This window comes from Hakea prostrata, chromosome 10 (genome assembly GCF_041222555.1).
Source record: "Hakea prostrata isolate BN-2017 chromosome 10, UWA_Hpros_2, whole genome shotgun sequence".
NCBI lineage: Eukaryota > Viridiplantae > Streptophyta > Magnoliopsida > Proteales > Proteaceae > Hakea > Hakea prostrata.
In genome coordinates this window covers 16,114,321-16,258,499 of record NC_142609.1, presented here as the reverse complement: position 1 = coordinate 16,258,499, position 144,179 = coordinate 16,114,321, and the positions used below count along the sequence as shown (strand labels likewise).

The 144,179-nt window shown below is 38.8% G+C and overlaps 6 protein-coding genes across 7 annotated transcripts; 2 read left to right on the top strand and 4 right to left on the bottom strand.

The window, feature by feature from the left end:
• Positions 1-3,528: 3,528 nt before the first annotated feature.
• On the bottom strand, positions 3,529-11,405 carry SKIP5 (SKP1/ASK-interacting protein 5). Its single transcript, XM_089137151.1, has 5 exons — positions 11,238-11,405; positions 6,014-6,158; positions 5,854-5,932; positions 4,510-4,568; positions 3,529-4,435 (listed from the first exon to the last, which is right to left on the bottom strand). The coding sequence occupies exons 1-5, from the start codon at positions 11,383-11,385 to the stop codon at positions 4,087-4,089; spliced, it is 780 nt and encodes a 259-aa protein (XP_088993277.1). The 5' UTR covers positions 11,386-11,405; the 3' UTR covers positions 3,529-4,086.
• Positions 11,406-37,947: 26,542 nt separating this feature from the next.
• On the top strand, positions 37,948-58,811 carry LOC149002171 (DNA-directed RNA polymerases IV and V subunit 5B-like). Its single transcript, XM_089136978.1, has 5 exons — positions 37,948-38,334; positions 41,168-41,353; positions 50,340-50,453; positions 57,571-57,701; positions 58,542-58,811. Exons 1-4 carry the CDS (start codon positions 38,080-38,082, stop codon positions 57,694-57,696), a joined length of 681 nt encoding a protein of 226 aa, XP_088993104.1. The 5' UTR covers positions 37,948-38,079; the 3' UTR covers positions 57,697-57,701; positions 58,542-58,811.
• A 51-nt stretch (positions 58,812-58,862) lies between these two features.
• Positions 58,863-59,989, bottom strand: LOC149002170 (protein PATRONUS 2-like). Of its 2 annotated transcripts, none has more exons than XM_089136982.1 (4): positions 59,881-59,989; positions 59,534-59,788; positions 59,403-59,449; positions 58,863-59,320 (listed from the first exon to the last, which is right to left on the bottom strand). In XM_089136982.1, the coding sequence occupies exons 1-4, from the start codon at positions 59,945-59,947 to the stop codon at positions 59,147-59,149; spliced, it is 543 nt and encodes a 180-aa protein (XP_088993108.1). In that variant the 5' UTR covers positions 59,948-59,989; the 3' UTR covers positions 58,863-59,146. The 2 variants fall into 2 exon arrangements, with proteins under 2 accessions (XP_088993108.1, XP_088993107.1); XM_089136981.1 differs by having other exon boundaries at positions 58,866-59,320; positions 59,403-59,452.
• Positions 59,990-63,594: 3,605 nt separating this feature from the next.
• On the top strand, positions 63,595-67,618 carry LOC149002169 (putative disease resistance protein RGA3). Its single transcript, XM_089137073.1, has 2 exons — positions 63,595-63,745; positions 63,879-67,618. The coding sequence occupies exon 2, from the start codon at positions 63,948-63,950 to the stop codon at positions 67,230-67,232; it is 3,285 nt and encodes a 1,094-aa protein (XP_088993199.1). The 5' UTR covers positions 63,595-63,745; positions 63,879-63,947; the 3' UTR covers positions 67,233-67,618.
• A 14,730-nt stretch (positions 67,619-82,348) lies between these two features.
• Positions 82,349-97,150, bottom strand: LOC149002168 (UPF0481 protein At3g47200-like). Its single transcript, XM_089138970.1, has 3 exons — positions 97,082-97,150; positions 96,909-96,971; positions 82,349-83,770 (listed from the first exon to the last, which is right to left on the bottom strand). Exons 1-3 carry the CDS (start codon positions 97,128-97,130, stop codon positions 82,350-82,352), a joined length of 1,533 nt encoding a protein of 510 aa, XP_088995096.1. The 5' UTR covers positions 97,131-97,150; the 3' UTR covers position 82,349.
• Positions 97,151-116,827: 19,677 nt separating this feature from the next.
• Positions 116,828-118,028, bottom strand: LOC149002167 (putative UPF0481 protein At3g02645). Its single transcript, XM_089138654.1, has 2 exons — positions 117,838-118,028; positions 116,828-117,674 (listed from the first exon to the last, which is right to left on the bottom strand). Exons 1-2 carry the CDS (start codon positions 118,026-118,028, stop codon positions 116,828-116,830), a joined length of 1,038 nt encoding a protein of 345 aa, XP_088994780.1.
• Positions 118,029-144,179: the final 26,151 nt, after the last annotated feature.

Genomic DNA, 144,179 nt, shown 5'->3' with positions numbered 1-144,179 from the left:
CTGTATGTCCTTTCTAACTTAGCTGAATTTGTAGGACATTGGTGTCACTGTCATCAGAATTGGCTTTTCTTTTAAGTACCCATTTGTGTGCCCAGTATTGTTTCTTTGTCAATCTGTAAGCTTTGTTTCTGTGGCCCATTTTTTTAGTTCACACGACAAAGTGCAAGTGAGTATCGAGAGGTCTCGTTTATGTCACGTATCTGATTATGAACCAAAACTTTTTTGTCAATAGCTGAGGCATTATAGGGTATAATGGTTCAGATTTGATCAATAAAGAGTATGGTGCAGTAGGTTTGGTGGTCATTAGATTGTAGTCTACCTCAACATCTTAGTTCACTCAATCACTCTCAAATAACCAGTTATAGGCTTGCTGCTTATGCTCCAATCGAGCCATCCCAGATCTTGTAATCCATCCATTGGAGCTAAACAAAATATGGAGCAGTGTTTCCTCTCCTTGTTGACTACAGTTGAGAAGGGATGTACCATAATTAGAATGCATAATTGTATTATCAAAACTCTAACTGATGTTTGGCATGTTCTTGAGCTGAAGAAAAATCTCATCAATTTTTAGGCACCTTTGATACAAACGAGTGCAAATACATAGATAAAGATGGAGTCATGAAGATCAATAAGGGTGCCCTCTTATTAATGAAAGGAAAGAAGGTTTGTAATTTGTGTGTCTTATAGGGTACTACAATCATTGGATCCGTTGCAGCAACTTCATTAGTGCTTGATTCCAATACAACAAAATTATGGCACATGAGATTAGGACATATAAGTGAAAGAAGGATGGGTGCATTAAGAAAAATGAGTCTATTGTGTGTTCAAAGTACAACAAAGATGAAGTTCTATGAGCAATGTGTGTTCAAAAAGCAGAAGAGAGTTAGTTTCAGTACTGCTATTCACAAGACCAAAGGAACTATGTACTGCATTCATTTAAATTTGTGGGGACCATCCAAGGTGCCTTTAAAGGGAGCTGGTGTCAGGTATTTATTTACTTACATTTATTGATGATTATTCTATGAAGGTCTGGGTCTACTTCTTGAAACACAAAAATGAAGTCTTTGTTACTTTCAAGCAATGGAAGATTTTGATTGAGAAGCAAATTGGGAAGCAAATTAAAAGATTGAGAATAGACAATGATCTAAAATTCTATGAAGGAAACTTCAATGAGTTCTACAGGAATGAAGGAATTGCAAGACAACATAAAGTTGTGAAGACACCTCAGTAGAATGTAGTTGCATAGTGTATGAATAGAACCTTGTTAGGAAAAATAAGGTGCATGTTATCAAATGCAGGATTGGGCAAGGAGTTTTGGGCGGAAGCAGTAAATATAGTAGCATGGTTGGTAAATAAGTCTCCCTACACAGCTATTGAGTGTAAAACTCCAGAGGAGGTATGGTCAGGTAAATCTGCTAATTACAGTTATTTATAAGTTTTTGGATGCTGCTTATGCATATGTGAATGATGGAAAGTTGGAACCTAAGGCTAAGAAGTGTATTTTTCTTAGATATGGATTTGGAGTTAAGAGATTTAGGTTATAGGTGTCTTGATCCACATAATTATAAATTTATTATCTTTTGTTGAGTCTGCTATGTTGAATCCTATAAAAGAAATTCATATTCACAGTGATGAAAGTCAGAAAAATTATCGGGAGAATGTGAAATTTAAAGTGGATGATAAAGCACAATCAACTTCAGTTCAACTACCCACTCTTATTGAAGATGAAGGTGCTTCAGGGAATCAAGAAAAAGAAGAGTACAACATTACTAAAAATAGATCAAGGAAGAACATTAGGCCACTACGAAAATATGGGCATGCTGAAATTGTTGATTATGCATTGTCTATTGCAGATATAATTGATAATAGTGAACCTACAACATATTCAAAAGTTATTTCTTCAGTTAATTCTTCAAAGCGGTTGTTGGTCATAAATGAGAAGGTTGAGTCTCTTCATAAAAATCAAACATGGTAACTTGTCAACCCGCCTAGAGGGAATAATATTGTTGGTTGCAAATGGATTTACAAGAAGAAAGAATCCACCACAGGTGATGGAAATGCTAGATACAAGGCATGATTGGCTTCAAAAGGGTATAATCAAGTACAAGGTATTAACTTTAATGATATGTTTTCACCTATTGTTAAGCATAGTTCCATTCTTGTTTTGCTTGTTTTTGTTGCTTTGCATAATTTGGAGTTAGAACAACTTGATGTGAAAACTGCATTCTTGCATGGTGAACTAGAAAAACAGATTTATATGCATCAGTCTGAGGGTTTTATTGTAGAAAGAAAAAAAGACCAAGCTTGTTTGTTGAAAAAGTCTCTATATGGTTTGAAATAGTCTCCTAGATAGTGGTATAAGAGGTTGGATTCTATCATGGCTACTTTGGGTTATTATGACTGTTATGTATACTTTAGAAGACTTTTGATGGTTCATTCGTATACTTGTAGTTTTATGTTGATAATACGTTAATTGCTGCTAAAAATATGGATGAAATCATCAAGTTGAAGCAATAGTTAAGCACCGAATTTGAGATGAAAGACTTAAGGGCAATAAGAAAGATTATTGGTATGGAAGTCAAGAGGGATAGAAAGGAATCTTATATGTGTATCTTATATTCGTCTACCATAATGATTGAGGGATTTGGGATTTTTTTATTAGGGTTTTGGGTGAGAGCTCTTGTTACACTATTCTTAGCTATTGGTTGTGAGATCTCTTCTTCTTCTACATAATGGAAAACTCTTTTTCTTCTCCCGTGAATGTAGCATATCATATCGGTGTTTGAACCACGTAAAATTTCTATGTATTTTCATTTTTGTTTCTTTTTCGATTTGTTATTTCGTGGTGTTTGTTATAATAATATTGATAGATGAATCACTATTGAGGAAAGATAGACGATTCAAGAGGGTGCATTCACACATGAAAAATGGTGTTGATCCAATGACCCTCTCACCACCCAGGACTTATTTGCCCTCTTCCCATCTACCCACCTACTCACTCCCTTGAGCTGGCCCACCCTCTTCACTCCTCCTCACTTCCTTGCCCTCTTCCCTCCATCCTCCCCCTCCAAATCAGGGATCCTTTACCCTCAAGGGTAGTGGATAATCTTAACTTACAATATCTTATACCACACATCCAGGAAGAGGACCCGGATAAATAGACTAACCTAAATGTATGGCGGCAAGAAATCAATATAGAGGAGCCTGACTCCCCCCTTCCCCATTCCTTTTATGAGTCGTTGTGGTGGAAACCTCAAAGTTAACATTTTTCATTCCCCATTTTTTCCCTCACATAAATAAGGTGTGGTAGGTAAATTGAATGCCGAAATTTTTCGAACTCTGAAAATAAGGATCTTGGACCAACTTGGCTTTCCCTGGCTGTCTAACTTGAATGCCGAAATTTGTCAAAACATGAAAACGTCACTGACAATGATCCAGATTAGCCTAACTACCATGGGTAATCAATCATCTAACGAGGATCAAGCCTATGAACCAACAGCAGAACCTACTAATAGATCGGCAACTAGGTTCCCTAGTGAACAGAAAGTGCAAAATACAAAACATTAGAGGTTTTGTATCACCAACAGAGGGTGCTTCTTAGTAAAAAAGTAAAGTTGCTTCATTGCAGCAACAGTTTCAGGGTTCATTCTCTTCAAAGCAGGGGTAGTGCAGTGTACATTATGAGGCTTCCCAAACCTTGCACCAGGGAGATGGAGATAGATAAACCCATGCCTTGGTTCTATGTGAAAAGTGAACTGTAATTTGATTTGGGTCCCCTTTGTGCTTCAGATTTATTTTATGTTCCTATTTGCCAATTTGTGCATACAGCTGAGGACCATGACACCAAAATACTGTGCTTTCATGGAAAACACGTGAAAAGATTTACAGAATTCCTTCAAATTTTGCAGATCGATGAAAAAGCCAGTCTACTTTAGCCAGGACGCTTGGCCTTGATAGATGAAACTTTAAACATACACAGGGTTAATGTCGAATAAATTTGCTAATTACTGACTGAAAAACTAAATTAACATTAAAATAAAGAACACGGCCTAATATACACAATGTATTGTGAATGTCACAACAGGCTCAAGGCAATGAAGCTCGACACTGATCCTCCACATCAAACCAAAAGAAGAGGGATGTTCGAGCACAAATGACCCGAACTCGCTGCAACACCAGTGTTCCACGGGTCAAAACAGCCTTGGCTCCCCCCTCTATCCGAGTCCGTGATACAGAGACACCATCACCACGTCCCGTCACTGTTGATGATGCTGTACTGACGATTGGGCATGAAAGGTAATCTAAAGGGTTGTCCTCGCATTGAAGTACACACCCCTCTATGGTTAGCCTTCCACTCCTGTGAAGCAAGCAGCACCCGAGTTCTGCTCTCACCGTCAGATTTGCCACCTTACAGGTAGAGAGGAACTCCAGGGCACTATTGAGAACTAATGATTAGCAGAAGCAAAAAGACATTGTATAGACCAAATAGAAGTAATGAATCCTCCAAACCTGTCAGAACCCCGAGAACAGACCAGTACTGTCTCATCAGGAAGCACACCTCCTCCGATCTGAACAAAAGAAAGAGTGGTAACAAGAGGCCAAAAAAATGCAGGGGATCCCCAGGGGAAGAGAAGGGGGATTTGGGGAAGGGGGGAGACCAAATCCTTTGTCACATGGACTACGGTAATATTTCCTGTTTCCTGAAAAACTACTACAGGAAAAAACCAAAGGACGTGTTAGTCGTTACCTTCCAGACTTCCAGTCGTGAAGCACTGATGCAACTGAGACAGTATTGTAGGACACAGTTGGTACCCAGGCTCTCTCTTGGGTCCAATATAACAACACGCATGGTTGATGCCTCACCAATTTGCACTGATTCATGTTTATTGCTCCAATTTTTTTGATGAATATCTTATACCATATCTTACACTTTTGTTTATTATATGTTGGCTTCCATATCAGATCAGTTCTAACATAATTATCATATTGCATCAATATGGCTCCTATGTAATATGTAAGCATAATAATACAAAATTATCATAGTTGTATTACATAGTCATATATTGCACGCCTAAGATATTGAGAAGTCACTTAGATGCCTCTAGATCCCACCATTGGGACCCTATTGTAGGAGTTGTTTGTTAGGAGTGCAGATAACATATTATTTACATTTGCCACTCCCCTGGTGAAACCAACCACCCTCCTGTCCTTACACACACTGATAACAATGGATAACCTCCCCCCCCCCCCCCCCCCCCCGAAAACATGGTTTTGAGTCACATGAATAATAGAGAGTTGGCCTTTAGCTTCACACTCAAAGAAGATAATTCTCAAACAAAATCAAAGAGGTTAGACATGCTTATCAAATAATTTCTTAAATTTCCCTTGGATATAATCGATTAACTTTTCCAGTCCATTGGATCAAATCTTGACCTTTGATGCCAATATGGTTAGATTACCAACAGGAAAACTCAGCAATCAAATGCATAACATAATGAATTGCAAGAGGTAGCATTCCCTGGCTTTAGCGCAAGAATGTGAAAACCAAGGGAAAAGAGACTAAGCGGGATGATCAATGATAACTAGAGTGGCCATCAATTGTTTAGCATCAGCAAACAAACACAAACCCTTTATATCAAGTCCTTTTGTGGGATAGAAGATAAAAACATAATGATATTATTTGAGGAAGATGTTACTGCTCATGGTATCAAAAGACATCTAGAGATTTTGCACATTCGAAGCTTGTGAATGGTATTTCCACCAGAAAAGTCTTCAAACTTTGGAAGCTCTGAAAATTAACATTCAACTGATTGACCCCGGAGAATATATCAGGGAAAAGAATGTTGGACATACCAGGCAAAGTGGCTTTTTTATCTGTATATTACGGACAACATGCTCCAAACCAGGACCTATCAAAATAGTTTCGCCGGGCCTGTAGAAAACAGATCCTTCACTACATTTAAATTTCGTCTTTTAAATAGAAACACACACTAAAAAATGCAAATTAACTAACCTAGCTGCAGAAATAGCAGTTTCAATGTTTGAGTAAACTCCAACCTCAGGTGGATCCTTGGTAGATTTGTCCACACGCAGCCATAGACGGGGATGGCATGCTAGGAAACACCATCTGTGGCAAACCAGGGCGGTGTTATAACGATCTGCAAACCCAACATAAACTTGTGATAGAAGCAGCGAACTATGATACATTGTCCTACCAACTCAAATATTATAAGGAAAAAACAATAAGCCAAAGATAATGAGAAACAAACCATGAACTTCACTCAAAGATGGAAGGTATCAACAAATACATGCAGAGAAAACATGTATAAAAATAAGAGTTACAAGCCTCAATACTTTGAATTAGTTTTATCCCTTCAAAATTCATTTCACCATCAATTATTGTGCAGGTTTCAGCCAAACAGCTAACCACTCTTTCCAGCTAGCCTGAAGTATAATTAACATAGTCTACACCTACTCCAGACATTCTATGAATATTTTCTTCTTAGCATTAATGGTTCAATGAAGTATAATTAACATAGTCACACCTTGCAATAGATCATAAACTGTGTCACAACTTCCAGCTGTGGGAAACTCAGAATCTCATTGTCCTGGACAGCACAGGCATTTCTTTTCAATAACAAACATAAATTGACCAATTGACCAATCAACCAATATAAAGAATTGAATACAAAGAAAAGATCCCAAAACACCGTCCACATGAACGGTAATTTGAGGCCAATATGGACAGCTGGTGCAAAGATAAACTAGTAGATGTTGGAGGACCATCCTATGAGAAGCCACTACTAGACTACTAAACTAGATTCTGTTTTTTGTAATAGTTTCTTGTTATAAAGTCTTAAGTATTAACTATTTTTCAAATTCTATTTCTTTTTCTAGGTCCATGATTGTTTAGACAGCTAGATTCTATAAAGCCTCATTAGTTTCTAAAGCTTCTTTTAAAATATATATATATTGTTTTCAGAGTCTTCTATTTTGAAGTCTATTTTCACAACTTCTACTTTTGAGGTTTTTATTTTGTGAAGCTTAAGCCAGGATAAAATAGGCCCCATCAATTGTACTAAAGTAAAAGACTCGATCAATGGTTCTTTTTATTGCTTGCTTCCAAGTAGTTGGTCTCAGAATGACTTGTTTCAACAACTGAGATAGCCATGGGTGAGAGATCTACAGCTGAGAGCCCATCCGTTAACCCCCTTTCTTCTACTTATTTTTATGCTTTTATTTGTTATATAAAAAGGAAAACTAAACATTGGGGATTATCAGCCGTATTCTGTCTGTTCATCCTTATTGTGTCGATCTTGGCTGCAGCAACCGATGTCCGATCTACAGCTTGTTTCCTCGAAACAATGAATTGACCAGGAAGATATTCAATTTGGACATCAAATCCAGGACAGATCAGAAAAATATCACAGTAACCATAACCCCATAATTGGGAAGCCAAAAACAAGGATAACTGATGTAAGCAGGGTTGTCCCCCCTCCCCCCTATGATTGGGCCCAAAACTCTGACCCAAAGAAGCTAAACCAAAACTGGCCGAATTATGCTCAAGGGAATTTTGGCCATTTTCCTCGACTCCTTTAGGGCTCAACATTGTTCTAGATTGAATCCCGTCGATCCAAGGGTTATGGATGTAATTTTATTTTTTTATTTTGGTTATTAAATTTTGAGTTATAAAGAGTCCAAGTCCATTATAAGTTAGTCGTGTTTGACTTGGTCAAAGTTGGTTGGTTGAGTCCTTGTTTAGCTTAATTAGCAAGTAAGAGTGAGTCCATGTAAGGTGGTGGAATCCTCAACTATAAAGGAGACCCATCTAAAGCCCAGTTCTTTTATTAATTAGAGTCCAAGTTAAAGAATTAGGTTAGAAGTTGGACCCTTATCGGTTAAGGAATTCCAAGTTGAGTCCAAGTGTTACGTAATATGGCTATAAATAGCCTATTTTATTCTGAATAAAGTACGTTGAATTGATGAGAAAATCAGAGGCTTGGGCCATGGAGGAGGAAACCGTTGTGGCCTGGGCTGGAGAGTAATTCTCAAGGAATTTCAGAAAGCTCCAGCAGCATCTTCATCTTTTTCAAGTAATTCAGAACAGTCAGTTCACTTTTCCAAGTAAGTACAGCCCCTCCCCTCCATCGCAACCCATTCCTGCCCCTTTCCCTTCTTGTCCAGACTCAGAGAGACCACCTCAGCCCATTCCTCACCATCTCTGCCACCCGTGAGATACTTCATTGTATGGAAAATTGACCTAGTATCATACCTAGTTATCTCCAGGAATACAGGATTGACCTTAATTTTTCACCTAAACAATGTATCCAAGACAAAGAGGAACAGCCAAAATCTTCACCCCATCTCCAAAACTGAATGGAACAGCAAGAAGGAGAGGTTGCAAACCTGGCCTCAAATCACCACAGTAATTGATACTTAAAACCATGGCGAGGAAAAGAAGAATCAGTGTCACATACCAATAGAAACATGTGAAGGAAAAGAAGAATCAGTGTCATAAACCGATAAACATGTTTCCTCATCAGCTCCTCGTATCTGTTTAGACCCTACAAGCATCTTCCATCATATATGGAATGGTTAATCAGGACCTATATTTTAAACAAGTAAAATGATTTAATATTTTCAATTGACCAATTTAACTTCTTCCTTTGTCTTTCTTTCACTGACAGATAGTTTACCTTGCTTGTATCACACACAAGATCCAGGTTTCCAAAACCCATTTGGACACTCATCAGCCCACACACACAATTGTACTCCAATTACAAGAAGCAATGGCACTTTTGTAATTGAATAGATCACTAGAGTGTGTACTGGTAGTATAAATCAGTGTGGTGACGAAGGGAAATAAGATTTATTGTAAGAAGCCAAACTTGAGTCAGAACAAAGTAAAAGGAAAAGAGCAAATAAGAAATAAAGGAAGGGTCACTTTGCAGATAGAAGGGGCTACGGTTAAAGTCAAAGACCATAGTTTTGGGTTAGGATTATATTCAACATCCCGGAATAGCATCAACAGCAGAAACACAAAATGATGTGGAACTCGACTCCCCTTATATGACCATGTTTTGATCAGAAGTCTTGAAGAAACATCAAATTTATCCTGTCAAGGGCAATGAATGGTTTTCCAAAACAGCAAGAATAATCAGAGTTTATGAGGTCAGAACTGAACTCTGCGGTAACACTATGTTCAGACCTGAAAATGGCTTAAATGCCTGGCAGGAGGGAGTTCCACAACCAGAGTTTGAGAAAATGTCACCCAGGAGGGAATTTCTGTCACCCAAAACCTCAGGTTATATTGCTGGTTTACCGAAACATTCAAGACACAGTAGGTTTTATTTGGGAAGTAAGAAGCCGTTTTGACATCTCTTCATCTACAAAGACTTCTGAAAACACAGACACAAAGTGCTGATCAAATCAAATTATATGGAAGCCCAGGAAAGAGCGCTAGTATAAGTTTCAAGAAAACTTAAGCAAATAGAGAAGCATAGAAGATGGGAGGACAAAGGGAAGTGAGAATATAGATGGAAGGGAGGATTGAGGAAGGTTTGAATAAAGATGGCCACATCCTCAACCAAATACTCAGGTATCTCTACCTCTATCTAAGACTATCAAATAACTCAAAATCCTAATAAACCCAATTAGAGACAAATCCAACTATTAGATTTTTAATAATAAATTAGTTATCATACAAAACCCGCAAATGCAACTGGGACAAGTTTATCGTCATATGGGTATCCCCAATGGATGGATTTGGCCTGGTCTAAGGAATTTGATCCTACTTCAACATGACCTATGACGTATGCACCCAAAATGAAGATTTGACCAGGGTTGGGAGATAGTAGAATAAAATAGAAGCATTTGAACAAACTTTCTGACTCAGATTGCCAAGCAGTGGATAAATAAAGTATAACCTAAAGCATAGTTATAGTCCTAAAAATTCTTTATGGAACTTCAACAATTGATATGTGAGTCATTTTTAGAGTCCCTAAACAGAAACTGGGTTATCAAATAAACAAAGAAGAACACACAAATCTGTACATCAGTTAGAGCATCAAACATAAAACCTGGTCAGATATTTGCTGCGAACCATCAAGCCCATCTCTGGTGGACTTCTCTAAATTTCACAAAAATACCCTCTATTGTGCGGGGTTTTCTGGTTAAATTTTTGTAATATCAATGGCCAGCAACAAGTACATAGTGTATTGGACATAGAACACATATGAACAGGTTTGGATCCTCTCCTTCGAGGAATCTTCCAATGAGTACCCAATGAGTGATAGGATACAATCATGTAGAATATTTTAGTCCAAGGGTTAGGATAAATGCAATAAGTGCCCTTGGATTTAAAATATTTACGTGTGGCTGAATCCTATCACTCACTTGGCACTCATTGGGAGATCTCCGAGAGGGGGAGCCAAATCCCATATGAACTACAAAACAATGATAAAATCTAATAGAAAGTCCGAATTGTAGTCCCCCGTTGACCATATATGAATGGACTAAAAGTAGGACAGCCTACCCCGGTTCTCAATTCACAGTGAATGTTAGAACTCAAGACCGCTCAAAACTGCTACTCTATAATTAAAGACTTTCTATATTCCAGTAACACGAAAAGGAAAATTAAGAAGAGAAATTCAAAAGCTTGTGCATCCCGAGTTAAACTATATGACTAAACCTATCCACCATAATTGTCCAACGAGGAATCCAGTTCAACGAAGTCCTAAATCCAATATCCCAGGCACGGTCACGGAAAGCTACAGGGAGTGGAAACTGGCGTTGATTAATGAAACAAAAACGGGTCTAAAGGCCCAAAAAAAAAAAACTCATAGATCAGCATCACATGGTAGGCTAGTACGTTGGCTCACTGGCTTCTGGATGAATGGAAAATCTAAAAGCTGAAGCTTTAAGTAGCTTCTAGCTTTCCTTCAACATATATCCACCATTTGGGACGTATATCAAGCTAAATTTAACATCTTTAGCTCCTCAATATCGCTAAACTAGAATAGAAGGAGACAACTCTAAAAGCGATCAGTAACTTAAACAGATCTGAGACAAGCAATTCCACCCAAAATTAAACACTCAATTCAAGGAATGGATAAATTTCAAATTGAAATCCAATAGCACGAGAGCTAAATCAACAACCGCCGTTAGAAAAAATAGCTGCAATTCAGCTGCTCGAAAATTAGGGTTTGGGAATACGGGAGGGGTAAAAGAGGAGAAACCTGGAATTGGAGAGAGGAAACTAAAGATGTGCATGAGACATCCATCGTCGAGACTGTTAATTGACGAATCAGAGTCTGAATCGCTGCTGCTGCTTCTGCTCTTCTTCATCCGTCTCAGCTCCATCGAAATGGCTTCCCCAAAAACCATGATCTTCTCGTTATATATGTCACGTGTGCCTAAGAACTCCTTCCCATTCTTTTACTTTCATTGATAACCTGTAACTGACACGCATGAATAACATGGAGGATTAATCCCTGACGAAAATAAATGGAGAGGGTGACATGGTAGTCGTTAGATTATAATCTTTATTCGTTGAGGACAACCTGAGATTGGAATCTTTATTGTTGCTTGGTGATACCGGAAAATAAAACCGAACCCGATTTAACCGGTTTCCAATTTTAAACCCCGGCTGAACCACAGTCGAGACCGGTCTTGACTGAGTCTCAGTGATCATGCGTGGAAAAGCTATTTGACAGTTATAAGGCTTAAACGTCAACCTGAATATTATGGGATACGTGATTGAGTCACAATAGGCAACTTCCACTGATATGTAGCAGAGATCATGCCAAAAGTGGTAACTACCCACAGCTCCTAATAGAAAGGACAAAATCCTACAACCGGACGGCGACCAATGAAGATCACAAACGCATCTAACGATCGAGAATCAAAGGTAAAACCTATATAAACCAGTGCTCTACGTACCACAGAGGTATCTAAATCGTTTCCCTTTACTAGTATACTTAATTTCTACTCTATAGTTAACTAGAGCTTGGTGATCAATTCCTTAACTAACTTAGCCTTCAGAGGTGGCATTCCGACCCCATGGTCGGGCCACTCCTAACGTTGTTTTGCAAGTTAATCTTTCAAAGATCTCAAGGTTAAGCAGATTTTAGACACATCATTTGGTGCCGTTTGTGGAAAACGCTTCAGAAAGCCATGGTTACCAAGATCGAAAGCAGAGCAACTGCAGCCCAAAGACTCCAAGATATTCGTCCTCCAGAAGGAGGAATTCCTGAAGAAGAAATTCTTGAAGGGAGTAACGTTTGAAGAGTTCGTGAAGACCAACATTTGAATAGAGACAAACATCTCAACAACCCAGATAATCTTCAGGAACAGATGAATCAAATGCAGCTTCAATTTCTGGAGATGTAGCAGATGCTTCGCACTATAGTGAGACAAGCAATAGCTCCTCAGGCTTCTAATCTCAATGATCGGGAAGAAGTCCGAAGACGAGAACGAGGAGCGGATGCACTCCCTTCTCCCGTACGAGAACGACCTCAACGGAGAGATGAACGGATGGCTAAAGGACAGAATTATGGGTGAGATCCTCGAAGAGGTCGTAGAGGTCAATCCAAAGAACCAAAAACTAGAGAATTCCCCCAGAGAGATGGTCGGCACGATTGGCCACAAACAAGCCAAACCGGAACCGTTACTAGATAGGAACGAGGAGTCCGCACTCACACACCAACCTCCCAACGTTTGGGCAAAGATAGCGTTCGGACGGATGACAATCTGATGATGCACATCAGCCAAGAACTGGCAGACATAAATATGAGGTAAGGGCAACTCTCACAAGGGAAAAGAACTAATGACATCTATTCGATCATTAGAAAAACACCATTTGCATACCCTATTGTAAGGTTCGAGTTCCCTCACTACTTCAAACTCCCCACCTTCTCTTCGTTTGATGGTTCGGGAGACCCCATTGCCCACATCAGCTATTACCAACAAACCATGGTCGTTGCTAGAAATTCAGATGCAATCTTGTGTAGAGTGTTCAGGTCATCACTCACAAGAGCGGCACAAAAGTGGTTCTCGAATATGCCATCGGGAAGAATCGGAGATTTTGAAGAATTAGCCCTAAAGTTCATCGGTCGTTTCCAAAGTGGAATACAGACCAAGAAGACCGAAGAGGCGTTATTCACTATGAAGCAAGGAATGAACGAGTCCATTCGGGATTATTTAAGAAGGTTCAATAAGGTCACCATGGAGATCGAGAACCTGGATGAACAAGTGGCTAAGACTGCTCTTTTCACTAGACTCACCAACAGAAGACTTTTGGAGTTGTTACTTCATGATATGCCTACCACGTATTTTGAGTTGGTGCAAAGATGCCAAAAACAAGCTGAAGTAATGGAGATCCTTGATGCTCGCCAAGGAGAAGTTAAAGCTTCAACTAAGGATCAAAAGGCGCCTGAGAAATGTCAGGGGTTGAAGGTTTCAAACCATGATCGAGGAAAGAAGCAATGATCGGGATGGTGGCAAAGATCCCCGACCAAGGTGAGTATACACCTTTGAATGCTCCATGATCAGAGATTTTGAAGCAGACCAAAGACCAAGATATCTTGAAGTGGCCACCGAAGCAGATTGCTAGACCTGGGGAGCGAAATATGGAAAAATATTGCCGCTTTCACAAAGATTATGGTCATTATACAAACGAATGCCGTCATCTAAAAGAAAATATTGAAAGGTTGATAACCCAAGGTCATCTGTCAAACTATGTCAACGGTCATGGAGATGATTGAGAAAGAAGAGTAGTTGCTGACAAAAGAAGGGAGTGTTCGGAAAGCAAAGAATGCTAAACCGAAGCACCTCCTTCAAAAAAGGGAAAGGAAGTTGTTGGGGCAAACCGATCCCCAATACTTACCATATTCGGGGGCCCGGAGCCCAAATCCCTCATAAAACTAAAAGCCAAGGCTAAATTCGTGGGGTTGGGAGAGATTCAGAAGTGAAAGAGACCGAATGTGGAGGAAAGTATCATATTCAGTGAAGAAGACGAAAGAGGAATATGCACTCCTCATGATGATGCAATTGTGATCAAGGTGGAAGTTGGTCACAGAGAAGTACGCAGAGTATTGGTTGATACGGGATCGTTAGCAAATCTCTTATCATATGAAGCATATCAGAAGCTAAAAATGGAGGAGGATTTGCTAAAGCCATCTTTAACTCATCTATATGGGTTCGTTGGATCGTCAGGGATTGTAGAAGGATCGATGCAAATGGACCTCACGATGGGGAACTACCCAAAGGAGGCAACCATTCGGGTAACATTTCTAGTCGTTCGGGAATTGCCAGCATATAACATCATACTCGGGAGGCCTTCCTTGACAAAGCTAGGAGCAGTGGTTTCGACCAAGCACATAAAGATCAAGTTCCCAACCGATCAGGGAATTGGTGAGGTTTCTTCCGATCAAAAACCTCCCGCCAATGTTATGTTTCTTACTTAAAGGAGAAGATTGGTCCTAAAAAGGCCACAGCTCTATCAATCGAAGTTCGGGATGATCGGGACGAAAAAGAAATGCAAAGGCCCGAACCTGTGGAAAAGTTGGAGCGAATCCAATTAGATCCTAAGGACGAACGAAGAACAACCTTCATAGGCTTCAAATAGGCAATAGAATTCAAAGAACAACTAAAGAGTTTTCTTCAAGAAAGCATTGATGTTTTTGCATGGTCAGCTGACGACATGCCAGGCATTGATCATTCAATAGCCGAACATAAACTTTGGATATATCCAAAGGCCAAACCTGTGATTCAAAGGAGGAGAAACTTCTCGATTGAAAAGCATGAAGCTGTCAGAGAAGAGGTCGAGAAGCTGAAGAGCTCGGGTTTCATCGAGATGATCGAGTGCCCAACCTGGTTGGCCAACGTAGTAATGGTCAAAAAATCAAACGGAAAGTGAAGAATGTGCACCGATTACACAGATCTCAACAAAGCCCACATGAAGGACTGCTATCCTCTACCCTAAATAGATCTCATAATCAACGCAACTACTAGATATGAAACCTTAAGTTTCATGGACGCCTATTCAAGCTACAACGAAATCCTGATGAGCCGGGACGATGAGAGGTTTACAGTCTTCATGACCGATCAAGAAAGCTTCTACTACAAGGTTATGCCGTTTGGGTTGAAGAACGCAGGAGCAACCTATCAAAGGGCAATAAACAAGATTTTTAAGATCTGGTCGGGAAGAATATGGAAGCATACATGAATGATATGCTAATAAAAAGCCTTAAGCGTTCGAGACATATCCAAAATTCAAGCCTTGATTGATATGGAGCCTCCGAAGACCGTTCGGGATGTACAATGTCTAACGGGTAGGCTTGCAGCATTGAACCGATTCATTTTCCAACCGGGAGAAAAGTGTCTACCAGTTTTCAAAGCCTTGAAAGCTCTGAAAGGAAGTAAAGAAGCCCGATGGACGAACGACTGACTGCCAAAAAGCATTCGAAAATTTAAAGGAGATGCTCGGGAAGCCACCTCTCCTGTCCCGACCGGAGAAGGGTGAGATTCTACAAGTCTACTTGGCACCTTCACTTTCAGCAGTCAGTGCAGTCCTTGTTCGGGTAAAGGAGAAAAAGCAATGGCACATATACTATGTCAGCCATGTACTCTTGGATGCCGAAACCAGATATTCAGCGATCGAGAAGCAGGTGTTTGCAGTTATGATAGCAGCCCGAAAGCTAAGACCTTACTTCGAGGCTCACCCAATAGAGGTACTGACTACTTTCCCTCTGAAAAAGTCATTTATAAAGCTGATTTATCTATAAAAATGGTTGCATGGTCAGTAGAGCTTGAGAAGTTCCAAATAGATTTCAAACCACGAACGACCATAAAAGCCTAGGCCTTAGCAGATTTCATAGTGGAAACTACAATCCCGATTGAAGAGGAACCCGAACTTTACATCCCAACCATGTGGGACATTTATGTTGATGATTTGAGCAACAAGTTGGGGGCTGGAGCAGGGGTCTTATTGAAAAGTCCGGGAGGCTTTATCATACGGCATGCCTTACGATTCGGGTTCGAAGCAAGCAACAACGAAGCAGAAAATGAAGCCATCATAGCTAGTCTTCGGTTCGCAAAGGCCCTAGCAATACTTAGATAACTGTTTGCAGTGATTCTCAACTCATTGTTAATCAAATACAAGGAGAATACGGAACTAAAGAGCCTAGACTACAAAAGTATCAGGAAGTGATACGAATCCTAAGGAAATTTTTCAAAGATGTCAAAGTCTGTCAAATCTCAAGGAAGGAGAACACCATGGCGGATGAACTCTCCAAGCTAGCCAATGCCAAAGAAAGAACTCTTGAACCTTCGGTCTACATTGAAGAACTAAATTTCGGCCAGGCAAAAGAAGTTTCTTATATTGAAGATGAAAGGTGCTAGATGGACCCAATCATCGATTACATTCGGGATGATAAATTACCTGAAGATCCAAAGGATGCTAGAACCATTCGAGTTCTAGCAGCCAAATTCATAATGCAGAATGGAAGGCTCTATCAAAGATCTTTTGTTGGGTCGTTGCTCAGATGCTTGGGACCAAAGGGATAAAAAAACTGCTTTAGTAGAGGTGCATGAAGGAATCTGTGGAGCGCACATGGGCGGTCGGGCACTAGCGCACAAGATTTGAGGCTCAGGTTATACTGACCAAAAATCCAAGAGGATGCTATGAAGTATGTTCGCCACTGCAACAACTGCCATCTTCATTCGACCGTATCAAAGCAGCCTGCAACAACCCTAATGTCAATTCTCAATCCTATCACATTTTCAATGTGGGGAATTAACCTAATGGGAAAATTCACAAAGGCATCAGGCAGTCAGGAATTCTTGATCGTAGTGATCGATTACTTCACCAAATGGGTCGAGGCAGTCCCCCTGGTAGCTATTACTGAGAAAAGAGTCAAGAAGTTCATACTAGAGTCGATCATTCACAGATTTGGGATTCCAAAGATTCTCATAACAGATCATGGAACGTAGTTCGACAACCCCCAATTCGAATGATTCTACAATACATACATGATCGAGCATCATATGTCTTCGGTAACATACCCCTAGAGCAACGGTCAGGTGGAAGTCACCAACCAAACCTTGCTAGAAGGAATTAAAAAGAGACTAGAATCTGGCAAAGCCTTATGGGTTGAGGAACTCCCGAATGTCTTATGGGCATACCAAACTACAGTTCGAACATCAATGGGAGAGACTCCGTTCAAATTATCTTATGGGTCAGAAGCCTTAGCTCCGGTAGAAGTAATGGAAGGGACTCTCAGAGATCGAGAATTCGACGAAAAGGCAAATAAGCAAGGATTACTAGACAATCTCTATCTGCTGGATGAAGTTCAAACAACAACCATTGCTCGAATACAACATTACCAAAGAAGGATAGCTTCTCATTACAACACTAGAGTGAAGCGCCGACAATATCGATAAGGAGATCTAGTCCTCAGAAACACTCAAGCCTCTAGTCCACGTCACCAAAGAAAATTGGATCCCTCTTGGGAAGGACCATACATAATCGTGAAACCAGTTGGTTTGGGAGCTTATAAGCTAAAAGATCCAGCAACCAATCGGGAGCTTAGTCGATCGTGGAATGCAAGGCATCTCAAGAGATTTTATTCTTAAAGTTATCAAGTTTCAAGATGTAATACACATCAATTTTGATCCAAGATATTGATTTTCAAGCATCGAATCTCTTTTGAATGAGGGGCATATAGGAGTAACGTTGTTTGAATTCAAAAGGCTTCAGCCACGAATCAAATATGGGGCATCGGTTTAAAACCCAAATGAGACCTCTGAAAGCTTAAGAATTCTTAGGAATTCGTCAAGTATGTTAATTATGGGGCATTTGGTTTAAAACCCGAATGAGAACTCTAAAAGCTTAAGAATTCTTAGGAATTCGTTAAGTATGTTAATTACGGGGCATTCGGTTTAAAACATGAATGAGACCTCTGAAAGCTTAAGAATTCTTAGGAATTTGTTAAGTATGTTAACTATGAGGCATCCGTTTAAAACCCGAATGAGACCTCTGAAAGCTTGAGAATTCTTAGGAATTCGTTAAGTATGAGGCATCGGTTTATAACCTGGATGATTCGTATTACGTTCGGTATTGAAAATACACAAGCAAGAAGAACGGAAAAGCATATTTTCATTAATGAAAAGGCTTAAAAGGGGAGCCAACCTTACAAAAAGAAAAGAGAGAAAGTCCAAACAGGAATACAAAAGTGTGTGATATAAAAAAACATTATAGTCTGCAAGAGGATCAAGGGTCTGATTATGTGCTGGATCGGGATTCTGGTTAGGGGCAACAATAGGTTCAGCGTTATCCTTCGGGGCAGAATTTTTCGCCTCTGCTTCATGCTCGGGAGTCATTGGAGGTTCGTCACTAAGGTAACCCTCAATGTTCGGGTTTATCAAAAGAGAAACATCCTTCACCAAGACCCAGTCCGGGATAGCCATTTCCAAATCCTCAAAGATCTCCTCATTAATGAGATCTGCGTATTGCTCGATCGAGAATGGAGGGTCCTTCTTCAGAATGCATTTTCAGACCTCATTGAGACCAGCCCAATAAGCCAGCAAGTTGTAACGGGCCAGTAGCTGATCGAAGGGCTTGCTGTTCAGATACTTTGCAACGTAGGCTTTCCGAACTTTAGGACTCAAGGATTCGGGACCCGAAGGAGTTGCGGACATTAATCTATCCTCCAGCTCCACCTTCTCCTGAATGAGATTTGCAATCTTGGACTTGGAACAAGAAATGGCCGCTTTCATCTAATCCATCTCCTTCCCCATCTCCTCCATCCGGGACCGGCCACCATCAACTCCCCGCCAGCAGTGCGAAGTCGAGAGTTTTCTTCCTTCAGCTTCAAGACCTCTTTCTACCTGGTCTTAGCAATTGCCTCGCTGCGATCGGCCCAAGCGCAAAGATGGCCCACTTTCATAAGAACTTCCATATCATGATGGAAGTGCTCTGTGAGGACCCTGCATCCAAAAGTCGTTCGACAATCTGTCAGCAAAGACTAAGGCATAGAAAAAACACAAGTATCAAGTATCAAAAAACGGAACAAACCTGATGGAAGAGTTCACCAACTCTTCATTGGGCATGGAGTCCAAGACCTCCCGATCACTTGGAACCCGAGCATTAACTGCCCAATCTATGGACAGGTTCATATTGCCGGAGACCAGTCCTGAGGCTTCAACTTCCAATTGGGGATGAAAACCCCCTCCCGATCGACCTTGCTCCTCTTGGAAGCGGCATCGTTAGCCAACTCCAGTTTTCTTCGAACGAGAGTGGTGTCATCCTAAGTGGACTCAGCAACGTCCACTGGCTCTTTCCCCTTGGCAGGAGGATCTTGCCTTATTCTCAGAAGCCCCTTCGGGGCAGCAGGCGACACCCCCTTCGGGGCAAGGGAACCCTCGGTAGCTTTGTCTTTCCCCTTGGTTCGGGGCACTCTTACTTCTGCAGTTTCAAAGCTCTAATTGGCCAGAGCCTTCGCTACTGCAGGGTTGAATCGGGGATGCACTACATGATAAAAGAAAAAAGTTAGAATCATCACAAGAAAAACAAGAAAATGTAAGCAACAAGATTCGGGTGCTCACCATGGGCTAAACCCCAATAACGAAGGACCGCCTCATACTCCATGGCATACCCAATAGCATGGTTGATGGCTTTGATGGCCTGAACCGCTTCGTCTTCGGTAGCAGAGAGAGGAAGAGGATGATTGTACTTGGTATAGGAGTTCGGGTGACTCTTGGAAATTGGAAAGTTGAGTTCGAACTAAGGAGCATGGCAGAATACATACTGATGGCGCCATCCCTTATGATTGGAGGGGCAGGTACCTTCGGCAAGAATCCCACCTTGCCAACCTAACTCACTTTTAGGGTGTTTTGAAAGAAACACTCAACCGGGAGGATTATATTTACTCAGAGAATAAAACTGGGAAAACAAGGCAAGAGAAGGGGTTATTTTAAGATTGAGACATAGCCCGATGAAGCCAATAATACGTCTCCAACTGTTTGGGAGAAGCATACCAGGGCAGATTTCCCAATGATTGAGAACTTCGGCAAAGAGGGAAGAGTAAAAAGGAAGCCGAACCCCACTTCTAAAAGTATCAACGTAAATGGAAAACTCTTCGGGAGGATTGGAATCAACCCTTTCATTGGGGTTCGGGATCCGAAGAGTATAAGACACAGGAAGAGAAAAATTCGAATTTATTTCGGCAAGTTCGGATGGACAAACGTGAGAGGCATAAAATAATGGGCCAGTAGAAGGTCTTTTAGATGATCGGGAGCTCTCGGCCAGTGATTGTTTGGGGGGGGGGGCTTCCTCTTCTTGGAAGAAATTTTTTGAACTCCAACTACATTTGCTGAAGACTCCCTAGGGTTTATTGGAACAGAGGACAACCAGCGATCGGTAATCCTATAATCCCGATCACCAAATAGCTCAACGGAGGCTGAAGGGCTGGCTTGATCCACAAAGCCCTCTCCATCAATCAAAAGATCGACGAAGTCCTCATTGGAAGTTCTATCACTACCCATGGTAAAGGATGAAGAATGGCTGGACACTAAGCTTAAGATTTTTGAACGAAAAAGCAAAACGAACAGGAGGAAAGAACAAACCAACTACCCGAATAGAAAAAGAGCAGAATACCAGAGAGGATGGAAGAAACTTACTTGTGATTTGAGAATGAGTTGATACTTGAGAAAGAAAGCTTGATTCACAGGAGCAGAAGCGGGAGATCTTCATAGAAAAAACGGAGTTTCGTAAGCAAAAACAGATTAGCAGAGTAGTAGAAAGTAAAAATGAAGGAAGACAAGTCATTTATAGGCTTCAAAACAGAGATGGACGAACGAGATCAAACTCGATCAAGGATCAAGATCAAGCAACGGTTCGAATGGAATTGATCAACGAGCCAGATCCAAGATCATCAACTGTTGTCAATCACCGACGGTTCGAGCGACAGGGTAATGATGACTACGCCTTCCAAAGGCCACGTGGGTTACGGTGCGCGAGTAACGAGGAGTTCAGGCGATTCAACGGCATACCGCTGGGCAGAAATGTCAGATACAATAAAATGCAATTTTATCCAAACTGAAAAGACGTTTCAGCTTCATTCACAATCGGAACGGAGAAAGCCAAGCCAAGTGTTCGGTCTGTGGACTCTTCTCGATCACTTGGCTTGGGGGGCAAATGATACGGGAGAAATAAAATCGAACCCGACTTAACCGGTTTGAAGCTTTAAACCCAGCTGAACCACGGTCGAGACCGGTCTTGACCAAGTCTCAGTGATCATGCGTGGAAAAGCTATTTGAAGGTTATAAGGCTTAAACGTCAACTTGAATATTATGGGATACGTGATCGAGTCACAATAGGCAACTTCCACTGATATGTAGTGGAGATCGAGCCAAAAGTGGTAACTACCCACAGCTCCTAATAGAAAGGGCAAAACCCTACAATAGGACGGCCACCAAGATTACGAACGCATCCAACGATCAAGAATTAGAGGTAAAACCTATATAAACCAGTGCTCTACGCACCACAGAGGTATTTGAATCGTTTCTTTTACTAGTATACTTAATTTATGTTCTATAGTTGACCAGAGCTTGGTGATCAGTTCTTTGCTTGACTTAGCCTTTGGAGGTGGCCTCCTGACCCCACGGTCGGGCCACTTCTAACGCAGTTTTGCAAGTTAATCTTTCAGAGATCTCAAGGTTAAGTAGATTTTGGATGCATCACTTGGTCAACTTAATGCGCTTCTTTTGCATTTGCCTTACTGTTGACCCAAACCCCCAAAAAAGAAGAAGATTTATTTGGACTTGAGGTTTGGTTTATGTCATTTTCAGTCCAAAAAACTGAGATTTTGCATCTGCCTCCATGTGCTATAGAAAAAGTCAATTTAAAGATAAGTTATCACTCTTGACCAATTTGCCCTTCTTTTTTTATTAAAATTTTTTACATTCACACTTCCACCCGCCATGAAACGCATAACTCCCCTTTTAGTCCAAAAATTATAGAAAAGTCTTAGAATTCAAATAAATTTTAAAATATGATCAAAATATCCTTATATGTTAAAATGACTCAAGTACCCTTTAGTTTAAACCATTTTTGTAAAGATTAACCTTAAATGGAGATGGGTGTTTGGCTGGTTGCTCCTTGGTTGAGTTGAGCAAATGGGAGATGAAGAAAATGGGTGAAGGGAGAACCTCTTCATCCATCTTGGCCAAGATCTACTTTGTAAATAAGATTTATGCTAACGGGTACTTGAGTCATTTTAACATAAAAGGATATTTTGGTCATAGTTTAAAATTTATTTGAATTCTAAGACTTTTCTATAATTTTTGGACTACAAGGAGAGTCACAAGTTTCATGGTAGGTAGGGGTGTGTATATAAAAAAAAAATTAAAAAAAAAAAGAAAAAGAAAAAAAGAATAAAGGTCAATTGGTCATAGAAGTGATAATTTGTCCTTAAATTGACTTTTTCTATAGCACAGAGGAGGTAGACGCAAAGTTCTAATCTTTTTAGACTAAAAATGATATAGACCAAATCTCAAGAGGTCCAGATGAAAATTACTCAAGAAAAAAATGATGTTTTTTTTTTTTGGGTACTAGTGCTTTCTTTTAATACTACAAATGTAATGCTATCCACAAGGGTCGAACCCAAGACCTCTCCATTGAGAAGTATGGATCTTTACCATTGAACCAACCCTACATTGGCAAAATGAAGTAAATTTTACATTAATAGAAAGAATCAAAAGAATTGTTATAAGCAGGGGCGGAGCCAGAATTGAATATTGGGGGGGGGCGAATAATGGATCTAGATCACATCTCTGTTAGACAAGCACTAATGTTTTTTCACCATACATATGTAGGACCCACTGTGGGTCCCACCTTTGAATTATTTTATTATATTCGACCGCATAGTCTACATTACAAATTTAGATAAATTAATAGAATGACTAAAATATAGATAACACAATTATAAGTAACTTATAAAAAATATATTGAAATAAAGCATAAGAGCTAAAATTGTGGGAGAAAAACTTTAAGAAACATGAAAGAAAAAGGTGGGAAAGAAGCTGTAGGAAAAAAGACAATTTTGAAGTCTATTAACTAAATATAGGGATAACAATCTATGATTCAATCTAATAATATTTGTTGTGGAGAATATATAACCCGAGAAGTCCCTCGGGAGGAAACACACACACACCCTCTCGGGTATGTGTGTCTCACTCCTCAGGAAGACTTGAAGAGTCCTTCGGGAGTAAACACACACCCACTCGAGTAAGCGTGTATTACTCCCTTGGAAGATGTCAAAGAGCCGTCAAAGAGCCCCTCAGGAGTAAACACACACCCACTCGGGTAGCCCCTCGGGAGTAAACACACACCCACTCGGGTAGCCCCTCGGGAGGAAACACACCCACTCGGGGAAGTGTATTCCACCCCCTCGGGAGAACTTGAATGACCACTCGGGAGGAAGCACTCACCCACTCGGATAGTTGGATAAGATCTTCTTTAAGGGATTTATCCATACTTGAGATAGGCTCGTGAAGTCAGAAGACGTTCAATGCTAAGTTCAATAGTAACGTTAAAGACGACCAAGTCAAGAGGGTCAGTTAGAGATAACCACCTATCATATCTACTCCGAAACATAAGGAAGCGTATAATGGGATAACGACTCTATTAAGGTGAGAAACGTACTCCCCAAGGCAACTAGCCCAATTGAATAAGTGAAATTAACGGAGACGCCGCCTCCAAGTATCCTCTATATAACATCCATCCTAAGATGAGAAAGGGATGAGATTGAACCTACCATTTAGTCTTTGCGCTTTGAGAACCCTCTCAAGGCCTTCTATTGTTGCCTAGACTAACTTGGGCGTCGGAGGCAGTTCCCCGACCTACACAAGGTCGGACCGCTCTAATCTTATTTGTGAGTGCAGACGTCTCAGCTACTCTATTCAAACGGTGAAGTCTTCAAGAGGCCATTCCAACAATCTGGCTCTCGAAGAAGGTCTAGTCGCAACAATATTAATGGTTGAAATTCTATACATACTAATAAAATTTAAAATTTAAATGGCTAAAGTTTAGGGATTCAAAAACTTGATTAGATTTAATAAAATTGTTGGTTGAAATTCTAAACGAGATTTAAATTTCTATTAATAGGAATTGAAATTTTAGGAGAAAGTTTAGGGATTAAAAAAGAATCAATGATTATAATTAGATCTAATAAAATCAATGACAGAATTCTAACGAGATTTAAATTGCTATTAGTAGAATTGAAATTTTAGGAGAAAGAAAGAACAATGAAATAAAATAAAAAAATTCCATTATGTTTTTTGAAAAATACATTAGAAAAATCCTGAGTGAGAGAGAAAGAGGAATAATTCGAGAAAAAAAGAGTGAATACTTGATAGGAAATAAAAGAGGAAATTCAGGAGAAAATAAATAGAAATGAAAATATAAGAGAATAAATGGAGAGTAATCCATGGAGTGTGTTAGTTTTTAATTAGAATTTCACTTTTTATTCCTTGAAACTAGGGGTTTATTGGTAACCATCAGATGATGATTAATAATGACATCTATACCCATCATCTTTATCTTAAACTTTAATTTTTAATTTTAGGGGGTCAAATAGTAGTATTTTACATGTGAAGTGAGAAAATTAAAGAAAAAATATGGAATTAATGCAAATTTTAAATAATCCGGGGGTATGGCCCCTGCCCCAATGTGGCTCCACCATTGGCTATAAGGTCATTGGACCCTAGAGCTTTGAATAAGGTCAATTTGAATCGGAAAAAATGAAAACTTACATATTCAAAAAGACCCACTAAGGACGCTATAATTTTTCTGACCAAAAACCCTTTATTTTTCAACAATCAAGATTGTATTATGTATAATCATTTTAATCCGGTTTATATTAAAATGTGAACTATATTTATAAAAAATCGGATCTTCCAACAAAACATGATCGAGCCATCATCTGCAAGATCTAGTACTAAATTTGGTCAAATGAGAGCGTAGTACCCCCCGCTTTCATAGACAATTACTTGTTAAATCAATACAACCATTCAAAACTATTCAAAGTCCAAATAGAAGAGCCCAAAACCTTAAATAAAAATCACATAAATATTTAGCTTTGTTCTCAATTCTCTTCGAATCATCTCATATGTTATTAAAGTCAAAGCAAATCACAGGACCCAAAACCCATAACAATTAAAAAAATGTCACTGCTTTCTTCGAAAATCTCTTTCTTCACTTGTCATGCCTCTCTTTGTTAGAACCAGAAGACCAGAGACATAGTATAGACAATAACAGAATCAAGGAGAAACAAATATATATAAAGTATTCTTAATGTCAGAATCACTTACTTGAATGTAGTAGAAGAACCGAAGGAAAATCAGCACGAACTCGAACAGGGTGAGTTGAGGTATACAAACAGTACTTTTCCTTAAGGTATTTGAACGCCCCCTTTTATGCCTCTGGGTTTGACATTGACGTTCTCACCTCCAAGATACAACAACTCCTAGATCTGGAAGGCGGCACTCCAACGAGTCTACTTGCAAAGGAGATCCGAAGGTAATACACAGCATAGGAATGAAGAAAACAAAAAATGGAATTTTTCTAACACTAGATTTTCGAATTTCTGTTTTTCACCAAAAAAAACCGAGTGATCCTTTGTTTAGAGCTTAACCTCTATTTATAGGCTCGTATGGACGCATTCAGAGAGCTACATATGTACGTAAGGTCACCTGCAGAGAGTTGTGATTGTATGATCAGTCACCTCCCTACTGCAAAACCCAAACCCGAGTTTTCTAGATCCACGACCCACACCCCAAGTCCCAAGTCACCTCCCTACTGCAAAACCCAAACTTGGGTTTTCTAGATCCACGACCCACGCCCCAAGTCCAAGTCCCATCATAGACACTTAATATTATTTATATAATATTATAGTGCCCCATGGCTTAGTTAGACTAGGGTCTATGGACCACTACCGCAACCACGCCCGACTCGGTCCAACTCGTTGCATACGCGTGATCCACACGTAACTCTCTACCAGCATACACCCCACTTAGGAGCTATATATATGTAATCATATAATCATTAGCTCCATCCGATGTGGGACTAAACACATATGGTAATCTAAATCACCTAATATACATCCAGAAGAGTCCTATAGAGTAAGAATAAACAAGAGTCCTAAAACAAAACTAGGGAGATAGAGTTTTAATGATTTTGAAACTTATCTAAATAGTATATTATATTATTATATATTTTTTTTTCTTTTAAAACAAAATCCAACACTCTTGCTCCCCTTTCCTCTAATCTTCTTCTTCTTCTTCTTCCTATAAACCAATTCTCTCTGCAAAGAACTTTAAACCTCATGGAGTAGAAGAAGATGTCAGACCGTTCCTCCTCGTCTTTCTTTCTTTCTTGCTGCTATCCCACCTGGATCTTAACCCATCAACTTCTGAGTCACCAGTGCTACTGCCTACCTCCGGCAGCATCAATCTCACTACCTGCTATCGGGTTATACAAAACCCACCGAATAGAGCAATCAACAAATTAAAAAAAAAGAATAACACAAGAATTTATGTGGAAAATCCTTAAAGAGAAAAAACCACAGGTAAGAGAAAAAACTCTATTATAGATAAAAAATTATACAAAAGAGAAAATTCTTTAGGACGAATTACATGTGGAGGGGGAGGCATCCTTTTATAGCCTCTCCCCATCCCACCTTCTCCCACATCTAAAAGATGTGATACTTAAACTCTCAACAAACTCCCACTTCTTTTCGATGTGGGATTAAGACTTTCAACAATCTTCCACTTGGAGATTAGATTAAGAACCAATTAATCTCCACATCATTCTCTATCTTGCCACCACCATGTTGTCTACGTCTCTGTCAAGCCATACAAAGATTTGCACCAAATGAACTTGTTAATGTTGATTACCTTTGTCAATGTATTTGTTAGGTTCTCTTTCATGTGGATTTTCTATATATCCACCCATCCGTCTTCCACCACTTCACGAACAAAATGATATTGTACTTTTATGTGTTTTGTCTTGGAATGAAAAGTTAGATTCCTTGCAATGTGCAAGACACTCTGACTGTCACAATACAAAAAAATCTTCTCTTGCTTGTGCCCAAGTTCTTCGATGAATCTTCTTATCTATATTGCTTCTTTACAAGCTTGTGTAGCTGCCATACATTCAGCTTCTATTGTAGACAGTGCTACAATAGTCTGTAGTCTAGATACCCTGCTCACAGCTCCTCCTGCAATTGTCAACACATAGCTAGTAGTGGATCTCATTTTATCAAGATCACCTGCAAAATCAGAATCAACATATCCTCTGACAGTAAATTCAGATCCTCCATAACATAGAGCAGTATCCGAAGTTCCTTTAACATATCTTAGGATCTTCTTCACAGTAATCCAATGCTCTTCTCATGGATTCGCCATGTGTTGACTAACCACTCCCATTGCATGTGCAATGTCCGATCTTGTACATATCATAACGAATATCAGACTCCCCACTGCTGATGCATACGGTACTCGAGACATCTCCTTCCTCTCTACGTCATTGCTAAGACACATACTTGAGGATAACTTGAAATTAACAAGAAGCGGGGTAGAAACTGGCTTACAGTCATGCATATTGAAGCGGTGCAAGATTTTCTTTAAGAAACTCTTCGGAGATAGCCAAATCTTCCTGTTATTTCTGTCTCAGTGAATTTGCATATCTAGAATCTTGTTTGCGGGTCCCAAATCCTTCATTTCAAATCTCTAGCCAACTGAGCCTTTAATTCTACAATACGATTTTTGTTGGGGCCTGATACCAACATATCATCAATATATAACAGCAAAATGACGAAGTCATCACCACCAAACCTCTTGTAATACGCACAAGAGTCTGAAGCAAGTCTGTTGTATCCAAGGCTCAATATGAAGAAATCAAATCTCTCATACCAATATCTTGGCGCCTGTTTTAAACTGTATAGAGATTTATTCAACCTGCAAACCAAGTTCCTCTTTTCTGGTTCTTCAAACCTTCTGGTTGGAGCATATAGATTTCCTCTTCAAGATCTCCATGAAGAAATGCAGTTTTACACCTAACTGCTCAAAATATAGATCAAAAGTAGCACAAAATGCCAGAACTATCCGGACAGTAGTAAGTCTAACCACTGGTGAAATGATTTCTATAAAATCGATACCTTATTTCTAAGCATATCCTTTGATCACCAATCTTGCACGATACTGCTCTACCTAATCATCACTGTTTTGTTTGATCTTGTAAACCCATTTATTACCAATGGGCTTCCTTCCATGTGGTAAAGGTACAAGCTCTCATGTCTTATTCTAATGAATAGTTTCTATTTCTTCCTGCATAGCTACCATTCAAAGTGATGCTTCTGAGCTATCAATTGCTTTTTAAATGTTGATGGCTCCCCGTCTTCTGTTAGAAGACAGTATGCAACATTGCCCTCCATAATATAATCAGACTGTCAGGCTGGTATGTGTCTTTCACAAGTTGACCGTCGAACTTCTACAGTTTTTGACTCGACTGGTACTTGTTCCTCGTTTTCTGATTTTGCTCCAGAAGAATCTTTTAGTTCGGACTTCTCTTCGTCCTGAACTGTTGTACTCTTTGGAATTCCTATTGAAGTGCTACTCACATCTTCCTTCTGCAGCTTATCTTCTACAAAAATGGCATCCCTGTTGATGATGACCTTGTGGGCAGTGGGATCACACAATCGATATCCCTTGACTCCATCAGCATATCACAAGAATTCGCACTTTTTGGATTTTGGATCCAATTTTGAAATTTCTTGGGAATGGTACATCGCATACACAGGACTCCCAAATGTTTGCAGGCATGAATAATCAACTAGCTTGCTAATTGATGAGCACATTTATGTGTGAAATCTTAGGGCATAAAGCATGCATTTTACACACTTTGAGTGGAGCTACCTTGGGTTTTATGTTGTTTTTGTAGATTTTATGAATTTTCAGGACTTGAGCGAATATTTGGAGTTTTGGGTATTAAACATGCGATTTTACATGTCAAGAGGTCCATTCAAATTCTCAAATGCGAAAATGGGCCTGACTTGGAGCATGATGGGCCAGAGATGTGATTATGGGCCAACTCCAAAGTATTTAAGAGATAAATAAGCAAATTTTGATCTACGGCTGAGATTAGAAATTATTAATCAAGTCTACAGAGATATTATTGAGAGAGTCCTAATGGAGAAAAAGAGTCCTTGCACACCTCAATATCTTATTTTCCTATTTGGGACTTGGTCAAAGAAAGAAAAAGAGGAAAAATTCAAGTTCAAGTTTCAAGTTTTTAGGTTCGTTTTTTTCTGGGTCTAACAATTGCAGATTTAGATCATTTTAGTTCTAGATTTGGTTGTTAGGGTTGGTTGAGATTCGAATCGTTTGTTTAATTCGCAAGTAAGTAACCTTCTTTATTAATCTTCTCTCCTCCCTCCATTCCTAGCTTTTATCTACCCCTCCATATTCTTAATTTAGGATCTACTTTCAGCATTTATTTATTGTTCTCCCTTCCCCTGGATCCTTGATCAGAGATGCATACAATCGTGCCTCTCTTTGGTTAAGGTTTCCATTTTACTTTCTGCAATTTACTTTCTGTTATTTACTTTCTGCAATTATTTATTGTTCTCCCTTCCCCTGGATCCTTGATCAGAGATGCCTACAGTCGTGCATCTCTTTGGTTTAAGGCTTCCTTTTCCTTTTATTGCTTTGTTTATTGCTTTATTATTTACTTTCTGCACTGTTTTTTTTCTTTAATATCCGTTTCCCCGATCGGTGGACTATAAGCTACGGCAAAGGGTCCACGATCAAAGTCATTATTATTATATTCCCCTTCCATCGATCCAGAACTGACACTCGGATCACTTCTCATTTTCTTTTATTTTTATTGTTCGCATTTTTTTCCTGTCTTTTATTTATGCATTGATTGTGTTTAATTTATTTTTCATTTCAATTCGATTGCATTAGATGTATGGATTAGGATAGTTTATTTTTGTTAACTAAATTTTAGTTAATTAGTTAACAAAAATTGAATCATTCCACTCTCGCATTACTATTAAGAAGTTGAATTCTAAGTGGCATATCTCCTTGAGATCGACCAGTTAGCTACACGATACCGTGCGCTTGCAATTACTTTTAAATTTCACAAACACTAGTTCACATTTCTATCGGTGTCTTCAGATCAATTATCTTGATGGTGATCGATTAATCACATAGCAGACAGCGTTTACGGCTTCTGGCCAAAAGGACTTAGTCATACTTGCAGTTCTTAGCATGGATCTCGTTTTTTTGAGTAGAGTTCTATTCATCCGCTTTACTACTCCATTTTGTTGAGGAGTGTAAGCCACCGTGAGTTGTCTCTTGATTACAAAACTCAACGAAGTCATCCCCTGTATATTCTTTGCCATTGTCCGTCCTGAGGCACTTAATTTTCTTCTCTGTTTTTCGTTCAACTTGTGCTTTAAATGTTTTGAAAACTGAAAACACATCTGACTTCTTCTTGATAGGAAACACCCAACATCTTCTGGAATAATCATTAATAAAAGTTACAATGTACATTGCTCCTCCCAGAGATGTAACCGGTGCTTACCATACATCAGAATGAACTAATTCCAGAATACCTTTACTCCTGGAATTAGATGCATTGAACTTCAATCTATGCTGCTTACTAGTAACATAATGCTCACAAAAGGATAATGAAACCTTTGTGAGGCCCGGGAGTAATTTCCGTTCGGCGAGAACCTTCAACCCTTGCTCTGACATATGAGCCAATTTTTTATGCTACACTTTCGTCATCTCTTATGTAGTACTAGTTAATGCAACCGATGTTTCTGCCTCCAAACACGTTTCTCTCATTAGTTCGTGCAAATTTGCAGCGCTCCTTTTAGCATTCATTACAACTAGCGCTCCTTTGATGATCCTCATCATTCCATTTTGGATGCGGGTCTTGCACCCAATCTCATCTAACTGTCCCAAAGACAATAGATTATACTCTAAGCCCTTCACATGCCTCACATTTTGAATAGTCCGTACCATACCATCGTACATCTTCAATTTGATGGTGTCAATTCCAGTAATCTCCAAGGCATGATCATTTACCATGTACACAGACCTTGCAGAGATAGGTTCATAAGTGTGAAACCAATCTCTACGAGAGGTCATGTGCCATGTTGCTCCGAATCCAAGATCCAAGCATCAGTGAGCTCCAATGTATCCTTGGATACCGTTGCTACTTTGTTGTAAAAAATATCTCCTTCAGCAACGCACCCTTGAGATGTTTCTGCCTTAACTACACCCTTTTTGAGTCGACACTCATTTTTCAAGTGTCCGCTTGCCACAATTATAGCACTTGATATTCTTTTTACCCTTGGATTTTGATCTCCCTTGTTTGTGACTCCCATTGGAATTACGTTTCATTTACCTTCCTCGTATTATAGACATGCTTCTGCTTGTTGTGAGCTTGCCCGTATATCTTCCCTGCTTTTTCTTCTATTTTCTTCTTCAAGAATTGCAATGGCGACATCATCAAATATCAGATAATCAGAGAGGATATTACTGGTTAAATTGATGACGACTTGGTCATATGAATCTGGAAGACTTTGAAGTAAAATTTCAGCACGTTCTTGTGGCATAACATTATGTCCCAACGTTAAAAGTTGAGAACATAACGAAGTCAGAGTGTGTAAGTGCTCTATAACTGATGTAGATTCTGACATTCGTAAGGTATACAACTTTCTCTTCAAGAAAATTTTGTTGTGAAGTGATTTGGCTTCATACAATTTGATGAGGTGATCTCAAATCTTCTTAGTAGTTTTATTATCTTCAATGCCCGCTAAAATATCATTAGATAATGCTAGATGCAAAGTGGAAATGGCCATTTATCTATTTTGTTCCATTTTTTGTTATCTGTGATCTCCGCCGGTCGATCACTGATGGCTTCTAGACAATTATCCTGTATCAATAATGCTTTCATCTTCATCTTCCATAATGATAATTTTGTGCCGTCAAATTTGCCGATGTCGATCCTTATTGCCATTGCTTTTATCACAAACTATTGTTGACTACATAATAACTCTCACTATTTCACGTGAAAAGTATCTCCTTAGGTTACCTCCAACTAGTATATTGTTGAACCAAAGTACACCAAGAAAGTTTCTAAGAATGACTGGAGGGATATAACTAGTCCGCTTAAATACCAGACTCCTTAGACAAAATTTTCCTAGACATGCACTTAATCACCCAATATACCTTTCCAAGATACTCAAAAAGAAAACAAACACGTGAATAGCGACTTCAAAAAAAAAAATTGCAGCACCTCTATAGAATGAAAAGAAAATCTTGCTCTGATACCACTATCAAGTTATAAAAAAATCCACCAAATAGAGCAATTAGCAAATAAAAGAAAAGAAGAACACAAGAATTTACGTGGAAAATCCTTAAAGGGAAAAAACCACGAGCAAGAGAGAAAACTCCACTATATATACATAATTATATAAGAGGAAAGATTTTTTGGATGAATTACATGTGGAGGGAGAGACATCCTTTTATAGCCTCTCCCCATCCCACCTTCTCCCACATCTAAAAGATGTGGAACTTAAACTCTCAACAAACTCCCGCTTCTTTTAGATGTGGGACTAAAACAACTCCCACTTCTTTTCGATGTGGGACTAAGACTTTCAACACCTACATCTAGGGATGTCAACGATGCAGTTTGGGACGGTTTTAGGCTGGGCTTAATGTTTTGGGCTAAAAAACACTCAGCCCAAACACGGCTCATAAATAATGGTTTCGGGCCTGTTTTGGTTTGGTGCGGATTGGGGCGGATTGGGTTCAGGCTAACTAATGGTTTGGACTAACGGTCTATACTCGAGTTGACTAAGGGTTTGGGCTAATTTTTTCGCTAAAAGGATCATTATATTAAGCGAAGAAGAAATATTAAAAATACATCAATTAATACCGTATAAAGAACCAACCTCCCTTACCCGCAACAACTGTTGCCCCCAATACACCCTTCCTCACTGGTTCCTGCTCAGATTAGAAACCACTAACTTATAAAACGAAATCTAGGACGTCTAAAGGCATCCACATCAAGTTCATTAAGGATTGAAGTTGACCAAGGAATGTTAATATCAGAAATATTAAGGTTTGGGCTAATAATTTATGGTATGTAAGAAAAAGAATAAAAATAAATAGTTGAGCATCTTATAACAAGAGCCAAAATTCTCTATGGAAAACAAAATTACTATTGATCAATTTTCATTAAAAAAATGAAAAGTCATTCCATAATTTATGGTATGTAAGAAAAAGAATAAAAATAAATAGTTGAGCATCCTATAACAAGAGCCAAAATTCTATGGAAAACAAAATTACTATTGATCAATTTTCATTAAAAAAAATGAAAAGTCATTCCATGTTGTAGAAATCACACCCACCTTATAGAAATCAAGAACTTAAATAATAAATAGTAATATAGAAACTGCAAGCTCATTCCTTAGAGTTCATTGGATAGTCCAGAAACAAATCTTTAAACCAAAAACCCTTTAAAATTCTAACTTGTGCTATGATTGATTGTCTTGAAATTGGGTTCTTGTTTTGTGAGAATGTTGTTTTTTCCCTTCTATGAAATCCGTCTCTTTTTTGGGTGTTGATATGCAAAAGAAATACCTTTTGATAAATAAATTATACTTAATCAACATTCTCATACTTGATAAATAGTTACTTAATTTAAACAAACTTTGCACATTCAATTGAACTTTCATACTTAATCCTTCTAATTGTCTCTCATAAGTAGTAGAATGACTATTTGATCTTTGAATTCATGCTCAATTTTTCTGATAGTCTATATCGACTACCTAGTGGTAATATAATGATTCAAATAATATTTAAAGTTAAACTATATAATGGGTTGTGGTTTGGGTTTGGGTTGGTGCTTGGCTCGCCACCTCATCTCGAGTACAGCCCATTAAGGTTCGGTTTGGGCCAGTTCGGTTCGATTTTAACAGTTCGGGTTGCAAATTGACACCCCTACCTACATCTATCAAATCGAGTTGGGCATCTTTGCTCTCACCTAGTGTCATAACGTCGTCAATAGAGCTCTCCATATTGACCTTTGCTTTGGCAATCCATATTGACCATTCACCCCCCCTTCTACCTCTACATCATGATCAAGCCTTTTCTATTCTAGCGTAGATGCAATTCGAATAGATTCAATCTCAATAACCCAATGGGGAATGTTGAAATTTTCTATCTCGAGTCATCATCTTCTAGATCGTAGAACCAAATTCGATTAGGTTTCGTTAGAAGATGTGGTTGCCAGTATTCTGGGTTTTTCTTGCCTGATTTAAACCAAGGGATAATTTTGTAAATTTAAATTTTAACACCCTGAATATAAAAATATAATAATTATAATTAAAACTCTAATTCACATTTTTAATTTAGACCTTTGGATTGAAATGAGTGACATTCTATAATCTTGATTGTTGCACAATAAATGATATTTTGGATATTGTGCCCGTAGTTGGTCTTCCAAGAAACCATAGGGAAGACATATGCAAGTTTTCATTTTTTTGAGTTAAAAATGACATTAGTCAAACTTCAATGGATCAAATGAAAATTATCCTAAATAATATTGACTTTGAATGTCGATAACCCCCAAAAAATAATGCCAAAATAGACAACTTCTAAGGATTTATGAGAATGAATCCTATAACTCCTATGGATTAATTTTGTGCAATTAGAGGATTAAATTTGTTCATTTATACCATTGTAACTTATGATGGTTAAGAGCCTATAAATAGAGCTATGTACAAAGCTTGTAATACACAACACGATATAACAAAAATATTAATTTCATTTTGTTCTAATTTTCTTTCTCAATGTTATTATTTTTTTTCCTAGTTATCTTCCAATTTTATAACACATAATCAACACGATTCTATTCTTATCATCTCCTAATTCACATTAGCTTATATTCAAATATTATTTCATGTTAAATGATAGAATTTTTCACCTTAAGTATATTAGAACATTGTTCATCATTAATTTTTATGTATTCAATGTTTTAATGGTTATAATGAAGTTGCAACTTCATTACTACAATATTAGAACATGATGTAGCTATATTATTCATAGAATATGCATATATTATTTAGTGCTACACAGAATTGATTTTAATTCTTATTCTTCTTTTATATGCATCATACCAAATCAAAATTATCGGGGTAAGAATTACGCATATCTTACACCATACATCTTTTGTTGTAGAATGATGAATTATTCTCCAATCATCTCTTCTTTCTTCCCCTACCTTTTTATTGTAGAGAGAAAAAAATGAATAAAAACTTGAGTGATCAAAGGGAACCCATCATAATTATTTATGATAATAATTCAAACCCTTGTTCACTTCCACAATAGATCGGTTTAGCTCGTCTCTAACCAAATAGCAATGCATCAAATTAATGTATTGAGAGGATTATTAATCTTAGTAAATCATTTAAGTCCACGTATTGTCAAGAATAAACTAAAAAGGTGGAGGGGGAATCCTTCCATCCATTGTATAAAAATAATTTCCAACGGATGGTTACCAAACATTTTATCATTCCATAATCTACAAAATAGGTTTTGCTTTCTATTATTGTCTCTCTCAGCCATAGGTAAAGAGATTGAAGAATGACGGTAGACAAGACGTGAGCCATTTTTACTTTTTGAGAGTGGGGTGAAAATTAGACATCAACCTATTTAAGGTATTTTGGGGGATTTAGCAATTAAATTAATTGAAAGTAATTAAGAGCTCTAATTACTAAAATTAGTGAGGGTTGATTTGAAATTTATACTAAAATATCATCATAGTTAATGGTTCAATAAAATATTTAAGAGATAATTACTACTGCCCCTTGATGACTTAATTATTACTTTATTCCCTATACTTTTTTAAATTACTAATTCAAACTCTAACTTTGCTTGTAATTATTATTGCCTACCGTTAAATTCCGTTAGTTAAATGATAATATGTCATTTTATTTATTTAAAAATCCTAAATTAACCTATAATTTTATATTATTTTTACACTTTATATTAAATTACATTACTATCCTAAGTAATTATAAAAAACTTAAACTTAATTACACAAATTTTTTTTCTAGTCAAAATAAAGAGAGAAAAGAAAGAAAAAAAAATCTTTTTCAATTTTATATATGTACTTTTCAATTTGGTAATAAAAAAATAGTAAATTTTAATTTTTGGTGTTATTTTTAATTTTTGTTATTTACTTTCCAGTTTTAAGAAGTTTATACCTCTAAATATTTTTACTTATTTATTGTCTAATTTGATGTTAACAATTTTAAGAAGTTCCTACCACCAATAGTGTTTTTTTTTTTTTTTTAATTCAAAATGATAAAAATACATGTTGTAAAATTATTTCATATGATTTTTTTTTATAAATGAGGATAATATTATACATTCTTAATTATAAAAGGGCATAATAGACATTAAAAATTCAACCTTAACGGTTTCTTAATACTGTTAAAACTGGGGGCAACAGTAATTTCCTAAAGAGCTTGGTTCTTTTAATAATTAAGCTATAATAAAAGAGAGCAATAGTAATTATCTCAATATTTAACAGAAAAAAGTACCATTTAACTAATAAAATTAACAAAAAAATTTAGTCAACTCGAGGGGGATAATTGGAATGTATCTTTTATTTTAATTTTTTAATATCTGATATCAGTATAAGTTTCCCTTTTTAAAAGCTACCTAACCAGTGTAAAATTATATATCCATGACATTATTATGAAGGAAGTTCACTAATAAACTCTAATACATTTTTAATATGGTTTAAAGTATCGCTATCAAGTATTGTATCATCTTATATTTTTTGTTGTATTGTACTGATCAATGTATTTTAGTGATCATATCAGTTGTAGTCGATATAGGTATGTATCTGTTAGTATCATGTCGAAACGTTGAATATTTTAAACCTTGTCCCAGTCAAAACAAAGCAACTGTTGAACATGAAGATTGAGTTCATATCTTTATGTTATAAAATATGACAAAAAAAATACGATAATTGGTAGGAGGGAGACCATAAAAAAAACTTTTAAACGCTGAAGAGACAAACCTGTAGAGGTATATATGTAATTTGATTGAAGACAAAAAATGAATAAGTGATAAAACATGTAACCCAAAAGAAAAAGAAAAAAACACAGGAGTTCGATTAGGCAGAAAAACTGCAAGGATCATCCACCACACTCTTCAGTTGCTGTTTGAAGCCATGAAACCAGCGATCCTTGGCGCATACCGCATATTAACTCCAGATCTGGAAGTACAAGTTTTTCTGCGGCGAGTTTGATTGGTACGCCTCTACGGTAGAGCCGGATGGCTGGTCCAAACCTCCTCCGCACTTTTGATGCTACCACCGCAATAACCGCACGAGTTTTGTATTCACCCTTGTAGCGTGTTTTGGTTCCTCTTTTGTGGCGTGTATTTTGTCCCCCTTTGTGGGTGTTGATGTTTATTTGGTGTTATAGTTGCTACAACTTATGTTCTAAGGGTTCTTTGGGTGTGATCCTTTTTAGGCAATGACCGAACCCTTACCCTGGATGACCTTGTCTATTGCATGTACGAAAGTTTAGTTACTTTCCGCTCCTTGATTCGGTTCAAACCTTGTGTATTCATGCAGTTGTGTCTGTTTTTTCTTTTCTTTTGTGTGTCTGTACTTTATTTAGTTTCATTGAATGAAATCTTGTTTACAAAAAAAAAAAAAAAAAAAAAAAATGTAAGAAAATGGATAGCGATACGCAACACAGGCAGTACTGATACAGAAGCGATATACCGGATCCAATATGATCGTATAAATACTTGATCGGCACTAGACAGTCTTCACGGGCCCGCTCAGGGGTTGGAGTCACACCTAGGAAAATCTCGGCGGGACCGAGACGATATCTGCAACTCTTCCAGGTTGTTTCTTCCGAGCTCAGCATTAGCTTCTACTTCTCTGCAAACCCGCAGAGTTAGCGAGAGAGAGAGATGGGAGATAACAACGATGGTGGGAGTGGCAGGACCTGCATACGCAACTTGGTGGACACTGGGAGCGTGGACAGCCACAGGTACTACCTGGCTAGACGGACATTGCTGGAGATGCTGAGAGACAGAGGCTATGATGTCCTTGACTCCGAAATCAACCAAAACCTCCAGGAATTTCGTGATGCCTACGGCGCCGACATCGTCGACCTTGAGCGCATCCGTATCAGCGCTGCCCTCGCCTCCGATGCTACTAAAAAGGTATACACACATGGTTTTATTTTTTTTATGAGCAGGTTCTAAATTCCATCCATACTTGTTTTTTACATTTCGAGAAAATTGAAACACTGAGGTTCTGTTTAACTTACGTGGAATACCTGTTTCGTCTCTGGAACGACATTAATCGGAAATATCCTGTAAATGCAGTAGTATTGAAAGTCCAAAGTATCCCGTTCTACGCATAATTTAGTAATAGGAAGTATTCAACTCATACATTTCATGTAAAACAACTTCAATAACCGTCAGAAATGTTCAAACTATAAAAAGGATAAACCTGAGAGTACATGACTGTGCATTCTGAAACGTGGTACTCTGTATATATGTTCAAAGTAGATTTCCCATGTCATAGTGTTGCTGTACTACTTGTTGTACGCTTCTACATAACACATAAGTGTGACCATTAGGAAACGGGAGAACAGATCTACAAGCAATCATTTTGGGGGCAGCTCCACTGATTCTGTCTAAAATTGACCAAAAATTTCATTGAACATTTCTTGAAGATGACAATTGTCCTGAATAAAAGCTACATCATTCAACTGCTCATGTTCTAGTCTATTCCCCTTCTTGGTGTGAATCTGAATTTATAAGCTGAGAATCCCAAGTCATTCTTCCAAAAATAAAACTTAAAAAAATTTTAAATACTTAATAAACTCAAATACAACCAGAGGAGGAACAACAAAGGTCTAGTATCCTCCGTGCAATCTTTGAAAGCTCAAAGCATTTCCTCCATATGTATCCCACCAAATGACTGTAATTTGGATTAATATAAAAATTAGAAGTACAAACAAATTAAGTATAACTAAAAACAAAAAGTATACTACTAAAGACTTACAAGGATTCATAGGTGTATGTTGTTTGATTGCTATACCTGTTGCGAAAGGACCTCTAGCTTGCTTGTATGTGCTAGTTTGAAGACATATCTTATCTTATATAATTGCATTAGACTCTAGTCTTGCAATGACTTGATTGAAGAAAGTCTATAGCCAAACTAATAATCATCAACAATACTTAACTTATAGAAATTCCCAGGATTAAGAAATAATGCAGTAGCATACAAAGGTCTCTCCATTTGACTCTCCCATCACCTATCAATAATATCTATGATATTCTTCCACAATCGTTCTTTGCCTCCAACATTTTCCTTTATTTTCCTCTTAGCCTCTTGCATGGCTACAAAAATTACAAGCATTGTTGGTCTCTTATTAGCATCTACAATCCTCAATTCTTGCATGGCTACAAAAACTACAAGCATTGTTGGTCTCTTATTAGCATCTACAATCCTCAATACAATTATAAGAGGTTGTGATGCTCTAATACAATCCTCCACACCATGCCAAAATGTCATAGCAAATATGGTTTCAACTATTTTCTTCTTTGCCTCTGTCTTAGACAAATTGGAGCTTATCCAATCCCATAAATAAATAATTGTCTCAAGTAATCTTTATGTTTCAGTGAACTTTGGAGTGTCAAATATGAAGTGAGAAATCTAGTCGTTGTGACCCTCACAAGATCCTTACCATTTGTCTTTTGTCTCATGGCCTCTAACAATCTTGTGTGCCTATAAATGAAGGTTGTTATTCTCGTTGGCTGTGCTAACAATCCCTTATATAGTTTTAAATTCCCTATGTCTTCTAGCATAATATCAAGACAATGGGCTCCACAAGGAGTTTAATACATTTAGCCCTCTTCTCCATTAAATAATGCATCTACTTCTTTGTAATTTAAAGCATTGTCAATGACCACTTGAACAACATAATCTTCCCCTGTTTCTTCTAGTTTACTATCAAGTAATTGAAACAACATTTTCACATCTTGCACATGGCTAGATGCATCCACAAAACCCAAGAAGAATGTTTCCTCAAGACAATTTACAAGGGCATTGATCTGGTGCCTACCCTTTATATTTGTCCACCCATTAGACATGAGTGTGCATTCATACTGCTTCCAATAATTTTCTTTCCTTTGTACTTTTCAACAAAGGCACCCCAACCACATGATACGTTGGGGGCTTATACCTTAAACCATACTGTGCTATTGATTCCTCCATCACTTCAAAGCTTTTAGCTTTAACAACATCGAAGGGAATATTGCTGATGTATCCAATCAACAATGTGGTTATCCAATCTCGTCTTTTCTTCTAGCAATCTTATTCTATTGAATATGGTTGTTTGAGTATTATCTTTGGCCCTCCTGTCCTCAACAACTTCTTCAAGGGTGCGTCTCACGTGAAGATCCATAGAAACCCTTATTGGTGCCTTAGTGAGTGCGCTTTTCAATCTCCTTGCAGCAGTTCTGGAGCTTGATTGCTTGGAGGACAACTTAGACCCAACACTGGGAACCTCTACTCCTTCAGTAGAGTTAGGACCCCAAGGTGACCGCCTTATGGAACTCCCATAAGGTGAGGCTCGCCTCTCCATTTCCATGGGCACTTGGATGCCTAGGCGGCATCTTAACAACTATGTTGCATAAATGTTTTCTGTGTCAACTTATTAATAATGGTTTTGCAGTATCATGATCAAACCATCTTGTTCAACTCTCATGGACATTCTGTTCCAATTGGCTGGTCCTGTGCTAGTGAGTTCTTTAAGTCATGGCAGTTATAAGATAAGGCCAGATGGCTAAGTTAATTTTGGATAGTATAAATTATTTGGTGTATTATCATGTGATTTAAGTCACTTTTATTATTTGTACTTGATTTCTTGTCTCTCTTGAATTTAAGTTCCTTCTTAGAAGTTCCTTTTGAAGTTTCTATTACACAACATCCATCTTGCTAATCCTTTACATTTATTGTATGGTGTTGTCTTTTTAATTGCAGATTCTAGTGGTCTTTTGTCCACCTGGTAAGGTCAGGCTTGCAATCATTAAGAATATTTTTGTCCAAATAATGAGCAAAGATGTTTTGTTGCGGCCCTCCCGAGTGATAGTGGTTTTACAAGATGAAATGACAAGCGTATCACGTAAAGCTATGTCTGAATTTCCAGCTAAAGTTGAGGTGTTTAAGGTAAATGGACAATAACTGTTAGCTTATGTCATCTTGCCTTCCTAATGTTGGATTCATTTCATTTGTCTTGGAAATATTTGAGGGTTGTAAGTAATTTCCCTACATGATGATTTTTGTGGAGACACCGTGATAGAGAATCTAAATCACCTAGGGTTGTTCTCTTTGCAGGAAAGAAAAAGGGCAGAATAGTAAAAGGGGTGGGACCCATCTGTAATTGTGGGAGGCCTTGAGGAAATTAGTAAAGGAAAGGGAAATGGAAAACTATTTCTGTGGGCCCTACATGAAGAGAATATTCAATTCCCTCTCTCACAAAGTCCTACTTGGAAGACTAGGACTTTGGAGAGGGATGGGGTTGGACATTTTGACTGTGACTTCAGCTGAGAATTCTGTTAAACTATGGAAAGTTGTCTCGCTCCCATCCCATCAGTTAAACAAACATGTTTTTGGTTTTCAGCCTTTTTCCCGACCTCATATTTTTCAGCCCAAATAAACAATTTGGCCAAACAAACAAACCTTAATGAAGGGATGGGAATGAAGGATCAGAAAAGTGATTTTTGTGAATCCTTCATCAATTTGTTCAATTGCCTCCCTTCCCTCTCAAATCCTACACAAAGGGGTGGGACTTTGGATAGGGATTGGATGACAAATATGACTGGCACATCAGAAGACAATCCCCTTTAAGTTATGGAAAGTTGTCTCGGTTCTGCACAGTACCTACCAAAACAAAAGGCTTTTTGATGTTTATGGAAATCTTGTCTGGTTTACCACCTATTTTTTTCCACCAAACAAACAAGCTCCTAAGGTTAGGTTCAGTTATCGCAGGGATTCAGAACCAAAACCAGGATCAGGAGATACATAAAACACAAGTGAGAATTTTCAATTTATATAGCAAAATTGAATATCAAAATCTGAAATCAATCCAGTAGCTAGATTTCAAGTTAATGAATTTTCATAGTGGAATAAGGAAACCAGAAACCTGGAACAGAACAGAATTCAATATCCAGAAATTTCAGAATGCAAAAGAATCATCAATGTCGATCTGATTTAATGACTTGACAGCATAATGAAATTTTAACAAAATCCTGAGGCCAGGAAAAATAAATTCAGGAAAAAGCAGTTAAACAAATCCAACTTGTATTAGAATTATTCATTTTTGTTTCAACCACTGAATGGACCGAACGAGGATAAAAAGAGAAAGTTCAGCAGCAGATCCAGAATACCAGACAGGCATTCTGACATCAGATTTGAAGAATCAGTTGTGGAATTGAAAATTTTGAGGAAGAATAGTTCAAATAGGATACTAGGAATCATGAAATAACTGATCTGGAAACAGAGTTCAACAACGATGTACAGAATTGAAATCTAGAACAAGAACTCAACTAACTAATCCATAATTAACTAATAACTTAGTATACACATAATGGATAGAAAAGTTCTGACCTATTTGAATTGATGGAAGGATAAAGATAAATAAGATAACTTTCTTGGAATTTCCACCCGAAACACTACCTTGGAAACACCTCCTTGGGAACACCACAACAGGGAGGTAATGAATCCCCATAGAACCAAATGCTGAAGCCATAATCTCATTCATCGAATTTGTGTCTAAGGCTCTGGCCGTTGCGTACTAATTTAGACAGCTCTAAAACAGATTCTCATAAGAGGAGGGTCCCAAGTAAATGCTGATCTGATAAGGTCACTTTTAGTTAACTGGGAAACTGAAACAGTAAAGAGACTGAGGGATGTTTTGGTATGATTGCCATTTCAATTTCATGGGGTCGTATAAGGTATGGTGATTGGTATGATTTTTTCACCTTAGTATGACAAATTGAAACCAATTTCATCTGAAATAGTGAGATAGCTGAAAACCTGTTTCAATATATCAAGTATTTCTACAGTCTACTTTGTTATGTGTTGCTTGAATTCTTGTACCTAGTTTGAAAGATTGACTTGCACCGACATACTTTGGTGGTGACCCAACTGACCTGTTTTCTGTTGTAAAGCAATTCAGAGATTTGGGGATTTTTGACTTAGGGTTTTGGGTGTTTTGAGAGATTTCCATTGTAATTCTTCAGCTTCGCCTGTGGGTGTAGCATTGAAGAGTGCAGTTCTTATGGGGGATACCCTAGATAACTTTAGCTCACTATTCACTAGACCCAGTTCAGAGTGTTGAGCAAGAATGTCCTAGGAAGAATCGGAAATCGACGAAATGAACATTCGACCGAAACGGATACCGATTCTGAAAACCAACGAGCCCAAATGCACCAAATTGATTTGGATTTTGCATACAGCTATTTCAAGCATAATAAACACATAAAACTACTAGTTTACTAAAAACTACCGAAATGTAACACCAACATCCAAGTATATGGTACATACACATTAGACAGAATCAAAGAAGAAGGGAATGTTATTACTACAAGTCTATTATTCAAGCCTCAAGGTCTCCTCTCGCGCACCCCATACAAATGACAATATAACCCCAGATGTTTGCCCCGCCCCATATAGTTTTGGACAAGTCAAGAACGCACCTCGAGGGCCTCATCCACAGCATAAGATTCCCTAACGGTGGGAAGGTGAATCTCCAAAGGAACTAGTGGGGTGGGCCGTGGCGTGGAATAGTGGGAAGATCGCCAACAAAGAAAGAGCACCGCGACTCCGGGAGAAGGATAAGGATACGATAAGGTCGCAGGGGACTCGAAACATAGTGGGAGGGACACCAAAGCTCCAAGGCGCCCAAACCAAAGGCTCCGCGGGGAGCGGCGACCCGAACGAAGCCGGGGGACACCAAGGCATAAGGACCATAACCATAAGCGACTCGGAGAACCAATACTCTCCACACGGATCAGGGCAGCCAGCCATCGGATCCCCGGAGGTGGAGGAGTCTCAGCATCATCAATGCTCATCGACTCATAGATCCCACCAAGCCCGGCACGGATGGACGGAGGACCCAAGATGGCGGCCTGGCAGGCGCTCCCTTCCCTCCCGAATATGGAAAAACATTTGCGAGAGCAGCCGATGGGAATCGGCGCGGGGGAACGACCTCCGGAATCCGGTGGTGTCCCCGACCCACGCGGGTGGGGTGGTGGTTTGTCCCAGGATCACTGAATCCGATCACGAGGTCCCACACCCCCTCATCCCCTCCATCATCATCATCACCGCATCACACCACCACGCGTCATCGCCGGAGGCGAGTCACCTCATCCCGGGTGGACCGAAAACAAACCTCACCGGGTGGATGCACAGGGTGTGGACGAAGGGACGGGCGGCTGCAGTGGCCTCCCCTCGGACCAGAAGTCCCCACACAGCCCCCATCTCCTCGAACGACAGGGAAGACCTCCATCCTCATCCAGAATCCATCTACTATCCCTAACCCAAACGGGTTATCATCATCATCCATCCAAATATGCGGCCAACCGATATTGGTGCTCTCTTTATCCATCCCGTCTAATATGATCCTCCCGCCCTATATAGGAGGTAGACAAGGTCCTCAGATGCTTCACACCCAACGGTTGCGCCTCGAGTGAAGAGGCTGAAGGTGCTCCAATCGCCACAACGGGATGAACATGTTGAGAGAGCACGCGCAATCCTACTTAAGTTGTGTGAATCACGCCAAATTGCAACCACCACCAGAACAAACATGACTCCAAGTCATTTTAATACTTAAATAACTAAATTAAAGATAGAAATAATAATTAAATGTATAATGAAATAAATGAATGACTTACCGTCCGACGGCCACAACACGACCGAAGCTCCCAGTGGCATCCCTAAAGCCTTTATCTAATATATAAAGAGAAAAAACAATAACTAGTTACTAGGTTAATGACTTAGTATAAAACACGAATTGTGAATATCAAATGATTCAAATCACTATCTCACCTCCAGAGGATGATTGCTTGTTTAGGTTCCGGTCGAACTTCTCCACACGGCTGGACAGATCCATCAAATCTTGCCTCATCCCAAGATTGTCCTGTAATGGTACTTGGGATTTAAATAGTATCGTGTAAGAAAAAGTATGTCATAAAAGGGAATAATGAAAATAGTTAATGCTTAATAGTGTGATAACATAATGAAAATTAAATTAAATACTAGACTAATAACTCACCAGCCTTATGCATTGGATGCGCAACATAGACTCCCACTCGTGATGATTTGAAGGACTTTCTTGTTGCCGCGTGGGTGGACGAGCAACTTGCGCTTCATCCTATCTCTGCAGAAATATGTGTGCTAGAGTAGGGTTTTTTTTTCCCGATCTACCATCCTTAACACATTCACCACGAGCTCAAGCATCTTCATCACTATCCTCACATGTGCGGAAAGTCTCATCAAGGATAGTCAACGAGCTCTCCTTCCTCCCACGATGAAGAACCCTCCCGGTTAAACCACTCCCCGATGCAAACATACTCCTAAGGCCAGTCTTCCTACTCTCAAAGTTTTGCAGTGCTATCCAATTAGTAGGAAATCTGGTTATGCCTGGCCTCACTAACTCACCCTGACACTTGTCCCTCATCATCCTTAATGCATAGGTGTGGTTATATATGAAGGTGCTAACATGTCGAGCTTGTTCCACGGTATTCTTCACAAGCTTGACCTTTCCAATCTCTTTCAACATTAAGTCAATGCAGTGAGCAGCACAAGGAGTCCAAAAGAGCCTATATCTGTCCATCCATCAAGGCATCAAGCCATCAATACAAAGTTATAAAGTGTACATGTATATGTGATTATGTGTAATGTAAATATATGTATTTACAAATGAAAATTAATACTATATGTTTAGACTTTAGATACCCGGAGTTCTCTGCATCTGACTTCTGTAGTTGGAGCCATTATCGATCACAATTTGAACTACATTTTCCACTCCAACCTCCTTCACCACTTGCTTCGTAATTTGTAAATGTATTTTGCATCCTTCTTCTCACCGAATGCATCTACTCACTTGAGGAACACTGTCCTCCCATCATAATTCAACATGAAATTGATGATGGACTGTCTAGTGGGACCAATCCAACCATCAGCCATCAGAGTCACTCCATAATGATTCCACATGGGCTTTAATCCCTTAATGTACTCATTTATGTCCTTTATGCTTAGGCAAATACACATTATATATCTCATATGGAGTGGGGCCCGACACCACTCCCAACCGCCTATCTCGCTCAATCATATCTCGTAGTAGGGCCCCGGGCTGATGGCTGGAACACTATGGTAATGCGCCCATTTGGAGAAAGCCATCCCCACTTTCTCCTTCACACTCCCCCATAAGTGCTTTAACTTTCTCTATTTATGCTCAGGCCTCGCAAATAGGGCCGGATTATTGCGAAAAATCTCAAGATCCGGATCCGAGGATGTCCGAGGAGAGCTCGACCCTTTGTGGGCGTGGGATAGAAGCCTCCGCCTCACACTCGAGAACTCCTCACGGGACTTAGGAGCCACCATGCATCCCATACCTCGCTCTCTAGAGGACCCACAACCGCACCCCTCGTTGCCTCCCGATGTCATCAATCCTCTGTTGGCCCCTACTCATCATCATCACCCTCCTCCTGATCGGCCTCGGATCGGGTCACGGTCTCTGGCTCATCCCTACCAAACCCTCGGGATCGGAAGGTCATCTAGCGAGCATCTTTGAACTCATCCCTGTGTTCTCTTCTCTTTCCTCTTTTGCTTTGTACCACTAATATATGAGGCCATTGCCTTCTTGACCTCTCTGAGCACCTTTGGGCACCCTATTACATCCCTGTTGCCACCAGCTAGATGCACCTTCAATTAAGTGGCCCCACCTCCTCCTATTTGTTTCTTACAGTAATTACACTCGCTCTTCCTCTTATCAGCCGTCAATGGCCTCCCATGATCCCAAGCTATGTCTGACATCTTTAAAATAGAGTGCCTGATACAAGAAACACACACTAAGTATCTTAAAAAGCTCCACAATATGCTCCAAAAATGACATACATGCTTCTAATAATAACCTCCTATTTTTAAATATAAAAAAAAATGTATAACTATATAAATATTTTTTAATATATAAATAATTTTAAAATATATAAAATACGCACTAACTATCTTAAAAATATCCACAACATGCTCAAAAAATTGCATACATGCTTCCACTAATACTCTCCTATTTTTAAATTTAAAACAGAAATTAATAATTTTTTTAATATTTAAATATATTTTTAATTATTTAAATATATATTAAATACAGTAAAATTACATAATTAACAGAAAAAAAAAATTAATTCAACACCATCACAGCAATATGGTGTCTCAACTCTTACATACATTCATTTGAAGCTTATACATGTACTATACATAAACATTTTTAACAATATACATAATTTAGTAAATAATTTTTAATAACAGAAAAATAAAAAAATAGTAGGAAGAATCAAAAAATAATTTTGACACTACAAATCATAGATCAACACTCAAAGTAAACATATATAAATTTGGAAGTAATCTAACATGATTTAAGGCACAAATGAAACAAAAATAAAAAAATGAGGAAGTTGGTTACTCACCTTGCAAGATTTGAGAAAATGCACAAATGGAGGAGCAAATCAAGTGTTTGAAGGAAATGGAATACTATAAATTAGGTGTAGAAGGGGATGAAAGCAAGAGAAATCAGCAAAATCTTCAAAAGGAGGTCGAAATCTCCAGGGCGATATCGCTCGGCACTGCGAAATGACGGTAAGGTTGAAAATGAGCTCGAGTTGGATACTTTAAAGGTTGTGGAAGTATCATTTCGGCCCGATATGGTATCGGGCCGAAATATCGACTCGTATCGACCGACATTTCGGTCAATACGAAATCGATATGGATACATTTCGTGCCTACTACTACATTTCGTTTCGATTTGGATTTTTGCAGGCATTTCGATTGAAATTTCGACCATTTCGATCGAATTTTTTTCCATGGGAAGAATATAAAATTCTAGGACCCATGCAAAGCGTTCTTGCTAAAGTTTTACAATGCTAGCTGCCTACCTGATCTTCCTTTACCCAGCAGCTTGGGATTGGCAACATCGGACACTAATGCACCAACCCTACTCCTTTCTTTGGGCGGTACAGAACCGAGATTTCAAACCGGATCAGAACGAAAATACCCGTTGGTTGTAAAATCCAGATCATGAAATCTGAGATCACCTTACACTAAAGCGTGAACGAGATTTATGGGTAAGGGGTGAAATCCAGAGATTTCAAAAAAGCTATACATTTGCACATTCAAAAAAATCACGTCGATCAAATAGTTATTTAGGATGAATCCACAAATTTCATTTCACAACCAAATATCTAATTTTATAAATTATAACTCCACAGATTTGAAATCTATAGATTTGAAATCTCTAGATATTTGAAATCTCCAGACTCATGTAACCAAACAGGCCCTTAGATATTGTACATTGACTGGACTAACAATGGATCATGCAGATATTATAGTTATACAGAAAAACAGGTCAAGATCAATAAAAGTATAACTAGGTACATATTTGTACTACACCACTGCCTGATCAGATTTTATGGTTCCATAAGTGCCTCGACAATCTAATCGCCTAGGTTTTGCCTTGTCTAAAAATACTGGTTAATATTTACAGTCTTTCCATATAAAGCTTCTTGTTAATCGCTTGTATTATGCTTACCACATGCATTGTAAAATTCCATTACTAAGGACCATTTGTGCAAGATAAAAAGAGGTGGGACCCACTGGTAGTGGGGTGGGGAACAGGAAAGGAGAGGAAGGAGAAATGAGGGAAACATGGAATATTTGGTCCTCACAAGTTTATTTAAGTTCTCCACAAAGTCCCATCTAAAATGACATGACTTTTTTTACGCAGTGGTGGGAAAAGTCAAGAGACACATCAGCAGACATGTTCCTTAATTTAAGGAAGCTTGTCTGCTCATTTTTTCACCCTTGTGAACCAAAGAAAGTGAGTTTTTGGAATTTCATTGTAAACATTGGACTTTTCCCTATCCTTATTGTTCACCCCAGTTTCTTCTTGCAAACAAACAATCTATTGGGGGAACAAGAATCAGCTACTGCTTAGCACAGACTTGCACTCTTTGCTAGATCTCAATTTTTTATTTATTTATTATTATTTTTTTTAAGTTTTCCCATTGTTTGCTTTGTAATTTCTCATTTTTCATTTTCATCTTAATGAAGTTAGGACTGTCACCCAATGCACAGCATGTTGTGATTCATTTTAGTCTGGTCACTGATGTAACAAGAAATCATATTCCTTGAGTAAAAATTGCGTGAAAGCTGTTTCTCTGATTCTATTTACCAATTGGAAAATAAAATCTGGAATTTCATCTTGCATGTCTATCATATACTCTTTTAATTAAAGGATTACCTTCTTCCCCCCCTCTGTGTCAGTGATCTTTGTACAATTCAAGTATTAAGATTTCAAGGTTTTTTTCTACCGACTGAGATATGGCCAAGATGAGTTAAAATGATATTGAAACCGGTGATTTTTGGGGTACAACTGGACATGTGATGGTTCGATCAAAAGTGGTTGGAACCATTGAAACTAGTTAACAGTTTTTGAATCTAGCAAAACTGCTGGAATTGGGTTGGTTTAAATTGGTCGGAACTGAATATGGCTTGGCATTTATTGGTTTAAAGTACTGAAATTTTTGAAATATTGGTTGAAACTACGGAGATGTCTGAAGTATGGTAGCAACTTGGGACCTTTTAAACTAACCCATCGTTTTTTGTTTTGGTTTCTTGGGAAACTGAGATTTAATTGAAATATTGGCCCATCTCAGTCAAAACCTGAGCCATGGTCCAATCCATTTTAAAGTGGGAAAATGCATGTCTAGCTTTTATACATTTTAAGATTTAAGATTGCCCTTGTTCTTTGTAATACAAGTTCATGTCAGACGAATTTTGGTTTTTCTTCTCTCTTTGTAATACAAGTTAATGTCAAAGGAATTTTTGTTTTGCTCTATCGCATGTTTTCTAACTCTTAGTGAGGCATTTTCCTCAGATTCATGACTTGTTGGTCAACATCACAAAGCATGTGCTTAAGCCAAAACATGAAATGTTGACTCCTGCAGAGAAAGAGAATCTGATGAAGAAGTTCAGTTTGGAAGACAAGCAGGTTTATTTCCAGTTATTCCCTCACTATTTTACAAGTTTGGCCTGAGTGATATCTGGTTGGTTTTAAATGGAGAAAGATCACAATATTTGTTTATTTATTCAGACATGCAGATTCCATCAAGAAAATTACTGTTGGAGTAGAAAGTGCAAGTTTGCAATATCATCTGCGATATTCAACTTTATTTTTAAACGGAATCAGTTGACAATGGTCAAGTGAATAGTTTGTTCCACCGTAACAAGTTTTCAAGACCATAACATGCAACAACTATTTCTTCTCCATTTTCAACTACCTCTTGAATTGGTTGATTTTCAAATTTTCAGGACCACGACATCTCTTTATCAGAGAATTACTTATACATTAAGGTCAATATTAACATTTTTACTCATCCTAGTATGATAATGATATATGTAAACCAGAAAAACAGGAGAAAAACAGAACTCGAGAATGAGAAGAAGAAGAACTGAGAGGAGAATGAGAGAGGCCTTGAAAATGAAACCCTGTATTTAATGGAATATTCTGTATACGAAAAAAAAGGAAACTTCCTATCTTGCGATCTATATTCTGCCAGATTCTCATCTTGAGATTTAGTGCAAGGGCTAAATCTCAAGTGCTATTTTATTTCCTAGTATGCCCTTCTAACAGTATAAAAAATCAATGCATATTTCCATATCAGTGCTATAGATTTTGATAGTTGGCAATGTGGCATGGTGACCCAAGTTGGTGGAGGGATACCTAAGCACAGGCGACAAGTGGCATGCCTAACCAGCCCCTAGAGTTGACCAAGTGTTATTTTTAGCTCCCTTGTTTTCCATCATTTAGCGTGCTAGATTATATAATGTATGCATACAAAATCAGCATCAAGTCACATTATTAAATCATCAAAAGATCAATATTATGCCACTTCAAGCCATCAAACACTAATATCAAGCCTCATCAGATGATCCGAATGAAGATAGGACCTTTAGACCATAAAAGTGAAGAAGCATGCTATTGGAAGTTTGAAACAATTAAGGCATACAGTTGTTTATTATTGTTCTTAGAATTAGTCATTGGCTTAGTATAGCTACCCTTACATTTGGGTAATTCTGTTTGAGAGAATATCTATTAGTAATGAAACTGTTTCTTGATTTAAAAAACGTGTTTGTTTTATAGGTAGTTTGACTGGGCTAAGGATTGTTACTTTACATTAGCCTCTTAGTATTAAATAGACTAAGGAATGTTACTTTACATTAGCCTCTTAGTATTAAATGAACTAAGGGGTTGTGTGGCTACGTTTCTTGTTTCTTGTTTTTTTTTGCATGTTCGGAATAGAAACAGCCCAAAACATGTATGTGTAATCTGGTTTGTTTGTTGTTTGTGTCAAGTTTTTTGGGTTTTTTTTTTTTTATTATTTAATAATGAACTGTTGTTTTGGCACAGTTTTGAGCCTACTTTGAGAAACACCAAATTGCACGCAAAAAAAAAAAAAAAGACTAAGAACAGAGGGGCCATTCTTCTCTTTTTGACATCAAAACATGATCTCCTGCTTTAGAACCCAACAAACTCAAAGTTCCTTCCATGTTTCATTCATTTTTATTGTTATAGAAACATTCTTTATTCCTGTGTAACCACAAATGATTTCAGTAACCTGGAAACAGTGAGAAACACTGAAAATACATAGAAACAGGAAAAATTGTTCCTTACCTTAAAATAGGGAAACGGAACAGAAACGTTACCATACAACCCCAATAAAACCAGTTTTTTAATAAATCCTTTGCTGTTTAAGTCCGATTTGTGTTGAAGGAGTTATGCCTTGGTCAAACATTATTTGATAAGCACAAATGTTGTCACAGTAACTATGAATGAGATATTCTTTTCCTGGCATCAGAACAAATGACTGTTTTACCATCTTTCCTTTGGGTTTTTTTTTTTTTTGTGTGTGTGTGTGTGTGGGGGGGGGGGGGGGGGGGGGGGGGGTTGAGAGTTGTCTTCAGAGTGCTGATCAAACATTTCTTTTGGTTTTTATCAATGCTTCACTTAGTGCATGAGGCTCTCATCACTATGAGGTTTGGGAGAGTTGTAATGTATGCAGCCTTACCCTTTCTTCTTGAAGTGACAGTTTCCAGACTCAAAACCTATGACTGCATGAGGTTACAAACTGAAACATTTTGTTTAGGAATGATATAAGGTGGTAACAGTAATTTGGACCAACACACTATAGTTCGAAAATTTAGTTTGGGATCTCAACCCAGGCAGCCAAAAAAACATGGTTGGACAGAGATCTTACTAAGATCTCACTGGCTTGGGTGCTTGCTTTTGGTTGACTTGAAGCCATGCTTGGGTGGGCTGCCTGTTATTACTTGGGTGGGCTGCGTGTTATTACAATAAAATTCGTTGAGATCTCATTGTGATACTGAGACATCAGAGATATTAACTCTAGTTTCAGATTCTTGGGGGGGGGGGGGGGGGCGGGGAAGGAAGATATTACCGAGATCATGGTGAGTTCTTGATCTGTATTAAATCGATACACTGAAGTTGCTCCTTTGTATGCAGTTTTCAAGCGAAACAGCATACTCTGCACGCCTGCAAAATGCAAGCAATGGAAAAGATGCCCAGATCCATTTGCCGACAACCCATGGCAGCGTGAACAGCCACAACCTGGTCGTGTAGCTCTACTTCCTTTGTAGGGGAAGTACAGAGTGTAGGAAACTGATAAGAACCCACGAATCGAATGCAAAACCAATTTTATTTAATTTATAGAATAACAAAGAATAGTGATAAACTGGTTACAATGGTGCCAATCACCCCCCACAGCACATTGCTGCCCTCAGCCTACGGCTGCCCAAACACTCACGTAAATAATCCTTAACTACTACTCACATCTTACCCCTATTTATAACCCCTAATCAACCTTAATCTCCCCAAATCTCTCTCATTCAGTAGTAAATATTCTGCCTGTCCCCAAATCTCTCTTATTCAGAGTAATATGCTGCAATATTCTACAAATCATTCTTCATTCTTCATTCTTTATTCAAAAACCTCCTTTTTAGGACCATATCTGATTTCTTTCCCTAACTGTTGTTCGCCCGATATTCAGCAAATCATTCCTCTCCCAATATAGCATAATACTGTGATCCCAGGGCTCTATCAGAAACTGTTTTTTTTTTTTTTTTTTTTTTTTTTGAGAGAGGCGGGTGGGGGGGGGTTTGTGCTTGGACCTGAATTGCTCGCCAACTTGGGGTCAAATTTAACAACCATTGAGAAAAGAGGAAAATGGAAAAAAATATTCTCTCTTTGACTGTTCTAATAAAATAGTATATGTTGCAGTATATATGCATTAAACTATGTTAAAATATCACTTTCTATTTTAGATTTGGTTTCTATTTTTGTTACTTAGTTTTCGTATTGCTTGGTTGACAAGTAATTCCCTAGGATAGTTCCCTTTTTAGTAGATTTTTGGGGATTTTCATTACTGAGATTTGATCTTACATTTTAAATAAAGTACTAGGGGAGAGCCAACATATACATGCAAGCTCTTCCCCCCCCCCCCTTTTCTTCTTTGTCTTTTTCTTTTTCTTCAGTCTTCTTCTATTCTTCTTCCTCTTTCTGAATTTCCTTTCAGTCCCTAGACTGATTATAGGTTCTGAAATCCTAACCTAGTATTAGAGCAGGTTTAATCAGCCAAAGGATTGTTGCTTCAGTTTCTTCACTGCTCAGTTTTTCCTCCTTTTCTTTCCTGTTGTGCATCCACTCTTCACTGCCTTTACCCATATATTAAGATCCCTCTTTAATAATTAATCAGGTGATCCCTTTGCATTCCAAACATTACTGCAAGGACCCAGAGGAATGGATTTGTATTTTGTCGGAGTTAGTGATCTAAGAGGATTCTAGGATGAGCGCTAGTTTTTTTCCTGGCTAAATAGATTCACAAGCTATTCTGATGCTACATCTGCTCTATCAATAGCCTCTAGGATATTTATTGATGGATCAAAGACCCTTGCATTTTTTTCCTGGTAAATGTCTCTGCAATATTCTGAAATTGTTACAACCTTCGGCTGAGATATACTACAGCTGTCCCTAATTTTGCTGCTCTGGAAAATTCTGTTGATGCCATAGTGACTTCTGCTGCAAGATATGCTACTGCTATCCCTGCTTTATGGAATTTTCCTGCTCTAGAAAAACTCATAGATGTTGCAATGGATACTGCTGTAAGTTATACTACTTCTGCTCCTGTTTTGTTGAATTTTTTTTGCACTTAAAAATTGTGGATGCCATATTGCCTTCCCATTGCATCTATTACTGGTATCAAGTACGACAAGTGTTTGGAAATTCTTTGTGAATGGTACTTCTGTCCCACTTATCAGAATTGACAACAACATCTATTTCTTTCTCTTCTGATAACTAGGATATCTCTTTGATAGTTTGTTGCCATATTATTTACCAGAATCGACCTCAGCTTTCCTTTCTTCTGGTAAATAGACTATGGCACTGTTCTTTGTTTTCCTGCTGCCCTGGTTTGTTTTCTGATGCATCAGTGCTACCCTGTGTCCATTGTTGCTGCTTGTATAAGTTTTACTAGTTACAAAGACATTGTTTCAGGAGATACTGTTGCCTAGTTCAAGATTTTGGTTAAATGATAAGTTGTTCTGCTTGTGTACCTTATCGATTCTATCCTATTACTGGTAACTTACATTATTGGGTTCTGCAGTATACCCTAATGGCTACTGATGCTACTGTTGTCTTATTTATCAGAATCAATTACAATTCTGTTTTTCATTCTTCTGATAGATGTGTTCCAATTACTGATTGAATGTTGCACTTCTATTGACTTGCCACTATTTTTTTGCACTTTTTGGGTAACTGTTTGGCATCAATAATGACTGGAAGCTCTTGTGCCTGCTTTCATCAAGTAACATGGTTCCTTTAAGTATCCAAACAATTAAGTAACACTGAATTTGGGATTCTAGCAGTTGGTTGTTATTAGTTGTCCATGTGTAATGTTACATGTGAGGGGGAGATTTAAGTTTTATTCTTTATCTGCTCAAGAGTTCACGATTTTTTCTCAAGATGTTATTTTATAACAGCACCTAATTACTTGGTTGCGTTTTATCCACCAACTGGGTCAGTAGTAACCCATATTACCTCTTATTTACCTACTTGATCTATAGTAATCGATACTGTCTTTTTTCTACCTACTTGGTTTGTAGTAATCCATACTACATTTTACTTAGTTGGTTAGTAGCAACCCATATTGCCTTTTACCTACCTACTTGGTCTGCAGTAACCCTTTTATCTACCTACTTGGTTTGCATATTGCCTTGTGTCTACCTACATGGTTCCTAGTAACTCATATTGCCTTTTACCTACTACTTGCCTTCTTGTGAAGAGCTTATATGCAACTTTGGGCCACACATTTTATCTTCTTGTGTGGAGATTCCTCCCTATGACTGGCATTATTTGGATGTGCCCTTGGTATAATTGTTGTTGTTGTTATACTTATGGATATGGTTCATCTTCACCATTGTCTATTATTCTCGTTGTTGGATGGTTTGTTGACATGAAGGATTGTCTACTTAAGTTGCTGTTGATTATCTCCTGGATGAAGTACTTATGGTGTCTACCGGCGTTTGTTATTGCTACATATGCTCAAGTGTACTTAAGTTTCTTGACATGGTCTTGTTATTCCAAGCTGGAGCCTTTGATATGTATACTCCAGCTTGAGGGAGAGTGTTAAAATATCACTTTCTATTTTAGATTAGGTTTATATTTTTGTTACTTTCTATCTTGGTTACTTCCTAAATTTTTTATTGCTTGGTTGACAGCGAATTCCCTAGGATAGTTTCATTTTTAGTAGATTCTGGGAGATTTAGGAAAGTTTTCCTGACTGAGATATCATCTTACATTATAAATAAAGTACTAGGGGAGAGCCAACATGCCCTTCTCTTCTTCTTTTCTTCTTCCTTAGTCTTTGTCTATTCTTCTTCCTCTTCTGTCTCTAGGCTGATTACAGGTTCTGAAATCCTAAAAAACTGATTACTAGCCATACATCTTATCTACGGCAGCTTCTGCTGGTGGATAAACCTTTCCATTCTCTCCCAGGCGTGGCAGGGTTTCAGATCCAATGAACAATTTAGGCTTTTCAGTTTGTCTCACTGGTTCACCAATGGCAAGAGCTTAATCAAGGAACGAGATTCTCTTTTTTCTCTTGTAAGGAATGAAAATATTCAGGTGAAATGGGGTGGTAAGAATATAAGTTGGTGCTTGACACTTGAGGCGGTGATCTCCAGATTTCCTATTAATGGTGAGAGCATTGGAAACGTTTGGTTGGGGGATTCAAAGAAGGGAAAAATAGTAAGTTTGCCTTTCTTTAAGGCTAGCATGGCCATCTCTTAAATTCTAGCCAATTGATATCATCACCTAATGAGGATAAACTAATGGAGTGGATTATTTGGTAGCTAGTAGAAATAGGCTAGGTAAAGTGTGATTACGCGACTTTCGGGCTAGCTCTAGGGGTGGTATGTCTTTTTTTTTTTTTTTTTTTTGGGGGGGGGGGGGGGGGGTTTGATCAATCATTAGGGCCAATTTTGCATATAGTTGATTCTATGTTTTATTAATTGGATATGTAATTGTTATTTAGGCACATATCCAGAATAAGTTATGAACTGGTCAGACAATGTGGCACAACAAAATCCTTGAATGCTTCTCATGCCTGACCAAGTCATGTGAATTTATTCTTTATTATTATGGACTTCTGCTACATCTTCAGAATTCTCAATGCCATGGCACGCCGTGGTGGTGTTCTCTGGCTCCATAATATTTTCTTGGTTGAATACCCCCATAGTTAATGCATCTCGGTTCTTAACATGTATCTTTCTTGCTTCCTGAGCCCCTGTCCAGAATTTGATACAGCCTCCTTGATCATTTAGATCTGGCTGATATATCCATATTAATTGAATACAGCATTATATATATGAGGAATCATCAACTGCAGAGCAAATCTGTTCCTAGGTTCTGCTCAGAAACCCATCTGTGTGATCAATTGTGAGATAGATATACCAATAAAAGTGTGTTCTGTCCTTTGTATCTATACATTTGTGGTGTCATTTACAGAGTTTCTAAAATTGTTGTTTTCCTTCAGATGCCTCGGATGTTGGTAGATGATCCTATAGCAAAATATTATGGACTGGAGAAGGGGCAGGTGGTGAAAATCTCATACAGTGGTGAAATTACTGGAGATAATGTCACTTACCGTTGTGTTTTTTGATACTGGTAAGTATCGCTTGTGGAACCAAGTATGTTTCCTATGCATATTTATTTTCAAAGATGAACTCACATGACAGCTAGTAGTTGCATTAACTCCTAAATTACTAAGTCGCTTTGTCCTATTTACTATATTCGTTGCGTGGGAGAAACATTCAGTTTTATATCTTCTCTGTGGTAAATTTGACCAGAAGTGAGATCTACATTCCAGCTGTGGTGACCATTGTCTAATGCATGAGATTTTGCTTATATAAAGGGAGGTACATTCAACAACTGTGTGCATACTTTGCAAGGGATCACCTAATGGTGGTGTTGTGGCCTTGAAGCAGAACACAACATCCACAATGCCTTCCATATCAATAATACATTATTTTCATTAGGTTGTTACATTTTTTTTCTTCTTAAAGTTATTGACATGCCTGGGGGAGAAGAGGATTAGAGGTAGACTATATTATCTTTGACTAATTCCTCTACCTCTACCTCTTTTTTTTTTTCAGTTTCGAGGGATAAAGGAGGAAAGAGAAAGAAAAAAAAAATAATCCAACCTCATCAAAACTTGGGTTCAAACTCAATAGAAGGACAATGCAAATAAAAATATGGCTGTAGGATAACAAAACTAAATCATACAAGCAAGTCATACAAGTTTTCATTATTTCTGTTGCTGTGTCCATTGCTTCCTCTGCTACTTCCAGCTTGCTAAAACATGGTTTTGCTAGAGTCCACATGCACAAACTTTCCCAGGTGCAACAGAAATAAGGATTGAATTTGTATTACTGTTATGCAGACTTCAATTGCCAGAACAACTTGTATTAGCTATTATGTTCCTTCTCATACCTCAGTTTACTGCAGGAGCTCAGAGGTGGTGCAAGTGCTGAAGACCACTGGAAAGTGCACAAAAAAATGAGATAGAGAGAGAGAGGGAGAGAGAGCTGGCAAAAGACTTGGGATTGGGAAGTTGGATCCATAGGTTGTGTTATATCATAGTTGTGTAATGAGATAGAGCTAGGAAGACTTGATAGTTAACTTTTTTTTTTCCTCCTTTTTTTTTCTTTCTAGTTATATCATATTACTTCTTGTGTAATGGATTTCCTCCAGAGTTGGCCAGTCGGTTTTTTTTTCCTTCTCTTTCTGTGGTATGTTCTGTATGCCAATGAATGTTTCTCTACTCACAGGAACCAGAGGGAAATCACCTTCAGGGGAGAAAGCAAAATGAATAACAAAAAGGGATTGGCATCCTTAGAAAAGCTAAAGAAAAAGCTTCATCTACAACACAAAAGAATCTCAGAAAGACAGGATTTTATAGTATTTCAGACAACAAAACTATTTGAAATGTTACCAAATGCAACAATCTGGTACTCTTTATCCAAAAAATGAAAAGCTGACTCTGTCAAATTACATTGGGGAATGAGAATAATCCCCATCAACCTTGCTGAACCCAACTCCAGAATTGGGAGTTAATCATAAGGATTTGGCTTCAGATCAAACTCAACACTGTGTATATCAAATTGGAATGGGGAAGGACAGTCCAACAAAATTGAAGGCGCGCCTCTGCTCAAACATGCTGTAGGCTTTGTTAGTTGAGGTGTTGGCATCAACTCCAGAGACATGGGAGGGCTACCAAGACCAGCCTGCAACATACAAATGAAAGTAGTTTATTGGGATAACAATCCACACATTCAAAGAACATCAAAACACCAAAAATGAACGAACCTTCGATGTTTTGAACTTCACAGATGCCACTGGAGATAGTGTTGATGCTGCTGCACATAGAAACAATCTTTGATGGTCAAAAAACATGTGAAAATGAAATTAATGTGTAGAGAAATGAAATCAACTTGTACCATGGTCTAAAAAAGCACTGTCCATATACCGATCCCTTGCTGTTATTTGTGCCTCTATGCACTTCCTATGATCATGCAAACACATTTCTTCAGCAATATCGAACTCCTTCAAATTAACTTTCTTCTTTGACGAGGCTTCTTGCCAAAGACGAGATGAGTTTGTAATATTATTTAGGGCTTTTCGACGACAAGGTTCCCTTGCTCCTTTCTTGTTGGGTTCTTTCAATATCTTCATTTTCCCATTTGTGGAAGCCCCTAATAAAATGAAAATTTTTAGCTGGCAACAACATAAATTAACAGTTCTTATGGTTCTCTCTCCTGTTTATAAAAAATAGACATTTCATCACCTTTATTTAGAATACCCAAATTCTCATCTTGAAGGATCAGCTGTCCTCGAGCTAACTTGTTTGCCATTGCTTGTTTTCTTTTATTGTGGAACAAGAAATTTCTACAATATCCTGTGGAAATGCAAAGTATTATCACCACCGGTATACTACCCAAAAAGAAAAGAAAAAATCAACACAAAGATGCAAATTAGGCAAAAGATTGTAGTTTCCCATTACTAGAAAAGTTCAAAATTGATTCCTGTGTTATGCAATTAAAAAAATAACACAACCACTTGTGGAAGTAAACAAAATGACCAGAACTAACATTACAAGATTGAATTATTGCTAAACCCAACTCCACTTCAGTCTGCAACAGAATTGCCTTGACAGAAAAACAGTGTCAACCAGAGCATCTGTTAGAAATGCTTTGGATTCTCACATACTGTCTAAGTTCAGCCTACCATTGTCTCTCTAAACCTAGTCCTGGAACAAGGCGTTCATCAGTTAGGTGCTCCAGTACAGTTTTCAAGACTGTGATGTTGTAGATGCTGTTACACCTAATTCATCTATAATTGTTAAAGTTTAAATAGCTTAAACACAAGGAATCTAAGGTAGACAAAGACATGCTAAGATCCCAGTACAGAAATCTAAGGCAAACCTTGCTGGAATCTACAAGAATTGTATAGCAAACAAAAATGGGACTTAAAAGAAATATTTCCTTTCAACTAGAATATTGATAGATATTAATAGGAGATCCTAGAAAAAAAATTACAAAATAAAATGAAACTGGATACGGATAGAAATAAATTGGGAAGCTATGAAGACAGAACATAGTCAGAAGAAAACCATTATAATCAAATCAAGGCAGATACTAGGATTTTGACAAGAAAACTACAAGTAGTTATAGTACACAACAGTGTGGCATAGAGAAATTAAATGGGCATAAATAAATTGGAAAGCTATGAAGACAGAGCATAATCACAACAAATCCATTATAATCAAACCAAGGCAGAGAGACTAAGATTTTAACAAACAAAATGATAGAAGTTATGATATACAACAGAATTGCGGTTTAGAGAGAAATGGCTTCCACTAATGACTATCATTTTGATGTTAAAAGTTCAATATTACCATGGACTTGAGTATAAACCTTCAATAGCCAGAAGTACCTTATGGATTTAGTTGCCAAAAACCATCATTGCATCAAAATTATCACTCACTACATTAGAACGTCCTCTTAATAACAGAAATGTCCCACCATCTCCCCAGGACAAAGCCTTGATATTTTGGATTAAACTAGAATACTTTCCTATGAATATCATAATATCCAAATTTAATCTTGTGGAATCCAAAGTTCAGCTTATGTTTTTCTCATTGGTGTTAGTCCGTCATTTGGGTGAAGAATTATCACTAAGAAGACATCAAGTACCAGATGTGTTCTAGGAAATATTTTTTTATTTCTAGAAGGAGATACAGAAACCATGAGAGCTACCCCTTATGCTTTTGGCTGGTTTTAAATGCAAGCAAGGATCAAATGCTGATAAATGTTTAACGTCAGTGATGGAAAACAACCATATGGGAAGTACTTAACTTTTACAGGAAAATTAAGAACTCTGAGAACATATCTCAAATCCAAGAAAATGGTACAAGTTTCAAACCTATATCGGTATGCTTAAGAGAGTCCTGAGAAAAAGGGTATCTCATATTTATTTTCTTGGCAATATGTTCACTGGATATTATTCAAATTAACAAAACGAAAAATTGATTCTTTGAGTCCTTCCAACCTGAGGATGCCATATCTCTGAGCTTCGAACAAAGAATAGTGAAAAAGGAGTTCTTTATAAATTAAACTTCTGAAAATCTAAAATCCTTAGGCTAGGATACATTGACCTTTGAACAAGAGTGTAAATACAGAACATCATACACTCAATAACACCAACAGAAGAAAAGATTTACAAAAATAACAATTCAGACATCCACAAATACAAAAGGCATACAAAAAGTTCGTTTTACATATTTTCCATGAATCCATCCTTTTAAATTATTAAAAGATAGGGTTGCTATAGGGGAAAAAAGAAATGCATACGCAAGTCAAAGTGGTAGTCCACGACCCCAAGAGGGTTCACGCCATCTTAAACATACCAAGATTGCAGAGCAACCGCCAAGCAACATGAAAATCTTAATACAAATTCGAAGGGGAGAAACACGAGTCAACTTTTGCATAGATTAGAGTCAAAATTAACAGAAAAAATCGACTCGAATAGATCCACCAACGTTCCAGGAAAGAACAGAATCCCAATTGTGAACACTCAATCAAGAAATCCACAAAAACAAAGGATAGAAATCTCGGTTAAAACCCTTAATGCCTATAATCGAAACTCGAAACTCGAAACAAAACTGGAAGGGGTCTCACCAGTATGCTTTCAGATTTCCGAAGATCAAATCCTAAACCAATCTTCGGCGGCGAGTTTCAACTTCCCGATTGATCAATCAGTTTTCCAATGAGACAGTAGAAGAGTAGAGAGACATCAGAGGAGAGCACCAGCGCTTTAAAGTTTGAAATCTTACTAAAACTGATTCTCAACGGTCATGTGTAAAACGGTCATATATCGGCCGGTCCTAACGGACGGGCGGACTCGGTTTCAGGAATTTGCTAACTTTGAACAACCAGCACAATCGACAATGGGCCGGGTTGGACCGGGCATGGCCGGATTTTGATTGACCACACAAAAACGAAGTAGACAACCAGATTTAAAAAGAACAAGGGCCGAAAACCAACGAGAGGCACCCGAGACAACACCCGAGAATCAGGAAAAGGGAACCCAACAAAAAAGATCTATTATGAATGAAAGAGAGTCAACGCCCATCAAAGGAATGATCCCCAAACCAAGAGAACAGAAACCCATCCCACCCGACCAAAAATAAGATAAGAGCGAACCAAGACCCCCCACAGAAGAGAACACCACTCAACCAACCGCAGACAACCAAAGCAAGCCGCCAATCACAAAACACGCCGCGGGCAGCATAACAAGAAAAAACCCACAAGATAGGGACCCCAAAAAAGAGGCACCAAGGGATAAAACCAAGATAAGAGATGGAGCACAAGCATAGAGAACGAACCGAAGAGGGGCAAAACAAGAACACGAGGGGAAGGGAACAGACGGGACGCAGCCGAGACAACACAAAAGGAGACCAAGAAAAATAAAATAAAAAAAAAAACACACCCGGAAATGTGGGAAGCCCCGCGGGAAACTCGGAGTTACTGTCGAACAGGGACAAAGAGGGAAATGGCTTAACAGGTGTAATAGAACATGAACTGATACATATATATTAGGCAATGTAAGTGCCATGGGGTTGAATCCCACTCAAATAGCATTGCCATTGATTAATCGAGTTGACCGTCGTTATAGTCTAACCATGAAAACAAAAGCCACACTAGAAAGATTTACTCAATCACTAACAATTTCTTCTTTGATAAATGGAGAGAGAAATGCACTTGCGAATTGGGATCTTTGATGAGATTAAATTATATATTATTTTTATTCTCTTCCACTTTTTATTCACTAGATTCACAAAAAACTTTTTTTTTGTTTATTCTCTCCCACTTTTTATTTACTGGTTTTTACTGTTGACTAGTTAGGAATAGTCTCTAATAGAGGTTTATCCTTTCAATAAAATCATTTATTTATTACAAGGCAAATACATTTTTAAGCTTTATTCATTTGTTGAAATCTCCTATGGATTTATGGAATTTCGTGGAATTGGGATCTTTTCCCTGTAGATTGACAAATACATATTTAGGTTTCATTCATTCTTTGAAATCTCCTATGAATTTATGGAATTGCAAGTCATCGCATTGATTGGGCAGCAGACCAGTCACTAGCAGGTTAGGTAGTACTACAATTTTGATGTTTGAATAATTGAGTGTAGTCATTTTGAATTCTTTTTTTTTTTTTTTGGGGTAAAAGGAAGTTTGAACTTTGAATAGTTGGGTGTAAAAAGAGGTGTAATTGTTTCAGTATCAAGCACCGTCAACCAAAATCATCTCTGGATTTCGTTCTGCAAATTTCACTGAAGAAACAAGAGCTATGGCGATGGGAGATGCTTTTCTATCAGCTGCTTTTCAAGTCGCACTACAAATTTTAGCCTCCCCAGTCATACTTGAATTTGGTTTACGGTTGGGTGTTGATAAAGATCTGAAAAAACTGGCAAGAACCCTTTCAAAAATTCAATCTGTGCTCAGCGATGCAGAGGAGAAACAAATCAGCGATCTGGCAGTGAGGATGTGGTTAAGTGATCTTAAAGACCTTTCTTATGATGCAGAAGACTTCCTAGATGAGGTTGCAACCGAAGCTCTGAAACTTAGTAACCAGAAGAATCAGGTACAAAGCTTTCTCTCCTTGTCCAAAGATTTCCTGTTTAAGCAAGGGTTAGTATCTAAAGTTAGAGAAATCAATGAAAGATTAGCTGAAATTGCACAAGAAAGGGATGAACTTGGTTTGAAAGAGGGACTTGGAACAAGGTCAACTCAAATGGGGATTATTAGGCCACAAACGAGTTCACTTGTAGACGAATCTTGTGTTTTCGGTAGGGAAGCTGATAAAGAGAAGATGGTAGAGTTGTTGACGTCACTTGAATCTGGTGGAAATGATGTTTCTGTTATTCCTATAGTCGGCATGGGCGGAATGGGGAAGACAACCCTTGCTCAGCTTGTTTATAATGACGAGAAAGTGCAAAAACACTTTGACTTAAGAATGTGGGTCTGTGTTTCTGATGATTTTGATCTTAGAAAGCTCACAAAATCAATCCTAGAATCTGCAACTAGGAAGGCTTCTGCTCTGTTTGACTTGGATGTGCTCCAAAATGAACTCAGAGACAGGCTGAAAGGAAAGAGGTTTCTGCTTGTGTTGGATGACGTGTGGAGTGAAAGAAAGAGTGACTGGGATGTCCTCCGCCTTCCCTTTCAATCTGGAGATTGTGGAAGTAAGATTATTGTTACTACACGTAGCGAAAAAGTATCATCAATCATGGGGACAATGGCAGCACATAGGTTGGAGGCTTTATCAGATGTTGATTGTTGGTCATTGTTTAAACAAAGAGCATTTCTGGATGGGAATTTAGATGCCTTCCCAAACTTGGTAGCAATTGGGAAGGAGATTTTGAAGAAATGCCAAGGTTTGCCTTTGGCAGCAAAGACACTTGGAAGCCTTTTACATGGTAAAGAAGACGAGTATGAGTGGGATATGATCTTGAAAAGTGATATATGGGATCTAAGAGAAGATGAGAATGAGATTTTGCCAGCCCTTAGACTCAGTTATAATTATCTTCCTTCACATTTGAAGCAGTGTTTTTCTTATTGCTCCATATTTCCCAAGGATTATGAATTTAACAAGGAGGAGCTGGTTTTATTGTGGATAGCTGAAGGTTTAGTTCATTCCAAGGGAAAGAAACGAGTAGAAGATGTAGGTTTTGAATGTTTTGATGATTTGGTATTGAGGTCTTTCTTTCAGCGTTCTAAAACCCATAAGGTGCAGTTTGTCATGCATGATCTCATCCATGATTTGGCTCAATTTATATCAAAGGAGATATGCTTTGCGGTGGAGTGTGATGACTCACCCAACATCTCAGGAAAAGCTCGCTATGTTTCCTTGACTGTTAACACATCCAAATCAATTTCATTGGAGGTACTTAATGCATCAAAATGTCTGCGAACATTTTTGATATTAAGTAGGCAATATATGCATGAAATTCCTGATGTGAAACTCAATCATGATCTGATTTTAAGCTTGAGATGCTTACGTTCGTTGTATTTGAGTAATGTTCCTATCAAGGAGCTACCAGATTCAATTGGAGACTTGAAACATCTTAGGTATCTAAATCTCTCTGCCACTAAAATTAAGGCTTTACCTGAGTCAATGTGCAGTCTGTACAATTTACAGACCTTGATACTGGGACATTGCAGTGGGCTCTATCAATTGCCTAAAGCCATGTCAAACCTAATTAACCTAAGACATATCAGTTTAGCTGGATGCTGGGATCTTGCATCCATGCCTCCTGAAATTGGGAGACTGACATGTCTGCAAACATTGGATAGGTTTGTGGCAAGTAAAGAATCTGGCTGTGGGATAAAAGAGTTGAAGAAGTTAATGCAACTTCGAGGATCATTTTGTATTGATAGGCTTGAGGATGTATGTAGTGTTACTGATGCCATGGAGGCAAATTTGAAGAATAAGCATTACCTCCGTAAGTTGGTTTTAGAATGGAGCTGCAGAAGGTATCTACCTGATGGAATTGATGAGGATGTACTTGATGGCTTACGACCTCATCCCAACATCGAAGAAATAAAGATAGACAATTACCATGGATCTAAATTTCCAAGTTGGATTGGAGATTCGTCTCTCTCGCATCTGGTGAAGATTGAGTTCTTTCGTTGTGGCCACTGCAAAATCCTTCCACCTCTTGGGCAGCTACCATTCCTTAAACATCTCAATATTGATGCAATGCATGGATTGGAAAATGTGGGTTATGAATTTTGTGGTGATGGGAATGTACGAGGTTTTCCCTCATTAGAGACGCTAAAACTTGAAGACATGAAAGATTTGAAGGAATGGAGAGGAGCAGAGAATGGAGAGTTTCCTTACCTTCATGAGCTTATTATTATGAAATGTCCCAGGCTGACTAATCTTCCAATATTTACATCTCTCCAGGACTTAGTTTTGGATGAGTGCCATGAGAACATATTGAGCTCATTGCCTCACATAACGTCTTTGTGCTCCTTGAAGATGTCGAATTTTAGGAAGCTAAGATTACTACCTGAAGGATTTTTTCATAATCTAAGTGCACTAAAAGAACTGAGAATCCATCATTGTTATCAGCTTTTGGTATTGCAGAAGGTGGGTTTGGAAGATCTTAAATCTCTTTGCCACTTGGAAATTTCGTGCTGTCCTCAGCTAGTGGATTTGTCAGAAACGCTACCTACAATGCTTCAACATCTCTCTGTCCATGTATGTAGCAATCTCAAGTCCTTACCGAAGGGGCTACAAAACCTGTCATCTCTTCAGGAATTGGACATTTACAAGTGTCCACAACTGGCATCCTTCCAGTCAGATACGTTACCAACAATGCTTAAAAATTTAAGGATATCCAAATGTTCAAGTCTGAAATCCTTACCTGCGGGTTTACAAGACGTAACTGCCCTTGAGTCTTTGATATTAGAAGGTTGTCATCATATAATATCTTTGCCAGAGGAGGGGCTGCCAATCAGCCTCTGTTCTTTAGTGATCAGAGAATGTGAAAAACTGGAGAAACGGTGTCAAGAAGGAGGCGAGGATTGGGTGAAGATATGTCACATTCCTCGTATTCACATCTGTTAGTTTTGAATAAGCTTTTCAGAGTAGAAAGGCTGTTTCAAGTCAAAATCCAAAAGGGAGGGCAAGGGGCATCGAGGTAACTCTCGACTTCTAAGTCATTGTTGTAATGTGAGAAATAGTGCTATACTTCAAATGGTTTTTTTTTCTTTCCTTTTTTTCCTTTAAGAAAATATTTATGTTTGGGAACTTTATTTCTCAGGTTAGTTTGTTTTCAGGTTAGTTTTGAGTATGCTTCATTATTTGATAATAAGGTTTTGTGTGTTAGTTTCCTACAATGTCGTTGGTCTGTTGTTGGTGTCAGGTAATGACAGGCTATCTTCACTTCACTAGCTAAAACTGCAAATGCTTGCTATTAGTGCAATTTGAAATTGTTGAAACGTATTGGTCGGGTTGGGGGGGGGGTCTTGGGTGTTCATGGATGTCCATACCCTAGTTTTATAATTATTTATCAAATAATTTAAATTTTAGACTACAAAGTTACTAAAGGTTCTTGTTTATTCTAGTTATGTTCATAGCTGTTGGTTGTTTGTCTCCAACCATGATTGTAACTCTGTTTTAAGGGTTTGTAGGTGACGTTCTGAGGTTGGATGATAAATACAGTCAATTCTATTACCCAGCTCAGCTCTCATCCTGGTTTTCATGATCCTGGTATTACTCGATGGCACTAGAGCTTCCTTGACAATCTGGGTTAATCTTCAACACTGGTTTTGAAGGCCTACAAATGTTCTGTTGAAGGTGATGCAGAACCATCCCCTAATTAGGGCCCTTAGATTTGCTGTCCTGCTCTAAGAAACCTAGGTGAAGCCCCTAGGCTTGCAGCCCCAGCAGCACTTCAAATCATTAATGCTTATCCATATTTTATTTTTCAGTGTTAGTAATTTCAACGGTAGTTTTGTAAATCTACTCAATCAGAGGGTATTGTAGTAATTCTTTAATTAATTATTAAATCATTAAAGGGCTATGATTTGGGGTCCCTGTCTATGTAAATGTTGAGTTATCGAGACCTATTTGAGTTAGTGTTTACACTTCCTAGTCTAAGTCAATTAGTTTCTGTTTTCAGTTTGAGTTCAGTTGGGAGTTCTATGCATATTACAACTCCAGCTTATTATGTACAAGTATGCCCCTCCACTTGGTGGAGATGGCACCAATTCAGATTATCAATAAAGTTTTCTCAGTTTGAGTCCTCGTTTATGAGTGTTGCTGCTGCAACAATGTTTTGTTCAAATTCTTAGGTCCAAGATTGAAGAAATGCTGAGATTCTTAGTGAAGTGAAACCAAATCCATGCTATGCCTGACTAGACAGCCTTCTAGGATCCATTTCATTAATTACAAGCTCTATAGAACTCCCCATCTAGGTATCTGGCAGCCTACACTATATTCCTCTTTCCTACACCCTTTTTTTTGTGAATTTTCAGACTTCCTAAGACACCCGAAATTCATGGTAAGATTGACACACTAGTCTAATCATCAGATCTGTCCTAAATTTTAGGCACATCATCCCTCTAATCCTAATGACCTTAGATCCCAGTTTGACCCCATTATGACCATTCAATTTCAGCGCATAAATGTTTTACTCGAATTTTTCCATTCCCTAAGATCCCCAAAACAAGAAACTCCATCTCTTCCAATTTAGCTATCCAAACCTAATCAAACATGGAGGATTATATCTTTATGCTATTCCCTACATGCCCTCCAAGATTCAGCCCATTCTAACACTTATAGACCTCAGTTCTCCATCTCAAGGAATTTAGCCCATATCTCTCATGGGCCATGTATCCTTGATACAGTTTGAAAGCTTACAGTTTTTCCTTGAAATGAAATCTAACAAACCCATTTGTAATTACTAAGCCATTCTACATTGACCTTCTTCATCAGTGCTCATAAAAGCCAGCCGGTCACAGACTCACAGCCCATTTTACAAGGAGTCCCTGATAAGGATCCTACACCAGCATCTACACCAGCAGTAGCTTAGCATTTCTCTATGCTACTGTTCTCATTAACTTTATAAAGACTGACTGCACTTCATTACAAGAATATCATTAAACCTAGTATTCTACATGATATCTGCTTTCTGATTCGGGGCTTTGCCTCTTCGATTCCTGGCGATGGCTACCACATTGCCCTCAATGGAGCCCTCAGTGGCACCGTCCACCTCGGCATCTCCTCTCATCTCCTTAATGTAGCAGTGGCTCTCCTGATCAAGCTGAATGCTCCGAATTTTCTTCTTTGGGAACCCAACTCATTCCTCTGCTCAAAGGATACGATCTATTAGGTTCTTGGATGGTTCTTTCCCCAGACCTTCATCGTCTCCGACGGAGAGTTCTGGTTTGTCTGTCTGAAGGAACTTCTGGTTCTAGTTCTTCAACTTCTCTTGCGATTCTTTGGGATCACCAGGACCAGCTCATCTTGAGCTGGCTTGTGGCCTCTGTATCTGAGCGTGTCCTTCCTCATATCTTTGTTGCAAAATCCTTGTTTGAAGCTTGGGAATTTAATTAGGTCTTTGCTTCTGGTTCCCAAGTGCAGATTCTTGAATTGAAGAATGAATTGTTTAGAATTCAAAAGGGATCGATATCTGTATCTGTATCTTTTAGAAATTCTTTTGATCTCTGACACGCTTGCTGCTGCTAATACTCTTGTACCCAATGAAGATCTGGTACTAGCTACTCTTAGAGGGCTTGGAGAAGAATATAAAGATTTCAGCACTTCAACTTGATTCATGCCGGTCCTGTCTCGTTCGATGATCTTCAAGGCGTACTGTTGAATCAAGAAGGCCACATGTGTGCTACTTCATCTGAAGCTGTAAATTCTATTTTGTTTGCAAATGTTGCAGTTCAGAGTGCCCCCAATTGAAGTGCTTTACCTGCAAATGCTTCCAGTTGTTCAAGAGATGGTCAATAATTGACTCAGCAAGGTAGGACTGGAGATAGTAGATGTTGGAACTGCGGGTATTTTGGTAGGAATGGATACAACTGTCGTAATTTTTCTGGAAATTTCTTTCAATGTAGAGGTGGGAACTCTGTTCAGAATGATGCTAATTCAAATTCTGGTAGTAATTTTTCCTCTTCACCTTTGTTTATGAATGAGCAAAGAGTTGTTTGTAAACTTTGTAGGACTGAGGGACATCTCGGTGCACTGGGTCCTCAGAGATTTAAAATGCTTATATCGGTAAGCTTGTGTTTTCTACAATCTTGTGTTGTTCTGATGAGTCTTTGGGAAGTTCTTGTTGGATATTAGATTTAGGATCTAATTGTCATGTGGTGGCAGACCTAGCCCATCTTACAATTCAAGTGTCTTACACTGGGTCATAAAATGTGGCTGTTGGGAAGGTAGTGCAATGCCTGTATCACGTATTGGTATGTTTGTTGTTAAGGCTTCTGGTCATTCTTTTAAGCCGTTTGAAGTGCAGTGTGTTCCTTGTTTTAGATGCAACCTGATAGAGGAGAAAGAAGGATAAAGAAGACAGGGGAAGAAGGGGAAATCTCAAACGAATCGGTCTTGAAGAAGGGGAAGAAGAAGAAGAACATTCATGAGAAGAAAAGAGAAGAGGGGAGAGAGAGGGGGGTCTGCAAACGCCCAAAGCTCGAGCTTTGATTCATCTTTTTTTCTTCTTTTTTAAGTCCATACCTTATATGTTTTATTGCAATGTAAGGGCTTATTATAGCTTGGCTAAAACTTTTTCAATTGGAGATAATGATCAGTTGGCCAAACAATTTTCGGAATTGAATTCGATGTTGGTTACAACTCTTTCAAGTAGTGGAACAAGTGGGGCCCAGCAAATTTTGAATGGAGATCACAATCAGTTGGTTAAGCATCAAGTGGGATAATGTGGGGCCCAGCAAAATTTGGTTGGAGATTCTGATTTGTTGGCCAAGAAAAATTCGGAATTGAATTCGAAGTTGGTTACAACTCCTTCAAGTAGCATGGATTGCTCTTTGGAACAAGTGGGACCCAACGAAATTTGAATGGAGATAATGATCAGTTGGTTGAGCTTCACGTGGGACCATGTGGGGCCCAGCAAAATTCGGATGGAGTTAATGATCTGTTGGTCCAGCAAAATTCGAATAATGAACCATTAGTTGAGCATCAAGTGGGATTAGGTGGGGCCCAACAAAATTCGGATGATTTGGAAGGCTCTTCTTTGGTCCTTCACTCCAATATGGATGAGCAGCAGCTTTTGGAAGTAGTTCTTCCTTCAAGCTCTCTTCCTGATCAAATGGAGGGTGGTTCTCTCCGTCGTAAGCCTGGTCGCCCAAGGAAAAATAAGAAGGTTAGAGCAAACTGATGTTAATATACCTTGGACAACATTGATAAGGAGAGAACTTGATTTAGAGGATGTTGGTTGCTCTCATTTCAGATTTTGATTCGTTATCTATGATTATGTGAGTTGGATCCAGTGAGGTTGGGTGTTTTTGGGGGCAACTAAATTTGCAGGTTTGAGGGATGATACTTTGATAGTATGTTTGTAATTTTTCTTTTCGCTTTTTAATACAAATGACCCTTTTAGCGAAAAAAAATAGCTTGGCTAAAACTTTACAAGAAATAGAAACTTTGTAGACTAAAAAGAGTAACTAATATCCTAGTAACTAGTGACAATAGAATCTTATAAATATAGAAACTAATTAAAATTAGAAATACTAAAATAGAAACTAGATCAAGGGTCCTAAATCTCATCTTGGACCCCATAAATCTTCTATGAAGCAGTCCGAATATACCAAATTAAGGGCTTTAACCCTGTTAACATGAACAGTAACGTGAACAGTGTTTTTTGCCTTCTTTCTTCATGTTTTCCCCTATTGGGGTAGTCCCGATTTACTGGTCAAAATAGTGGAGCAAGTGGACCTTCTATTTTGACTAGTTGGCTGGTTTGAACGGTGCCAATGCTAGTTTGAATTGGTCCTAGCTGGTTGTCCTGCATAAATTCTACCTCTCTTAAAAAACTCATCCTTGAGTTCCATAAAAAAGTTTGCCTCATGATCGGCACCACAAAAAAGGATTTGACAGATGGTCACATCATGTTTTGGCGCAATAACTAAGAAAAGAAATTAGAGGAAAGCAAAAGTAGGGAGGAAAAGATATAAGGAATAGAAAGATCTCCGGGAGGAGAAGAAAATTAGAGAAGAGAGCCAAGAAGGTTGAACAGACTACAAGATAGAGAAGAGATTTACCTAGATTTGGGAGAGATATCAATCACAATGGTAGTGAATGAGTAGAGAAAATAATGAGGAAGACCACAAAAAGAAGAAGAAATAGAGAAGACAGATCATAAAAAGAAGGAAATTAGCAAGGAAGAAAAGTCGTGCAAGCTCGATAGAGTGAAGAATCCAATAGACAGAGAAAGTTACTCGGGTCTGTTCTTTGATACCAGATTAATGGGGGGGGGGGACAAAATAGAGAAGAAAGAAGGATAGAGAAGATAGGGGAAGAAGGGGAAATTGTAGACGAATCAGTCTTGAAGAAGCGAAAGAAGAAGAAGAACACTCACAAGAAGAAGAAGAGAAGAGGGGAGAGAAAGGAAGCTGCAAACACCCAATGCTTAGGCTTTCCTTCACCCCCCCCCCCCTCTTCCACAACTCATCTGTTTTATTGCAATATAAGGGCCTTTATAGTTTGGCTAAAGCTTTACAGGAAATAAAAACTTTGTAGGCTAAAAATAGAAACTAATATCCTAGTAACTAGTGACAATGGAATCTTATAAACGTAAATACTAATTAAAATTAGAAAATACCAAAATGGAAACTAAAGGCAATAAAATTTTATAGAAGTTTAGAAACTAAACTAAGGTCCTAAATCTCATCTTGGGCCCCACAAATCTTTTATGAAGCAGTCCTAATATATCAAATAAAGGGATGTGGCAAAAAAACCAGAATAAATTTCCTTAAGTGCTCACGAAATACCTCATTCATCAGTGATTGGAATGTGGCAGGTGCGTTGGAAAGCCCCAAGGGCATCACAGAACTCATAGTGTCCGTTGTGAGTGCAAAATGCAGTCTTTTCTTTGTCTCCTTTTGCCATTCGTGTTTAGTGGTAACTTGACATTAAATCAAGCTTGGTGAACACTGTAGCTCCTCCCAACTCGTCCAATAATTCATCTATTGCCAGAAGAGGGAAGTTGTTGGGGATGTTAAGTTTGTTCAAGGCCCTATAATCCACACAAAACCTCCAACCGCTATCCTTCCGAACTAGCAAGACAGGGCTGAAGTAGGGACTCACACTTGGTCGTATCAGTCCTACTGTTTGCATTTCTTGCACTAATCTTTCAATCTCATCTTTCTGGGCAGGTGGGTACCGATAAGGTCAGATATTAGGGGCGGAGTACTTCCCTCCAGTAGCCTAATGGTATGGTCATGAGGTCTATGAGGTGCCAGTCTCGTAGGTTCTGTAAACAAATGTGCAGACTCGCTCAATAATCCTAATACGCTAGGGTCTTGCTGTTGCTTCCCAACTTCCATACTTGCGTGCTGCGGTTCCAGCCAATAACTGTCTCCCCCTGCTTCTACGTCTTTCCAAATTCTTTTTATTGTTTTCTCCTTTTGCAGTAGGGTGGGATCTTTATAAAGCGTCATACTCTTTCCTTGCCATTTGAAACTCATGGTGTGGTGGCACCAGTTGCTTCTGATTTTGCCAAGTGCTGCTAGCCACTATACTCCCAAAATAATGTCTATACTGCCCAGATCGAATGGAAGTAGATCTAGTGCAAAAACCTCTCCCCCAATGGTTATCGTAACTTCCCAGCATATACCCTCCCTTTATTCTGCATACCATTGCCCAATGTCACCTGAAAGGTCTTCTCTTGCACATTCAAACCCCAAGTTTCCACAAGCTGTGTTGACACAAAGTTATGAGTTGCACCACGATCCATCAAAATCAGAACTTCTTGACCGCTGATCAGCCCTCTCAATTTCATGGTCTTTGGTGAGTCGATTCCTACTAGAGATGTGTTCGAAAGCTCCACCTCTAACATTGGCTCAAACTCAGCTCCTCCATTTTCGCTTTCGATCTCTGCAATAGCCACCGCTAGTTTCGCCTCATCCTCCTCTTGAAGCACAAGCATTCGGAGTTGCTTGTTGGGGCATCGCTGACCCCTGGCATATGGTCCATCACATCTAAAACACAAGCCTTTGTCCATTTTGTCTTTGATTGCTTCTTGAGAAAGCCATCTTGACCTGCTGGAGTTTGCTGTTGAAGCGGTAGTTGCAGTCGGAATTTGTGAAGAGGAAGATGATTGTTCACTTCCCTTTTCATTCGGTCGAACTGCTGCAGCCTGGTTCAAATTATTTCCTGGGTTGCTATGTGGTCCAGCAGAATTAGTTGGGCCTAAATTGAAATACTGCTGAGATGGGCTTTCGGCTGATTGGGTTGTTTGGGCCCAATTTGTTTTTCTGGGGTATTTAGCAGCCCAATTACGTGGTTCAACAGCTTGGGCCAGGTCCATTATTTGGGCTAATGATGTGGGCCTAAACAGCTTCACTTCTGCCCTGATTTCATCGTTTAGCCCAGCAAGAAACACCCCCTGAAGCCAGCCTTCTTCCACAATTCTGGCTGCTGCTGTGAGGACTTCGACCCTCCCCTTTACTCTGCGATGGTGCCTATTTGACGTTGTGTAAATCAGTGCCTCTTGGGGAGTTTGCATCTGTGCCTAAAAGAAGTGCTGGATTAAAGCCTCTTTCAACCCCTTCCAAGATTGCAGAGGCTGTTGCAACGCCCTAAACTGCATCCATCCTAGAGCAGCCTCTTTAAAACATATCGTTGCAGCTCTGAGTTTCTTCTCTTCTTCTAGTTCATACTAGGGCTGCAACTGGGCCGGGCTGGGCCGGGCTTTTGCAATCCCAAGCCCAGCCCTATATGGTATAATTTGAGCCCATTCCCGCCCGGCCTAGTTCGGGGCCAATAATATTGTCCCTAGCCCTAAGCCCACGGGGCCAAGCCAAGCCCATTCTCGCCATTGGCCCTAATTGGGCCGGGATGGGTTGGCCGATGGCCCGATGGCCCGCCCGGCCCTAATTGGCCCTATCCTTGGTCCACTGGCCCGGCCCCGCCCCGATTGGCCCCGTCCTCGGCCCATTGGCCCTCCCGGCCCCGATTGGCCTGATTGCCCAGCCCTAATTGGCCTTGTCCTTAGCTTTAATTGGCCATATCTTTGGTCGTAAATATCAAATGTAAGACAGGTAGTAATTAAAATACGTATTAAAGTAATTAAATACTTAAATTCCAAACTCAATTCTGGAAAATAAAATATTAAAGATGTCAACAAATAATCCAAAACTTAGATTCAATATGTATTTAACTATTTATACCCATTTAGATTTTAGAGAAATAGAGAAATTCAAATTTCTAGGGTTTAGGGTTTAGGGTTTAACTATGTATTTAGGGTTTAACTCTCTCTCTCTCTCTCTCTCTCTCTCTCTCTCTCTCTCTCTCTCTCTCTCTTTGATTCTATTTTTTCCTTTGGTTTTTCTCCCAAAGAAAAAGAGTTAAAATTATTCATGAAATAGAATAAGTAGAGAGAAGAATTGTAATTAAATTTAGGCGTATTTGAAAGTCAAGTCAATTATAGAGAATGTCACACAAACTCTTTTTGTAAACTTAGAAACATCAGAGATTCATAATTCAAAAGGAATTTGATAAATGAAAATTTTATCTTCAAAGTCAAGAATTTAAGCCGTAGGTAGGTATGTTTTCATTCAAAACTGTTCAATAAATTGATATCTTTATTCAATACAAAAAAATCATATTCAAAACCTTGTTAACAAGTAAATCGACAATAATTTAGTATTCAACAAAAAAAAGTATTTTTTTCATAGTTAAGAAAATGATGTTTTAGTTACAAACATTGCTATATGTTTTTAATAATTTTTTTTGAAATATCACAGTAGATTTGTTAGATATTCATGATGAGAAGTTAGGGTATAGATTTGTTAGATATTAATTATTTATGTAATAGTTTTATTATTTATAATATATTATCTTGCCTTAGTCAAAAACAAAATTCATATTTTATTGAACTAAAAATGACTTTGTTGGAAAAATAAAAATTACCTTAAAAATAATATAAAAAGTGACTTTATACTCTAATATGATCAAAGTGACTAAATATCAAAATCAAGACTCATATCAATGTTAGTATGAAGATCGGGGTAAAAATCTAGATCGTAGTACATGATCATCGTCAAATTAATATTAAGATTGAGCCAAAATTAGGGTGAATCGGGCCAAAATCAAATAGATGCTTATTACATTGGTAATGAGGTTATAGTTTATTTTTATTAATTTTCTACAAAACATGATCATGTTTTTAAAATTTGACACGGTCAAGTATCCACCATATGTATTACAAATTAATTCCTCTCAGTGGGTGGAGGTCCGAGTCTTTGACCAAATCGGGGCCAGGATCGGGGTCGGGGCTAATATCGGGGCCAAGATCGGGGCCGGGATCGGGGCCGAATTGGGGCCAAGATCGGGGCCAAAATCGGGGAGGACGGGAAAACGGGGGGAGAAAGGGAAGGAAAATGGGGCAAGATGCAAACGGGTCGGGGCAAAAGGGCGGGGGGGCAAGATGGGGAACGGGAACGGGGGGAAAAATGGGGGGCGGGCGGCCCAGTGAGAAGATAACCAGGGATAGCCCAAGCCCACGGGCCGGGGGCGGGCTCGGAAAGACCCTAGTTCATACATGTAAAAAAAAAACGATCTGCTCTGGCAATCCACCCCATTGGGTCCTCTCCTACAAATGTTAGCATTTCAAGTTGCAGTGGAAGAAGTTCTCGTCGCCTCTCTGTCTCACCTTCTTGATTTAGAGTTTGACCTACCTCTATTGCCTCCGGCGACTGAGAAGTCACCTCCATGGACTCCCGCGAGGCTCATTTCCCGAACCTCAAGCTCTCCCCCCACGCAGCAATTGCCCCCACTCTCTGCACTCTCTCACGCAACCTCAATCCTCCATCTATCTCCATTTGACTCTTGGCACATCCAAGAATCGCGCCGATACCAAGTTGTTAGGATCCCGGATCGAAAAACAGCATGACAATAATAATGGTGATAGTGGGAAAGTATACTTTATTAACCGATAAACTCGAACTCGAATAACACCACAGTTGGCATTCCCGCTACCGAGAGCTATAGCCCTCACCCCAAAATTCCCTTGTGACAAAACGATCCCTAACCTACCACCCTCCTCGATACTTATGGTAGATAGTTCCCTAAATTAATCCTTTGACAAATCTTTCCCCAAATCTCTCTTATTCAGTAGTAAATATTCTCCAAATCATTCTTTATTCAGCAACCTCCTTTCTCAGGTCCAGATCTGATTTCTTTCCCTAACTGCTGCTTGCCAAATCCAGCCCTCTTCTTGTGCTTGTGATAATACACACAATATAAGAGGGGCCTATCAAACTGTAGCTTTCTATATGTAATTCTCTAGTAATCTAGTCATGAGAACTCAAACAAACAGCTTGCTTCAAGAAATTTCTCACAAAGATTCTTTTTAAAGGTTTACTATCCACTTCAAACGGGGCAACCGGGGGGGGGATTAGGTTGACCTAGTGGTTTATACCAATCGGTTAGTTGCAATTTCAAAATGAGTGACAGCCAAAATGAAATCAATGACAAACAGCAATCACAAACACAGAAAAGGGCGACCACGAGCCACGCCCACCCTCTCTAGTCTCGAGAGAATTTCCACTAACGGATCTCTTCAATACGGGGGTAGAGAAACAAACCCACAACTTCGCGGGGCAAGAGTACCCTACAATCTTCGTCACGGACAAGAGATCCAATAAAATCTTCGACGGACAAGAGTATCCAACACAATGAATTCTAATCAACCTAGACTAGAATTAAAATAACCAATTCACAAACGAAAAGTATTAGATATTACCTATCAAAAGAGAGTAACCCTTACCCTTGAGTGCAAGTGATGTAATGAATGAACCAAGAATCAATATACTTCAGCGGTCAATAACTCGGACTTTGCTTAGTGAAAGCTCAACTTTGGAATATCCCTCAAAGTAACCGGAGTTGGGAGGACATCAAAAATGCTAAAAACACCAAAACTTGCTTTCACGGAGGAATATGTGCAGATGGGGAGAAGGATGATTCTCAAATGGGGATGGTGGGCTTATATACCCCAAGTACCGCTCCCCATCCCCAACGGACAAAAACGCGAGAGTCCGACGGACGCCGCGCCGAGACGGCACCGCCAAAGGATCCGACAAACAGCGAGAAGATATCTCTTAAACAGCCGATAGTCAAACGGGCCGACGGAGCGCCGCCGACGGCATCCGCCGGCTTGGTTTGGCCGACGGGACCGCCCGACGAAATCCGCGGTGTGTCCGAAAAAGAGACAAAACAGACGGACGCCGGACGGCACCGCGCCCTGGCGGCCGACGGGCACCCCGCACGGAAACCGCGACCCGTGTTTGAGAAACGAGTAGAAAACGACGGACACCGTTGGGCCGCAAACAACGGGCGGGATATGGCTGGATTTTAGATCGTTTGACAATCCTAAGCCCCGACACCACTAACATGCCTAGGCACCAGAACATGGATTACAAATGGATGTATTTACAGTGTGTGTATGCAAAGGTGCCAAGCCCCGATTAGCCTAAGCTTGATCTTTGACTTGGCTTTGACTTGATAGTGATCTTGATGCCTCCTCTGACTTTGGCTTGCAAGATGGTTTGACGAGCTTGACCTCCGGAAATTCTTTGAACCGGATATTACACGAGATTCTCGCGTGATGAGCTGGACAAAAAAACATATCTTTATGGAAACATTAGTAGAGTGTTTGTCATCATCAAAACTGATTGGAGACTGATGTGGCAAATGCAGACTTGGCATTTTCCAACAAAACCCTACACTTTTTCTCAACAAGAACATTAAATCATAATGGACATTCTCCATTTGAAGGTGTTGGGTTCTGTCAGGCCCCTTAGATATGGAATTAGCAATTGTAACTTTAATGCAGTTTAGAGAACCAGAACCAAAGAGAACAGAAGAGAGAAGATGGAGAGGAGAATGAGGAGAAGAGGAGGGGGACACTGTATAAGCTAGGCTCCCCTCACCCACATTATTATTATAATCTCCAAGTCAAGGATAATCTAGGAAAATATTTCCTAAACTGGTTTTCAGAGGTGTAGAAAGTAAATATTGTGCTCAGAAGTAGAAAGCATTCTAAAATAGGGACTATCCTATATATGAGATTGCTTGCCAACCAATCTAAAAGGGAAAGGGGTAAATGAGTAACTATAGACTACAACTAAACCGTACATGACTGAAGTGTACTCCCATGGTACACTTGGTCATGCACCCTAACACAGCTTGATCATCTACAGTAATTATTTCAGAACTCAAAATGTTTGAGACATTGATTTTTATACTTTCACTTTGTTTGCTCAGTTTGATAATTGTTGCCTTCTTTGATTTCCAGGTGAGGAAATTAATAGAGGAACTCGGTTTTGAAATGATCCCTCACCCCCACACTATGTATATTATATAAAGATAATTTAATTTCCATTATTATTAGTTCTATTGGCACAAAAGACTTTAAAAGCTTGAGGTTTCATAACATTACCTAAAAGGTTATAAGCCTGACATTCAGAACTATTAATTACTATAATATAATTGGGGCGCCTTAGCACAATGTTCGGTGGACCACAATTGTAGGCTGAGGTCGAAGCATCAAAACAGCCTCTCAGCAAAAATTGCTGGGGTAAGGCTGCGGAGGAAACTTGCCCCCCAGACTCAGCTTGTGTAGAAGCCTTTGGCACTGGGTTCGCCCTTAATCACTGCAATATAATGCTCAATTCAATTATAATGATCTCAAACAGGATAATAGTTTTGGTTGCTAGGACTTCAACTGGTGTATTGATACTTGAAGCATGGTTGAAGTGGAAGACAATTATTTCTTGGAAATATGAAAACAGAAACTAGAGAGGGGAGCTTGTGAAATCCTGGTGATGATATAATGCCTCTTGATTAGTTAGCATTTAGGTAATCTACTCAAGCACAGAATGGTTATGGTAAATTCTCTCTCTCTTTTTTTTTTTTTGGGTATCTGCAAGTGATCAAAATTTGTTATTTGAAGAAATTACCAGAATGAAATTTCTTATTTTAGCAACAATTTTTTTTAGTAAGAAGATACCTTGAGACTATTTTGATACTACAAAAGTTAAGCTGCTGAGATGGAATCAAGTGAATGAAATCCTTGGATGACACTTAGTTGATATTCTGGAATGATTTTATACTTCTGCTGAAAAGCACATCATGTAAAACAATAGTCCATTGCAGAAACACAGGTAAATAAATCACCTTCCAAGCAAAAGCAGCCTAACTAAACTCCAATAGTTAATGCTCTTGCTTGTTAAATCAAGTTGTGCTCAATAAATAGAAAAAGATGAAATTCAAGATGAAAATGGTTTTTGCATAGGAAGCATCTAGTAGTCTACTAGCTAATGCAGAACCTTTTCTTGCTGTGGATCATATAAAAAGAAGACTAACTGGAAACTTTTGACTACTAATTTGTGTAATTGGTCAGATAGACACCATCGACAGGTATCATGCAAAATCATATTCTTCTGTCATGATGGTTAGTAATTGGTTTAGAACCACAGAAAACCCCAATTTGTCTGGAGATGTGTGGAATGCCCATATTTTGAAGTCTTTCAAACTTGATGTAACATGTTTTAAAGCTGTGAGGTTCAACCCAGGTTTGAGATGCTGCAGTGGTATCACAATCAAAGACTGCAACGGGGACATGGATGTAAAATTACAAAAGATTTGCTTCTCTTTTCATGAAATCTCTGTATATCCCATGAACCCTCCTTGCTTGATATGATGCATTCTAAAACAGTAATGCTTATTTGCCAAATATATACTTTTGTGCCATCAATTTTAATAGATGTTATTGTGATTTCATTACAATCCATTTTCTGTAGAATTGATGATAACCTCACACAGGACCAGGTCCACTCTCTTTTTGTCATTCAAACCTTTCCCATAGAAAATCTTATGCTGCTTGTGCGATCAAAACAGCACAAAATAGGGCAACTGAAAGAAAGAAAAACAAGAGGAAATATAGTTCAACTGATTCATCTATTCACATAGCTGGTAATAGAAAACATATGATGAGGAGAGGAAAATATACGAGTATTACCATTCAACTCATAATCTGAAACTGTAAAACCATAAAAACCTAACAAATAGGAGTGCCAGTAATAGTATTAGTACTCTCAAACACGTGGACACTTTCAAACTCATAACTTGCAAAATGTTAATTCTCACCATCAATATTCTCATATATTTGAAGGTGTTCAGACTCACAACTCACCTCACAGTGGTTGCCTCTGAACTTATCGTTTTCATTGCTATCATTATCATTTTCATCATCTTCATATTTGGTAGTAGGACAATCATCTTCTTGAGAATCAATGTCAGCTTCTTCGTAGTATCCGAATGGTAATCCTTTGATTCTGCCATGGCAGACAAGCCAACTTCTGAGGAAGAAAGTGGATGATTCTACAATAGCTTAAAGGGCGAGTTGCATTGTGGAGGTAAGAGAAAGCTTATACTTAATAGAGAAATAAGTACCCTACTTCCAGTCAACTTTGGAATCTATATTCTCCCAGGGATGCTTCCCATGTCAAGTGACCAAAAACTATTCTAAAAAGAAATCTAGTGTTTCCAAGTAAATGAAAAATAATAAATTGAAGTTGCAGGAAAGAAGAAAGAAGGCTACTTGGTCATTTGGTCAGTGTATATCTCAAGCAGTTTGGTTTGGTTGATGGTTTGGTTGATAAAGGTTTACAGTCTTCATCTGATCTTATCAGCAGTTGGAGATCAAGCGGACAGAGTAGAACTCATTTAGCTAGTGATATCAAAGTAACTGCAAGCGTAGTTTTATAAATGTTTACAATATAAAGTGTGATCAAACGATAGAAAGACGGTGGGAATATTACCAAAGAAGAAATATTATACCAAAGGAAACCCAGAAAATAAACCAGAAATGCAGAGAGTCTTGCCTTAGGATTTCCATTTTATCTGTAATTACATGATATAGCACAAAGGTCTTTCTGATCCCAGAATAGCATTTATTGGATACACACCAATTACAGGAGAAAGAGCAGCAATTTATCGATTAGGTGATGGTGGTGGTGGGTAAGTGTTTTGAGTTTTGGCTTGGTCCATTGCATAGGAGGTCTGGATAGCGGTTAGAATGAGGCCAACAAGTGCACCTGTGAAGGCTATAGAAGTCCAGGGAGAACTGAGAACTAGGTGCAGAACTTCAGCAAACCAGATGGCGGTTCCTTTTTCAAAATGTTTCTGAATGGCTTGCTTAACTTGTACATACTTATGAGGGTTTGGTGTCAAATCAGATCCCAGATCATTGACAAGCTCAGCTACATGTTGGTCACTGCCAAGGCAATTTTGTAGTACACCTCGCTCTCGGAGCTCTTTCACATCTTCCGGCCGATCGATGAGTGAATCAATTAAACATAGGAAGGAAGTGATATCGCCATCATTAAAGAAATCTGGGCATGCTTCATAGGCTGCTAAGTTTAACCATTTGGTCTTGAAGCAGTCATCAATGGAAATGGCAGGCAGAAATAGTGTTCCAAACAATTTATTTTCATGTAGTTTGAATTGGATTCGCTTGACAGAAGATGAACCACTGGTCCTGCAACTGATTCCTGCAGCACTCAGCTCTTCCACTGAACGGAACGACTGCCATTCCATCACGTGATTACCTTCTGTATCTGTTTCCTCTGGACCTATCAGGAATTCATTCCGGAGAAAGTCTAAGAGATGAAAAGGAGGAGGAGGTGGAGGAGGAGGGCGATGTTCATATTTGTCTGTGGAGCTATCTTTCTTGAAACAATCCAGAAACTTTTTGTAAATTTTTTCAATGAATTTGAGGATATTTTCAAAGGCTGTATGAATTTGTTCATGCAAACTTGCCATCCTTGCTGGTCTACCTTTGGCTGCAGTCTGCAGTTTGATGAACTCCTTGATATCATTTTCAAATTGTTGGGTGGACATGAATGCATTTACCAATGCTTGGAGAACCATGAATGGGAGTTGATTCTCGAGCAAGAACAAGTCCATTATTATGATTGCTTTGTGATCATTCTTGATCTTCACGTCCTTAGTGGCAGACTCGTTCATTATGCAGTGAATGAAATACAACACAAAGCATCCATCCAAGAACATCAAGCCCTTGAATTCTTCCTCATTCCAGAACTCATTTAATTGCGGATCCCAGGCATAACAGTTTCTGGCTTTGCGGGCTATGTTTTTGAATTCCAGTGAGTCAGAATAAGCTTCAAGGCTTGTCCATTTGCTCGAGTTCTCCTTTACCATCACCCAGGAGGAGAATTGTTTCACTAGCTTAGTCTTGAGTTCATGTCCAAGCACAAGCTTTGAATCACCATAGTGATATGGACCAATGGACACCAGTCTTGGATCATAGTTATTCTTGTTCTTTTCGGTGTCTCTCATCAGTCGTGGAACCCTCTGTATCAGAGGTCTTGTATTGGCTCCTGATGAGGTTCCTGTTCGTTAATTCTGTGTGGAGAGAGAGAGAGAGCAGCCCTATAAATTTTATGCAAGAAAATCAATGATGTTCATAGTTGTATTGTCCCTCAAGTGCTCAATTCCATTCCATATAGTTGCCAAATAGACAAAGCAAAGCATCAGAAAACGTCCAAAACAACTACAACTATTTGGGTAGGGTAAAAAGTTTGTATCTTGATGATGCAACTATATAAGAATGTATTTATTTATAAAGTTTTATTTTATTTTATTTATTTATTTATTGCATGGAGTTGTATTTAGACAATAATTGGGAATCCATTTTGAGATAGGTTCAAAATAGGACTACAAATTTGGCTCTCATGATTCAAACCCTCCTTGGCTCGTTCTGAGTTCAAATAGGGTTTGGGCTGGTTTTTTTCAACCTTGAGAGTGGGCTAGGATTGATAAATATAAACCTTGGGTCAGAGCTGGGTTGTGTTAGTCATGGCCTTGGCCCAGCACCACCCGAGCCTTCCTAGCTTTGATTTTAAACCAAACTTAGCTAATGAGTTGTGGTGAGTGAGGTGCATCTTTTTCAAGACATGGAAGTGTTGAGGATACTGATTCACAAACACGAATGGAGAAGAAATACAAGGAAAACTCACACAAGGAATTTAATGTGGGTTGACAAAATCCTGTTTATATCCACTAGAGAGAAATGGATTCCACTATTTCAGAAAACCTCATACCACTCTTACACCTCACAAAGTGCTATTATTTGCTTACTCCCAATCCCAATCCAGGTATGGGTTTCCCAATCCCCACAATGATTAATTTGCATAGGTTATCCCACAAAGGTTGTTTATAAGGAAACCTAAAATCCTAATTCTGTAATAATTTCAATTTTAATCTAGTACAAGTACTCGGTCCAAAACTTTGATCCAACAATACAGCCCAATTACAATTACATGGATTTGTAGAATATAAGATATCTAAACCCAGCAATCCCACCTCGGCTTGAATTCTACAAACCACCTTGAAGAAAATCATTGATGATATCTCTCTACAATCACCTATCTCTGTATATTTGTCACATATTACTGCATGGCTCACATTCTCTCTAGGGATGCAATTGTTGATCGCCAATGCCTAATCTAGCATGATGTACACCCCCACGTTTTGGGTGTCTTGTACAACTCAACACAACTTACTACATGACATGGCTCCACCTCTCCTCCTATTGCAGCCGACTCCAAGATATCCCCGCGTCATCAAGTCCGAAGCAAAACCTACTTCCTTCCAGAATTGCCTTTGTTCAGAACCTAAATAACCTACAAATTTTTCCTACCTATACCCTTGGTAGATTACTAACTAGAGCTCCACCTATTTTCACACTCCTTATAAGCCTCTACAATTCATCTCATCTGTGGCTTACCTAAGAACCTAACCGTTGATCTCCATACAAATCCACAAGATCAATACCAACCCGATTTGTGCCCTTGCTACCTGTCATCAACCTAAAGAACTTGATCATTGATCTCTGTACAAACCCACAATATCAATACCAACAGAATGGAAGCTCCTTGATCAATCATTTTCATTGAGTTTAAAATATCAAAAAGCCCTAAGAACACATAACCCTATACAAAATCCTGTGGAAACAAACTATACGATAACGATATGATAATAAAAAACAAAAAAACCCTTTTTCAATCTTGCCTCTCGAACCTATGGAATCCTTCTTTTCTTTTTCTTCTTCTTCCTTTGTTTTTTCCCCCTTAATTATAATGTAATCATTACATCAAAGCTATTTGAGAAGAGAGAAAATAAAAAATAAAAAAGGAAAAAGAAAACTTCATAAACTTTTTTTTTTCTTGGGTAGAAAACCGACTGAACTTATAAACGGCCATTCCTTCTCCTTCATGATCTCATCGCAAGCTACCAAGAAACCTCTTTTTTCCTTTTTCGACGATCAACCTCCAACTGCCGTCCGTACAATCTTCACCCATACGAACCAAAGAGATTTATTGGATCATTTCTCCGTGATCTTAAACCAAGATCGTCTTTTCCTTTTCTCCTCAAATCTTAATCTCTATCTAAACAATCATAAGAAAAAAAAGATAAAAACTTCACGATCTCTAAATTACAGAATCATACCTTCAAACAATCTATTGAAGCCTTCTCTAGGCACCGTTCTTCCTTCTTAAATCTTCACACATCTCTAGTGATGATCCACCAAACTTTGTTTTGATACCACTTGTTGAGGATATAGATATACAACCATGAGCAAAGAAGAAATACAAGCTAAACTCACACGAAGAATTTGATTGGGAAAAAAGCTGCCAATGTCCACGAGAAAGAAAAAGATTCTACTACTTTATAATACCTCACACCACTCTTACACCTTACAAAATACTACCATTTGCTTGTCCCTAATCCTAATTCAAGAATGGGATACCTAGTCTCCTACAAGGATTAATTTGCATAAGTTATCTTAAAGACTATTTATTCATAAGGAAACCTAAAAACCCTCACTCCCTTATAATTACAATTTTAAATTAGTACAACTACTAGGCGCAAAACCCTGATTTAATTACAAATATAACCCAATTATAATTATATGGATCTGCAGAATACAAGACACCCAAACAAGAAATTTAGTTAAATAAGTTTTGAAATTGTTTGTGAACCATAGATATTTAAATTTATTTTGAATGTTGAATATGATTAGTTTATGTAATTCTTCTCTTGGGGTGTACTCCTGACGTCTATTAGTGTGGTGATTTTATTTGTTTGGGATGGCAAAACTTGGATACCACATTTTATCTTAAGGTATCAAGGACTTGATTGGAAATATGCATTTTCATTATTCTTTGGGTAATTTTCATTTATACCTCCTAAGGTTTTTTTTTTTTTTTGGTAAATCCTCCTAAGGTTTGACTCAAGCGGTTTTTAATTGAAAAAAAAATGACATTTTACATTTATCTCTTTTATAATATTAATAATAGATCATCTACGGCACATTATTAATGATCAAAATGTTTCATAGTCATTTTTATGATCAAAATGCCTTTATATCCTTAATTTTTTTTTTAATTTAACTTATCAATTAGATATTATCAAAATAATAAACGTAAGTTTATCAGAAAAAAGTTCTTTTGGAACTCTTTAAATTAGGAGGCGGGAACCCCAAAGTCGAACCCATGACACCTTCATTAAAGAATCTTCTTTCTATGATTTATTTAAAGAAACAAGAAATTTGGAAGAGCACTATGTTTTCAGAATTAGTTTTAGACGGTTGGTAACTGACTTTTTAGAAGTAAATAAAAAAAAAAGAAAGTTCTCTAAACACGACAAAAATAATAACTAAAATTTATATATATATAAACTAATCTAACCAAAAAAAGAAAAAAAAAGAAAGAAAGAGAGTTTACTAGAAATATATTTCAAGTAGTTTAGATTAAAATATTTGTTGTGTGAGAACAATTAGCACTAAAATACAGATTTGGTAAATAAAAAAAATCTGTTAAATTTTTTAGGAAATTTTTTTAAAGAGGGGATTGCAAAGAACAAGAAGAGAGCAAAAGTTAGATTATTTTATTATTATGTTGATGACCATGTCCTAAAATAATAAATTTTTGATTTTGATTTTGAATTTTTTTTTTTTTTGGTAAAATTACTTTCATTCAACATAGAAAAACACCTGACCTCAGACAAACAAAAATCTCTAAGCCAGGGAGTGGAAATTGGCCAAGACGTCCTTCCTGAGGTGGACGCAGCCTTCCTCGTTAGCTGGTCAGCTACATTGTTACCACATCTAGCAATAAAGGAAAATAAACAACTAGAGATACAACATTTTAGAGATAAAATATCTCCAATTACTCCATCCACACTTAGTTGGGGGGGGGGGGGGATTGGAAAGCTGATTCAAGATATTAGAGAGCTCCAAATTGTCAGTCTCTAATGTGATAAATTGAAGGTCTTCAGATAAAGCTTGTAGTAGGGCCTCTCTAACCGCCATTGCTTCTCCCAGCAGCACCGCTTCAAATGGGATGGGATCTGATACTGCTCTTAGTGGGAACCCATTGTGGTCCCCAAATACAAAGCCAACACTTGATGTGTTCTTTTTCAAGCTTGCATCTGTATTAATCTTGATGTACCGGTCTTCAAGTGGAATCCATTTTGTAGGATGAATTACTGCGGTCTTCACCATAGAAATTTCCGAAACAATCTTCCTCTCCCTTGCTTGTATTTGAACCGCCCACTTCTTGCTTGCTTTGTGCACTACTTCTTGTGGAGAACTCATATGGCCTTCAAACATTAACTTGTTTCTATCTAACCATATTTCCCAACATATGTAAGCTGCTAATCCTTCCAATCTTTTACCTTCCTCACCTTCCAGCCCCATTTTCTTCCAATGCTCTATGAATTTATGGACCTTTGGACTTAGAGGATGATAGTATCCAAGGGAGGAGATTGCCCACACCACCCTTGCAAATGGGCAATCCAAAATAGTATGGTCTATGGTTTCCATGTTCTCCGCACATCTCAAACACATTGGATCTATCTTCAGTTGCCTTTTAAATAACCCTTCTCTTGAAGGTAGTCCTCTAGCATATGCTCTCCATAGGAAGTTTCGGGTCTTTGGTTTTGCATCATACTTCCATATGTTCCTCCACACATCTCTACTCGCCATTATCATGTCCGAATTGGGTTCCTCTCCATGATTACTAATAAAATGATAAGCTGATTTGGATGTGAAGATGCCATTAGTAGTATGGCCCCATACTTGTGTGTCCTCCTTAGGAAAAAGGCTTAGTTGAATGCTCAGAATAGTTTTCACATCATTCGGGTGAAACGAAGCTTGGACTAATTCAGTTTTCCACTTTTGAATGTTTGGTTCAATCAAGTCAGCTACCCATTTCAATTGACCACTCTGAATTTCCAGATGCTTTATTCTGTGTTTAGGTGAAGATAAAATCCACTTATCCCTCCACACATCTATTTTGTCTCCCTTACCTAATTTCCAGCTGAGCCCTTCCATAAGATGTTTTTTTCCTTTCTAAGATGCCTTTCCATGCCCATGAACTGTTTGATCTTGGCCCTGCTTCGAGAAAATCACATGTTGGAAAATAAAGTCTCTTATAAAATTGGGCCCAATAAGAATTTGGGTAAGCCCATAGTCTCCACGCTAGTTTAGTTAAGAGAGCTTTATTTTGTATCTCTGGATCCCGAAACCCCAATCCACCTCGGCCCTTTGACTTACATAGTTTCTCCCAAGAAATCTAGCACATTTTATCATTTTTCTCAGCTCCACCCCAATAGAAATGGGTCACAGTTTGCTTGATTTTCTTATGATGAGAGTTTGGTAATTTAAAGTGAGAAGCAACATAAGAATTATATGAAAGAGCAACTGATTTGATCAAGATTTCCTTACCTACATATGATAGAAGCTTTTTCTTTCACCCTTGCATATCGTTAGAACTCTTGTCCTGAATATCCTTAAAGAGATCCTTCTTCACTGCTTCAAACTCAACTTGAAGCCCTAATACTTTTTTGGTCCATTCTTGTATTTGATCTTTAATATATGGGAGAACCACCTCTTAATTTTTGTGGGGTATTTGGGATAAAAGTTAGACATGACTTCTCATAGTTTATGCTCTATCCACTTGCTTTACAGTAGAACTCTATGCAGGCTTTCAAATTGTGAATCTCTTCTAGTCGCATTTCAGAGAAAATGATGCAATCATCTGCAAATAGTAAATGGGACAGGGATTCAAACCTGTTTTTCACCTTGATCCCTTGGACCAAACCCGTACGACCTGCTTCATTCAGCATGGCTGATAAAGCCTGAGTACATAACACAAAAATAGCTGGGGATAGTGGGTCACCCTGCCTGATTCCTTTAGAGGGTTTAGTGACCTCTTGAGGAACTCCATTAACCAAGATTTGATATGAAACTGTGGTGATGATTTGCATTATCATATGAACCCATTTATTGCTAAAGCCAAGAGCCATCATGATATTCTCCACAAAGCGCCATTCCATCATATAATATGCCTTCTTCATGTCTAATTTCATTGCCATCAGCCTCTTTTTTCCTCTAGACTTGTGCTTGATGTAGTGGAAAGCCTCGTGAGCAATAAGCACATTATCTGAGAAGAGTTTGTTAGGAATAAAAGTTGATTGGGGTGGGGAATAATATCATCAAGGTACCCTTTAAGCCTATTTGCTAGTACTTTACTAACAATTTTTGTAGTGACATTACAAAGGGAAATAGGCCTAAAGTGATCCACCAGTTTTGGTTGATCGACTTTTGGAATTAGACATAAATAAGTAATGTTGGCTGATTCATGCAATTTACCATATATGAAGAAATCTTGGGTAAAGAGGCAAATATCATTTTTGACTAGAGGCCAAAGTTTTTGATAAAAACCTGGGGGAAGTCCATCTGGTCCTGGGCTCTTCAAGGGTGACATGCTCCATAAAGCAGCTTTAATCTCAGCTTCATCTTGAGTTTGACAAAGCTTTTCATTCATCTGGTCATTCACTTTTGTAGGGACTGCCAATAGAGCAAGTAACAACGCCTCATCATCAATACCTTTTGAGCTAAAGATGTCTTTGTACCTTTTCTGTATTTCCTCCTTTACCTCCTTTTCTGATTTTGACCATCTATCGCCTCCAATTTTTAATTTAAGGATACGGTTTCTTCTCCTTTCTCTGATTGTAGAGGAGTGGAAAAACTGAGTATTGCGATCTCCTTTTTTTGCCCAATGAAGTTTGGATTTTTGGAGCCACATAATTTCCTCATTTTCCATTTGTTGCTTCAAGAAACCTTGTAATTCCTCCTCCCTTTTCTAATTTGCATATGAGGGATTGGAATCTTGGAGCATCTCTAGCTCCCTAATATATTGCTGAATTTTTTGGTTCACATTCCCAAATCAATTTTGATTCCAATTCTTAAACTTCTCCGTACAACTTTTGACTTTTTGACCCATTTTGTGCCCAATCGATCCAAAACAGGGAATGTTCTATGCCTCCTGTGCCACTTTATGAGAATCCTCATGTGTAAACCACATCATTTCAAATCTGAATGGCTTTTCTCCTTTAGGAATGTGGCCAATAGTATTCAAAAGAATAGGAAGATGATTTGATCCTCCCACCGCATGAACTGAGACTTCCGCATTTTTCATCTTATGGTTCCATGCATCATTGATGAGAACTCGATCTAGTTTGCATTTAATGTTTGCTAAACCTTTTCGCTTATTTGTCCAGGTGAATTTAGGGCCATGAGAATTGCAGTCCATTAGACCCACACCGGCAAGCATGCCTCTGAACCTTGCTGAATCTGTCTGGTCATGAATTAATCCTCCTTGCTGAATCTCTCTGGTCATGAATTAATCCTCCTTGCTTTTCTCTCCATTCCAACATTGAGTTAGAATCTCCCAAACATGTCCATGCATCGAATCTGCTTTCTCCGAAGTTTGAGATGGCCTCCCACACTTGTGGTCTAAGGTCTTTAACTGGGTCACCATATATGAAGGAAATAAAAAAAATCACCTTCAGCTAGGACCAATATCTTTGTGTCAATCAGTCTCTAAGAAGCCTTTAAAATTTTTAGCTCAACAGAATCCTTCCATAAGATATCCAATCCACTGCTCTTACCAATTGCAGGTATCACAAAGAGGTTATCGAACATCAGTCTTCTTTTGATTTTTTCCTTTTTTTTTCTCACCACCCTTGGTCTCCATTAGGAATATCAACTTTGGCTTTAAGGATAGGGAGATAAACCTTAATGTTTGAACTGACAGAGGGCTCCCTATCCCTTGACAGTTCCAGCTCAATGCTTTCATTGATCCCCTTGGGGCTGTTTTCCCCCAGCCGCCAAGGGGTTCGGCTTTAAAAAATGCTCCTGATCATTTGAGGGTCATGCTCCATTTCAGCACTCTCTCCTTCCTCTTCGAGTCTCACTCTTTTTTCTCTCGGAGTTCCCGTATTACCAGTTGTTCTTGGATTTGACATGTTGATATCAGTTGGGGTATTTGTGGGCTCCATTGTGTTTACCCTCATGTGACCGTTGCTCAAATATTGATGGTAGTTCATGGTGGCGAGAGAGTTAGGTTCGGGAAAGTGTAGAGCTATGGTTTGGTCAAGTTCAACATGGTGTGTGTTTGAACCAAGGTTCTTGGTCTGCGGTGTAGAGGATAGTATTACTATTACTCTCCTCAGGACTGGAGGTTTGCTTGGTTGGTCAGTGCAAGTGGTTGGCTTGGTTGTTTGTTGTCTTGTTTCCAAAGATTTCAAACTGGAAATGAACATTTTTGTGATAACTGATGGGCTCGGTATTTGAGGTGGTTGAGTCAACAACGGTGGAGGTGGGCCGTGTTTTGAGGATTTAAGCTGGAGATGGAAACTTTTGAAAGGATGGGTAGCAAGGTTAGAATGGAGTTAGCTACTTCAGGATTGCTCATTAAGTGGGTTTGCAGGCATGATAGGAACTCAGGGGTTAGAGTTTGAGAGTCAACTGTAGGAATGTCAGTGGGTTGATAGTTGTGTTGTTGATAGGAAGCTTGAGGGTTGGTAGTATGATCATATGGGGTTGGTTGGCAACGGTCCCTAGGCAATGACATGGCCTGCTGGATTGATGTTTCCTGGGTAACTGACATCTGAAATTGAGCAGCAGTCTCAGACGTACCTTTTTGCTAAAGCTCCCTTGGATGTTGCATTTGGCCTTCATCTTCCTTGTGGCTGTTTTCATTAGGGTTTCGGCCATCCATGTCGTTGACCGTGAGTTGAGGAGCAGCTTCAATCAATCTTGCTGGCGGAATAGTGGCTCTCAGTGAGGATTTGAGACCCACTTTTGGTGCTTGAGTACATCTTACAGTGTTACATCCTCCATGGCCATTGGAGTGAGCTATCTGATCTTCAAAAAAGATGTCACACTTCCTTTCCTTATGTCCCATAACTCCACAGTACTCACAATACAGTGGTAGTCTTTCATATTTTATCATTAGAAGTACCTGTTGGCCATTCCTTCTTTGAATCATCACCTCATTCTGTAGTGGAACTCTGATATCTATTTTCACCCTGCACCTGATATACCTCTCCTTCCTCCCGTTAGCCTTTAAAATAACCAACATAACTATGCTTGGTATTCCCGTTCTCTCTACTAGCTTCATACTGATTCCCAGTTGGGACTTCATGGAGCTGTAACCAAATATTAGTGAGATTAAGATTCCAATCTCCAGTAGGCAACCATTTATCTAGCACCAGCAGGTTTCCAGCAACCGACTTGGGTCCTCCATTTAAGACATTTTTCAGATCCAGGGTGTAATCAAATTGGAACGTGTAGCAGTGGTCTCCCACTTCCTCGACATAAACTCCTCTCTTTAGATTCCATATTTTGACTAGGCCTTCTGTGATAGCTTGTGTTCTAAACGGTAGTCCTTTTAAAACCCTTCCAATCAGCACTAGTTCTTCCACTTCATCAGCTTGTGAGAAAGAAGGGATTGTTGTTCCATTCCTTTGGGGGTTCAGGGGTTTTCGAGCTTGATGCCTCACCTCTCATTATAGCAGACAAAATTACTAATTAGAGAAACAGGAAATTAGCAGAAGACTAGTGATTCGGTAATCACTCTTAGAATGGTTAGAGTTCACTCCATCAGCAGACTTACAAGAAGCAGACTTGAAATTTTCATAGATTCAATCTCGATTGCAACCGTCTCTGCTTTCAAATCTATAGCAGGTAAGATTGCTACCCAAGAGTCAAAGGAAATAATCGACACACAAATGATCTGGTAGACACACTCTCAGAGTGGACAAAGTTCACGCCATCGGCAAACGAACTACAAAACTCGTTGCTGGCAAGAGAGGCCACCGGTCTATTATTGCTATTTACTTAGTCACCCTAAAACTTTGAGTTTTTTTACAGGTTGCACATTTTAGTGGGGCTTAAACTCTAGGTCACACATTTTAGTGCCATAAATTACAGATTGCACACTCCCACAGTTACAAGTTACACACTCATAGCATTTCATCCAAGATTCTATTAAGTCATGAGTAAAATGACCATATTATTGTCATTGGAGTTAAATGACATAATTATTCCCATTTAAACCCCCTATCCGCAATCTTAAGATCCCTTCACCCATCTTCTAACTTCCCCTTGCCTGAAATTGCCCACTACCCCGAGGAACAACCCCAACCCCTCCCTTTACCGGCAACCACTGCCCTAACCTTCACCTGCTGAAAATCACCCCCTTCTATAGGCGATTGGAAGTAGCAGCAGCAACACCACCACTGCCAACTACACCTTCTATACTATTATTGATGCTACTGTGGAGGCAACGATGAAGAAGACCGACATCCAGAAGGAAGGTAATACGATCATCGTTTTGGTGAGAATGTGATAGTCATCGAAGATGGATTCCTTTGCGGAACTGAGTAATGGATAGTACACAGTCGTGGTTCAGGAGGTTGTGAAGGAACATTGCATGGTTTCTGGTAAGGTAAAGTGGGTTCACTTCCTCTATAATTCCCTGTAATTCCTATCTAGGATTGAGACATGTGGTAGTTAATTATCCAAGGGTTGGGATTAGAACCCAATTAGGAACTAAACCTAATAAATCCCTAAAATTAAGCCTCAAGAGAAGAGGAGAGACAAAATTGGGAGAAAATTTAGGAATTTATTATATTCAATTCTTAGTTGGGTTCTAATCCCGACCCTTGGATAATTAATAACCATGTGTCACAATCCTAGATAAGAATTATAGGGAATTGTAGAGGATGTGAATCCAAGGTAAAGGTGGTAGACCCTTCCCATCTTGTCTAGCTCCGGCAATAATCCTATCATTTCAATGATCCATTTCCGATTTGCATTCTATCAAATCATTCAAATTTCAAAACCACAACAGAAGAGAAGAATCGTATTGGGTTTTCCTTTGCAAACTCACTTCTTTCTAGAAGAGCAATTCCGTTGTCTGTGAGGTACGCTTTGAACTTCATCTCACTTTGCTCCGGCAGGGTTTCCTGAGAAAGCGTATTGACGCAGTTGGCTTTTCCTGTCTAGAGACTGTTAGGTTGAAGAGAGACTTGTCTAACTATTTATTTCTGAATTTTAGAGACTGTTTGGTGAAGAATACCAGAACTCTCCTTTCTTTTCCACCAAATTAACATCACCTTCCAAACCTTCTCCTTTTCTTCTGTTTAATCATTGAAATCTAAACATGGTTGGTTTGCTCATGATTATCCTTCTTATTTTAGTTGGAAAAAAACTCCACTTTAAAAATGTTGAACTCGATAGAAATGACAAGCATTCTTACTTGCTTTTGTATTAGAATGCTTTCGTTTGGATCTATTACAGGAAATCATGTTACAATTGTATTCTATTCTTTCACTCGCAACTGTTTCTACTTTCTATTCTTTGAATGCAAAAACTGCCTTGGATAACAAAGGAATCAGAGAGTATTTACTAGACTTAGTATGTACCTCTTAGTTGATTGATCTAATCTTGTCTTTCTGCTTTCTACATATTCTCTGTTGAAGGAGGTGATTTCCGACAACGAAAGGTGAGAGTGTTGGTCGCTGGAAGGGGAGGGGAGGGGTCGAAGTGGTTTCCGGCGATGGTGGTGGGTAGTTCCCAATAAGCTGTAGGTTTGGGTGAAGAAGAAAATCCCTTCACCCACCTAATTAAGGGTTGGGCTTAAGTGGTAATGGGAGGGTTTAAATGGGGATTGTTATGTCATTTGACTCTAACGAGGGTACTATGGTCATGTTACTCATGATTTAATAGAATCCGGATCAAATGTTAGGAGTGTGCAACTTGTAATTTTGGGATTATGCAAATTGTAATTTAGGTTACTAAAGTGTGCAACCCACATAAGCCCCACTAAAGTATGTAACCTATAAAAAAATCTTATTTTTTTGGGGGTTTTTTCATTTTGCCTACTTGCATTGGAGCCAAAATCTTGTTCACCAACTTAAGTGAATTTTATTCAGTCGGCCTAAAGTTGTGAACTTCAAAAATTACAAAAAACCTAACGTTAACTTCCTAACCCTTACTGTTGAGTTTTCTTGTGTTGAGACATAAATACCCCTCACCCACAAGAATGACCAAAATACCCCTCTCACTCAATGTGTATACAACCCCCTAATGGTTCTTCTTTCACCTACCTTCTTCTACCTTCTTCTCACACTTCGCCTGAAATCTCACCACCGCCGGCCCCCCCCCCCCCCCCTTCCCCTGTCAATCACCTTCCTCACATTCTCCTCACTGTCCCTTAACCCTCATCGAAGGGAAGAGAACGAAGAAACGACATGGAAAAGCAGCCTGGAACAATGTGGAATTTGAAGAGTCTCAACATAATAAACTAAGGAAAGAAACTAGAAAAAAGATTTTGAGCAATCGAAATGGTCTAGAGAAAAATTTTTCACTTTCCTTGAAATTATCAAATCGGTGCTTCTTAAAGAAAGAAATGACTTGTGCTCTTCAAGGTTCTCAATTCTCATAAGCATCTTCATTAGCCATTCAATCATAAAGGAAAGGACGGCTCAACACTGAGAGCTTCTGCAAGTCTTCTGTTTTCTGAAACCCGTGTGAGTTTTCACTTTCTCTATTCATATGTTCTCTGAAATAGTTATGGCAAAGTGACATAGATATGAATTTATGGCATTCGCTATGAATAGCAGAACCGATTGATCAGATCATCGTTTTGAAGTCTTGATTTTTTAAACAAAACAAACATTAAATCTTCAATCCAATCTCTTTATTTTGTGTCACTAAACATTTTCTTTTATAAAATCTCTTCATCTTGTACCACTATAACACCTTTTTTTCCTTTCTTGAACTTGGGTTCGTGGGCCAATTTACACACACCTCAACTACAGTCTGAAGGTAATTTCACTAATTTCAATAGTAATACAATTTAACTAAACAATAAAGCTGATGAGAGAGAGATGCATTAAAGGAAAATCATAATCTAGCTAGCATATGTTAGATAGAAGGTAATTTCACTAATTCTAATGCAGGTATAATTTTACTAAGCAATAAAGCTGATGAGAGAAAGATGCATTGAAGGAAAATCATAATCTAGCTAACATATATTAGATAATCTCATCTGATCAAGACGATTTGAAATCGTAATCTATGATGTTACATTCAACTAAATATAACAATACCTTGTTGAACTTTATTCTTAAAGATACTCTTCAACTCCTCGCTTGGTTTTTGAATGGATCTAACTATTACAGCGAAGGAAACTTCGAGTGAGGCGCTATTGAACAACATAGCCAACGAAATCAAGAATTGAAAATGCAAATCAACTTCTAAGAAATTGTGATACACTTCCTACCTTCTATTGCAATGTCTTCAGGCTTGCGAGTTGCAGATGAGAACCCCATTAGATATATAAATAGAAGGACAAGGTGTTGGAAGTTCTTGTTTTGCATCCACAACAACCATATTTATAGGCTAAAGGTGGCACGGAATATCAAGCTTTACTTTCCTTTCAAGCCAAGTGCTACATAAGGATCCCTTAAAGTATATATGGATGGAAATTTTGAAGGTTAAGCAGATGCATGTGATGCACATTGCAGTGTACCCTCTGTTTAAAAGACTTTAACAATAAATTTGGAATAAATTTGGTGGTTAGGATTGAGAAATTATCAATGCCACCTCCTGAGTTATCTGCTAATGTTAATGTCACAATTACAAATCAAAATATCACTCGGAGCTCACAACATTTTTTTTTTTTTGAATGACAAATTTATTCTCTCATCATTAAAGGTAGCACCATAGATGAAAGTGGCACAAGAAATATGGTGGAGCACCATCAGGGGTATTTCTGGCAATATACCCAAAACCTAGCCGCCACTTCTTCTCAGGCACATGCAGCTAGGGTTGCTTTCCAGACGTCTAAAGTGGTTCAATCTCTTCCTCATACACTCAAGAAGGATTCTAAAGAAGATATGCACAAGGACTCAAATTGATTCACAATATCATTTGAAACACTTCAGACTTCTGAGAAGCAACGCTAGCCACATATGCCTGAGAAAAAGTGATGGATGGGGTTTTGGGTCTATTGCCAGAAATACCCCTAATAAGCACTGATAAGTGATCTTGATATGAATAAGCTTAAAGGAAATGTGTAGAGCCTAGACATCAGTTTCATCCTTGTTCAATAACACCCAAATCTTGCTAGGGGGAAGCTTGATAATTTGCAATACAGTCCCAACTACATTGAGAGGGCAATGATGCTCAATCAAAGTTGTGTTTCTTAACTCTTGTCTTTGTAAAACCTAAACCTAAATTTCTATTAGAATTTACCCAATCTGTCACAACCCTTTTCCTTTCAGGTTTATTCAACCGATGGGTATTCCAACCAGCTAGCTTAATCATTGAAAGAAGAAATGGGGGGCTTGCATGGCTGGCTGATCCATGGTGAACTTCTCTAACGGATTCACAAATTAAGGTGAAGCACTAGCAGCATTACCATTCCTACCATCATGGTTTTCCTCATCTTGGACATGTAATGGACTGCACCAGTTTGAAGTTGGAGAATCTTACTCGCCTTCAACCTCATTAGGGAAACTTGAGCAAGGTGAGAACCATTGTTTGGTATAGCCATGGGCACCCGATCCATAATGCTGTTTTCCTGGAGGGAAGAATTCATGCTCAAAGTAGTAGCTGAGTGAGAGATGTCACGAGGTAGTTGAGTTACAATTAGGGGTGTCAATGGGTCAGGTTAGTGTAAATGCAACCTACCTTGAGGACCTAAATCTTCAACCCAAACCTCTCCCTCCCCCCCCCCCCTTTTTGATCAAACTAAAAAATTATATTCATGAACAACTATTGTTACAAGTACATAAGGTTGCAGGATCTATGTCCCCTAATGCTATAGTATCATTTGAAAAAAGGCCTTGTTTGGCAAGGCTCAGGAGCCAATCCAACAAATTTAATTGGGGAAACATAGCCATAAATCTAGGTCTTGGAGAGTTGTTCTTTGATTTGACACATTGTTTGAGCCTCCCCAAGAGGCCAAGGATGTTGTAGTGGTTTGTTAAGCATAGAGACAATTTCTAGGTTTGCAACCCAAACCTTGGACCATTTCACGTCAGAACTCTTAGAATGTATTAGTCCCCGTAGAACACAATGGAAGACATTGGAGAACAGACAACTTGTCAAGCCTGAGCTCATCTCTCTATATTGAAATTTATCTCCCTAAAGAAGACAAGACACTGCCCCATCTGCATATGCTTTGTACTATAGATGCATGCACATAGTAGTAAGGGTTGGTCATTACCAATAATAGGTACATGGCATAGATATGAGGGTATATGGGTAAGAGGATTTTCTTGGGTAGGAATATTGAAGCATCTAGGTGGAGATATATGCATATAAGAAATGTGATATGAAACATTATTCAGCACGTTGGTTAGGTTAGGTGGTAACCAAGTAACTTGCAATTAGTTGCATGTAAACTAGATAAAATAACTAGTTGTAATAATAATAGAAAACATCCAAATTAACATCTGTTTATCAAAGCTAGGATCTGAAATGAGAGAGTTGCATAAATGTAGTAAAGATCTCCTTGTGATGAACTCTATTCTCAATCTTAAAGGTCCTAACTCCCTTACGTGCTTGTTCCATTCACAAGATAGAAATGGGTGCCATAGGGACTTTGCACCATCATCAAATAGAAGACAAGTTGGTCGAACTGGCAGCCAGTTTGACAAGGTTGCACAGATAGGTAACCTTGCATGAAGCACATGAGCTAATCACTTGAGATTGTTAGTTGATACTTGGTTAAATAGTTTTTTCCCCCTGTTTTCCACTAAAAAGTCATTTATATTAAAATAAAAAAAGAGTACATACAACAATTACAAATCCATGATAGGAACTAAATCACTTAATCCGCAACAACAGTTACACCCGATACACCCAACCTCACTTGTTCCACTCTCAATATTTTGGAAAACAAAATCTTGGGGTGTAGAAAAGTACCACCAGCGAATCATACAACAACCAAAAGAGGCCTATTTAAAATTAAAATCTAGGTCTTCCTAAGGCATCCTAATCTAGCTCTCCAACCATTGATTGAGGCCAATGATAGTTCACCTCCAAAGTCTCTGTTCTTGCTGCCAACCTTGCTAGATAGTCAGCGAGTAAGTTGGTTTCCCTGTAATAGTGCAAAACCTTTTGTTGGATAGCATGTCGATGTGCACCCAACCCTCTCCATCTTTGCATCATCCACCATGGGATCATTTTACCTTGAAGCAAGACCACAACTTCTGTTGAGTTAGTCTCAATCCACAACCTCTGTATCCTTATCCTCTTGGTCCATTCTAACCCAAGAATTACTTGGTTAAACAGTTATTACTCAATTTATATAAAATTCTAATTCAACTAAATTAACACACGGTTGGTTAGGACCAAACTGGGTAGGCCCAACGGCTAAATTTGAACCCTACCCGACCTTGGCAAGGCTAGTTATTTTGTAATTCAAACCTCCCCTTCGAGTTGAAAAGTCAGGGTTGGGCTTAGGGAGGGTTTTTGGCCAATTCAGGTCAACAAATTTTGATTAACACCCTAGTTACCGTTACCGTAGTGGGTTGGGGTCGAGTTACAAGTTAACATAATCAAATGACTTCCTGCCACCAAAACCTCAACCCACGAGTTTGGATTCTCAATCACCTCAATTGGTAGAAGCATGATAATAGTACCCTCTATGTTTTACATGTTGACCATTGGTGCTTGTTTTAATATCTATGAAATATTCCACATAACATGGGCATTATTGATTTGTATCTTATCTTTATTTGATTTTCTAATTTGGTTTGATGTGGGAGAGATACAGTTACGAAGACCTTGAGATGGATTGGTTAGTATGGGCTAATTGGGACCACTAAATCTTGATGGATGATCCAATGAGTTAGCCTATATAAGGAGATGCTAGGTCCCACCTCTAACCTTAATTAATTAATCACACGTTGTTCTTTGCACCAAAGAAGTGAGTTAAGAGAGTGGTTATTCTATTAAGCCAGTGAACAAGGAGGAGCTTAGAGGAGTAGATCCTTGTGGCAATGAGGGAGCTAATGGACTCTCCTACAAGGCCCATTACATCATTAGATAATAACCATAATCCATTGATCTAAGTTAGAACATAAGTTAGTACACTATGTCTATGTGACCATAAAAGTCTCAAATGGATGCATGAACGTCAACCATTTCGAACCACCACCTTTTATTCTTTTTGATTGACTGTTTAGCGAGGTGACTCATGTACCACCATGTCTGGTAGAGATATGTTCCTACTTATAGATTTAATATTTTAGATCTTTTATAAATAGTCTACCTAGATGAACCTCAGGAGATGACTCAGTTGGCAAAAGACTAACACCTCATACTATGAGGTGAAGAGTTCAAATATCTTTAAGCCTAGGGACAAAGGTCTATCCAATATCTATATACCATATAAAAGCTACCTTGTAGGTGAGTGCAAATAAACTGGCCGGGATGAATCTCAAATTCAAAGAAAAAGGAAATTGCGTACATTATCGCAACCTTTTTTTTAACCCTGCGGTTCTTCTAGTTACTAAACTCTCTTCGTACTCTACACTCTCTTACATTGTTTTATTTTATTTTTTAATTTATCTTCCTTTTTCCTTTAAAAATAATAAATTAAATGAATAAGATGGGAGCATCTACTTTACTTAGATATGTAGGAAAGGACTTAGATCATAATAGAATCTAATTAATAAACCAATACAAAGTGAAATGAGCTTTTCTTCATAAATAAGGAAATTAAGAATGGTTAGATTTACCTTTAGTTGGACATTGGTGTTGGGAATTGCCCCAGCAGAATACACTAGACCCAAAAGTTTGTATGACATAATAAATCATAGAATATGTAAACCTGAAGAGCCTTACTCTTCCAAATAATTGTTTTTCATCACCAACAAACTCACATAAGGCATGACCATGGATTTTCTTTATAGGTCTAGATCTTTAAAGCTAAACTTCAATTCTTAAAAAAAAAAAAATCATCATGTTGAGATCTCTCTGAATCTCTCTCTTGTAGTGTACGCCACCTTGACACCTTCAGGGAATAGAGTAATTTAAATATTTGATGAGATTTTGCTGTTGGCTTGAAGAAATTTTCAACTATTGACCTCATACTATGAGGTGTTTGTCTTTGCCAAATACCAACTAAGACAATCCCTTTAAAAGAAAAATTACTAAACAATTAAAAGACCTTACCATGAATCGTTTGATGAGACACCTCACCATGGCATGGTTACTTGACTAAACAATAAAGTAATAAAGAAAATGATATTTAATGTTTTAAATGTTTTATACAATTATACGTCGAAAGAATGAAGCAAAATAAGTTCCACGACTCTATCATCTAATAGTATCCAATGCCGATTCCCAACTCATACATATTTGTCCAAAATTTTCTCAATGTGTTCTCGCTGTATAATATTGCTCATTCTGTGTGAACACAAACAACGTAGCTAATGGAGCAGTGCATGCTTCGAGCTATTCTTTAGAAACCATTTTAAAAGATGCATGATCACTTTGTAGTCAAATCTCTCTTATGGGTTCATGCAATAATCTTGAGCTGAAACTAATATCATGAGAAACTTAGTTTTTCGAGTCATTGATATTCTGTGTTAGAATTGAGACGGATCATATCTTTGTACTATTACCATCCAAGCCCTTTATGAACGAATGAAATGGAATCTATTGTGGGACCTACAAGAGGAGTGCATACAAGAGGAGTTCATGTTAGTGGCTCCGGAGTGCTTTGGATGGTACTCTTGCAGTCTTACTAGAGCATGACCTACACTCAGGCAAATCAAGTCCATCAAAAACACAAAAATGTCCAAGTAACGACAGCCCATCAAGTACTTTTGTTAAATAGTTGGTCTCCAAGGAGGAAGCCTTTCCTAAGATCCCTATGAAAAGGTGACAGTTATTCCATTCAACCATCGTATATGGTGTAACAACTGATCAGACACCTTTAGCAAGTGATATGATCATGTTTGCCAAATATCGGATGAATCCCAAGATGATATGCTGAATATCATCTTGCAACCATTGATTGATTCGAGTTGAGCCTGAAGACTAGGAAATCGACCCCATGGTAGTGGATGACCCTAGTGATGACTCAACCACTCTTCTAGAGTTTAAGAGGAGAGGGAAAGTTAATCACGAAAGCATTAAAAAGAGATTTTGACAAGTCCGAAAATCGATGAAGGAGAATCCAAATGACAAGGTAAATCTACCCAAACGTAGATACTTAAAAGACCTTTCCTTCAAGCCAAAGAACACCGAGATTGGACCTTGGTTGAGGGGTTTGGTCGATTGGACCCATTGACCGGTTTGGATCGACCGCCCATTGCCCAATTCTGGGTAGTTTCGGGAAAATGGGTTTAAACACCCTATTTTATGCCTCCACTCATCATAGAACATATTTTCTAATGTTAGAGTGGGGATAAGGCTTGGAGAGAAGAGGAAACCAAGGGAGAGTTTGATTTCTTTCCATGCGGCATCGCTTCTAGATGCGAATCTTCGCAGTAACGCTAAGAAAGGTGAGTGTTCTTCAACCTCTCTTCTTTAAACCTAGTTCAATGGTATTTTTCATCATTGAATGGTAGGTTTTGGGTAGTTGGAGTTAATAGGTTGCAATGACTGCTTTCTTTTACTCCCTTTATGTCTTCCATTGTTTTGAGAGTTGATTATGCGATTCACTACGATTGATTTCGTTTTGAACCTCTCAGATAATCTCGCAGGCACTCGCGAGAGCCGAAATTGGGGCTTTTCATTTGAGGCCTAGTTGGGATGAATTGTTGGTACTTTTAGGTCCCCATTATTATTAATTAGAAGACCCCAAAGTCTTGCTTTGATCCATTTCGAATCGGAGGTGAAATATGTATTTTTGTTAAAAACTAGGTTGATGGTGGGCTGACCGGCCGTTCAACTTGTCCTACAAACATGTGCAATCAGCCATTCAACTGGTCATATCCAGGAAGTACATTTTGGACCTCTTTTGAATCCCAATTGATTCCCAATCGATACTTACTCTTTCTCTTATGTAATTAGGGTTATTTTAATTACATACTTTTGGGTGTGCTTTGTGGGACTTTGGAGAGTGTAACTAACTTGAAAGGTGAGGAATATATTTAACCATGTTTTGTATGTTTGATAATGTTAGTTCAGTTTCATTATTGATAAATTGCTTTATTTTTTATATTTATTATCATGTAATAATGTGTGACTTTACGCAAATGAAAGGTAATAATATATGATTGATCCATTTCTTTTCGAATCTTGTGGTTATTGATATGAGAATGTGTGGGATTGGTTTGAGACTTAGTTCTTTTATTTTCTACTTACTAACTAGGGTTGTAGGTTTGCCCATTACCCTAGTGATCTTATATGAATGTGCATCTAGACCTAGATATATGAATGCTAGATGTCTAGAAGTGTTTGGATTGATAATCCTATGAGTACTACTACACTTCTGGGAGGGGTATTCAAGCTGGTAAACCCTTGATGTCAATGGTTGGGTCTTGTGAGTACGAACAGATCAACGCTATCATGGAATGGTAGTGTTGCATATAATAGATAAGGGCTCAAGGGTGCTCAAGACCGGTAACCAATCCGTGAGAGGACATGGAGAGCATCTCATCTATTATATGTAGATGACCATTAGGTTTTGGAATGAGATCCAATAGATGTCTCCCGTTGAAGATACCATTCATAGGTGAGAAGGATATCGAACCAAAAGGGCACTAGGCATGAGATGAGATATTTGGACCATGTGTAGTACGAGACCGTATGACTATGCGTTGGGCTTAGAGTTATCCTTAATACACGAGATCTCATGCCAAACAATGATGTGAGAGAGTGGTGACTTATACCCCAAACCATGGATTGGTATGACATAATCCAATTATAGTGGAGAACCCAAAAAGACGTGCTTAAGAGCCATGAGGGAGAGTGAGTGAGACCGCCCAGAGGAGATTGGTGTTTAACTTAATGCATGTCTACTATAGAGACTTCATGATAGAGTATGGAGTATATCATCATAACCATTCATTTGTTATATCATTGTCATTGATTACATTATTAATCTTATATGTTTGACTTGGAATTTGTGAACAAATGTATGACATGACTGTTGAGTTGACCTCACTAAGTTCTGTTTAACTCATTCCTTTATATGTATGTTTCTTTAGATTATTTTACAAATTATGAGGACTCCATTCAATTGGAGGATCCGTCAAAGGGAGATTATCATGAAAGAGCGGTTGGAGAGGAAGTGGACGCATATGAAGCTTTGTGCCTATGCCAGGACTGCTCTTATGGAGCTGGACTCCAGTAGAGACCTTGCCATACTTAGGGATTCTATAGTGTCATTTATGGCATTATTTTATATTTATACTCTTATATCTTTTGAGAAAGGCGAGGGCATCTTCTACTAGGATACTTAATTTATTCCGCTGCAAACAAACTCTTCTTTTCTTTCGAACTTTGATAATTATTTTAATTAACTTCAGACATGGATGATTGTAAACATTAATGTTTCAGATTAGTAATTAAACTTGATTTATTCTTATTCTTGGATTATGCTATATCATATGTTTGTATGGATTTGTCACTAAACCAAGATCCTGTAGTGTATCACCCCCACGGGTATTTGAATATAACCAAATTTGGCTGGGTGGGGTGTGACAACCCCCGTCAGATTAAGTTGAATGTTGCCTTCCAAAATGGTGGAACTTCCCATAAACCTATAGAGAAGAGTTCCACTTGGCATCATAGCCTCTTGGTATCTCTTGAGGAGTTAGAAAGCTTCTAGAGACAAGATGTTTGCTGATGATTTAGTGTGCACCAACACTCTATAGAACATATAGTTAGTCAATCTGACTTTAATAACTATGGCATCATCATGAGGAGTGTGAATATCCACAAGCTCCTTCTTAGAAAAAATTATAGGTTCACAATGAGTGAAATGCATAATTTTTGAAGGCTCAACGGCACCTACCACACAAGTACTTCTCTTAGCTTGCCAGAGGGATTCAGGAGTGGATCTACCAAGGATTGTACTAATTCTAGGAAGACCCTCGTCCTTGGAAGTTGCTGGAGCTTTCCCTCTGGATTCGTCCCTTTCTCTGGGAAGAGTCTTGCTGCATCTTATTGGAGGTGATCTTTTTCCTCAATGGCCAGACATAACATACTGAATATCCTCCGACAATTAGCTTTTCATTCTCTATATTAAGCATATGGAAATCATTAGTATGACACCCATTGTCCTTATGATAAAAACAATACTTTGACATGTCGGCCCTATTCTCTGGCCTGCCACGTAGCTTTTCGGGTTTCTTCAATGAACCAGTGTCTTGGATCTGCAATAAAATGGCAGATCGTGACTTATTCAGAGGGGTAAACACTTCCTCATCTTCATCATCAACTCGTCTGTTTCACGATTCTTGCTTCCTTTTCTACTCTTTCCTTGGGGATCTTTGCCTGAAGCTTTCTTCTCGAGTTCCCTACTTAAAGGATTTCTTTCTATCCTTGTAGTCACTTTGATCTACTTCCAAGACCTCCTCCATAGTTGCCATTTGACACCCCAAATCTAGGAGTTCAGCTGTAGAGTAGGGTTTTTGTTCCACTATAAATGTCACCAACTTCTCATTGGTAACTGCTCTCTTGAATGCGGTTAAAGCCACCTAGTCATCCAAATCTTTAATCAGAATTGAGATGTTATTGACGCGATTTATGAACTCCTGAATTGACTTAGAACACCCTTTCTTTAATGCCAAGAAGTTGTCATCCATCTTATCTTTCTTGAATCCACTCTTGAAACAAGCAACAAAGGCATAACCCAATTATGTGAAGTTGTTGATGGAGTGTTTTGGCAAACGAGAGTACCAAGTTGTTGTTGGACTTGTTCGAGATGTGGGGAAGCATTTGCACTTTATAGTGTCTCCTCCTCCACAGATTGTCATGGCGGAATTAAAATGACTGATATGTGCCATTGGATCGGTTGTTCCATCATACATAGTGAAGGTGGGAGTGCAGAAACCCACAGGCAAAGGAGCAGCCATGATTTCAGGGATGAAAGGATCCTGATTGAGAACCAATTGTATCTCATTAGGAACCTTTTTATCCAAATGATGAAAACGGTCGTTCATATCTCTGATATGCTGGTAGAGACTTTTGCCTCGTACTTCTTGAGGGGCTTTGGACCTTCCTTGCAGACCTGGAGCAACTTGATTAAGCAACATGCTCCCTAAGAGCTTTTTTGACCTTGGGCAGTTGGTGACCCTTAGCCACGGCTCCAAGAAATGAGTGTCTATCATTTTGTGCCCCCAATCTATCAAAAATAGAATGGTGAGCTTCTCCATGATGCTCTTTTCTAGGATCATCACCTTTGTTCTTAGCTGAATTAGTGGAGAGCAAAGCTACTCCATCTCCTTGGGCCCTATCCTGTTGATTGATGGGGGAGGGGACCACCATCTCAAGTAAAACAACAGTAGGACCTTTTGGAGGCATCAATTGGCTCCATTGATTCACCATAGTCTGAAATGAGCTCATCATGTCTATCATCCTTCTTCGGAGAGCTTGAGCTTGAACTGGATCGTATACAGGGGTTGATGTCGTTCCTTGTAAAGGGAGTCCAATATTTAACACATATCCACGTTCAAGGAGATGCATCTCACGTGTTGGCAAATTTGAAGCATCTTTTGACGTACCTTCTTTACGGGTATTCACCTTCTTCTTCTTCCCATGTGGACATCCCTGAGACTTAGAACCATTGTAAAACACAAGGGAGAAAACAATAGTGTTCTTCCCACATAAGGCGCCAAATGTTGCTCCAAAATCCGTCAGCTCCTAGTTTGGTTCACAGATGATTTGAACGAGATACTTGTAGACAGGAAAAGTAATGACAGTGGGCCGCCTCTAAAGACGGGAAGCCACATTCGATGGTAAAGTCAAATTTTTGGATAACACAGATCCTCGTAGAGAGGAGTAAATACAAGAAGAGTGATTGTTTTATTGGGTAGTTGTAGGAGAGTAAATGCAAGAGTAATCTTGGCTTGCCAAATTTTGTCCTCTAGTTTTACTCTTATAGACGGATTTCATGTATTTTTTTTGGAGAAGACAAACCTTGACCATTGGATCCCTTCAATTGAAATGAAGGGCTATGATTGAATGTGACACCAAACTTGCTGGAGAAGCTAATGGTTTCATCTTGCTGGAGAAGCTAATGGTTTCATGCACCTTCTCCCAGATTTGTAAGTGATCCTGACTTACGTGGGCTTGAGATGTGACGTATGCCCCCTCAAAATCCAAACAAACCTAAAAGAACAACACCCAAGAAGATTTGGGCGAATTGGCGTTCTCTTGATAAGCACTGAGCATTTAATGCATAAGAACATAACATTTAATGCTGAATTCAAGGCTCTGACACGCATGTAGATAAAAATGGGTTGTTTCCCATCAAATTGCCACTTTCGCGGAGAAGTAACATCTCGGTATGCTGCAACCTCCATGTGGCATTCCCCTGAGGGTAGGCCTAACAACAAGCTTTCCTTGGAAAGTGTGCTACAGAATGTGACTAGCTGGTTCTTTGATCCAGGTCTAATTTAAACATCCCTAGCCAAATGGTTCGCACCGATTCGAAGGTCTAGGCCAGAATTGATATAATATCCCCCGACTCTAATACCCCTTTTTCAAGGGTACAATCATGAGCAAGAAGGATACGCATGAATTGGGCACACCACAAGAGGAAGTTGGTGCTATCTTGTTTAATGGGAAGATGTTAGAACACCTTTGAAGGACCAATTAATGAGGGAGGCTGTAGAGGAGCAGGAAGTTGTGGTGGAAGAATCGGCACTAGATATGATGCTTCACAAATTTTTTTTTTTTCAGAAACTTACACCTCAAACCACAACAATTGTAACAAACCTTCGATTTTGAATAATAGCAAGAGGAAAGATGAGATAGAGACAAGGGAGAAGAAAAGAAGAGAAATGGGAGGAAGATTTGGGAATTGGGAAAAGACAGATGAAGGGAGAAGAAGAGCATGTCCGATACGCTTTTCTTCTCTTTTCTTTTTCTTTTGGGGTAGTGGTTAGAGGCCCAATGCTACCATGAAAGAGAAAATGTTATCATGCCTGTTGGTTGAATGTGAGTTAGATCAAATTTATTTATAGTATTTGTATTACAAGAGTTAAGAGTATGAATAATCCAAGACAAGAAAGATAGAGTTAAACCAAAGTTAGAAAATTGGTTGTGCCTCTTGGAGTTTGAGTGGAAACGTGATGTCATTGAAGATCAAGTTGGAGAAGAACCTTTTTACCTAAAGAAAAAAGAAGTTTGGAGAAAACTCTGATCGTTATCCTTTACCCATCAGCCTCCACATTGCTCTGAACAACATCAACATGCCATTCAGAGCAATCCTAAATTTGACAGAGCTATCCTAAATTCAACCGACTATTGAGACTAAAAATCCAAATATTCTCAGATTCACTAGTCTCCAAATCAATTCCTTCGTCAAATGGCATTCGTGCTAAGGATGTAAGGATGATTTTTCATCCTTTCCCTAATTGTTTCTCATTTGAATTCTTTCCATATTATTTCCTCCTCTCATTTGAATCCTTTCCATATTATTTGCTCTTCTCATTTGAATTCTTTCCATTCATTCATTTTCTACTATTGAGGTTGTGTCTTAATATGGTATGAGCCTAAACACGATTCTACATCTTTATTCACCACGTCTTCTTCTTCCTCATCTTCTACCTCCTCTTCAATGGCTACCAATACTAAGTCTATTGATTTGGATTCCTCTTCTCCATTTTTCCTTTATCACTCGGACAATCCGGGTGCCATTTTGGTCACCTAACATTGAAGGGTGATAATTATCCAACTTGGCGACGTGCTATGCATATGGCTCTTGAAGCGAAAAACAAACTTCAATTCATTGACGGCTCTCTTTTAAAACCTGTTTCTGATTCAGTTTTGCTTCCTCAATGGATCCACTGTAACAGTATGGTTCTTTCCTGGCTTGTCAATGCTCTTGTTCCTGATATTGCTCATAGTGTCCTTTATGCCTCTATTGCTCATGAGGTTTGGGATGACCTTGAGGCTTGTTATTCTCAACAAAATGCACCTCGCATTTTTTAAATTCGTCGTGCCATTTCCACCCATCAACAAGGCACGTCTTCATTGGCTTCTTATTATACGGTTCTCAATGGACTTTGGGATGAGCTTTCTTCGTATAATGATCTACCACCTTGCACATGTGGTATTCTAAAGAAGCATTCTGATCTTATTCATAGAGACCAACTTTTTGAAATTTTTATGGGACTTAATGATTCCTACGGCTCACTTCATAGCCAATTCCTTTTGATGGATCCTTTGCCGACGGTGAATTGTGCTTATTCTCTCTTACTTCAAGAGGAGTGTCATCGCACAATTCATGAGGCCATTGCTCCCGCTCTCACGCACTCTGCCTTGGCTGCCACATCTCCTCGATATAGTTCCAAAAATGGTATCAAGAAACACTATCATTGTGATTTTTGTGGCTTGGATGGCCATTCAGAATCCCGTTGTTTTAAAAAACATGTATCCTCCCAAACGTGCTACAAAGTCCACTGCACGCCATCTCCAACGGTTCACTCTCTTGCTGCAAATGTGGCCCCTTCTGTTGTTGCACCATCTTTCACCACAGATCAGTACCATAAACTCCTATTTCTGTTGGAATCTGGTAACATTACACCCTTGGCAAATGTTGTAGGTAAAGTATATTCTCTATGGGTTATTGATTCTGGCACCAATCTTCATATGGTTTCAGATTTTTCTTTATTTCATTCGGATAGTCTTGTTCCCCACACCCAATCCATTCGTCTTCTAAATGGTGGTTTTGCTCTCGTTACACATATTGGGAATTGCAGCCCCATACCCACTTTACCTTTTACAAACATCTTACATGTTCCTTCATTTGGTTTTAATTTGTTATCTATTACCCAATTTACCCAACAACTTCATTGTTTCCTAACTTTCTACCTTGATCATTGTGTGATACATGACCTACGCACAAAGGAGAGGATTGGGCTGGGTAAGGCGTACAATGGACTTTATTATTTGGAGTTGGATCATCTTGTTGCTGCTATTGTTTTTCCCACCAATGATCTTTTGCATTCTCGTTTGGGCCATCCATCTTTAAAATTTTCCAGTTATCTTGCACGTTTGGATCCGACTATTTTTTTTCCATAAAAATTGTGTTTGCTCTATTTGTCCTTTGGTTAAGCAAACTTGACTTCCTTTTCCATATAATACAATTTCTACCACTTCTTGTTTTGAATTGATACATTGTGACATTTGGGGACCTTACTTCGTTCCCTCAATTTGTGATGCAAAATATTTTTTAACTATTGTGGAAGATATTTCACGATGCACATGGGTGTTTTTGTTAAATCATAAATATAATGCTTGGTCCCACTTAAGGGAATTTGTTGCTATGATCAAAACTCAATTTGGATACCAAATTAAACAACTCCGAATTGATAATGGTCGTGAGTTTTTTAATTCCCATTCAAATGAATTTTTTCAACCCATGGTATTGTTCACCAACATAGTTGTGTTAACACACCCCAACAAAATGGGGTTGTTGAACGCAAACACCACCACCTTCTTAATGTGGCTCGTGCTCTATCTTTTCAAGCCAGTCTACCTCATAAGTTTTGGGGTCATTGTGTTTTGACAACCACTTACCTAATTAATCATTTACCCACCCCGCTGCTACATGGTAAGTCACCACTTCAAGTTTTATTTGGCAAGATCCCTTCATATTCCCATCTTCGAACTTTTGGATGCCTTTGTTATAGTCATAATCATTCATCCATTCATCATAAATTCGATCCCCACGCATCTCCAAGTGTTTTTATTGGGTATCCATATGCCCAAAAAGGGTATAAGATTTATGATTTACAAACACATAAGGTTTCCATTAGTCGTGATGTCACATTTGTTGAAGATTATTTTCCTTTTTCAAAATTGTCATCTTCATTATTGCTTGTTTTACCCATTCTTGCGTCAGATATTGATAGTTTACCCATCTTGTCGGATCTACCCTTATCAACCACAAACTCTCCCCAACTGGTGGATGAACCTTCTTCACCCAACTTTCCATCCACCACCATCTCCCGTCCATCTTGGGTTCATCGACCACCATCCCATCTTAAAGACCATCATTGTTATGCCATGGATGCCCAAGCTTCTCCTTCCTGCACAGGTACTCTCACTCCTGCTAATTGTTTTTTGTCCTATCATAGATTATCCTCACCCCATTTCAAGTATCTCAAGGCCCTCAATGCTACAATTGAACCCACAAGCTTTGCTAAGATTATTGTTTCACCTGATTGAAAAGAGGCAATGGATAGTGAAATTGCAACTCTTGACCTTAACAAGACTTGGTCTCTTGTACCTTTTCCCCCACACAAGAAACCCATAGGTTGCAAATGGGTTTACAAAATCAAACGGCATTCAGATGGATCAATTGAACGTTATAAAGCGCGTTTGGTGGCAAAGGGTTATACTCAAATTGAGGGGGTTGATTTCCATGAGACATTTGCCCCAGTTGCCAAGTTGGTTACTGTCAGAATACTTCTTGCCATTGCTGCTATCAAAGGATGGTCCTTACATCAATTGGATGTCAACAACGCCTTTCTCCATGGCGATCTTGATGAAGAGGTATATATGACTCTTCCACCTGGTTATCATCGAAAGGGGGAGAAATTGGTTTGTCGCTTGCACAAATCACTAAATGGGCTTAGGCAAGCATCCTGTAATTGGTTTTCCAAGCTTTCTAGTCCCCTTATTGATCTTGGATATACACAATCTAAGGCAGATTACTCTCTATTTTCTCTACTTACATAGTCTTCATCTACCTTTGTGCTTGTTTATGTTGATGATATTTTAATTGCTGGGTCGGACACATCTGTGATTTCCAACTTAAAATCACTTCTTCAGCAACATTTCCGATTAAAGATCTTGGATCGCTTAAATATTTCCTTGCTCTTGAGGTGGCATGTTCCAAGAAAGATATTTTCATTAACCAACAAAAATACACATTGGACATCTTAACTAATGTTGGTTTCACAGGTGCTAATCCGACTCAATTTCCAATGGAACAACACCTCAAGTTGACTACTTTTGATGGTGAGCTCTTACTCTGATCCAACACCATACCGTCGGTTATTGGGCCGACTTATTTATCTCACAATTACTCATCCAGATATTGTTCACATAGTGAATGTTCTTAGTCAATTCATGCATGAGCCTCGTAAACCTCATATGGATGTTGCTAATCGTTTACTACGTTACCTCCATGGCACTTCAGACAAGGGACTTTTAGCTAATAGTGAGTTATCACTCCGTGCTTATAGTGACTCAGATTGGGCAAGTTGCCCTATGACTCAGCGATCTACCATTGGATATTGTGTGTTTCTTGGTTCCAGCCCTTTATCTTGGATATCTATAAAACAAGCAACTGTGTCCCGCTCATCTGCTGAGGCTGAATATCGTGCCATGACCGTCACCACTTGTGAACTCATGTGGTTAGTTACATTGCTCCAAAATCGATCTTGGTGTCATGGTCCCTCAACCAATACCTTTATTTTGTGACAATCAAGCTGTTTTACATATTTCTGCGAATCCAGTCTTTCATGACCGCACCAAGCACATCGAGATTGATTGTCATGTGGTTTGCGATCAGGTTCACCATGGTCTTATCCAACCGACCTCCACCACTAGTATTGCTCAAATTGCTGACATTTTTACCAAGGCCCTTGGAAAAGATTTGTTTCTCAGTCATAGAGGCAAGTTGGGAGTTCTTGACATTCACTCTCCAACTTGAGGGGGGAGTATTAGGCGTGCTAAGGATCTGCTTCTTTTGCTTCAGAGGAGGTGATCTTCTCTGCGCAAGGCGCTATCGGTATTGGAAACGTCCTTAGTTCCTCGATCGATCCATTCCGTGGCATTTTTCATCCTTTCCTTAATTGTTTCTCATTTGAATTCTTTCCATATTATTTCCTCCTCTCATTTGAACCCTTTCCATATTATTTGCTCTTCTCATTTGAATTCTTTCTATTTGGATTCTTTCCATTCAATCATTTTCTACTATTGAGGTTATGTCTTAATATATGTGTAAAGTTGAAACTAAGAATTCATAACATTGTGAGCACAAGAGGAGATGAAGAAGGTAACGTCTAGCTATTCATGGTAAATTTTTATTTTAATTGGAGAAATAATTGTTTTTTAGTTAAATAAATGGGAACTGAGGTTCACTCGGGTGAGTTTGCGCACAGCTCGATTACATCCTCAAGGGGGAGACGTTGTTTGCAAGGATCGAACCCATGTAGAACTCTCCACTGAAAAGTATGAATCTTACTACTCTACTAACCCTACATTGGCATAAGTGGTAAAATTTACTACCTGTATGCATTCCGCTTGACCCAAACCCTAAGCACAGTGCCATTCTTTGCTGCACTTCATCTTCTCTCCTTTGCCGTCCCAACTTGACGGATTCAGATCTCTTACGGCATCTACATTGATTTGGTGAGGAATGTCTCCATGCTGTTTCTGCTGATGAGATTTTGATGAAATTAGATCATTACTTACTAGAATACACATGGGATTAAAGGGAGGATCTGAGGATGCACATCCTTGCATTAATCTAACCAATTGCATTGGAAATTTAAATTTGTTTATAGATTTGGTTGGATGTCAAACTTTCTGTAGAATTTATTATTTGCCTTTTGTTTGACAAAATTTTGCAAAACTGTTAATCATTCTAATGGATTCACACTCTCTGTAGAACTTTTTCTTTTCCATTGCTTTCATTTTTTTCGAGATTCATCAATCTACAGCCATTCGAATTAAAACTGATTGTGACATTTCAAATTAAAATTTCTCTGCTGCTGAAACCTAACCGTTCCTTCAATGAGATAACTATGAAGTCACTGATACCGTTAGGGCCTGTTTGGTTACATGAATCTAAAGATTTCAAATCTCTGGATTCATGAATCTGAGAATTATACCCGTTTGGTTGTAAAAATCTTTAGATTCATGAAATCTAGAGATTCACCTTTTTACACTAAAAATGTGAATCTGTAGATTTATGGGTAAGGAGTGAAATCCAGAGATTTCAAAAAAGCTATACATTTGCACATTCACTAAAATCACGTCGATCAAATAGTTTTTTTAGGATGAATCCACAGATTTCATTCCACAACCAAACATCTAATTTTATAAATTATAACTCCATAGATTTGAAATTTATAGATTTGAAATCTCTAGATATTTGAAATCTCTAGACTCATGTAACCAAACAGGCCCTTAAACAATAAATCGCTTTTATTTGGGGTTTGGGTCAGCCCAGTTTTATTTCTCTGCTGCAGAGGATGTGAACCCATAGTCAAGAAGGCTGTTGTGTTTCTCAATTGTAATAGTTAAGTTGCTAATTTTTTGGGGACTTCATCGTTAACACGATTTATTTAGGGCCTGTTTGGTTAAGTGAATCTAGAGATTTCAAATCTCTGGATTCACAAATGGGAGATTTTTACCTGTTTGGTTGTGTGAATCCCTAGATTCATGAAATCTAGAGATTCACATTTTTACACTAAAAACGTGAATCTGTAGATTTATGGGTATGAGGTGAAATCCAGAGATTTCACCCATACTATCAAAGCGTTAAAGATTTGAACCATAGTTCAATAAATATTTTTTGAGGATAAATCTAGAAATTTCATTCCAAAAATTCAAACTAACCAAACAGTTAATTTTACGAACCATGACTCTAGAGATTTGAAGTCTTTAGATTTGAAATCTCTAAATTTTTTGAAATCTACAGACTCAAGTAACCAAATAGGCCCTTAATCAGTTTTCAGCAATCTGAATTATTGCATTTGTCTAACTCGTTTTTGTTCTTTCATTATTCTTAAAATAATGCCGAATTGATGTTTGCTTCAATTCGCAAATTTCATTTCCTTTAAACCTTTCCCTCTTCGGATTAATTCTGTATGACTTCTTTTACTATGGGTTTCGGGTTGCATGTTCGTTCCAATATGTGGATTTGTTGACCTACCAACATGTTTTTTTTTACTGTTTACAGCCTTTAATGACTCATCTATCAGTCAATTATAAGAAATGGAGAGATACTATTATGCTCATTAAACAAAATGTGGGGCAATTTGGTCTTTTCAGTTTTAAAACTTGAAAAAAATCTTAATGGCGAGAAACAATATTAGTTGCTATGAGACCCATAACTTATTGCACTAATGAAACTCAATATTAATTTATGCTCAAGTAAAAAAACCCACCAATAAAAGTCTAAAGATGGATCCTCTAAAGATACCCCATTTGCTAGTAAAAAGTGGTCAAAAATAAATTATTGTTCTATACTACTTTCTTTTCTGCGTTGTGATTTTTTATTTTTAATTATTGTGAAATCTATGAGGAAAATTTCCTATCCTAATTTGATTTTGCAGATTTAAGGGGAAAAAAAGTATAAAGGTGTTGGTACAAATTCTTCTTAGATTTGTACAGGTGTTCCAAAGCCTACAACTGATTCAAGAAAATAAAGAATTTTTTGATTGTTGTGAATTCTATCTACCTCACCGTATCAAGAATTTCAATGTCTTTTGAGGGAAGTTGTTTCAAACTTGTAGAGTTCCTTCTTGGCAAACCTATACCATTGCTACAGTAAAGCTACAGAAGAAGAAAACAAAACCTACTCTCGGTAACGAAGATGAAGTTGCAAGTATAAATTGTAATTTGATATGTTGGATTGTACTTATAAATGAGTTCACACTACTATTTATAAAGGAAGGAGATAACCACTTCTTAAAACTGTCTAAAAGCACCCAGATAACCAAATAGTTTGGGAGGCAATAAAATTTAAAATTCAAAGCCATAACTGGAGATAGCCATCTTATTTTGATGGGTTTCGGCCTAACTAGGCAAAATCCAGTGGAGGTGGTGTAGAAGGGAAAGAGAATGCAAAGGACTTGAAGGTGACTTATCAATTTCTAGGGAAAACCGCATAGTAGGTTTGAACACAGGTGAGAAAAACAACGAATATTGCAGCGATGAAGGCAATCCCAGCCCAGGGACTCTTGAAATAAGTGTTCAGAAGATCAGCTGTCCAGGCGGCGAATGAGTCGTTGAAATGATTCTCAATCTGATGCTTCAATTTGATATACTTAAGAGGGTTCAGCTTCCATGCCATGCTTCTGGTCAAATCACTGAAAAACTCAACAACTTGTTGGTCACTGCCGAGCGAATTGAGGAGGACACCTTGTTTTCGGAGCTCAATTGCATCTTCAGGGAAACTGACGAGCGAACTTATGAACCATATGTAGGATGAGAAGGCAGCATCATTAGCAAAATCAGGGCATGCTTCGTAGGCTAGTGCGTTTAGCGAAATAGATTTGGAATGGTAATCGATCTCCATGGCAGGAAGGGATAGGCGTGCAAACATGTTGAAAAAATAGGGTTGGAACTTTACTTGACTTATGAAGGGAAAGCCACAGATGGGCACGCACTTGATCCCTGCAGATTTGAGTTCACAGACTGAATGGAATGAGCTCCAGTATACAAGACGTTTGTTGCTTGAAGGCTCGATATCATTGTTGGATGAAGGTCCAATTACATTGGTCCGGCAATGGTCCAGCAGATGAAGATGTTCCAGCGGATGAAGATGTTCCTTGTTCGAATTATTAGGAGCAGGCAGGGAAGAGCAAGAAGCATCTTTCAATATGCCCATGGCATTGGTGAATTGTTTGATAGTTCTAACCAAGGGCGACTTCCTGCCTTGACCGCCTTGGACGCTGAAAAAAGTTTCGACGAACTTCTGGATAACCTTTCCACTGTCCAGCAAATCATTTCACAGTGCTTGGAGAACTATATAAGGGATTTGGTTCTCGAGCAAAAACAAATCCCTGATTATGAGTCCTACGTTCAGATTCATCTCTGGATCATTGAAATTGAATCCTTGTACAACATAGTGAAAGAAATACAGCACAAAACAACCTGTCTACGAACATCAAGCACTTGAATGCTTCCTCATCCAAATCATCTAATGTACGGTCCCAATCATAACAATTTCTAGCCTTACGGGCTACCTCATCAAACTTCCCCGAGTCAAAATAAGACTCAAGGCTATTGCTTCCCCATGGCTTCTTACTCTCTATATAGGCTGAGAACTTATTCACTAGTCTCATCTTAAGAAAGTTTTCTTTTTTCATAAAGCAAGTTGGAATTCCAGAAGAAAGGAGAGTTCTGGCTTCACCAATTGGTAAATCTCGTACTCTTTCCTGAGTTGAGGCGGTCTCTGACCAAAATCCTCGGACTCAAGGGTTGAGAGAAGGCCAAGGGAGATCAAATCTCAGAGATGGAGAAGGAGAGAGTGCAGATCCAAATTATATTCCTCTAGAACCAGAAGATCATATGTCATCTAAGAATGATCAACCAGGTCAGAGCAGGAAAAGTAAAGCCCCTGGGAGTCGAAGAGATCGAAAAGAAAAAGAAAGGTCGGAGGACAATCAATCTGAAGTTCATGGATCTGAGATCAGTAAAAGGTTTCGCATCTTGAATGATTAGATTCAGCGGCTGACGAACATCTTCTTCAGCAGCATTAGGAACAACATTATCAAAAGCAGGAGCAGGAAAAATAAAATTTGGTATAGGAGGTGCAAGAATAGGGGAATTATCAATAAAAACAATATTATCTTCAGGAATATCCTCAAGGATATTTTCCTCAAGCACATCTTCAGGAGGGGGAACAGAATTATTTCCGCCAAATAACTGATCAGCTATTTGTTCAATGATGTCACCTGCAGCATGAGTAACAATCTCTTCAGCCATTTTCTTCAGCTGATCAATAAAATAGTCAAAAAATTCCTCACCTTGGCAGTTAGGTTCAACTATTTTCTCGAAAGGAACTGTACCATCATTTGGAGGAGTAGAAACTTCATTAGTAGGAGAGGGGACAGGTTCAATTGTCTCTTCAGCAGGGTTTTCTTTCTCACAGTGTGAACTTTGGTAGAAGGTGAAGCTAAAGTTTTCTTTTTTCTACTCTTCTTGGTGGCAGTTAGTTCCTGACCAGAGGAGGGACCCATGGAGTGAAGCCTACTCCTCAAAGTCCTTGTTTTTTCAACAGGATTTTCACTGGTCACCACTTTAACAAACCACACATCAGAGTTTTCAACATTAGCATCTTCCTGTCCCTGATTCACTCTTTCCTGATCAGATTGATTTTTCTCCTCAGAAGTTTTTTCCTTAGTACCTTTGGATTTCTTCTTGGAAGATTCCTTTGGACTTTGATCATTCGAAGGACGAACGGATGAGTGTTTTCTTTTCCTCTTTGGCTTTCTGGGCTTGAGGTCAGATTCTTTCTCTTCAAAAACAGCCTTTCGAAGTTCAGAAATATTTGGGACTTGATAAACATCAGTTCCTGAGAAGGAGATGAGAAGGAGATGAGATTAGAATAGAGAAAAGATGTTAAAAAAAGAAGAAGTTTCGTGTACCTAGCAAAAGACCATGGCTGGCTAGGCTAGCATCAAACTTAAGATCAGTCGCATCAATTGGTTTTCCGGCAGGGATTAAATTCCAAGTTTGTTGATCATACTCACGGAGTGTGGGACGTTGATTCAAGGGAAGAAGGGAACTTTGTGTATGTAAACATCACCAAGAACAATAGTTGGGAGTGGGAATGGCACTGAAGAAGTAATTCTCTCTCCACCTTTTGTTATCATGGGGTATGGAGGAGTTAGTGAAGATTTTTGTCTTCTCACCTAACTCATTGGCAATGCATGTTCTCTTAGAAAAGTGGATGTAACCATGCTCACAAGAAACTAAGGGTATGATAATTTCTGAAAAGTTCAATAGAAGGAATATGCCCCATCTTACGAATGAAAGCGAAGAAACAGTAAACTAGTCTCCAACTATTGGGAGTAAGTTGGTAGGGGCAGATATGGTAGTAGTCAAGCAAAGACTGAACTATGGGAATCAAGGGAACTCTAAATCTAGAATCAAGATGATGGAGGTAAATAGCAATAACTCCAGGATCAATATTGTATGGATGATCAGAGGGTTCAGGAACCCACACCTTGGATTCAAAAGGAAAATGGTAGTCTTGCAAGTAGGAGGACAAATGAGATTTCTTAACCCTGGTTTGATACCATTCTGGTCCAGCGTACTTTGGGTCTTTCTTCTCTTTCGAGACGTCCAAAGGCACGTAAGGAACAATCACTTCATCATAGGCATAAGGAGCAGGTTTCCAATCTAATGGAGTTTGTTCATAAGAAAAGACGCTTAGGGCTTTCTCTTGGTTAACATTCGAAGAAGTGTTAACTTGACCAGAAGTGCTTGGAGCCAAAGGGTTAGCAAAAGGATCCATAGAGGAAAGAAAAATAAGAATGAAAGTTCAGAGAACTGAAATGAAGAACAGAAGGAATAATGGAGAAGTTTCAAACAACCAAAGTCTGTGTTCGAAGAAGGAAGATAGGTTATGGCCGAAAGTGGATGACGAGGAATGAATAAATACAGGGATGAAGTGACATGATGGGAAGTTTCTTGAAAATTGGAGGGAAATATACGATGATTCAAATCAATGGCTATAGCTGCTCGTAATAGACACTTGGAGTTAATCGGTGGATTTGGAAACAATACGACTGAACACGTGGATGGCATAGGGAGGTTAAGAAAACGTTGAAATCGTGCAATGGAAAATAAGTGGTAGTTATGATCAAACATTGAGAAAGGGATAACGTTTAAGAAGCTCAAAGGTTGCATTTATGAGGAGGTAAAAAAGTCTGACAAATAAAGATTTTTGGCTGATCCTCGAGATGGTTTGGGGGCTGAGCATAGTAGTTTGATGATTATGAAGATTGGCTCTTTTCTCAAAAGGATTACAAGTCTATTTCCTTAATAGAAGACGGATCGCAGACCAATACTTGAATTTATGATGATCTTGAAACTAGAAATTGCAATTTCGGAAATTGATATTTTTCTTGAGGAGCACAAAGCATTGATCAGTCAAGACTTTGCCACGTGGAAGATAAAGTCGAGGTTTAGTGTGGAAGATCAAGCGTACAAAGGAAAACAATTAAACTCAAAAGACAAATGCAGAATGAACGGTTTTGATTGAATCTAGTATCCATTGATTGATCTCTCCAACTGAGTTGAATTGGACGATGCTCGATGAACTCCCAAGATCAAATGATGAGCCCAGGATCCTAATGAGCTCTACAAAGCTATAGATTGATCTCAGGATCTTTGATATTTGATCCAAGGATGAACTCGGAAGTTTTTGATGAGCTCAAAGGTTGATAGATGAGCTCAAGAATTCGATGAGCTCTACAAAGCTATAGATTGATCTCATAATTTCTGGTGAACTCTCTCAACTGAAGGATGAACTTAGCGTCCAAATAATCCCTCATAACTGAAGATGAGCTCAAGTACTGAAGAATTCTCACAGCCAATACAAGATACAGAGTATTCTAAAGTCGTTTGGGAGAAATATTCAAACCTCTTGACTAGAGTCTCATAAAAGTTCAACCTGATTAGTAGGCTTGGGGGCTCGTGTTGTGAATAAAATATCCTAACTCCGGTTTAGGCCTGTTCGTTCCGGTTTAAAACCGGCTCAATCGGTTTAAGCTGATGAAACAAGGCCATCAATGGGTCCGCCTAGGAATAAAGTGAAGGCTTAATCATGACCATCCAACTCATCATTATAATTTGACGATCACAATCAAAAGAAGATCAGGCAGGAAATCTATAAATAGAGATGACATGCTCACTCAAGGGGTAAGACACTCAAATCAACAGAAACTCTCGTTCTTTCCTATTTTCTTCCATTAAAGCTCTTCATAAGCTTCCAGAGAGCTCTGAAACCCTAGTTCTTGGCAATTACTGACTTAATCATTGGAGACGGAACGTCGATCCAGCTGATTGGCTCCATTTCTAACTGATCTTCTGTTTTATAGGAAGCGAGAGTTCTGTTCGGTTCAGTTCAGGCCGATCTATCTAATAAGTTTGGTGTTGAATTCACGGTCTAAGGATCATGGCAAAATTTGCACCAACAATTTTCATTCTCATTTTCACTTTATTAAAAGAAATCATTAGCAAAATTTATTTTTTCGTAAAAAATAAAAGGAACAATTTCTGAGACCCCCAAATATATAACAAAAACCAGAAATAGCTGGAAAATATATCAATTGACAGAGATACCTCAAAATGGGAACCAGCCCCTTTTTTGTTAGAATGATGAATTGAATTTGAGGAAAAGACAAATATATCTTTAGAAGTATTTAGCACTAAAAATTAAAATTATGATTTTATTCTATTATATATATTATAACTTAGAAACACTAATATACTCTCTATCTTTCTTTTCTTCTCCACCAAAATCAACCATTTCTACTAAAATAAGAAAAAAATAATCTACCTTCTTTCTTTCTTTTAACAATAATAAGATTTTGAATTGCATTTCATCAAAATACATGTATTTTTTTATTTTTTATTTTTTGTAAAAGGAAGAAGAATAAAAGTTGCTATTAATTGGGATCCTCCTCCTCTTCATTTGCGTCGAAAAGACGGGAAGATGGAAGATAGATATTTTTGTTTTAGATAAAAGGAAGAAGATATATACTATCAATTGGGATTTATCGAAGTAGAATTAAAATTTCAATAAGGATAACAATGATTATATTAAAAAAAAAAAAAATTAGAGGCAAGTCGTAAAGGATAATACTATAAAGTTACAAAATATTAAGGCCAATTTAGGAATTATGAATTATCTAACCATGACTTAATGAAATCTACTAATAGAATGAACCATTGTGAAATTTTAGAAGATATTCTAGGATGCTCTGCCAATTTGATATTTTTTGTTCCCTATGATGTGTGCTATATATTTTTGGATTATCCTTGTGTTGCGTCTAGAACTTCTTCGAGAGCCGGATATTGAGATGACCACCTTAAGAGCTCTCCAGCCAAGTTGGAATAACTCGGATGCCTGCACACATAAAGAAAGCAAGAACGGTCCGGCCTAGTTTTGGCCGGGGAACCGCCTCCGACGCTCAAGTCAGCCTAGGCAACAATAAGAGTTCTTGAGAGAGTTCTCAAGAACGTAATGAGTAATTATTCAGATGAAAGCTCTCGTACCTTTCTCCATGTAGGAGGTGGGTTTATATAGAGGTTACCTGAAGGCGGCGATTCCTTAAGTTTCGGATCCATAGTTGAGGAGTGAGTGGAGTCTCTTTGGAATAACGGCTCCTTCTTTGTCAGACCAGATAGAGCCATTATCTGATGACTCATCTCCCCAATTCTCGGAACGGCTCTTATTGAGTAGTTATCTGTAACTAACTCTCTTGACCTGGCCGTCTTCTTCAACGTCTCTCTTGGACTTAGTCCAAATGGGCTTCTTGAGCTTATTCCGTGCATGTTCCCTGAAGGGGTGAATATGCTTCCTCCCGAGGGGGTTTTCTGTGTTTCTCAAGGGAGAACACTATTCCTCCCGAGTCTTCAGAATAATCATGGCCCGAGGGGGTTTTCTGTGCCTCTCAAGGGAGAACACTATTCCTCCCGAGTCTTCAGAATAATCAAGTCCCGAGTGGGTATGCGTTTTCTCCATAAGGGATTCTGAGAATCCTCCTAAGAGGACTTCCCTTAAGAAGACTTCTCTATCCCGAGTGGGGGTGTACGTTCGTCCCGGGGGGGGGGTCCTCGGGATATATGTTCTCCACAACAGAGCCCCCCATTCCGTGCAATCGGTTTCTCGAGTGTATGGAATGCTTTTCTCATACCTCTTTGAAGGTTTTTTCTTTTGAAGAAATTCCAATGCGTCGTCTTGAATGATAGCCATCATTTCTCTAAAGTCTCGTCAAGTCGAAAAGCCCCCAGCCTGGTTCTTCGAGAGATGCCATTGCCTTTATTAAGGGTGACTACCCGAGTGAGGTCTCGAGTGTAACGCCTTTGAATAATTCCATCTTATGAGAGTCTGCATTGGACTTTCATAAGAGGTGGGGAAATACTCCCGAATGGCTACCCGAGTGAGGTCCCGAGTGTAACGCCTTTGAATAAATTCCATCTCATGAGAGTCTGCATTGGACTTTCATAAGAGGTGGGGAAATACTCCCGAATGGTTACCCGAGTGAGGTCCCGAGTGTAACGCCTTTGAATAAATTCCATCTCATGAGAGTCTGCATTGGACTTTCATAAGAAGTGGGGAAATACTCCCGAATGGCTACCCAAGTGAGGTCCCGAGTGTAATGCCTTTGAATAATTCCATCTTATGAGAGTCTACATTGGACTTTCATAAGAGGTGGGGAAATACTCCCGAATGGCTACCCGAGTGAGGTCCCGAGTGTAACGCCTTTGAATAAATTCCATCTCATGAGAGTCTGCATTGGACTTTCATAAGAGGTGGGGAAATACTCCCGAATGGCTACCCGAGTGAGGTCCCGAGTGTAACGCCTTTGAATAAATTCCATCTCATGAGAGTCTGCATTGGACTTTCATAAGAAGTGGGGAAATACTCCCGAATGGCTACCCGAGTGAGGTCCCGAGTGTAATGCCTTTGAATAATTCCATCTTATGAGAGTCTGCATTGGACTTTCACAAGAGGTAGGGAAATTCTCCCGAATGGCTACCCGAGTGAGTTCTCGAGTGTAACGCCTTTGAATAATTCCATCTTATGAGAGTCTGCATTGGACTTTCACAAGAGGTAGGGAAATTCTCCCGAATGGCTACCCAAGTGAGTTCCCGAGTGTAACGCCTTTGAATAATTCCATCTTATGAGAGTCTGCATTGGACTTTCACAAGAGGTGGGGAAATTCTCCTGAATGGCTACCCAAGTGAGGTCCCGAGTGTAACGCCTTTGAATAATTCCATCTTATGAGAGTCTGCATTGGACTTTCACAAGAGGTAGGGAAATTCTCCCGAATGGCTACCCGAGTGAGGTCCCGAGTGTAACGCCTTTGAATAAATTCCATCTCATGAGAGTCTGCATTGGACTTTCATAAGAAGTGGGGAAATACTCCCGAATGGCTACCCGAGTGAGGTCCCGAGTGTAACGCCTTTGAACTCTCTCGACTTTTTTGTTGATTTGAAGAGCACTCCTAGGTTCTAAACTTGTTAAGAACTCCCCTGGGCTCTTCTTAAGAACGCTCTCGGGTTCTTGAACTTGTCAAGAACTCTCTTGGGTTCTTTTGAAGAAATGCTTGTATATTCTTCGCTATAACTTCTTCTCGCGAAAAAGGATGTCAACAATGAAGACGTGGATTTATTGAAAATCAAATGGTCTTTCGACTTACTTGCAAATGCTACATATTTGGACTAATTCTATTGATAGAATTTCTGAAGGTTCATGGAATTCCAAGTTCGATCTATTGTCTCGCCCGTGGCCAAGCTTTTTAGCTTGTAGGTCCCTGGTTTCGTCTCTTGTTCGACGAGATATGGCCCTTCCCATGTGGGTGAGAGCTTGCCTTGGTTTCTTGGGTCTGATGCCACAACTTTGCGGAGCACTAAGTCTCCCCCACGATGTCTTCTATTTTTTACCCGAGCATTGAAGTATCCAGCTACTCGGTTCTGATATTTGTGATTTCGGTATTCTGACATGCTCCGCACTTCGTATATTAGATCAAGATTGCTCTTTAAGCCTTCTTCGTTTGCTTCTTCATTGAAGTCTGTATATCTCTTTGACTCTGCCAATACCTCCACCGGGACAAGTGCTTCTGTGCCGTAGGCTAGGCGAAAAGGTGTTTCTCCCGTAGGAGTTCTGGCCGTGGTGCGATATGACCAAAGGACGCTTGGTAATTCTTCCACCCATTTGGTTCGACTTGTCTCCAAATGCTTCTTTATTCCATCTAAAAGCGTCCGATTGGTTTTTTCAACTTGCCCATTGCTCTGTGGATATGCCACGGATGAAGTTCTATGCTCGATGTGATATCTTTCACAAAAATTCTTGAAGCCGGCTCCGATAAATTGCTTTCCATTGTTGGTCACAAGGATCTTTGGAATTCCAAATCTGTAGATGATCCATTCTTGAAAGAACTTCTCCATTTGTTTCTCAGTAATGGATGAGAGAGGTTCGGCTTCCACCCACTTAGTGAAATAGTCGATTGCCACGACCAAATATTCTCTATTGTTGGCGGTCTTAGGGAGCTTTCCCACCAGATCCATTCCCCACATGGCGAAGGGAATCGGACTGGAGACAGATGTAAGAGGGACAGCCGGAGTCTTTGGAACAGATGCATGAAGTTGACATTGCTTGCATTTTCTGACATAGTCCACGGCATCTTTTTGAATATTCAGCCAATAAAGGCCTTGGCGTATTATTTTATGGGCCAAAGCCCGACCTCCCATATGTGCTCCACATATTCCTTCGTGTACCTCGGTTAAGGCATATTGGGCTTGAGAAGGGCCAATACACTTTAGAAGAGGCTGTGTGACTGATCTTTTATAAAGTTGTTCTTCAATAATGGTGAACTTCGCTGCTTGATTTTTAACTACCTTAGCTTCCTTGACGTCTTCTAGGAGGATATCATTCTTCAAATATGCTATAATTGGGCTCATCCAACTAAGCTCTTCTTCAATATCCATCGCCTCGGCCTCCCGAATGCTAGGAATTTCTAACTGTTCAATATAAACGGCTGAGCCTAAGGTCGAATATTTGGATAAAGCCAACTTGGATAACTCATCTGCTACTTCATTTTCCTTTCTTGGAATTTGCTTTATTTCAAGATGATCGAAATAATGGCGACAATCATCAATTTTGGCTAAGTAATTTGCCATTCTTGTTTCCTTTGCCTCGTACACGCCACGAACTTGATTCACGATCAACTGAGAGTCGCTTCGGACTTCCAATTCTTGGACTCTTAGGGCTCGGGCAAGTCTTAGTCCTGCTAGTAGCGCTTCATACTCGGCCTCATTATTAGAGGCTTTGAAGTTGAATCTTAAAGCATAATGAATAGTGAATCCATCCGGGCTGATAAGCATTAGCCCTGCTCCACTCCCCGAAGAGTTGCTCGAGCCGTCAACATGCAGTCCATAACTCTGGACCGGGTGAATTTTCTACTCCCGAACTAGGCATGCTATTCTCAAGAATAAAGTCGGCCAGAACTTGTCCCTTTATGGCTGGACGAGTTCTGTACTCAATTTGATATTCGCTTAACTCAATAGCCCATGTGACCATTCTTCCAGCTAAGTCTGGTTTCTGTAGTATCTTCTTCAACGGGAAGTTGGTCAAGACTACAATTGGATGAGCTTGGAAGTATGGTCTGAGTTTCCGAGATGTGATTACAAGTGCTAAGGCTTGTTTATCCACATCCGGATATCGTGTCTCGGCATCTATTAAAACATGACTTATGAAATAGATAGGGTTTTGTGAAGTACCTTCTTCTTTTACTAATACCGCGCTTACTGCCGCTGGAGAAATGGCTAAGTATGTGAATAATTGTTCTCCCATTGAAGGTCGGGCTAAGAGAGGTGGAGTCCCAAGCTTCTCCTTCAACTTCTCGAACGCTTTCTGACATTCATCGGTCCATAAGGTATCCTTTGCCTTCCCGAGCTCTTTAAGAGCTTTGAAGAAAGGCAAACATTTCTCACCCGATCGTGAGATAAATCTGTTTAAGGCTGCTACTCTTCCAGTTAGGCATTGGATGTCTCTAACCGTCCTTGGTGACTCCATCTCGAGCAAGGCTTTGATTTTCTCCGGGTTTGCCTCAATTCCTCGTTGGGATACCATAAACCCAAGGAATTTTCCGGAAGAAACTCCAAAAGCACATTTCTCCGGATTTAGCCTCATCTGGTATGTTCTCAAAGTATCAAAGACTTCTTCAAGATCTTCTAGATGACTTCTTCGGACGATACTCTTTATGAGCATATCATCCACATATACTTCCATATTTCTTCCTATTTGGTCTTTGAAGACTTTGTTTACCATTCTCTGATAGGTGGCCCCAGCGTTCTTCAACCTGAATGGCATTACTTTATAAAAGTAACTTTCTTGATCTGTCATGAAGGCCGTATCCCTCTCGTCCTTGGGATTCATCATAATCTGATTGTATCCCGAGTAAGCGTCCATAAAGCTCAATACTTCATGTCCTGATGTGGCGTCGATCAAAAGGTCGATCCGGGGAAGTGGATAGCAATCCTTTGGGCATGCTTTATTCAAGTCTGTGTAATCTGTACACATTCTCCATTTGTCGTTGGCTTTCTTCACCATGACTACATTCGCCAACCAAGTTGGGCATTCTATGGGTTTTATAAAACCCGATTGCTCTAGTTTCTCCACTTCGGTTCTGATGGCAGCATGTTTCTCGAGCGAAAAATTCCTTCTTTTTTGGATCATTGGAATTGCATCGTCCTTGATCCATAAGCTATGTTCTGCAACTCTTCGATCTATTCTGGGCATGTCTTCGGCCGACCAGGCGAATACATCTAGGTTGTTTTGGAGAAAATCGGTGAGTTCTTCCTTGAATTCTGTAGGTTGTTCTGAACCGATCATTGTCCCTCTCTCGGGAAGATCCGGATGAAGTTGAATTCGCTCAAGTTTCTCAACAGGTTCGGCTCTTTGTATAGCTTCTTCATCTCGGTCATCCCGAATTTCAATACTCATTGTATTGCCCGATCTCTCAGCTTTTTTAACTTTCTTAAGATAATTCACATAACATTGTCTGGAGAGCCCTCCCCGACTCCCGCTGTGGTTGGAAACTTCAACTTCATATGTGTTGGAGAAACCACCGCCCCTAAGGCATTAAGAGTTGGCCTCCCGAGTAAGACGTTGTAAGCTGAAAGGTCCCGAACCACCATGAATGTTGCTTGGACGACTGCATCCCGAGGGGAGGTCTCGATCCTTAGATCCAATTGGATGGTCCCTTCGGATATGGCAGACGACCCGGCGAACCCATATAAGTGAGTCCCGCATGGAGTCATCATCTCGTCCTCAAACTTCAATTTCTTAAATGCTTCATAAGATAGTAAGTCGGCAGAAGATCCTGTGTCCACAAGAACTCGGTGAACTTCTCGATTTGCCAATTTCACTTTGATAACTATAGCATCGTCGTGAGGAGAAGTGACGCCCTTGAGATCTTCGTCGGTGAAGGTTATTGGATCTGGGCATAAGTCATTTCTTCGTTTTCTTGGCAACTGCATCGATCCAACGAACCGTGCCTTTTGCTTCGCCTTCTTAATGGATTCTTCCGTCGGATTTCCCAAAACAATGTAAATGGGGGAAAACTCCCGAGTGTCGGGTTTCTTCTCGGGATTCTTATCTGCCCTCTCGGGACTTTTGGATCTGAGTCTTTTTGTTGATCTAGGCGGGTACTTCTCTCGGTCTTGTTGACTCTTTTGAAGATATTTGTCAAGATGCCCTGCTTGGATGAGCTTCTCGATCTCGACCTTGAGATTTCTGCACTCATTCGTATGGTGGCCGTAGTCCTTGTGGAAACGACAATACTTTGTCATATTCCTATCTTCGGGTCGGGCTTTTATCTTACCAGGCTACTTCAAGATTTCTTTATCTCTGATCTGTAACAGAATTTCTGACCTCTTAGTATTAAGAGGTGTAAAGTTCCCATTGGCGAGTCTTTCTTTCCAACCTCCCTTTTTATCATCTTTTGCCTGAGCATTTGAATTCTGACCTCTTTCTCCATAGTTCTTCTTTTCCTTCATCCCTCTTGTGGACTCTTCTCGGGCTTCGATAACTTCTGCAATCGTTGCTTGCTTTTGGCATTTCTTAAGAAGTGCTCCATAAGTCCTCGGCTTATCTTGGAGCAATACCTCGAGCAAACGTCTTTGGGTTATTCCACTCCATAGCGCATTGTACGCCACCGTATCATCCAATTCTTCAACCTCGATAGCTACTTTATCGAATCTGAGAAGATAGTTCCGAACGGACTCATTTGGTTTCTGCCTAATGGCAAAAAGGCTATCTGCTGTCTTCTTACTCCCGATGCATCGGGCAATAAATTTTCTCCCGAGTTCTCGAAAGTTTTGGATGGATCTTGGCTGTAGGCTAGAAAACCATTTTATCGCAGGGCCTTTGAGAGATGCCGGGAAGGTTCGGCACAATAGCTCATCTTCTCGGCCAATAACAGCCATGAAAGATTTAAAATAACTAATATGTTCTCGAGGATTGGATTTACCTTCATAGGGAATAAATGTCGGCATGATAAAGTTCGGTGGAAGAGGTGCTATCATAACTTCTTCTGAGAAGGGTTCTCTGTCAACCACGTCATAGTCGTCATCCAGGTCCCGATCATCAAGCCGTCTCTCCATGGCATCTAATCTTCTCCCGAGACCATGCGCCTCTTGACGCTCTTGCGGACACCGAACACTTCCGAGATCAGAATATTGGGAAGTTGGTCCATGAGAAGATCCATAGTGACTGACCGATCCTCTCGGGTCATTAGATCTGGAATGGCCTCTTCCGGTGCTTTCGCCTTCTTGTTCCCGAACTCTTTCATTTCTGCGCTCCCTTCTGGGTAAGTCCCGAGTCTGTCTAAGCCCAGCCAAACGATCGAAAACACTTCCCCTCGTCCGATCTCCTCGAGGAAGTGGTTCTTCAATACGAACTCCTTGAGATCTTTCTCCAACTCGTTCGGCTGGTCGTCTTGGTATTCTGGGATTTCTCCTTTCTTCATTCACCGGACGTTGCCTATCCCGAGTCTGACGGACGGCTTCACGCCTTTGTCCCTCTTGGGAATTTCTGGGGGGTCCGGATGGTACCCCGATTTGATGGACTAAGCCTCGAACAACTCCTTGGAGTTCCAACATTTTTTGTTGGACTTCTCTTTGCATATTCTGCAAATCGGCCACTGTCGCTGGAATTGGAGGTTGACTCGAACCGCCTTCTCCAAATGGAGTTGGAATAGTTAACGGGGGATTCTCCGGAACTCCTTCTTGACCTTCCTCTGGAATAGGAATTTGTCGATCTAGAGAAGGGAGAGTTTGTTCTTCAACACGTCCGTTTTCCGTCTCCCTTTCTCTCGCTCGAGTGAGAATTTGAGAACTTGTCACTTGAGGTGTGGTACGTCTTGTCATGACTTTCTGCGACGTTCCCACAGACGGCGCCAAATTGTTGCGTCTAGAACTTCTTCGAGAGCCGAATATTGAGATGACCACCTTAAGAGCTCTCCAGCCAAGTTGGAATAACTGGGATGCCTGCACACATAAAGAAAGCAAGAATGGTCTGGCCTAGTTTTGGCCGGGGAACCGCCTCCGACGCTCAAGTCAGCCTAGGAAACAATAAGAGTTCTTGAGAGAGTTCTCAAGAACGTAATGAGTAATTATTCAGATGAAAGTTCTCGTACCTTTCTCGATGTAGGAGGTGGGTTTATATAGAGGTTACCTGAAGGCGGCGATTCCTTAAGTTTCGGATCCATAGTTGAGGAGTGAGTGGAGTCTCTTTGGAATAACGGCTCCTTCTTTGTCGGACTAGATAGAGCCGTTATCTGATGACTCATCTCCCCAATTCTCGGAACGGCTCTTACTGAGTAGTTATCTGTAACTAACTCTCTTGACCTGGCCGTCTTCTTCAACGTCTCTCTTGGACTTAGTCCAAATGGGCTTCTTGAGCTTATTCCGTGCATGTTCCCTGAAGGGGTGAATATGCTTCCTCCCGAGGGGGTTTTCTGTGCTTCTCAAGGGAGAACACTATTCCTCCCGAGTCTTCAGAATAATCATGGCCCGAGGGGGTTTTCTGTGCCTCTCAAGGGAGAACACTATTCCTCCCGAGTCTTTAGAATAATCATGGCCCGAGGGGGTTTTCTGTGCCTCTCAAGGGAGAACACTAATCCTCCCAAGTCTTCAGAATAATCAAGTCCCGAGTGGGTATGCGTTTTCTCCATAAGGGATTCTTAGAATCCTCCTAAGAGGACTTCCCTTAAGAAGACTTCTCTATCCCGAGTGGGGGTGTACGTTCGTCCCGAGGGGGGGTCCTCGGGATATATGTTCTCCACAACACCTTGAAATTTCCCAAAATGAAATCTCATTTGTTAAATATTGTCTTGAATAAATTATGGGATGGGAAAAATGTTTGGTTTTTGAATAGCTGTAAGTAAGGTACAAAATCTTGGTGAGATTTTGCTAGATATATCCTAGGCAATATCATTGGAAACTCATAAAAAACGATAACAAAATTATATTATCATACTACTATTATAAATGAGTCAAAATGACATTGACATTTAGCATTTTTTTAACCCCTTTGTCTTATACTCTCACTTAATATACTAGTAAAAGTTTCACGTGCAAAGGCACGAGTTATTTATCAATCACCTTGTATTGGCCATGAAAGTTGAATGGCTCATGCGTAAGTGAATCTATTAACAATGGCTAAGGTTGGAATTTGGAATAAGTTTATCTTTTTAAATGCATGATTTTGATTAAACAATTTTAATACAATTTCTTCTTCCTCAATAAACATTTCTAGGTTTTTGGGAGAAACTCTTCATATTCCTTTGGTTGTTAATGATTTCTTTGAAAAATGAAAACAGGAGAAATTAAGAATTAAAGTGATTCACATAATTTCAATAATTTTAAATTGACCATTATAGACATCATTTATTACTAATGAAAATGTCTAATTGATTGAATACATAGGGGTATTAGAGGGAAACAAAATGTAACCGTGTCCCTTGAGTTCATACTTTTAATATAGTAATAATAATAATAATAATAATATGATAGTATAATATTATAGTGAGAGTATAAGACAAAGGGGTTAAAAAATGCTAAATGATAATGGCATTTTGACTTGGGCCCAAGCCTTAAATGGAGATTGAATTTTTACATCAAATCATTCCTCACACTCATTCCTATTCCAAATATGGGAAGAGTAGAGTGATGTAGAGCAGAGCTAGAGATTGAGAGAAGACGGAAAGAGCGAGATAGAAAGAAGATGGAGAGTAGAGTGAGAGACAATGTGAGAGAGGGAGAGAGAGAGAGAGAGAGAGAGAGAGAGAGAGAGAGAGAGAGAGAGAAGAAGACTGAGATCCACAAGGAAGGCAATACGATTGTCGTTCTGGCTAGAAATGCCATAGTCGTGGAAGAAGGATTGTTTGCGGAACTGAGAGATGAACTGTACGCAGTCACCATTGAGAAGGTAGTGAAGGAACATTGCATGGTTTCTAGTAAGGTAAAGGTGTATTGACGCTGTTGGGTTTTCCTGTCTAGAGACCGCTAGGTTGAAGAGAGACTTATTTAACTATTTCTTTCTGGATTTTAAAGACTGATTGGTCTAGAATACCAAAACTCTCCTTCCTTTCCCACCAAATTAACATCACCTTCCAAACCCTCTTCTTTTCTTCTGTTTAATAATTGAAATCTAAACAGGGTTTCTTTGCTCATGCTTATCCTTCTTATTTTCACTGGAAAAGAACTCTTCTTAAAAGAGTTGAACTCGACATAAATGACAATAAGTCACTCTTTAATTCGAAGATTTCAGCTTCTCTTTTATCTATGCTGTTGTTTTATCTCGTCACTCTCAATTAATCAATGGAGGTTCGATCTATTAGGCATGATAAGGATGATTTTCATCATTTCCCTAATTGTCTCTAATTTGAATTCTTTCCTCCTCTCATTTGAATTCTTTCCATATTATTTGCTCCTCTCATCTGAATTTTTTCCATATCATTTCCTCCTCTCATTTGAATTCTTTCCATACCATCTCATCCTTCCATTTCATCAGTATCCTAATTTGGTTTGATTGGTTTCTCTATTAAATCATTTCCATGTATTGTATTTCCAAACAAACATTTCCATGTATTGTATTTCCATGTTTTATATCTTTCTTTTATTGTTCATAGTTACCTAACAGCATGTGATGTATGTTGCCTATATATTTGAAGTTCTCTCATATGAAATCATTCAACCATTTTTCCCATTGAGGTTGTTTCTTAATATGTTATTAGCCTAATACATGATTCTACATCTTCATTCGCCACGTCTTCTTCCTCATCTCTTACCTCCTCTTCAATGGCTACCAATACGAAGTCTTCAATGGATTCCTCTCATACGGTTCACTCTCTTGCTGCACATGTGGTCCCTTCAGCTGTTGCGCCATCTTTTACCACAAATCAGTACCATAAACTTCTCTCTCTGTTGGAATCTAGTAACATTCCACCATTGGCAAATGCTGTAGGTAAAGTATCTTCTCTATGGGTTATTGATTTGGGTGCCAGTCTTCATATGGTTCAGACTTATCTTTATTTCATTCGGATAGTCTTGTTCCCCACACCCAATCTATTTGCCTTCCAAATGGTGATTTTGCTTCTGTTACACATATTGGGAATTGCAGCCCCATACCCACTTTACTTCTCATGGACGTATTACGTGTTCCTTCCTTTGGTTTTAACTTATTATCTGTTACCCAACTTACCCAACAACTTCATTGTTTCATAACTTTCTATCCTGATCATTGTGTGATACAAGACCTACGCGTGAAGGAGAGGATTGGGCTAGGCAAGACGTACAATGGACTTTATTATTTGGCGTTGGATTATCCCGTTGTTGTTGCTGTTTTACCCACCAATGACCTTTGGCATTCTTGTTTAGGCCATCCATCTTTAAAAGTTTCTAGTAATATTGCATGTTTGGATCCGCATATTTCTTTTCCTAAAGATTGTGCTTGCTCCATTTGTTCTTTGTCCTTTAGCTAAGCAAACTCGACTTCCTTTCCCATCTAGTACAATTTCTACCACCTCTTGCTTTGAATTGACACATTGTGACTTATGGAGACCTTACTTTGTTCCCTCAATTTGTGGTACAAAATATTTTTTTAACTATTGTGGAAGATTTTTCATGATGCACTTGGGTGTTTTTGTTAAATCATAAATCTGATGCTTAGTCCCGATTAAGGAAATTTTTTGTTATGATCAAAAGACAATTTGGATACCAAATTAAACAACTCTGAACTGATAATGGTCGTGAGTTTTTAAATTACCATTCAAATGACTTTTCTACAACCCATGGTATTATTCATCAACATAATTGAGGCGACCAAAGAAGAAAGAAGAGACCCGATTGAATGTTTGCCTAGAGCAGACCAAGAGAGGGGAAGAGCAAGTGTGGGGGTGCCATATTGTTAGAAAAAGAAAACCGGGTAATCGGGAGCACGAGAAACGAGACCGAAGCCAGGCACGACAGCGCTTGCGACGCCCCTCACGGAAGGGCAGAGGACCAGCGAACCGCTCCCGGGATACAAAGAAGCCCAAACTCAAGGTTGTTTCCCGAGTTGCAAGCACAAACAAAACCGGAACGGAAAACCGGATTTTCTTATCTCGCTGTGAGAAACAGAGAGGATTTATAGGCATGAGGGCCTCCCGAACAGCATGACTCGCGATGGGTGCACCTCTCGAGGGATACAAATGCCAACGTCAGATCGAGCGTGGACGGGCCGCATGATCTAACGGCCGATCGAACCATCAAGATGACATTTATGGATCACTCCATCGCCCAGACTGCCGTAATCAAAAAGACGGTCGGACCGATCTCGCTCGAAGGGCAAAGTGCGGCGCAAAACGCAAACAGCCCACGCCCACGCCGCAGCGCCCGGACGGACACGCCCGGACACCGCACACGCATTGGCATGTCTTTTGATATTAAATCAAAGTTAATAGGCGACCTATTAATTAACTTGGATTCCGACATCTCGGTTTCCAATGTGGGACTATATTATAACACACTTTCCTAAAATAAACATAGGAATGTTTCCGCACTTATAAATCCAATTTTAAATGAAACGTCTATTATTTTATTATATTAAAAATAATACAACATTTATTCCCTTTAATCTTTAGTGGAGTGTCTTTGTCTTGGAATCTATCTTTTTACTCTTACTATTGCCGAATAATTAGAAGAGCACTTAAGAATTTGTGTGTATATTCCTGCAAACACCACGAGATACAACTCGCCCGAGGTAACCTAGGGGTTTAAAGGCTTGTTGCACATGCTAAGTGCAACCGTGATTCCTATGAAAGTGAGTTAGGTTTTTCTTTCATTATTTTCTGTATTACTTTTATGCTCGAGGACAGCAAACACCAAGTGTGGGGGATTTGATAAGCATGCATTTACCATTATTTATTTGATTTAATTCCCCATACTTATTTAATTAAAGAGAGCTAATTGAGTATTTTTGTGTATTTTTCAGGAATAAGGTGATTTTGGATATTAGAGATAATATGGAGTAAAGTTGGCAAATATATTAGATATTGGTGGATTTTAAATCATGGCATTCAATCTGCTGCCCAAGAAATCATGAAAAGGAGATCTAGCCAAAGAAACAGGGGAGGCTAAGGAACAAAATTGGTAATAAATCTGAAAACGGGAAACAGACCACCCAGAGGCAACCTCCGACAACGGAGCAGGACAAGAGAAAGAACGATAGAAAATATCACAACCCAGGAGTGCCAAAACGAAAGAAAAAGGCAAATCGACGGGAAAGAGAAGGGACAGGCGGAGACAAAAAGAGAAGCCAACCACAAGGAAGACGCAAAGCGCACCCACTGAAGAAGAGACAAACCCCTCCAGTCATCTATTCATGAACGAATAAGAGAGCAGTCTTTGGATGAGATGAACCAGAAAAGAGCACCAGGAGGGAGGCCAAAGAGCAAGCAGCAACAAGGCAAGCCCGAAGGAGAACCAAGAAGCAACAGGAAGACCACCCTAAACTGAAGGAGAGTTAACGGTAGGAAAAGCATGGGGATTAAATCCCAAAGATTACATATCATAGTTAAGTTTTGCATGATTAATGATTTAGTTTAAATTTAGTTTTGTTGAATTCAATCTTAGTAACTTAGCCTTTTAGTTCCCCATAGTTCGACCCCGGACTTTCTGCTTGGTAGATTAGTATAGGATTTTATTTTTGATTGATTAGTGACACGATCAATACACCCCAACAAAATGGGGTTGTTGAACACAAACACTGCCATCTTCTTAATGTGGCCCGTGCTCTATCCTTTCAAGCAAGTCTACCTCATAAATTTTGGGGTCCTTGTGTTTTAACTGCTACTTACCTTATTAACCACTTACCCACCCCGCTGCTACATGGTAAGTCACCACGTCAAGTTTTATTTGGCAAGATCCCTTTATATTCTCATCTTTGAACTTTTGGATGCCTTTGTTATGGTCATAACCATTCATCCATCTGAGCATCTTTAGGTGTTTTTATTGGGTATCCATATGCACAAAAAGGGTATACGGTTTATGAATTACAAACACATAAGGTTTACATTAGTCGTGATGTCATATTTGTTGAAGATTCTTTTCCTTTTTCAAAATTGCCATCCCCATTATTGCCTGTTTTACCCATTGCGGCTCTAGATATTGATAGTTTACCCATCTTGTCAGATCCACCCTTATCAACCACACCTCTCTTCAACCGGTTGAAGAACCTCCTTCACCACCTTCCCATCCACTAACATCTCTCGCCCATCTCGGGTTCATCGACCGCCACCTCATCTTAAAGACTATCATTGTTACGCCATGGATGCCCAAGCTCCTCCTTCATGCACAGGGACTCTCACTCCTGAAAATTGCTTTTTATCCTATCATATATTATCCTCACCCCATTTCATGTATCTCAAGGCCCTCAATGCTATTACTGAACATACAAGCTTTGCTAAGGCTATTATTTCACCTGATTGGAAGGAGGCAATAGATAGTGAAATTGCAGTTCTTGACCTTAGCAAGACTTAGGGTTGTAAATGGGTTTACAAAATTAAACGGCATTCAGATGGGTCAATTGAGCGTTATAAAGTATGTTTGGTGGCAAAGGGTTATACTCAAATTGAGGGGGTTGATTTTCATGAGACATTTGCCCCAGTTGCTAAGTTGGTTACTGTCAGAACATTTCTTGCCATTGCTATCATCAAAGGATGGTCCTTGCAACAATTGGACGTCAACAACACCTTTCTCCATGGCGATCTTGATGAAGGGGTATATATGACACTTCCACTTGGTTATCATTGAAAGGGGGAGAAATTGGTTTGTCGCTTGCACAAATCATTATATGGGCTTAAGCAGGGATCTTGTAATTGGTTTTCCAAACTTTCTGGTGCCCTTATTGATCTTGGATATACACAATCTAAGGTAGATTACTCTCTATTTTCTCTACTTATAGAGTCTTCATCTACCTTTGTACTTGTTTATGTTGATGACATTTTAATTGCTGGGTCTAACACAACTATGATTTCCAACTTAAAATCACTTCTTCAGCAATGTTTTCTGATTAAAGATCTTGGTTTGCTTAAATATTTCCTTGATCTTGAGGTGGCACGTTCCAAGAAAGGTATTTTCATTAACCAACGAAAATACACATTAGACATCTTAACTGATGTTGGTTTCACAGGTGCTAATCCGACTCAATTTCCAATGGAATAACACCTCAAGTTAACTACTTCTAATGGTGAGCCCTTGTTTGATCCAACACCATACCGTCGGTTATTGGGCCGACTTATTTATCTCACAATTACTCATCCAGATATTGTTCACATTGTGAATGTTCTTAGTCAATTCATGCATGAGCCTTATAAACCTCATATGGATGCTGCTAATTGTTTACTATGTTACCTCCATGGCACTCCAGGACAAGGGATTCTTTTATTTGCTGATAGTGAGTCATCTCTTCATGCTTATTATGATTCAGATTGGGCAAGTTGCCCTATGACTCGAAGGTCTACCACTGGATATTGTGTATTCCTTGGTTCCAGCCCTTTATCTTGGAAATCTAAAAAACAAGCTATTGTGTCCCGCTCATCTGCTGAGGTTGAATATCATGCTATGGCTATCACTACTTGTGAACTCATGTGGTTAGTTACATTGCTCAAAGATCTTGGTGTCATGATCCCTCGACCAATACCTTTATTTTGAGACAATCAAATTGCTTTACATATTGCTACAAACCCAGTCTTTCACGAGCGCACCAAGCACATCTAGATTGGTTGTCATGTGGTTCACGATCAGGTTCCACATGATCTTATTCAACCCACCTCCACCACTAGTGTTGCTTAAGTTGGTGACATTTTCACCAAGGCCGTTGGAAAAAAATTATTTCTTATTCATAGAGGCCATTTAGGACCTACATTGTCTCTAATTTGGGGGGGGAGGGGGGGAGAGGGAATTCTTCATCCTTTTCCTAATTGTCTCTAATTTGAATTCTTTCCTCCTCTCATTTGAATTCTTTCTGTATCATTTCCTCCTCTCATTTGAATTCTTTCCATTCATCATTCCTCTCATTTGAATTCTTTCCATACCATCTCATCCTTCCATTTCATCAGTATCCTAATTTGGCTTGATTGTTTCTCTATTATATCATTAAATCATTTCCATGTATTGTATTTCCATGTTTTATATCTTTCTTTTATTGTTCATAGTTACCTAACAGCATGAGATGTATGATGCATATATATTTGAAGTTCTCTCATATGAAATCATTCAACCAATTTTCCCATTGAGGTTGTTTCTTAATATGATCTTTTCCTTATTCTCAATCTTACTCCCTTTTGTATTAGAATTCAATCGTTTGGATCTATTACAACAAATCATGTTACAAGAATATTCTATTCTTTCACTCGCAATTGTTTCCACTTTCTATTCTTTGAATGCAAAAACTGTTTTGGATAGAAGGAATTGGAGAGTATACACCAGACTTAGTTTGTACCTCTTAGTTGATTGATCTGATCTCATCATTCTACTTTCTACATATTCTCTATGTTGGAGCGGGTGATTTCCGGTAGGGGAAGGTGACGGCGGTGGTCATTGGCAGGGGGAGGGAAGGGGTTGGAGTGGTTTCCAGTGACGGTGGTGGGCAGTTTTTAATAAGGTGTAGGTAGAAGATGGGTGAAAGAAAAATCCCTTCACCCGATTAGGGATTGGATTTAGGTGGGTATGGGAGGGTTTAAATCGATATAATAATGTCATTTGATTCTAATGAGGGTAATATGGTCATTTTAATCATGAATTAATAGAATTCTGGATGAAATGTTAGTAGTGTGCAACTTGTAATTTTGAGAGTGATGCAATTTATAACTTACCACATTAAAGTGTGCAATCTATAATTTAAGCCCCACTAAAACATATAATCTGTAAAAAACTCTAATTTTTCCTTTTTTGCTTTTTTCCAACCACGACATTTTTATTGTTTAAGAAAGCAAAAAAAAAAAGGGTGTATAATATTGAAAATTACATGAAAACACCAAGCCTCCCCCACACCTCCCAACCAAAAAATTTAAATAAAACAAACATTAAACCATCTATCCAATCTCTTTATTGTGTTACTAAACCTTTTCTTTTATCCAATTTCTTTGTCTTGTATCACTATATCTCTTTTTTTATTCTTTTTTTTTCTTGAACTGGGGTTCGTGGGCCAATTTATGCACACCTCAATTATATTCTTAAGGTGATTTCACTAATTTTAATAGTAACACAGCTTTACTAGCAATAAAGAGATGCATTAAAGAAGAATCATAATCTAGCTAGCATATATTAGATAGAGGGCAATTTCACAAATTTTAATACTAATATAATTTTACTAAGCAATAAAGCTGATGAGAGAAAGATGCATTAAAGGAAAATCATAATCTAGCTAACATATATTTGATAATCTCATCTGATCAAGATGATCTGAAATCGTAATCTATGATGTTATATGCAAACTAAATATAACAATACCTTGTTGAACCTTATTCTTAAAGATAGTATTCAACTCCTCGCATGGAGATCTAACTGTTTCAGAGAAGGAAACTTCAGGTGAGGCCCAATTGAACAACTAAGCCAACAAAATCAAGAATTGAAAATGCAAATATTCAATATATTTTCTTATTAAAATCAACTTCTGTGAAATTGTGATACACTTCCTACCCTCTATTGCAATGTCTTTAGCCTTGAAAATTGCAGATAGATACCCCATTAGATATATAAACAGAAGGACAAGGTGTTGGAAGTTCTGGTTTTGTATCCACAACAACCATATTTATAGACTAAAAGTGGCACGGAATATAAAGCTTTATTTTCCTTCCAAGTCAAGTGCTACATCAGGATTCCTAAAGCATATATGCATGGAAATTTTGAAGGTTAAGCTGATGCAAGTGATGCACATTGCAGTGGACCTCTATTTAAAAGACTTCAACAATAAATTTGGAATAAATTTGGTGGTTAGAATTGAGAAATTATCAATGCCACCTCTTGAGTTATATGCTAACACTAATGTCATCAATTACAAATCAAAATATCACTTCGACATCCTCACAACATTTTTTTTTGAATGACAATTTACCCTCTCATCATTAAAGGTACCCCATAGATGAAAGTGGCACAAGAAATATGGTGGAGCACCATTAGGGGCATTTGTGGTAATATACCCAAAATCCTAGCCGCCATTTCTTCTCAGTCATATGCAGCTAGGGTTGCTTCCCCAAGGTCTAAAGCGGTTTAATCTCTTCCTGATACACTCAAGAAAGATTCCAAAGAGGACATGCACAAGGACTCCAACCGGTTTACAATAATGTTTGAACCACTTTAGAATTCTGAGAAGCAATGCTAACTGCATATGCTTGAGAAAAAGTGATGGCTAGGGTTTTTTGGGTATATTGCCAGAAAATACCCCTAATAAGCATCAACAAGTGATCTTGATATGAATAAGCTAAAAGGAAATGTGTAGAGCTTGGATATCAATGTCATCCTTGTTCCATAACACCCAAATCTTGCCAAGAGAAAGCCTCATAATTTGCAATACAGTCCCAACTACACTGAAAGGGTCGTAATGATCAATCAAAGTTATTTTTTCTTAACTCATGTCTTTGGAAAGCCAAAATCTAAAATTCTATTAGTGTTTACCCAATTCATCACAGCCCTTTTATTTTCAGGTTTATTCAACCCATGAGTATTCCAACTAGCTAGCTTAATCATTGAAAGAAGAAATGGGGGCCTTGCGTAGTTGGTTGTCCCATGGGGAACTTCAATGATAGGTTCACAAATTAAGGTGAAGCACTAACAATCTTTTGTACCATGGTAATACTGTAAGAGCAGATTCAAGATTTTGTGTAGCATGTATTCTTCTTCTTCTTCTTCTTCTTCTTCTTCTTCTTTTTCTTTTCCTGATTTGGCTAGCTTAATTTTTGATTTGATGTAGTTTTGACATAGTTTTTGCCCAGTGGTCTAACTGCTCATCCGAGTGTGCTCTTTGTGAAGCTACGAGTGAAACTAGCTGGCATGTTTTTGTATCATGTGACTGGGCCAAAAGAATACATGCTACTGGACCATTGGGCTTACGAACTAAAAATTGGAGAGACTTTTCAATTTTGAGTTGGTGTCAAAACCTAGGATCCCTTTTGGATAAATCCAAATCCAAATGATTTCTTTCTATTTTTATTATCTCTTGTTATTTTAATTGGTAGGAAAGAAATTTGAAAGCTTTTCAACAAAAAACACCTAACCCTCTTAAGGTGTTAAAAAGCCTTAACCACTGGATTGCAAATCTTAAACTACATGAAACTGAAATTACAATTCACAACTCTCCAACACCAAATACAGATAATAATCTAATCTTTCAAGAAATAAATCTGTGCAATGTCATTCCGAGAACTAATAATATTGTCTTGATATGTGCAGGAGTACTTAACAAGCACCTAGGGAAGGCAGGGTGGAGCATTGGGATGTATAGGAATGGACATATACAGTCCATTGATTTCGGAACCATGCAGATGCCGGACACTCTAGAAGCAATCCTTTTTGGAATACAATACGGGATTGAGAAGGCAGCAACACAAGGGTTTGGGAGACATGAGATTTGTACAGAAATAAGTACCCTACTTTCAGTCAACTATGGAATCTGTATTAAGATTCGGCTAGGGTTGACTGTAATTTTCTTGTTTTGCCAAAGGCCATCATTATTATCCTTAACACTATCATTATCATTTTCATCATCTTCAAATTCGCTAGTAGCACAATCATCTTCTTGAGAATCAATGTCAGCTCCTTCAGAGTCTATGTCTTCAAAGGACTCAGAATCTGCATCACTCTCGTAGTATTCAAAGGGTAATCTTTGATTCTGCCATGGTGAACAAGCCAAGTTCTGAGGAAGAAAGTAGATGATTCTACAATAGCTTAAAGGGCGAGTTGCATTGTGGAGGTAAGAGAAAGCTTCAACTTCATAGAGAAATAAGTACCCTACTTGGTTGCTAAATGCTCTCAAACCTGATATTGCTAATAGCATTCTCTACATCTCTACTGTCCACGAGGTTTGAGATGATCTTCGTGATCGTTTTTCTCAAAAAATGCTCCTTGAATTTTTGAGATTCGACATAGCATTTCTAATCATCGTCAAGGCACCTCTTCTTTGGCATCTTATTATACTATTCTCAAGGGTTCTTTGGGATGAAGTGGACTCATACAACTCGTTCCCATCTTGCACTTGTGGTCTCTTGTCAAAACACTGTGATCTTCAACAACAAGATCGCTTACTTGAATTTTTAATGGGCCTTAATGATTCTTATTCTTCTGTTCCGAGTCAACTTCTTTTGATGGAACCTTTGCCTAACATCAATCGTGCTTATTCTCTTCTATTGCAAGAGGAGCGTCATCTCTCCCTCCATGAGTTACCAAATCCATCATTGCATCAATCTGCCCTTGCAGCCACTGCTCCTTGTACACATTCTAAAAATGGTAGGAAGCCTATGTATCACTGTGATTTTTGTGGCATGGACGGACATTAGGATTCCCGTTGATTTAAGAAACATGGTTATCCTCCCAAGAGCAATAATACACACATTAAATCAACATCACCTGAACTCTCTGCTCGATCCTTTGCAGCCATCAACCCAGGAACAAATTATGCCCCCTCCTTTACTTTAGCGCAGTATTATCAATTATTGGCATTGATCGAATCGGGTAATCCCATTCCTTTAGCAAATGCTGCAGGTAATTCCCCTTCCCCATGGGTTATTGATTCTTGGGCAAATTTTCATATGGTTTCTAAGTTACACTTCTCCGATTACATTACCCAATGGTGAAACAACCCCTGTGTCCCATTTAGAGACTTGCACCCCCACCCCTTCCATCTCTCTTAATAATGTCTTATATGTTCCTTCATTCCGTTTTAATTTATTATCCGTTAGTCAAATCACTCAAGCTCTCAATTGTTCAGTAACATTTTTTCCTCATCATTGTGTCTTTCAGGACTTACCAATGAAGATGATGATTGGATTGGGTAAAGAGCATAATGGCTTATATTATTTGGAGTTGCTTCCCTCCATTATTGCAGCCTCATCCACTCATTCCCACTCCTTTGATGTTCGCAACATTACTACTTCTTTATCACGTTTTAATTCTTGCATTTCAGTTTCTAATAAATGTGTTTGCACTATTTGTCC

Excerpts from the sequence above, each read along its gene's own strand:
- LOC149002169 (XM_089137073.1), top strand. The coding sequence starts at position 63,948 with ATGGCGATGGGAGATGCTTTTCTATCAGCTGCTTTTCAAGTCGCACTA.
- LOC149002168 (XM_089138970.1), bottom strand. The coding sequence starts at position 97,130 with ATGGGGTTCTCATCTGCAACTCGCAAGCCTGAAGACATTGCAATAGAA. Across the intron at positions 96,972-97,081 it reads TGAAGACATTGCAATAGAAG|TTAGATCCATTCAAAAACCA; the intron begins GTAGGAAGTGTA and ends TCGCTGTAATAG. Across the intron at positions 83,771-96,908 it reads TAAGAATAAAGTTCAACAAG|GAACCTCATCAGGAGCCAAT; the intron begins GTATTGTTATAT and ends ATTAACGAACAG.
- LOC149002171 (XM_089136978.1), top strand. The coding sequence starts at position 38,080 with ATGGGAGATAACAACGATGGTGGGAGTGGCAGGACCTGCATACGCAAC. Across the intron at positions 38,335-41,167 it reads CCTCCGATGCTACTAAAAAG|ATTCTAGTGGTCTTTTGTCC; the intron begins GTATACACACAT and ends TTTTAATTGCAG. Across the intron at positions 41,354-50,339 it reads CTAAAGTTGAGGTGTTTAAG|ATTCATGACTTGTTGGTCAA; the intron begins GTAAATGGACAA and ends CATTTTCCTCAG.
- LOC149002170 (XM_089136981.1), bottom strand. The coding sequence starts at position 59,947 with ATGGCAAACAAGTTAGCTCGAGGACAGCTGATCCTTCAAGATGAGAAT. Across the intron at positions 59,789-59,880 it reads TTTGGGTATTCTAAATAAAG|GGGCTTCCACAAATGGGAAA; the intron begins GTGATGAAATGT and ends TCATTTTATTAG. Across the intron at positions 59,321-59,402 it reads TGAAGTTCAAAACATCGAAG|GCTGGTCTTGGTAGCCCTCC; the intron begins GTTCGTTCATTT and ends TGTATGTTGCAG.
- SKIP5 (XM_089137151.1), bottom strand. The coding sequence starts at position 11,385 with ATGGTTTTTGGGGAAGCCATTTCGATGGAGCTGAGACGGATGAAGAAG. Across the intron at positions 6,159-11,237 it reads TTTCCTCTCTCCAATTCCAG|ATCGTTATAACACCGCCCTG; the intron begins GTTTCTCCTCTT and ends TTGGGTTTGCAG. Across the intron at positions 5,933-6,013 it reads ACTGCTATTTCTGCAGCTAG|GCCCGGCGAAACTATTTTGA; the intron begins GTTAGTTAATTT and ends TGTTTTCTACAG.
- LOC149002167 (XM_089138654.1), bottom strand. The coding sequence starts at position 118,028 with ATGAGACTAGTGAATAAGTTCTCAGCCTATATAGAGAGTAAGAAGCCA. Across the intron at positions 117,675-117,837 it reads TGCTTGATGTTCGTAGACAG|TGGAAAGGTTATCCAGAAGT; the intron begins GTTGTTTTGTGC and ends TTTGCTGGACAG.